The sequence below is a fragment of the Lates calcarifer genome, linkage group LG16_LG22 (genome assembly GCF_001640805.2).
Source record: "Lates calcarifer isolate ASB-BC8 linkage group LG16_LG22, TLL_Latcal_v3, whole genome shotgun sequence".
Classification (NCBI taxonomy): Eukaryota; Metazoa; Chordata; class Actinopteri; family Centropomidae; genus Lates; species Lates calcarifer.
This window is the reverse complement of record NC_066848.1, coordinates 22309549-22453727: the sequence shown is the minus strand read 5'-3', so window position 1 is coordinate 22453727 and position 144179 is coordinate 22309549. Positions and strand designations below refer to the sequence as shown.

The following is a 144179-nucleotide window of genomic DNA, read 5'->3' as shown; positions in this document are numbered from 1 at the left end:
TAGTGTTTTAAATGTTGTTTTGAGAGGGCCATCTCTGGCCAGCGACGAAGTTGTTTTACATGTGGACAATGATTACAATGTGGACTTGTTTTTAGAAGAAATTGCACAGGTTATGCAGAGTAATGTCGACTCCGTATCAGATGAGCACCCATTGTGTGCTCACACTGCAGGGAGCGTAAATTGGACCTCCCTCATCAATGCTTTATCCAACCCATCGAAAAACAAAAGCCCCAGCAGAATTACATTCTCTATGATTTTGATACTAGATACCACAATGGTAAGCATGAGGCCAATTTTGTGTGTGCAATGGACATGAGTGGGAACAAGTTTTGTTTCAACACATTAAAGTGTGTGGGTACGTTTGTCAAACACTACAGGTGCCCGAGATTTCAGGGGTACACATTTATTGCGCACAATGCATCCGGTTTTGACAGCTACATACTGGAGTACTTTGTTGGTACTGTAACAATGAGAGATAGCAGAGTAATTCTCATGTATGACAAACCATACCAACAGCGGTGGAGTGTGAATGGGCGCTACAGACAAGCGTAGATCCGGCGGCAAAACATTTTTTGTCGCTGTATTAAAAAACCAGAACGCCTGGACCCCAGAAAGGCTCTTTTTGGTGGCCGTACAAATGCCATGAAATTGCACAAGGTTGACTGTGACACTGATGAAAAAATTCATTATCTTGATTTCACCAGCCTGTACCCCACAATCCAATCCAAAAAAGAATACCCAACCGCAAATCATCTATAACAACTTTGACAGTATTGACAGCTATTTTGGCTTTGTCAATTGCACTGTGCTGCCACCAAGAGGCCTGTACCACCCCATCCTGCCCTACAGGTGCCACAGAAAACATGCGCAGAAGAGCAAAATCAAAATGGTGAGTGCAGGCAGAGTGACGGTGCTAGACAGCTGTCAGGCACATGGATGACATTTGAGCTTGAAAAAGCGCTGCAGAAAGGGTACCAAATAGCCTGCATTGATGAGGTGTGGCATTTTCCTAACAAGACAGATACTTTGTTTAAGGAGTATGTCAAAACATTTCTAAAATGCAAACAGGAGGCATCCGGCCACCCGAAACACGTGAAAACTCCTGAAGATCAGCAAGAATACATTGCTGATTATTATGAAAAGGAGGGCATCAGGTTAGATCTGGCCAAGATCCGTGTTAACAAGGCAGTTACAATAAACTACTCCTAAACTCGCTGTGGGGCAGGTTCGGGATGAGGAGTAATATGCCGTCGTGTGACTTGATTACAGATCCAGACAGATTCACACAGCTGATGTTTAGTGATCATTACAATGTGAGGCAGTGCTGTTTCATCTCAGACGATGTGGCCATGGTGCAGTGGAGCCATGCTGACGGCAGGGGGTCCCAGGTAAAAGATGTGAATGTGTTCATAGGTGCCATGACCACCGCGTACGCCAGGCTCATGTTGTATGATTTACTGGACAAGCTGCAGCAGCGTGTTTTGTACTGTGACACAGACTCTGTCATCTTCAGATCACGACCTGGTGAGTGGATCCCTCCTTTGGACCCTTATCTAGGTGATTTAACAGATGAGTTAAATGACGGGGGTCCTGGGGGGGAGGAGGAATACATCACCGAGTTTGTGTCCGGGGGGCCAAAGTGCTATGCATATCATAAATGCCAGGGGAAGACACAGGTTAAATATAAAGGTGTGACACTTAATGCTGCAAAACAGTCACCCCTGAGTCACTAGCAGGGCTAGTGCATTCATTTGTAGCCAATCAGAGCACAAACGCAGACCTAACGGCTGTATCTGACACCATCAAATGCGATAAAAAGAAGTTTCATCTGAAGAATGAAACAGTTGTTAAGAGTCCAGGTGGTGTACAACAAGCGTAGGGTGTTGCCTGTTGCCTGACAGCCATATGGATACTAACTTAGACCAATGCTTTGATGGCAGACTACAGCACCCGTTTAGTTTGGTTGTCAGCGGCCCCTCTAATTGTGGGAAGACTTTTTTTGTCAAGAGTGTTATTGAAAATGGACCAAGGATTATTTCACACAACGTCGACAACATTGTTTACATTTATTCATGCTGGCAGCCTTTGTATGATCAACTTCTTCAGATAAGAGACATCAACTTTGTAAACGGTTTGCCTGAATCTCAGTGTGATGACGTGTTATTACCCCCAGACAAAATCAACTTGTTAATTATAGACGATTTAATGAATGATGCTAGCAATAACTTAGAAGTACAGAATGTGTTTACCAAATATGTACACCATAGAAATTTAAGATGCATTTATCTGGTTCAGAATTTGTTTACACAAGGTAAGTCCAGCCAGACCATTAGTTTAAATACCAATTATTTTGTTTTGTTTAATAACCCCAGAGATAAATATCAAATTTCAGGCAGACAGATGTTTCCGGGTAACAGTAAATATTTTTTAGAAGCCTTTAATGACGCAACCGGTGTCCCATACGGTTATCTCCTTATAGATTATAAAGCCAAGACACCCGAACATTTAAGACTCAGAACGAATTTGCTTTCAGACCTACCGGTTGTCTATATACCAAAAAAACACAACGGGTGAGGATGTCGTCATGCATGCAGAGAAATCTGGTGCTGCTGAATTTGTTATATAAATCGCCGCCTAGCGTACAAAGAGTCATTATTAGTAATGCTGGTCCTGACTTTATTAGTGCTGTGTGTGAAATAGCTCTTAATGTGTTGAGAGGTAACATCCCACTGACTGACCGACAATACAAACAACTTAAAAAGCAAAAAGCAGTAATCAGACTGGTTGCCGACAAAAGAGTCAAAACTTTGAAATAAAGAAAGACCATCAACCAATCCGGTGGTTTTTTATTACCGTTATTAAGTGCAGCCATTCCGTTTATTGTTAGTCTCATTACTCATGGGTAAAAAATGGAACAGGCACAGAAAATGTTTTTGGTCCCCCAACACTAGTTGGACATGTTGAAACAGCAGCAGCAGAATACAGGGTCCATCAGACAGGCAGCACAAAACGAGTTGGACAAAGTGATGGTCGAGGTATTACAACGTACAGACATGAACATGTACGACAAGGCTAAAAAATATTCCAGCATTCTCCAAAGATACCTATTGCTGGTGAGACAGGATGAGCGTGAAAAGGGTGTATTAATCCTGTTGTTTCCCGTCACTGCAAGTGTTGATGTGGGTGGCACAAGTCAGGATGATGCACATCTTGTTGATGACACCGATGTTAAAGATCTGGTTGTGGAAGATGTGTTAAGACACATGCCAAAAAAGAACAAAAGAAATGCTGAGCTCATTTTGGCAGTGTTAGCCCGTGCATCAGATGTAATATAATGGACTGACCAGGGTGGTATTATCATTAACAAACAACCGATCAGAGGCTCGCATGTCTATGATTTAATAAAAAGTGTAACAGCTGCACACAATGTCACAGATTCCTCAAGGCCTGCAGGTTGGACTTTGTTTTTAAAAACCTTAGCTGATTTAAATGTGCCACTTTCAGCTGTACCAAACACTAAAGTGCGCGCTTCTATTGCAAGGTTTAAGGGAGTCACCGATTCAATCAGCGAATCCAGTATGACAGCATATGATGATTCACCCATCAGCAGAAAACGTTCATGGGTTGAATCACCCCGGTCTAGCACTCCATTTAAAACACCCAAATCAAGGCAGTATAAGCCACACAGGGCACAGGACCCCACCTCAGCATGGGTAGATTTTTAATGCATTCTGTATTTTTTTATTTATATGAAATATTGTTTTGTTCAAGTTGCAGAAATGTTTTTATTCTTATTAAAGTGTTTTTTTTTTCTTATTTACAACAAATAATGTTTTTCTTGTTAAAATGTATTTTTTTCTTTTCCATGTTTAAGGATTGTTTTTATTCTTATTAAAGTTGTTTTTCTTATTTTCATCAAATAATGTTTTTTCTTGTTTACATTAAAGGATTGTTTTTTCTCTGTTGTGGCAAAATGTGTAAATAAATATGTCTGTTACTAAATTCTTTTCTCAAAAAGTGTCTTTAAATTGTTATAGTCGAGCATACATCATTTACCATATTGTACACGTGCAAAATCATCTTCATGGCATATAGCAACAAGATGTATTTTGTTAACAAAACGACAAATCATGGCATCATTACAGACCAGATTGGTTTTCTACTTGTTAATTAAGCATGCACAGACGGCGACCTGTGGTTTGAATCAGCTGGTAATACTCTCTTGTGTAATGACCTCTTTGGAAATAGGGCTGAAATGGTTTACCAGGATAGGATTGTCCGTCTGCATACAAGCCAATAAACTCTGTGTCATAGTTCTCAAAATTAAACGGGTTGCGTCCATAACTTCCCGTATACCCCTCATCAACAAACCCGATTATAAAAAATTTAGGGATTTGTCCGAGGTAGATGTTTTCCTGGTTGCACACCCTTGTACTGGCTGGAATGGAGAATGTTTTTAAAATCACCCTGTCTATAGCATACTTGGTATTAGCATGTTGTAGAGCTCTGCTGTGCGCCAGCCTGATAGCAGGTGCTACTGAGACCTTTTTTACAAATACACTGGCTGACATGATTTTAACAGTATACTGGTCATTTCCACCCGTCATTAGAGAAAACTCATCTTTTGAACGTATAAATTTTAGAGATAGATCAGCGCTGTTTAACAACAGTTTTTCTTGAAAAAATAAATCTGTGTGTATTGGTGAAATTAGTTCCACTATTCGTCTGTTTCTCGTGTATCCCCCTCTCTCCACCAGGCCTGCACTGTCTCCTTCTATGGATGCATCGTCCATGTGACCGCTGGTGTCTTTGCAAAACAATCCTGTGCTAAACTCTGTGTTGAGCGTGTCGGTTCCATAGTTACTCGATTATTCCGATTATTCCGCGGTATGGGCATGTGTTGGAAGACTGTGTTATAAGCTTGTCTCCCAGCATGATGTCCACCTGTGAGAATAGCGAGCCTGGATAGTTGATAAAGCCCACATCCCAATGCATTTGTGATCCTCACACGGGTAAACAAGTATGTATCGTTCAGATCCAGATAATCTTCCCTGCTAGCCGATATGTAAAACTCTATAAGACCAGTGCCTGTTATAGCCAAAACCGGGGGGATTTCAACAAATGTGGATTTTCCAATAGATATCTGTGTGTATGGAACAGTAAACAGTGCCATTTTTCCAACCTAAAATATGTCTTTTAATGTAATCCTGGAGCATTTGGCAGGTGGTCTGCTTCCTTTGACGGGTGCCTTCTTTCTAACGACTTTCTTTGTTTTCGCAGCTGTTTTACATTTTACAAGAGGAAGTGTTACACGCACACCCTGTGGGCGGTCTTTTTAGCGGTTTTTTGGCGTATACCAAGAGACCCTTCCCTTCCTGCTTTCAAGTCATGGTGTTTCTCACGATGTTTGACACCACGTCCCCTACAATGTTTGTGGCAGCCGATTTTAAATGAGGTTTGGCAGTCCTAAATCCTCTTTTTAACAGTGGGATTGCCATTCTAAATAAACTGCAGAATATGCCTCATAGTCCGCTTCCATACTGTGTACTTGTCCCTATAAGCCCTGGTAATTCTCCCCCAGCCTGGTTCATATAGTACGACATAAACCTACTCTCATCGCTGTTGTATGGTGTATGCATCATTTTTTCTTTAGAAATATTGTCTCAAAGATCTGAAGTGTAGTTCAAGTGTAATCACTTTTCTGTACTCAAAAGGTATGTACTGGTTTTGATAGTTTTTTAGAGAAATCTCAATATCATCAATAACTGATTTGGAGAGCGATGTGTAGTGTGGCTTGTCATAAGTCAAAGTGGGCATACGACGGACTTCATCTGATAGATTTATACACTGGGGAAGCGGCACATAGCTGTCACCCAGCAGCTGATAATTTACAATGCCACTATAAACAAATATATTGTAGCATCCACCGTGAATGTCCGCAGGGTGGGGCACGACAAAATGCTTTCTGAATAGTGAATAAGCAGGTATTGTAAACGGTTTCCCCGGTTTAAAATCCAGTATTTCAGCTAATTTTCCTTTAAACGTAAAAGTAATTCCTTCCGACCCCGAAAAATGAATAAAATTTGTTATATTGTTGTACTGTAAACTAATGCGTGCCGTTGCAGTGTTAGCTATGCATTTTGCATTAAATTCTTTTACCATTCTAGCAACAGACTCATAAAGCCCTGTACATAAAGTCACAGTCATTGTCTCCTCTGTTTTAGAATCATAAATTGTCACACTGGCTTCAGCTGCAGGGAATGCTGCCCACGATCTAGCATATTGAAATTCAATGATCCCCACCTCATACGGTTTGCTCAAAACTATATGCTTTGCTAGTTTTGTCCTGTAATGCCATATCTTGTTATTTGGGCATATCTGTGATGAAGTGTTGCTGGGTAGTGTGACATAAAACCCATTCTTCTCCATTGTACTGACACATTTGTGTGTCAGTTTAAAATGAAATGCTTAAGCATGAAATATGCGACTTTTATCGTGCATCAACAATATCTTTTGCAGATATCCATAAGTTACATTTCTCAGGCCACCCAAGCCATTTCACGAAACCTAAATTTTTGTTGAAACGCTCTACCACACACGCCTTCGTCTCATTTGATGTTGAGAAGTGAGTGATTATTTACTGATCCATTAGATGTTGAAAATGTTTATTGTAAAACTCTGTGCCTGCATCCATTTGAAGTTTAACCGGTACACGTCCCTCACTTAGAATGTCCTTAAATGCACTGGTTACCACTGGTCCGGATTTGGATTTGAGACATCTAACCCAGGTGTATTTTGAAAACACGTCAATACACGTTAACAAGTATCGCACACCATCGTCTGTGCAGTATTCAGACATGTCGACCAAATCGGCCTGAAACTGTTTGTCAATACCACTGACCAGAACACTATTCCTGGGAAAATGTTTAACTGCTTTAGTGTGGAGTGTGTACGCATCTTGGCCCAATAGGAAACATTTTACAACCGGTATCTTTAGTGCCACGCCTGTGGACTCCCTGACTGCTTTGCAAAGCTTGTTCACACTACCAAGTCCACCGGGATGTGCTGGATCATAGTAATTTTTTTCCAATGCTCTTTCCATGTTGCAGTGAGACACAAATGACATGATAATGTTGTAACACAGGCTTTTTTATTCACACACATTTACAAAAAACATGTCACACACACACATAATACATCGGCGGGTAATAACACCTTTTTTTTTAATCTGCTGCTTTCCAGGATGCAGTGATAGCACGCAATTGTGCAGCTTTCAGAAAGTCGTCATCGACCAGAGTGTCATACATTTCTTTGATTTTATCAGTGATGTTTTCAACATGTTTTAGCTCATGTAAAATAGTCTCTGCAGCAGCTTGAATCCTGGTTTCAGTACCATACACCCCGTTTCAACACAGAAAGTCGGAGATGGCGAGGATGAAACGTTCGGTCCAGAGCCTCTTCATGAGCTCATCAAAATGTTCCTCATAAAAATACCAGGGGTTTTTGACTGGGGTGGTTGATCTGACAACCATAGCACAGCTCCTCCCAGTACTTGTACAACACATTGTTGAGCAGATGGATGATGCCAATTTTTACGTTGTCCACAAACTTTTTAGACAGCATACCAAGAGGGTGGTCAACAGTCTCTGTAGTTGTGTTGTTTTCCGCCGCTTCATCCGGCTCGGCAGTGATTGGGGATACCTGTGGTGTTTGAAATGAAGGGGATGTGTGTGGTGGTGGTGGTGGTGGAGAGGACATTGTTTTCCAAGAGGGTGTAGATGGTGATGATGGTGGAGTCTGTGGTGTCGATGTTAATGATGCTGAAGCTTTCGGACTGCTGGGAACCTCTGTAAAAACAAGTTTACAGTTAAACAGTGTTTTTATAATACATACACGCTAACAAAAAAAAAAAACAAAAAACATATGACATATGAATAACACATACACTACCTACCACTTATTGGTCAGTAGTTGGCTGGTCTGACGATTTTCGGTCTACACATGAGACCATCTTACGCACAAGTCAGTAAATCGTCAAAAACAAGGCGTTTTCTAACAGTCGTAAAAGCAACGTTGATTTTGTCATTTTTGATGGCAACGTCAACCTCGCTAAACACTCACTGCAGAGCCCTCCAGTCACACCACTGAATAAAAAACATGTCCTTAAGCCACGAATGGAGTTCCTCAAGGGTGTGTTGATATGGGTGTGATTTCCATTTTTCACGCCCTCTGTTAGCTATTACACTATCCCTATCCACACAAACACTGAAAAAAATCCTCAGGAGATCGTATGAAATGCTCTGCCTCAACATGGTAAATTTCAGACCATTGTGCCACATAGAGTGCCTCAGGAAAACCAGGCTGATCAAGGTCTGAGCAGATTACAGAGCAAAACAGACGCCAGTCTCTTACAGACATAAAATGCGACCCACCATAACCCCAACACTCATCCCCGGCAGTACTCCCACATAGTACAACCTTCCCATCATGATATTTAACCGAGTATACATCCCCTCCCACTCCAGCAATCACCCTCTCAAACATGGGTCTTAGCTCGCTCTCTACACATCTCTTTTTGTGGATGGGACCATCCACGCATACATCCCCCATCACAGCGTAAGCAGACATACCTACAAAATCCCCGGAGTTGGTGAAATAGGCACTGCCGCCGTTAGCCATGACTGCAAGATAGCCCATCGAAGTCCGAACTGTCACACATAGTGGTAGTGGTAGTGGGATGAGATGAGTGAAAAATGTAAACAACATCAGGCAACCCTACTCCTTATATGCTACTTTCACAAATTAAACATGCCCTGTAGGAGGCGGGAGGATACCACCCACTATATTTCATAACTAATCAGACACTTTGAAATGTTAAACACGCCCTCTTGGAGGTGTTAGCGAATGCCCTGGAGGCGGTCGGTTACGCCTGTTGGGCGGTCAGTAATGCCCACTGTCACATGGTCACGCACGCACACGCACTCTCATGCACGTGCATTTTCACATGCACGCGGAAAGGCACATCATATATACTACTTCCGTGGCATTGGAACACCATCCAGCACTACCACAAAATCGGTACCGGTAAAATACTGGTAATCCATTTTAACTTCCCTGGCCTTTGTGTGTTGTATACTCTTTTGCATATCTGCATCATACTGCACACAAAAAAGCAACTTCATAATCGCCTGCATGCATGTCCCCTATGAAATTGCCATCTTCACTTAACACATTTCCATTTCAATCAGGAGAGACTTAGAGAAAAACGTGCACAAATCTGGATTAGAATAGAATTTTATTGTGCACAGGAGAAACAGAGTTTTGGCGCTTAGACCCAAGCAGGAAGTAGATCCCCATGGGAAGCATTCAGATTTTAAGTGGTGCTTCCGATATAGGAAACTACCCCCCAAAAAATTAAGGTAAACCATACCTGGCGCATAATGCTAAATGGGAGAAGGAGCAAAATTTTTGATCCGCACATAAAAGCGGCTACCATGGAATGGTAAAGAGGAAAGAGTGGTAGCTATGCAGGGAAGAAAGGCGAGCTATTAGGGATTAAGGGGCTGGTGAAAATAAAGAGGTGTGGGGAATGCTATGTGATGCATGAAGAGATGCTCTAGGTGATTGTGAAAGGTGGTGATTGAATGAATATAGCACAGAGTAGGGGAAACTTAGCAGAGCTGGGAAACGTTCATAAAATTCAGATGATGTGCGCGGGGATAGCTTTCCTGACTGAAGTATCATTTCAATCAGGACAGTGTAGTAGGAGAACAAAAGAGTGTGAGAAAGAAGTGAAGAGGGATAAATTGCGTGAACATGGAATGATAGACTTGAGCACAGAAGAAGATTGCAACAGAGAGTAGTAAGGTGTGGCCTGCACCCTTTACCCTCTACACAGAAGAACCTCCCCCCAAAAGTAAGGTGTACTGTACCTGATGAGCAACCTAAATCAGAGGAAAGGAAGCAAACAAGGGGGGATACCATGAAGCAGGGGAATGCAATGGTGATGCACAGGAAAGCAGTTGCTGGGAGATGGCCATAATGCGGGAATGCAACAGGGATGCGGGAGATGCGGGAATGCAGCAGAGATGCAGGAGAAATGCAGGGATGGCTATAAAGCCGGGAATGCAGGAATGATGCTGGAGGCCATTATGCCGAGAATGCGGGGAATGCGGGAATGATGCTGGAGGCCATTATGCTGGGAATGCGGGAGTGATGCGGGAGGAATGCAGTAGTGACACACACTGTGTGTGAGCACTGTGCATGCACAGCTTTCACTGCTGATTGCTGTTGCCATGCTCTGTGTGTAACCAATCAGATGGTGCTGTGGGTGGGACAATGCTGGAGACAGCATAGCGACTGCAGACAGAGAGGCGTCAAAATGCTGAATATAGGCGCCGATAATCGGTCGATCCCTAGAATGCAGGAATGCCATTATGCAGGGACTGCGGGAATGAAACAGAAGAAATGCAGGGATGGCTATAAGGCGGGGAATGCGGGAAAGATGCGGGAGAAATGCAGGGATGGCCATTATGCAGGGAAAATGGAAATGATGCTGGAGAAGTGCATGGAATGGTAAATGGACTGTACTTATAAAGCGCTTTTCTAGTCAGGACCACTCACAGCGCTTCACGCTACATGTCGCATTCATCACCCCAACACATGCATATTCGCGGGGACTTATTATGAATATGGTGCTCTTCTTAACACGCACATGCCCCGATGTCTGTATGCATCGGGGCAATTTTGGGGTTCAGTATCTTGCCCAAGGATACTTCGGCATGGACTGGAGGAGCCGGGGAACGACCAACCACCTCAGTAGGTGGGCGACCGCTCTACCTCCTGTGCCAACGCTGCCCCAATATGCCATTATGCGGGAAATGCAGGAGTGATGTGGGAGAAATGCTGGGGAGAGGCCATGCTGCGGGGAATGCAAGAAGAATGCGGGAAAATGCAATTTCGGTCGGTTTCATTATTAGGGCCCGAGCAATGAGTTGCAGGGACCCAACAGGGCCATGCAACAAGTTGCAATCTTGATTTTTTTTTTTTTTTTAAACTGACAGCCTTATTTTGTCACACCATAAAAAACCTTGTGTGTGGTGTTAAGTTGAACCCACAGACTTTTGATTTTTCAAAAGAACATATATTTCTGTGGTAATTAGGCCTATGTTGTTTGAAAGTGACCAGGTCTGTTTGTGTTTTTGTTTGTGTATTCAGAACCCAGTGGGCAGTAACTGCTCTTCCTCTGTTACTCTCCATCTCCCTCTCCTCATCTTCTCCCATATGTCTCCTTAAGAAATTACACACGGGGTCGGGTGATATTTTCGTGTTACACAGTGTCCAGTGACAGCAAAAGTGCACATCTACGTCGACTGGCGTCGAGGTGAACCAGCTGAATTGAAGCCACTCAAGTTGACGACAAGTGCATTGAAAAGTAAAAGCTGCTGGCCTTTACCTTTTCTTTGTCAAACCACCTCTTCAGCAAGCAGTTAGAAAAGCATTATTTTCAGTGTTGTCCACAGTCTCATGACATGTTTAACACAAAGCAGAGCACGCTGGTTAAGCTCATAGCAAGTTGTTACTAACAGCCAAAATGAAAGCTTGTCTATATGTAGTCTAACTGGTTAGTTTGTCACTAATCTCAAAATTTCGCAAATTGCTGTAAACTTCACTCTATTAGACAAACAAGCCGACCAACATTTTAGATTTCTGTCCAGTGAGATATTGAGTCTGCTGTAATTTTACTGTTGCTGTTCTAGAACCAATGTTTAGTTGTACTTAATATATAACTCAATTCTTCTCGTGTCCTGAATTTATTCTTTTGCAAAATGATAAATTAAAAAACCAGTAACAGTCTGAGCTGGACTGATAGGGGTCTGTATGGATAAAGATAAAATCCTAATGATACCCATCCCTACAGCTGGTGAGTGGCTTTACCCTGACTTTAGGCAGATGAGCAAATCACTGTTCAAATCACTTCATTATAAACCTTATTTAAGCAAAAATTATTTATATATGCACACAATAACAGAATTATTTAAAAAAAACAAAAATGCTTTTGCTCAAATCTCAAAGCTTGTAAACTCAAGTTAAAACTTTTATCTCCGAATTTACACAGAGTATAAAAACATCAGTAAAGATTTGAGCTGTCACTTGAAAAAGCATCATGCCAAAAACAAAAGAAATCACTGTAGACTTGGAAAAAAGAATAGTTGATGCTCAGGAAGCGGGAGAAGGATATACAAAGTTATCACAGCATTTCCAAGCATCAAGAACTCAAATGAGAAGTATCACCAAGAAATTCAAGGAGAGCCACACAGTACAGAACAAGCCTGGCAGAGGTAGGAAGCGAAAGATTTCAATGACCCCTGAAAGAAAACTAGTGAGAGACCTGTCTAAAGACCCCATAAACACTGCCAAGACACTAGTGAATGACTTAGCTAAGTCAGAAATTGTAGTCTCAAAGAAGACAATTATTACAGCTCTGCACAAGAATGGACTGTGAGGTTGCAGACCAAGAAGACCTCCACTTCTGCAGAAGAGGTACCTTCAAGCCAGACTGAAGTGTGTCAAGGACAACCTGGAGAAAGATTATGCATACTGAAAGCATGTCTTTTGGTCAGATGAGACAAAACTAGAGCTCTTTGGCCATAGAGACACTGCTTGTGTTTGGAGAAAGAGGGGAGAGGCATACCACCCAAAGAACACCGTCTCCATAGTGAAACACAGTGGTGGGAATATTATGCTGTGCGGATGCTTCAATACATCTTGGAAGTGAGAAATGTTATGCCAGCGCATGCCCTACGACCTGCATTAACCCCGCGGTTGCCAGTCCACCGACAGGCGCAGGGTGCGAGGACCCGTTCAGTGAGGTTGCAGCTTTAATTTTTTTTTCCTTCTTTCTCTGACAAAAGAATCGCCTTTTAGGGAGCCTAAACATGCGTGAAAACTCACGAAAATTTGCAGATGCCCCCGCGTCAGCCTTAAGGCCTTCATGATGACTTACTGCGAAAATTGTGAGTTTTCGTTGAAGCGTGTGCCTGTTCTTGCCTGATTACTGGTAGTCTTCCATTTTGAGAAGTTCTCTATTTTGTCCAGCAGATGGAGCCATTGCATTTCTCTCTGGTGGGTTCTTTTGGGAGGGGGGTATCTGTGTGTGTGTGTTTTTTGGGGGGGGGGGTTAAGTGCACAGACTATTGTCTTCTAACTATGGTATTTCAGGGTGTGCTGTGGGCTGTTGTAGTCATATTATGTTACAAAGCTAGTCAATGTTTATGGTCGACATAGAGTGAATTTTTTTTAATTAATCAGCCTTAAAACTGTTGGTTAACCTGCAATAGTTTGTGAAGCTGTTCTACCAAGTTCTGATGCCACAAAAAAAAATATATTCAAAACTGGCAAGACTTACAACTGTCACAGAGAATGATTATATTACAAGTGACGTCACACAGTGAAAAATTAGTGGGCATCTCTCTATGTTTATTTATCCTTTACTAAGATGTATTCTTTAAGCCCACCTAAATGCATGCGTACTGCCATATTTTCTGAATGGCAGTGCATCGTGCCGCGGTGCATTGTTACAGCACCTTATGCCCTATGATCTGCGTTAACCCCGTGGTTGCCAGTCCCCTGCGATTGCCAGTAGGCAGATGAGCAAATAAGCATAAATTATTTATATATGCACACAATAACAGAACTATTACTGGCCCCGTTGGGTCCGTGCAGCGAGTTGCAAGGACCCCATTGTTTTTGGTCGGTTTATTATTTTTATTATTATTATTTTCCTTTTTTTCCCGCCAAGTAAATTGCCTTTTTGAGAGCCTAAATACGGTGCGTAAATTGGGAGATAAAACTCAATTTTAGCTTGAGTTTACAAGCTTTGAGATTTGAGCAAAAGCATTTTTGTTTTTTTAATAGTTCTGTTATTGCGTGCATATATAAATAATTTATGCTTAAACAAGGCTTATAATAAAGTGATTTGCACAGTGATTTGCTCATCTGCCTAAAGTCAGGGCAAAGCCACTAACCAGCTGTAGGGCTGGGTATCATTTTATCTTTATCCATACAGACACCTATCAGTCCAGCTCAGACTGTTATTGTTTTTTTAATTTGTCATTTTGCAAAAGAATAAATTCAGGACATGAGAAGAACTGAGTTATATATTAAGTACAACTAAATATTGTTTCTACAACAGCAACAGTAAAATCACAGTATTCTCAATATCTCACTGGACAGAAATCTAAAATGTTGGTGGGCTTGTTTGTCTAATAGAGTGAAGTTTACAGCAATTTGCAAAATTTTGGGGTTAAAGCAGGTCATGTGGCATACGGTGCAAAAATGCAAGAAACATGCATTTAGTTTCTTGCAACCTACCAGAGAGAAATGCAATGCCTCCATCTGCTGGATAAAATAGTGAACTACTGCAAATGGTGATGCAATTCAGAAGGCTGCCCGTAATCGAATTTTGATGTGCCAGAACAGGCACACGCTTCAGCGAAAACTCACAATTTTCGCAGTAAGTCATCATGAAGGCCTTAAGGCTGTCCTGACAACATTTGAAGTGAATCCGCTCACCCTTCTAGAAACTCACACTATGAAATATGTCATTTCCTGTTTATAGTAGGTGGCGCTGCAACAATTATATGAATATTCACATTGGCTGAATTACAGCAAGTTTAATGCAACTTCCTGTTTCATGGCGAGTCATCGAACTTTGAGGGGCCAGAACGGGCATGCCCTTCAACAAAAACTCAAAAGCTTCACAATTTAACATCTTCTATGTCTTAATAACTTATTAAGTTTTGAAGTCAATTGGATAAAGCATCTAGAATGGTTGTAAAAAATTCCTGACCCCTGGAAATAGCAGAATATGCACCAATTTTTCATCTTCTGGCTCCAAACATAAGACTTCCTGTTCGGTTTAGAATATGGCTCCAAGAGACTTTTTTGTGCATCTTGGAATGTTACATAAGTGTGAAAATTTTCAAATTTTTAGGTGCAATGGGCTTGAGAGGCTGTTCCGTCAAAAAATTTAGGTGGCGCTATCCAAGCCATTTTGCCACACCCATGCTCAAGACCCCTAAATTATGTCATTTTTCGCCGTGCCTGATGTGTCTGCAAATTTTCATGAGTTTTCACGCATGTTTAGATTCTCAAAAAGGCAATTTACTTGGCGGGAAAAAAGAAAAATAATAAGAAGAAAAATAATTAAAGCTGCAAGCAGCATTGAACGGGCCCTCGCACCATGCGCCCGTTGGGGCATTGGCAACCACGGGGGACTGGCAACCACGGGGCTAACGCAGGTCCTAGGGCATACAGTGGCCTAACAATGCACTGCGGCATGATGCATCACCATTCAGTAAATATGACAGTACGCATCGTAAAGCTAAAAAATGTCAGAAACATGCATTTAGGTGGGCTTAAAGAATACATCTTAGTAAAGGATAAATAAATATAGAGAGACGCACACTAACTTTTCACTGTGTGACATCACTGGTACTATAACCAACCTGTGAGGTGGCTCACCCCTGTAAGATAAACACATAAATGAACGCTGATGGAACAGATAATTAAAGGCACATCAGTGACACAGAATACTATTATAACTAAACTATAAACTGGTGACTTTAACTGCAAAAGAAGATTTTATTTATACATTTGAAGTGGAATTTAGTTTTCAATAAGGAAAACACTGTAAGAAACTGGAATTTGTGGCAACAAAATATTTAAATTAAGAGCATTTATGCTCTTGCATAATTATTTTCTGTGACACTTAATATTTTTCAGAGCTCATCATCTGTGACAGCTGTAAGTCTTGGCTGTTTTGAATGTATTCTCTCTGTGGCATCAGAGCATGTTAAAACAGCTTCACAAACTCCTGCAGGTTAACCAACAGTTTTAAGGCTGATCAACTCAGAAAAATTCACTCTGACCATAAACATTTACTAGCTTTATAACATAATATGATGATAGTCTGTGCACTTATAATATCCCCCAGCCAAACACACACACATACCCCCCCACACACAGATACCCCCCTCCCAAAAAAACCACCAGAGAGAAATGCAATGGCTCCATCTGCTGGATAGAGTAGAGAACTACTCAAAATGGAGATGCAATTCAGAAGACTACCAGTAATCGGGCCAGAACAGGCACACGCTTCAACGAAAACTCACAATTTTCAGAGTAAGTCATCATGAAGGCCTTAAGGCTGTCCTGACAACATCTGAAGTGAATCCACTTACCCTGCTTGTAAACTGCACATCACACTATAAAATATGTCATTTCATGTTCTCAGTAGGTTGGCACTACAACAATTGTATGAATATTGACATATGGATGTGTGCAGTTAGGGACCATTAACAATACTGTATAGTCGGATGTTTAGGCTCTATAAAAAGCGATTCATTCGGCACGGGAAGAAGAAGAAAAAATAATAATAAAGCCACCGAAAACAATAGGGTCCTTGCAACTCCGTTGCATGGCCCCATTCGGGTCCTTGCAACTTCGTTGCTGGGGCCCTAAAAATTCAACAACAAATGACACGCATGAAGACAAAGTAATGAAAAACTAATTTCACTTCAAATTAAAATGTATTTCTTTATTCTGAGTTGGTGACAAATTGCTTCAAAATTTTACTTGTACTGAGCAGTGAATCTGTTCGGCAATCAGTAACAACAGCTGCCATTGTCTGGATTATAAAAAGTAAAAATAAATTCTTTTGGAAAGAAAAACTATATCAATACCTTATAAACATTCAGTTCTGACATTGCACAAAACTAACAGATGTGGGTTGCAGCATGTGGGCTGCAGTGAATGCCTCACCTGTGGTTGGAAGTCATTTTGAATATTGGAAAACAAACTCATACATGTCAATTAAAGGTTGTGGTAGCATGGAAATCTGCACAAAGGTCATTCATCAAATGTCCAGTATACCTATTACCAGTACAGGAAAAACATATGAAAACTAATGTAAATAGTGCTTCATACAGGCTAAACAAGAACATGCACATTCTGTATAATGCCCACTTACCGAATCTCAGATATTGTTCTAATCTGACAAGTACAAAATTTCACATCAAAACAAATTATACATTGCAGTTTCTTCTTTGATCAAAATGAAGCAGGTTAACTGCATCAATCAAAAGGTTCCTTCCACTTAATCTCTGTTGCATTCCAAATAAAAACGGTGTGAACCAAAGAAAAGATTATGCAACTGCTGCTGTAAATACAAAGCAGACTTTGTGAACACTTCACTTGAAGAGCTCTCAAGTCCAATCAGTTTTATTTATATAGCACAGAATCATAACAGACCTTACTTGTACTGTCTAGACTGTACTCTTTACATAATTATATTTACAAAGAGATACCTAACAGTTCCCTCTCTCTGAGGTATGAGTACATTTCTGGTGCCAAAAAAGGTCGGGAAGAATTATTCTTCTGACATGTTTGCTTCGTACCCAATGATTTTCTTGTAATGATTAGCGTTGCACGCAGGACTGTCCTTGACAATCACAGATGTTTATGTTATCGTCACCAGATTGAAATAATTCACCATCATTTCTGTGAAATCATGCTGTGCCTGTCAGTTTTCCTCACTCTGAATACGACAATGACAAAGAGCCTCAGCTGCTGTTAGCAGAAGTAGTCAGTCAGAACCAATTAAGCTACCTGAACTAGGGCTGAACGAATTTGGGGAAAAATATCTAATTGAGATTTTTCTGATGGATATTGCAATTGTGATTTGATTTGTGATATAATTTTGAAAGTCAAGGACATCATATTCATGTAAAACATGTGATGGGGTATTACAATTTAAGATATCATTGAAATATTAACTGCTCTGTGTACTAATCCAAGGATGAGAATGAAAATATACAAGTCCAAAATGTATTTATTCTAACAATAAATGGTATAGAACATAGACATAATGAACCATAGAACAATTCTCACAAAACAGTAGCACTACATTCGCTTGCCTTCTCTGCAGTAACTTTACTTCGGTCATACTGCTGCCTGTGGTGATTTTTCAAATGCTGATATACTAAGGGGGAATGACAGGAGACTGACAGGCACACAGAGAGCTGGTAGACAGACACACCCAATTAAAACTCTACAGGATTTGTGCCAGTAGAAAATACAAAATACAAATACAAACCTAACTTAATGTTAGCTAGTTCATTCCACATTTTTCTCTCATTTTCTCTTTTTTCTCTCTCTCCTTCTCAGATCAACTGGGTATTTTGCAACCTTTAATATCAGCGGCAATAATTTTTCCATGCTACAAAATTTGTATAGCAGTAAAAACTGCAGACAAAGTTGGCGTCTTGTCATAGCTCAGTTATCTCTCTGACACTGTCAGTCAGTTTTAACTCCTCATATTACCCGTAGTTCCGGTTCTAGCTGTGTCTGTTCTTGCGACAGTCATGCAGCTCTCAGCAGGAAGAATGTTACATCGGACCAGAGAGAATCAGAGTGACTCACACTGCCTGCATCGCTCTGCCCTCCATTTTCATCAAGCATCTACCTCTACAGTTAGTTTTGTTGTTTGGTCATTTCAAGACAAGATTTGGTTGTAAAGTTTATAGCCTGTCGCTCTGTTGCTCCTGCAGGGCTCTGTGTGAGAATTGTGAGGCAGCTAAAAAAACAAAAGTGTAATCATGCATCCACTGACTTTCTGGTGTAAACATAATCACAGTCTTTGCGTTTATTACATTAGTTCAAATAGCGTTTGCGGTTCAATTTTGATAACTCGTTCAGCCCTAACATGAACCAACTAACCTGAACCAACCAACCGCCTGAAGATGAGTTCTGAAATGCCAGGGGCAGTGATATATTTACTATAATGCACACTGAGAAAGCACTGACCTTGTAGCCTGGTTTCACACCTCTAAATCACCAGTCCCCATTTCTCTATCATTCACTGATTCAAATAGGTATGGTCATGAAGGAGAAACAATAAGTCAGTCAAAACTTTCTAGTTAGTCTTTGTAGTTAGAAGCAAGTGAACAAACTAAAGCCATGAAAAATAGCTACAGAAATGGTGAAAAATTAACTGCTCATAGATGTTGCTGCTGTGGCCTCTGAGGTGACTGAAAATAATGTCAGGAGGGCAAATATGTCACTCACCACTGATAGGGAGTATTTAGTTTTGCTTTGTTCCAACCAAAGAGAAAGCAGCTACCATAAACGTGATGTCAGAAAAAGTTAAGTGAAACAAAATGTCCTTCATCTTTCCAGAAGAGCTCATCAAGTGAAGTAAAACAGACATACTACATCAACTGGCATTAACAAGTCTGTCACACCATTGACATGTTGCACAGTTATAGCTTTGCCACTGACACAAAACCAAAAACTATATGCATACTCTTTGTGTAACCTTTCAAATAATGACTTTGCTTGGATAGATAGTCAATCAAAACGTACATTCTTATTTATGACATAAACCTGATACTCTGTAAGCCACATGAATGGACTGAAGGTTTCTGAGTCCTCCTTTCTCTGCATAAACAGTACACTTTTATGGTTCTATAGGTTAAAGATACAGTTTGGACAAAGCAAAACTAAGTAAATAAGGCAAATGAACAACTTGCTTTTTTTTTAAAAAAAAAGAAAAAGTGTTAGTTCTGTATTTGTGCAAAACAGAAATAGAGTATTTAAAGCAGAAACTACACACTTGTTTTTAAATGTTAAATTAATGTTGCAGATTCAGACCCCAATTTATTTTCAGCATCCAACGATGAGCCAAATGTCAAAAAAGTAAAAAGAAAGAAGAAAAGTGAAGTGTTGAATTCTGCAACAAAATGTGTGTTAAAATAAATAATTTGGTGAATGATACGTTGCCTGATGGAGAAGTTGTTATTTAAATGATAACTTTAAACAAGAAGCAACACAAATAAAATAAAATGTTATTAGCTGTGAATTGTAGTTACAACATCATATGTATAAGGCAGAGAGAAAGTCACTGCATTTAAGAGGATACACTTTTACAACAGAAAACACAAGTAAATAGATAAAACAATTAAATGTAGAAAACACAAGGAAGTGGACAAAACAGAGAAAATCTGATATTTTCTTTCTGTGCTCATGTTTTGTCTGTTTTCTTTGTTCTTTCTGAAGTTGCAGTGCTTTGACCTCTCTTGGCCACCACAGATTTCTTTTTGAAAGTAAAATTGATGCAAAAATTACAATAAAAAATCGCAATGTACATGATGTGATCTCCAGGCTAATAGGTGGACACACTTACCCTTGAATAGTGTTTTTAAGTACAGTTGCACTTGTTGAAACTGTAAAACATGTAAATATTTATTTCAATTTCAAACTACTGAACTCAAAAACTGGAAAAACAGCAAATGAATAAAAATGAAACACCATTTTGACCCCAGTCTGTTAACAAGGCAGCTGTCAGTATGACATAAGGAATGCTTCTGTACATTTGATTTGAAACAGTAAGGTTTTTATCATTATCACATGGATGAAGGGCATTTTTCTATCAGTAACAGCTATAATAGCGAACTGTGGTGGTTTGTTGTTTTTTTCTTGAACAAAAAAATCTAATTATATTGAGGTGACAAAGTAATAAATAATTTGAATTGTCATTGTCTGGTGAAAGTTTGAGTCAAAAGGTAAAAAAACAAACAAACAAACAAAAAACTACTGTATTTATATGCAGTACTGTGCAAAGGTTTTAGGCACTAAAGGTAAAGTGAGGATGCTGTCAAAAATAATCCAATGATTAATTTTTATTCATCAACTGATCTCATGCACAGTACAGCGAACAGAAAAAACCTAAATCAGATCAGTATTTCCTATTATTCCCCCCTGCAGGATTCCTTGTTCTTCTTGTTTCTGTGGATAGATCTTTATGATGCTGACTGTGTGTTTGGACTCATTGTCCTGCTGCAGATTTAATCTGGGACTGATCAGACACCTCCCTGATGGTACTAATGAAGGATACGAGGAAAAACATCTGAAGTGCCTAAAACTTTGGTACAGTACTGTGTGTGTGTCTATATATATATATGTGTATATATATATATATATATATATATTATATATATATTATATATATATATATATATATATATATATTTCCCCCCAGACACTAATATGTGGCAGGAAATAAATGTTTATCATCTTTATATATCTTTATATATATATATCAGCACATAAATACTGCCCTTTGTATTACCTCTGTGTGTGAAATAATGTTTCATCAATGCAATCTATTTACAAAGACTGAATACTTTTATACATACAATCCTTTGTTTTATATTGTACAATACTTACAGCATTTAATTGTGGTGTCCTTTAACACCTCAATACAAAAAAGTAAAGAATATCTCATATATATCTATATCTCATGAATGACCAGACATGATGTGTGAAGCTGGCATCTAAGTATTTCCTATACTGCACAATCATTCAAATAAAATGTAATAGCTGCAGGTAAAGGGATTTTTGAAAAGGCAGTATCAAGAAGGAATCATCAAGAGGGTGTCCCTTTGTTTTTTGGTGTTCCATGGAAACACATATCATCTATCTGCTCTGTGAACTGCTCCCAATTCTTAATCACAGTTGCAGTACTGATGTCACATCAAACACAACAAATACATTGTGCTTAAGTGTCCATGACTTGCTCTTACTAAGAGTTTTATAGATCAAAGTGTATGCAGTCATCAGCAACTCATCAGTAGGTACACAAGTAGGTACAGTGTCTCTGTCTGTGGCTGTAATGGTTGTCCTGTTCTGTGAGCCTGAACTACAGGATGTTGAAAGGTTTGTACTTTTCAGTCTTACTGAAGTTAATGTGCTCACTGCTGCCACTGGAGAAGCAAACATTACTGGCCCTGGGTCCAGCCTTCTGGAAAAACATTGAAAATGTCAACTCCAGATTAAAAAAAAAAAGATATCTCCAAATGTCTTCAAGTTTCCTTTCTTTGGCTTCTTGGAGACGGTCTCGGGTAGCCCTACTTCTTAGCCAGTTGGAAAGGATGCTGACCCTTTAAATATATGTGTGAACACAGTTTCATTAATTCAGAGACACAAGCAAAATAAATAAGGGAAACTGAAGTTTGTAATACGTAAAGGTTGTGTATGATCAGTCTTTGATGTCTGGTGCATTTTCAGAGTTTTTTGAGTTGCAGTGCTGTACTGAACCCACTTTCCCTCAACCTGCCTCATTTACTCCTGCTTCCACATTTACTTTTCCTAGACATATGGTTAAAGAGCCATTTCTAACCATCTATCTATTCGTCTTGAGGCTCTGTGTGGACATCTGTGTACCCACTAATTTGTTTAGTCTGAATAGGGGGCATACACCAACTGTGCATGAGCTCGGCTGTTGTAATTGAGCAGTTGCATTCAGCACTTTTGTGCTCTCTATACTATTCTTTTTTATGTTTTAAGTATAGCAGATAGAGCCGCTCTTCCATTTCTGGCATGGATGTCATTATTTTGATTTGATTTGCAGTTGCATGTGTGGAATATGTAGACGAGGAGTATAAATGAAAACAACTATATGTCTGTTGTGTTGGCAACTGTTTGCAGCTGTCCATGTACACATCAGCAAGAGAGTATAACTGAGACTTTAGGGTCTGTATGCTACTTTATCTGTCACAGAGTACACATACTCATGGGTAGTGATAGTCATGAACACATCCATACTGATGAGGAACTTTGAAGAGCTTTGAAGACCTCTGATATTCTCATAGGATATTCATGTAGAAATTTATAAAGCCCAGACTGATCTGTCTATGCATGTTCCATGGCTGTTTTAGTTGATCTGGCTGAATAATTGAATTAATTCATACTTAAACTGATTTTTTCTAATTTAAAAACCTTGGAATTATATTCACTTCAGTGTAAACTATCAAATAATGTCACCAAATCTGCTATTTTCAGATGAAAAACTTATCCAATGGATTTTTCTATTGTCAGATTCTGAAAAAGACACTATGAATCCTGTTTTACCAGTTAACAGCCAGTTAGATAACTGTGATGACCTGTTTGTTGGCCACTGTATATGTAATGCTTTAAATGGCCTTGCTAGGCTAGCTTGTCAGGTACAAGACCAGATCTTATTCTGTGTTCTTAGTTGACAATGTCATGAATGACATTTTCTTGCTAACACTTCCATGGAACAGCCTCTGGATTGCACTGGACATCAAAACAACTGTTTTTGAAAAGTGGGTGTTAAGCAATCTTTTATTTAGGTTCAAAAGATGTTTTGGTCCTTGAGGTTTTCCAATCACAAATCTTGTCTTGATCATCATTATAAAAGCTCAAACAAAATGATCTCATTTAGTCCATGCTGTGGGGCACACACACATTCAACTTTAGATCAAACAGGGTTAAGTAAAAGCAATCAATCCAAACTGCATTCCCTCAGGTTACTGTTGGTTCTTTTCTTTAGAACAATATTTATTTATTTGCCACTTTTAGATGATAACTAAGAATCAAGAGGGTTGTTCCTGTGTCACTGACACTGACAGGTGCAGTGGTTAAATCACAGCTGCATATTGAGTAAGATCCAACTACAGGGACATGTTCAGCTGAACATTAGCTATAAATTAAAATAATTACTCCTATGTCTCATCTTATGCTATCATTATTATTACTATTATAATTGTCTATAATTGCATTATTCTTATTGCTATTATTATTATTGTTAATACCACTTTACATCTCTATATAAAATCTGCATTATGCTATGTTTCCCTATCCTGAAACTCAAAGCTTTCCCTATTTGGTTGTGATTCAGCAATATATAAATAAATGAACTTGACTTGACTTGGCTACTTCCAGCAGGATGATGCTCCATGTCACAAGGCAAAAGTCATCTCAAACTTGTTTCATGAACATGACAGTGAGATTAGTGAACTTCAGTGGCCTCCCCAGTCACCAGATCTGAATCCAGTAGAACACCTTTGGGATATGGTAGAACAGGAGATTGGCAGCATGAAATCTGCAGAAATTATGTGATGTAATCATGTCAACATGGAGCAGAATCTCAGAGGAAAGTTTCCAAGATCTTTAATCTATGCTGCAAAGAACTGAGGCTGTTTGAAAGCAAAGAGAGGAACTACCCATTATTAGTATGGTGTTCCTAATACAGTGCTTGGTGAAAGTAAATCCCTAACACACCTCTTCAGATTGATTGACGCAATAATAGCAAGCATTCTCACATGTGAAACTAACACAAGTTTAAATTTGAATAATGAATAATGTCTGAATTCCATTTAGTTATTTCAGTTTCAGGTGCTGGGAACTTGCTGGAATTGTCATGACTTACTAAGACTCTTGAAAATTATGGAGAAATCTAACTGTCTACTGGGAAAAAAGCCTGTAAGTAAGTGTCTTTTTGGATACCAAAGTGAACTAAGGCAGATGTGACACCTTTTAAACAAAATTAACAGTTCCATTAGTTTGAAAATGAGAATAGTGTTGTCTTCAGAAGGTCATACATGAAATTTTTGCTATTCTCTATGACATTCAACCTTAGATAAACCAGGACTGTGGTGGTTGTCGTGATTCAGACTGAAGCACAGATGCAGTTTAATCAGCAGCCTCTGAAGACACAGAGTTTAACAGATCATGTGGTTTTGTTCCAGACAACACAGGTTAAAATCTGTCCTAAACCGTAGGCTGAAACCTTGGATCTGAAATGATATATTTCTGAAATGCTTTTGTGTGTGTGTGTGTGTGTGTGTTTTTTTTTTTTTTTTTTTTTTTAAAGTTGTTTTGTAAAGCTCTCTTGCACATCACGTACACTGTACGGTAGATTAAAAAGTTACTGACACTACGCCTCCATAGTGTCTTTGGTTTCTTAGTTTTTGTTGTAAATTAATATTTTTCCATTTGTGTTTCTAGTGTTTTTGGTTCTTGGTTTCTGGTTTCTTGGTTTTATTTTGTTATCTCTTTCCGTCATGTTCCTTGTGTCCTTGTACTTCCGGTTTTATGTTGAAGTCCCTCTTTTTTTCATCTCCACCTGAGTCTTGTTATTAATCACCCTTATGTATATATAGTTCTGTGTCTCCCCTGTTGAGTTGTCACTGTCTTCTGTGTGCGTTATCATGCTGTGCTCTGTTTAATGTGTTTCTGTGCTGTATTGAGTGGTATGTTTCCAGTGTTGTGTTGGTGTGCTTCAGGACCCCTTGTGTGCCTTCCTTTGGACCTTGTAGATTTATCATTATCATTATTATTTTTTTAATTTTTGACCTACCTGTCGGTTTTTGTTTTTTTCTGACTCTGAATAAATCTTCTGAACTGTTTGAGTGTTGTCAGTATCTGCATTTTGGGTCCTCATCCCCTGAGCCCTGAACCCAACCGTGACACACTTAGTGTAATTAATCTCCTCCCTAAATAAGTGAGTAGGTTAAAAACATTATTTTCAGAACAAAACCAAAATTCTTAAAAATGTTTTTTTAATTATTATAGTCACTTTGAACACAATCAACATTTTCAATATTTTAGAAAATATATCTGGACTTAATTAATGTATTAATGATCAATACGGCAGCATCAATATGGTGACTAAGGCACGGATTAGTGTGAGGTACCGTGCACCAACAGCACATGATGAATACTTTATTACTGTCAAGGATCCAATAACAATCTTTCATGGCTGTTAATATCCAGGCAAGCGAAACACAAAGGTTATTCCAAAGGCAGCAGCATATAATGGATCAAGCTTCAATCAGGTCAGCCCATCCATTTCTTCAACATGGAGTCACTTGGTAAAGTTAATGAGGTTAGCTTAATGAGTACAGTTACTCTATAAAATGCTTGTGGATAAAAATGTTCTATAGTTCTTAATTTAAAAAAAAATCCATTGTCTGAGCAGGTTACAGCTTTCTTCATAAGAGGATCAGACAATGTGACAGTTGCAGCAGTATGCCTTAGAGGTGAGCAGCAATATTTCCATCCAAAAATACGGGCTGTATACTATGCCTCATATTAGAAAGCAGATAAACAATCTACAAACACTACAGTTAATACACAGAGCCTGATAGTCATAAAGCAGGAAGTGGCTGCCCACAAAATTTGCCAAAACTATTTACATTGAACTGAAACCAGAAGGAATATACAAGTAGCTAAAAAAAACTGAGCTGTTTCCCTGCTGTAAAATTAAACATTTCATGCCAGAACTTTAAAACTTCAAATGGTTAAGAGATCTTGGTTGACACCCTCCTCAATGACACAAGTTCTGACACAAATGTTGACAGCAAAATGTGATTGTCTGGGATACTTTCCTCATTAACAGACACAGAATTTATGGCCGTCCCTTAATGACTGATGAACACACCAACTGGCATAATGTTGTGTGGATGTAATGACTGTTGGAATTTTCAGTTCAAGATACCAGTCACACCTGCATGTACTTGAGAACAACAAATATATTTTTTCATGAAGCATTTACAGTTTAAATTTGTCCTGAGGCTACAAGAACACTCATGGATTATCCAAAATGAAAAGGGTTAATCCCCCAGGGGAGAATGACATGCACAGCAAAGTTCAGGGCAGTGTACTCATTAGCAGGTTTCTGCAGTATTTTAAATATTCTTTGTATACAGTGAAGGTTGGATTTGATTATAGCTTTAACGGAACCATCCATCATAAATCACCATCTCATTTTGACTTGATGGTTGTTTTTGACCCAAAGATTTGTGGAAAATTATGATTTTAATGTATTGTAATACACAATAAATATTCCCATAATGTATAAAAAAAAGTGTTGAATGCATAATGTAATAAAGTTCTTCTGTGTGATAGCTCCAGTGATACTTAACATTTGAGGCCAATACAGATATCAAGATTTGGGAGAAATCTGACAACAATATGTTGGCCAACAGCCATTTTATTTTCAACCTAAATACAAAATGCAAACAACCAACCCTAACATGAAGTGGGACATTTTATATGGTAAAAATAAACTATGTGATACTGAAAGTATTTCTATATTACCTCAAACCTAGTTTGGTATTTCAGTGCACCAATTACTTATTATTTATCAACCGACACATACACAGACACTAATACATCTGCAATAACTTAATACTGGCAAATTTGTCAGTATTGCCAAAGCTAGCTTTAGAGCAAACCCATGTCTGTTGGTATGTTTGTTCTTGCTATAGCACATAGTGAAACAGTTATCATATATTTAACCTTAAACCAGTAAAAGAAGAAGAAGGACAAAAAAGAACTTTTTTTTGTACTTTTACTTTGCCTATCATTCTAATTGGAAGTTGAAGAAAGCTCAAAGCTTCATATTTCTTTTTACACATTTCATCTATTTAGCTAATGGCATGATTAACAAACATATACAGTTATATTTTCGACCTATTTGATTTTACTGCCCTTTGTCACTTATGGGCTCCATAGCAATAACAATCAAAAAATGTCATGTACAGTAGTACATTAAATTCTACACAAAATGTTACTATGCTATGGGTATCAATTTTATTCCTTTTTTAAGAATTACAGTATTTGTAGTTATTACATTACATTATGCACATTCCTGTATATTATCAGTTCATGTCAGTCTGGCCATTATTTATCAAAATATCTTCTGAACCGAAACTAATGGACTGAAATCTCTTAGTGTGGTGACAGCCCTACATCTGATATAATTTAAGTCTATTTGTTCATCAGTACAATATGAGCACATGACCAAAAATTCAAAGCGCAGACTTAAAAGAGCTTTCTGTCACTCCATTAACATTTAGTAAACGTGAAACTAGCACTGCTCAGCCATTTTTGTTTTCACAAAGAGGAGAGTTCAACGAAGACTTTCCAAATTCTAACACAGTCTTTCCAGCCCCACAAGTCAGTGCAGCATGGTCTATTACAAGAGAACAAAACAGCTTAATGCAATAAGTTAATAAACATTATCCACTTCACATTATGCACAAATATCATGCATATGTAGAAAAATTATAATTTTTACTTGTCCAATCATATTAAAATAATGCATAGATATAAAAAGCAAATACGTAAGCACTATCATACGTATTAAACAATCTGTACAAACATTTTGCGATTTCTTTTTAGGATTTAATTTTTTTTTCTACGTGTAACAGATTAGGGAAAAAGTAAAAAAATAAATATCCTATGTACAATCACATCAGCCATTCCAAAGTTATTGTCACTGCAAGAAAAAAGCAAAAAGCCAGAAGATATCAAATGTTAGTTCAAACAATAGTCATGGTGACGTTTGCGTACAGTGTGTGAATTGTTACAGTGATGAGCAACAAAATAAGTCAAATTCTCCCACTTACTTTATTCCAACAGCCTGGTACAGGTAAGCCATCGTCCCCCTGGGAAAAGACAAACAATATGCTTATCATATATTTATCCATCAAATCAACAATACCACTATGCAAGTGTGAACAATGCAAACAAAAGCAGTTCACAATTAAATGAAGAAAAAAAACATTTGAAATCATTATAGTAGAGTAGAGTAGAGTAGAGTAGTGGTGAGAGTTATTTTGACAATCCAGGGTTCTGGAAGTAAAAGTCATGTTCTATCTCTGCATATAGTACACGTATGTAACATGTTTGTATGTATGCATGTATATTGGTCTGTGCCCAAATCAGAAGCTTAAGACATATTTCTTAGTTACTGCATCTGCAAGACGATCTATGTGCAAGATGACTACTGATAAATTTCATTGGGGTTGGGTGGGTTGATTGAATTAAATCCAGTAATCTTGTTTCCTATTTTGTTTCTTGTCCTCTAACAACTGTTTGAATAATTATAATGGATAATGTTCTGCCTCTTAACGCTAGTGCCGGGATGTTCAAGTCTTATTTTCGCTCAGTATATACTGAGACCTGTATGAAGTATTTGGAGTTTCACTGTAGTGAGAGCTGAGCATGTTTCAGGCCACAGAGTGCAGACCACACTAGCATGACATGGCAGTACTGTGTGGAGATAAAACAGAGATGTGGAGACAATTGTTTTTTCTGAATAGACTGTGATAATTGTGTTGATGCTACATGAATATTATGTGTTTAGTAAATGAACAAAAATCTACCACATCATATGTATCATGACAGTAGCAGCAATAAGAAATAACCTAAAGATTATACAAGTATTAAATCAATTATCAACACTAACAGCCAGTATCTCTGAAGACTACAAGCAGCAGGAGTCGGGAGTAACATGCTCTGAGTCTGTCTGACTGTGCTACTTGAACGTCAGTCACTACCTGCACTGCCAAAAGCTAAACTTTGTCATACAGAACTAAAGTGAGTTTGTAAAACTATTTAGGGCTGCTGACACTTAGTTTGTAGTGTAATGTGTAGTAATGTAGTATTTACAGCTATTTGCTAGATTATCAAAATATCCAGAGGACCATGTATCAATGAAACCTTTACTTTCAGAACCAGCATTTCACCCCAATGTCTCTAGACCGTATTTTAAACAAAGAATCCAGAGCTTTGAGTATAAATACAATAAACAAATACACCCATAAACAAGAAGATTAGCAGCCTTTGTATTTAGAGATGTTTTTTAGATTATGACACTGAGTTGGATTTAACTGAGAGAGTGCTCTATGACACAACAGGAGGTTGGCAGCTGAAGCTTTGCAGTTTCTGGGAAGACATATCCTGAGAAAAATAATGCCAAAGTTTCAGAATTAAATCAACAAATTGACATTCATATGCTAACACTTTAAGACATAACCTTACCTGTAAAGATAAAATTCAGAATTCAGAAATACCAGATTTATGAACCATGATCAAGGTACTGTACCTTCCAATACCATATCTATCTATCTAGCAGTCCTGTCTCCTATAATGACATTTATATAAAACTAGTTTGCAACGACAAATTGTATGTTGGTTGGTTTTTAATAGTTGGTTTGAAATGTTTGAAAGGAAACATAATTGTGATGGGATTATGTTTTCTATTAACATACTGAAGACATTTTCTTTATCATTATTGTATTTGGCTAGTCACAAAAATAATTGTTCTGAACGTATTAGTAAAATGTTCACTGAAACTGTTTTTGTTTTCTGTCAGAACACCCTATCTTTCAGTACAATTTCCAGATGCTGTGACTGCAGCACTATTTAATATTTTTATGGTTATGTTTAGTCACTGGCAGTTTGTGGTTAACGGAAAAGATGTGGTCTGATTTAATACAGAAAAGGTTCACTAGTTTATTAACACTGAACCAAAACCATGATCTTTCCTGACCTAAACGAAACCACAGACAGGAGTCTGGATGCAAAACCAGGGCTCTGGTGTCGTATTTGTGCACTTCATATTCCCACCATCCACCCCCACCACCTCCCCACTATTGTGATGCAGTTATTAAATGTAGTGCCTATTACATTAAGAAATGAATGCTTCTGAGTCCTACCAACAGATTTAGTGATATAGAAATGAGAGACAGGCTTTGCAAAGCCATACTACATCTCTCAAAATAAGTTTTTGATATGAATTTGGAAATGCCTATTGACTATTGACTCTGTATGACAAGAAAACTGGACCAATTTGTAGATTAGGGTTAATGGTTAGATAATGACATAACTCATTGATCCCTAAAACCACCAAAAGCTGCAAACAACTGTTTAAACTAACAACGTGTTCTAGTTGACCTTGCTGTGGTGTGAGGACAAATCTAATTTATCAGTCACTATCCACACTGTGCCAGAAACTCCTGACAGAACCTGAAACTTATTTTAGTATTATCTTCTGAGCAGAGGTGGAAACAAAAAGAGAAATCATGACAATGGGCTGCTTTACCGAACAGGAGGTTTGTGATAACTAAAAAGAACCATGTTTCAATGATGTCTTCCATGCTAATATCATCAAAATCATCATCATCATCATTTAGTTCCTCTTGCTTTTCATGGTCTGTGGTAGTGGTCTGTTGCCTTGGAGATGGAATAACTTGGTGCTCCATGCAAAGAGAAGGTGCAGGAATCAAGGGATCATAAATAAAATCTTTAGTATGGTTAATATAACAATTTCAAGCCTTTATATTAGAAAAATATTATTTCTGGTTATGTCACTGGTGATATTTGTCCCAATCATAGAAGCTGACATGGAAGGTTTTAGTAGTTGAGATGGAGACACTGAGTTAAAGTACTTCTCAGAGGGAACGGCTGGTTCATGTTAGATCTAGAAGAGGTCAGCTGGAAAAGTTCTGGTTTATTACTGGGTGAGTCAACTACAAAAAAATAGATTTAACCAACATGCATGTATCATGCATACATAGAATTAATCTACAGTGCAACATGTGAATGGTCATAGTCAGGAGTGCGCTTAGAGGTAGCTAGAGACATGCTGGGAAAAGTGAAGGGAAAGAGAGCACCGTACCACAGGGCAAGGGGCATCCAGCCCGTCCAGGCCTGGCAAGCCTGGTTCACCTTTCTCTCCTTTAAAGCCTCGGAAACCCTGTTTGTGAAATCAGCCATTTAAAAAACAGTGTCGCAGCTCATGTGCAGCATAGGAGTGTTTGTCCTCCACTGCTTGATGGTAGGAAGATCTCCACTTCTGTCCACTGGATGACTGGCTGCATGTTTCCTAATCATGCAGGCAACCTGGGACTGAAAGGAACTGGGCTCACTGAGATGAGTTTGACAGCTTTAAGTGTAGGATGTGATGTGTTTCTCTGATAACAAATTACAGGTTAGTTCACAGTGACAATGGGTTTGATGTAGAGTTCTGTTACCAACCCAAACCCTAAGAATCCCAATAAAGTATTGGGTTTTGTATCAAGCTTGAATCATTTTGTTATGTAAGTTTGGGCTTGGGTCAAGTTTGGGTTTTGGTCATTACTCCTTTGGCTTAAAAGGAGCAAGCTGAGGTGTTGCAGGCATGTGATCGGGATGCTCCCTTGATGCCTCCTTCTAGATGGCAAGTTTAACACAGGTGAAATCCCAGGGTAGACAATTCAACACACTGTAAGGATTACATGTCCCATCTAGCCTGGGGACATCTTGGAATGCTGCAGGGGTTGTTGGTTGATATGTTTGAGGAGATGGACATCTGGGTTACCTTGCTCAGTCTGCTGCCACCATGATCCAGACACATGGCTGAAAATGGATGGCTGAGACAAAACGCTTTGGTATATTTTGACACTCATCAGCAGAGGCTGCCTTATTCCTGTCTCTCTCATTCCTGGAAAAAGAGGCCTCCCAAGTAGAGTTGTGGTCTGTGGTCCATTAAATACATTATAACCTTTCTCTTGCTTTATTGAAACCATTTTACTAAATCAAAACATCAAATTTGGTGGGATTTCATCAATTCAGTCACATATCTCTGAGAGGCTGCAGAAACCAACTGGACCAAACTCTTCTTGAGGTTGATTAAAACCACTGAATACCAGAGCCAAAAGGAAGCTGACTACTACTTCTTCAGAGAAACTGAAGCTCTTTAGTATTATATTGTATTGTAAAATAGTGCTTCTTCCCTTTGCCTCTTGACTACACATCAGACTACTGACATACCAATGGACAGGGGGCATCTAATCCAGGTGCTCCTTGGTCTCCCTTATCCCCTTTGGCCCCCCTGTTGCCTTTCTTGCCCCTCTCTCCCTGCAAACAACAGCGTATTAAAAAAGACAAACTTTAGTCCTCCTCATTAAGCCACACATGAAGCAAATCTTTGTTTTTGTTTTTGTTTTTTGTTTGTTTGGTTTTTTTTTTTTTTTTTTTGGTTCTATCATATATGTGATTTATAATATGTGATTTATTTTTTTAATTAACTAATGCTTGGTGTGTCATTTGCTATTTTCAGGAAAATGTGTTTTTTTTTTTGTTTGTTTTGTTTTTTTAAAAATTTAGTGGAAAGGGGAAGTAAGCAGAGGGATTAAGGGAAGAGATATTAAAGCCAGTGTAGTTGGTAAGCAGGTTTCATCCAAACATTTTACCAAAGACTACCTAAAACCTACTGTGCAGTAAGATCAGCTTTTGGAAGACCTGTGAGTGAGGAGTGAGAAAGCTGTTACATATACTCCATTATTTTCATTTCATCATTGAAGAACAAAACATTAAATATGAAGAGAACAGGATTATGGAGGACCACAAGTGTAATAAATCAGTTTATTAATGTATGACTAATTGCACAATAAAATATACATTAATACATTTGTTTATTCATTAATTACTTAATAAATTGACAGAGAGGCACATACATAAACTTCCAATTCATCCGTTTCCCGTTAACAAACCTTTTAGTCATTCAGTCATGTTCCATTCCGTTGAAGTAGAGTGACCAGGGTGCACACCTGGTAGTTTATGTCTCTTTAAGCATATATTAAACATGTTTCTGTGGCATATCAGTTTTCCAGATGTGGAGTATGATGCGCAAACGGGGCATAGCATTTACTGCTATTATATATCATGTTCTCGCGGTTTTCTGGTCATGTGACCAATTTGAAATATATATATTTTTGGTCTTTGTTTATTTTATGTGTGATTTTCCTGTCAATGCATTGTGGATGCAAAGAACTGTACTGCACAGTTAATTTGTGTTTAATTTATATTTGTGTTGTGGAGCCTTGTGTGCGTGTTGGTGAAAAAATGTTTTTTTTTTTTTTGTATACTGCAACGAGTTGCAGGGACCCAACAGGGGCCATGCAACGAGTTGCAAGGACCTTATTGTTTTCGTTCAGTTTATTATTAGGGCCCAAGCAACAAGTTGCAGGGACCAAACGGGGCCATGCTACAAAGTTGCAAGGACCCTATTGTTTTCGTTCGGTTTCATTATTTTTTTTTCCTTCTTCCAGACCCTATTGTTTTCGTTTCGGCTTCATTAGGGCCCGAGCAACGAAGTTTGCTTTTGTTTGTTTGTTTTCGTTCGGTTTATTATTATTATTATTATTTTTTTTTTTTCTTCTTCTGGTGCCGACTGAATCCCCTTTTAGGGAGCCTAAACATACACAAAAACTCACGGAACTCTGCAGAGACATCAAGCCTAGTGAAAATTTTCATGTTATAGGGGTCTTGAACATGGGTGTGGCAAAATAGCTTGGTAGCACCATCTAGAACTTTTGACAGCCCCTAGGGCCTGTTGCGCCTAAAAATTTGAAAATGTGCACACATAATATAACATCCCAAGACACACAAAAAAGTCTCTTTGAGCCATATTCTAAACCCAACAGGAAGTCTATCATTTTGACCAGAAATGAAAAATTGGTGTATTTTCTGCCATTTCAAGGGGTCAGGAATTTTTACAACCATTCTAGACACTTTATCAGCCATACATGTTTATTTATCCTTTACTAAGATGGATTCTTTAAGCCTGCCTAAATGCATGTTTCTTACATTTTTTTGCTTCACGATGCGTACTGCCGTATTTTCTGAATGGTGATTACTGCCGTATTTTCTGAATGGCGATGCATCGTGCTGTGGTGCATTGTTACGCCACTGTATGCCCTACGACCTGCGTTAACCCTGCGTTTGCCTTTCACGCAATGGGTGTGGGGTACGAGGGCCCGTTCAACGCTGCTCACAGCTTTAATTTCTATTTATTCTTGAGACTGGAAGGAGGGGCTATGGGTTTATAAGGGGCTGCTGTGGCCCAGGGAAGGCAGTCTTGGTTTTGTTGCAGAGGAGGTAGCAAGTACTGACACATGTTTAATGAGTAGGAGTTACTGAAGAACTCTATTGGATTTAAATTTTTTTCTTGTACTTTTTGCATTGTTTGTTTGTTTGTTTTCCTCTTTTCAAACATAGTTTTTTGCACTGTAAAAATGTATCACTGTTTGCACTTTGGGAGGCCGGACAAATAAAGAAATCAGCACACCAGATTATCTTCTGACTACACCTGTGAGTTTTTCCTAGGATTTTTCCCCTTACCTCCACCATTTTTGGATTTTTGGGAGGGTTAAGAAAAGAACCCTGTGACAATCATTTATGTATTTAATCGACTAATTTACTGTTTTATGTTATACCTCATAATTTGAACTATTTATTGATGGATTAATAGTCCATTTTTACATTTCTTTTACAATCCCCCTTTTCATTATTAATAAAAACATCAAATAATGAATTGCAGTGTAATTAAGTACATAATTTCAAAATACATTAATGAATTCAAACATAATTGATGGAATTTAAAAATCTAGCCATGGGATGTAACAAGCTCTCCTGCCCCACCTACCTCATACCCTTGCTGTCTTTTCCAACACTTTTTAAGTGCCAAGAAGAGCCTTTTAGGAACATAAGTATGTGTGCATGTGCCATCCACTGGCTAAATTACCATAGGCTAAAGGCTAAATGACAAAGCAAAACTGCAGGTAAATGAAATGCAAATGGTAGAGAAAACTGCCTGATTAAAATCTGTATTCTTAATAAAATCAAATAGATTTTAAAATGCTATTATTTATTCATGAATTCATTAATGTACTTTTAAATTATGTGCTTATTGACTGTTTTATGTTGTGTTGCAAATCCTTTTTACTATATCAACACTATATCCTATTTACTGATGGATTAATATTTTATTTGTATACAATTGTATTAATGCCTATTTTTATTGTACAATTAGTTAATGAATGAAATGCTTTAGAATATCTGTGACACTTGTTGTCCTCCATACAGGGTCATGATAAAATATAACATTAAAGAATTCAGTCAGCTACAACCCAGTGATTGTGTGCTGTGTGATGAGAGATGTTTAAAAGGTACAGAGTGGATAGATGGGCATTTTAATGCTGTTCATTTTCTCATTTCTTACCAGTCAGTATTTTTTTTTTTAACCTTAACTGTGTTACTTCCTGCCTCATTTTCAAAGGCAATAAAAGTGACTTATTTTGTTTTTACAACAGAGGACAATCAATTTTACACATTGAAGTTGTTGGGAATTGCGCCTGCATATGTAAAATGAGTGGTATAAAAAGTTGTGTGGCTCCAGAGGGGGCAAGAGGGTGGAGGTGAAGATAAACTGCTTTGATGCCACTTCAGATTTTATCAGCTGATACTAGCATAATACATTAGAATCTCTGTCTGAATTGTTGGCAGCTGAGTTGCATTCTGGGTAATGTAGGCACCAGGTTTGACAGGGAAGATGAATGCATCAGATAAAAACAGTATCTCTGGTACAATCCTTTTTTCCAACAATATTCACAGTGCAATGCTACATCAGTCCAGTTCTCCTTCAAGTCTACGTTTGAGTATTTGGTAAGACTTCATTCTTAATGTTTGCAGTTTACTGGATGAGACTGAACCACTGTCTGATCATAGTCTTAATAGAATACCTGCTCACCAAGTTCAGAGGCCGTGAGGGTTCAGATAAAGAAATGACAACAGTATACAGGGAATACAGTATGATAAGAAGAATAACCTGCTGCCTGCAGTGTTCTCCCAGTGCTGTTTTATCATAACTTTTGCAACTGGAATGTCAGATTTCAGACTTTGTTGTGGTTTAAAGCTACAGCCTGACATGTCTCAGATGCTTTAGATTCTAATGCAAAGCCCAGCTGTGAGTGTTGCTAGTAGCAAAGCTGACATTCAGAGATCAGATCGGTTCATGCAGTCACTGTACGTGACATGAAACATTTCACTGTGCACTCTTGCTATTCTTGCCATTGACAGAGCCCACTTACTGAGCTTTTACTTTGGAAATCATGACAAGCAGATACAGATATGGCAAATGAAGTATCAGCACCTATTGTCCAGACAATGGCTACCTATGTTGAAAGGTTCACCTAAAATTAAAAAAATCATCAGTCTTAAAAATGATTAGAGAAAAGTGCAAACTGTTTGGTGTGCTGGCATCTAAACATAGCATTTGACAGTGATGGGAGAGCACTGCTTGCTAATTTGAGGAATGGGTCACAGGGTCAGGGGTTGGAGGGACTACATGAAAGCTTGCAAGGAAGAGTTATGGTTAAGTAGGAGCAGGAGGAGTAAAGAGGAGGTGTAAGAGAAGAAAGATTAACCAAGGCCAAGGTTTGTGAGAGGGAGAGAGGGCAACCCGGCAGTAAACAGAGCCACAGGCCACAGAGCTAGGTGGAGGGAAGGAAAAGGGGATAGGAAGACCTGCGGAAACAAAGGAAGACAGGACAAAGAGTGAAAACACCAACACTATCCCATAGCTTTGTCTTCAACACCTTCAACTGGGCAGTCACACTGGGGTCTGTCTATTAGAGTACAGCTCTTTGCTTCTGGTTTCTGTAGCTGTACATTGAAATGATTGCTTCTTTTGACTAAAGACCAGTTGAATGTGCTGAGAGGGCTTATGAAATGTGAATGCTTAAAAGATGGGAGTGGAAATATTAAAAGAGTCACAGGTTAATGGGAAGGAAACAGAAACATTCTCTTAGAGGAGGGGTATGTGGAAACAGATATACTCTGATACACTTCAACCTGGAGATGAAATACAGTATCATTTTGCAGGGCTGTTTTGATATTAACTGCCAATTAAAAGAAAAGTTCAATACATTGGGAAATATGCTTACTTGCTTTATATTCATGAGTGAGAAGATGGACATGATTCTCATATTTGTGTGTTAAGTACAGAGCTGGAGTCAGGGTCTGGATGGCTTAGCTTAGTATAAAGGCTAGAAGGATACAAGTAGTCAGACTCTGTTCAAAAAAATGAACAGGTTACTTCAGTGCAGCACCTCTGGCTAAAAGGATCACTTCACTGTGACAACAAGAACTTAGGAAGCCACTCACAGTCACTGCAGCCAGCTAATACAATCAAAAAATACATTTCCAAATGGAGCTCAGAAAGCACAAACTGTCATTTAGACATTCATGTATTGATTAAATAAACCAGAAAACCAGAACATTTTAATCAATGAGTTATAAGGTACATAAACCTGATTTTTGGTCAGTTGGAGCCACATAAAGAAGCTGTGTACATTGACCTGTCATCATTATTGATATTGTGATCAGTGTATTACTGAAACATCCAGCAGACACAGAACAACATTAGCATTGATCTGGAGTGGTGTGTCTGGTCATCTGATAAATGTTAGTCAGCTGTGGTCTGGTCTCCACTCACTCAGAAAAATATCAGACTCTTTAGCTAAATGTGCCAGCGTGTTCAGTCAGAGTGAACACTGGAGAAACTCCTTTCTCCCCTGACACGTGAACACACCAACATGAAAATGATATCCACCTTCTCTCTCTGTCAAGTCCAAACTGAATCCACATTATAATGTCACACAGAAAACAATAAAACAGGAAAACTGCTCAAGATCACGATCATTTATCACAACTATCATCCTATATTTTTTCATTTTCTTTGTTAAAAACAAATCATATCTGGAGGTGTTTTGATCTGTTAATGTTCAACAGAAAGCCACCACAAAACAAATAAATTTGCCTCAGAAAGGCAAAAGACATCTTGATGTAAATTATTCAGAATCATTAAAAAAAATCAAAGTGAACTATCTGCCTCATGTGATTATCTTTTCATGTGAGATATCAAAGACAGCATCTGATATATTGATATTCAGCTCTTGAATTCACATGTCCTCCTTGAGAGTATCTTTGAAGTCGTCACTACTCTTGACCTATTATGGCTCCCAACAATAATGACAGAGGGTAAATAATGCTGTGTATGCAAATACTAGCCTATCCTGTGATATCATGCCCAAAGACCCATGAAGTGATTTGTTTAGTGGCTGAATTTATTGGAAATGACCTGGTGTGTGTATTCCACTAAAGAAATATAATGCATGTCCATTAGACACAATCATGTCCCTGGTTCTGCTGTCTTTATAAATGAAAAAACATTATAGGCAGTATCTTACCCGGTTCCCTTTGAGTCCTTGTGGTCCTACTAAACCCTGCAAAGAGAAATGACAAATAACATTAATGGCTATGCATATTTGTTCTTTTTGGGAAAAATGCCTAAAGAATGCAGTGCCTTCATTTTCAGTGAGGCAGAGATGACAACATTTCAGTAAGAAAGTTGAACCTGACAACAGATCGGAGAGCAGCCATTATGTTATGGGAATAACTATGAATAGTTCCACGTTTGATCAAAGTTAATATAATGATACTGGTCTCTCTATCAGCCTTTCATTACTGTGTCACTGTGAGACAAAATATTTTAGAAACATTCTGCTTTCAGTGTAATCATGAATGTTTGAATGGAGGCTTACAGGGATGCCTTGAGGCCCAGTTGGTCCTGGTAATCCTATGTCTCCCTTTCCACCCTGTAGTGACGAAGGAAAAGCCAAAGTGGATATTCTTCTAAAAGTTTATACTCATTACACACACACACAAACACACACCACACATACATAGACACTCACTCTCTCTCCTTTTGGTCCTGCTGGCCCTGGTACACCTGCTGGTCCTATTAGACCCTTTAAAACAGAAAATAAATAAATACATCAGACACAAACAGAATACAAGAGAATCATTATGGTTAAATCAGTAAATCAACAAGCTGTCTGGTGAACATGAAAAGATGTCACAAAAATAATGTCATGGACCATTTAGAAGATTTTTTTTAACTAATCTGAAGAGTGAAAAAAAGATTACAGCTTAATTTTCTGCCCTGACACATGTAGCATTAACACACCAAGCTTGTTGAACTACTGTTTAAAAAGGAGGGAAATGAATCAAATGTCAACAGCTGCATTTCTCTCTCTGAGTAGTGTCAGGATTGGAGAGGAAGACCATGAATGTCAAGCATATCCAGTATATACAGTGCTGTCCAAATGTACTATACGTGTCAACATGCAGCATGGGCATCCCTGCATGCTCCTTTTCCTAGCAATGGCAGTTTCACAGCCAGCTGCTGGTACAGAATCAAGACACAGGAAACAGTGGGAGCAGGATTGAGGGCTGAGGATTTACACTGTTACCATGTCTAACAATAGACAAGATGAAAATTCAAAGCAGCTCTAGAAAACTTCCACTTTACTGACCCAAAGTAGCAGTGGGAGATGATGATGAGATTTTAGGAGAATTTAAAATACTAATAGTCTGAGGCAATGTAACACGTACAACTACAAACTCAGAGAGCACATGGATGCTCCTGATTTGTTCAGGCCAATATCAATATTATGAGGTTTTCATATAACCACATATAACCAGACATAAGTCTGATGGCATCTCTGTATTGATGTGTCTTTTTTTCCCTTTCTTTTTCTGGAGGTGGGCTGTGTGTGTTTGGGGGGTGGGGTGGAATTAAGACTATGGAATTAGACTATGGATATGATAGACTATGGAATTAAGACTTTAGAAATCTGGCCAAACTTTAATGACTGCTGCAGGGGTTGTGGTCCTGACATGAGCCAACATAAGGGTGATATATACTGTGTACAGTTGCCCTATTTGCCATGAAACTAGATTCTTCATGCCAGTGAATCCTCAGAACCCATCCCTGAACAGTTCTGTCCTAACAAAGCTTTTTTAGGAAGGAAAAGAGACAAGACAAGCATTGGAAGCAAGAAAGCAAACAGACAAGACAAGCAGACATGGCAGACATCAAGCACGCTGTAGCAGGGGTGGAGGAGGAAGAGGAGGAGAAGGGTGAGGGGACCAGAACAGGACTTGCGCCACTCACCACTGGACCCGGTCTGCCGTCTAACCCATGAGCCCCCTGTATAGCGTTGTACACAGTTACAGCAGAGATGGTGGGGGAGATGGCGGGAGGAAGGTGGGGAAAGGGGGTCGGGATGGGGAGGTGGGTGGTGAGTAAAGCTGTGACTCAAGTGACTTCAAAAACACATTCAGATGATGACACATGAAGGGTGATGGAAGTGGTGGAGGTAAAGTGAGTGACAGTAATTGTGAGTTTTGCTGTTCACACATCAAGTCATGTTGTTGTTCATAGTCATATCCGTTAACGGTCGCGGGGCCTGAGCCAACCTACTGTCAATTTTTAAAAACAGCTCAAAAATATATAGTGTCATTTCTCTAAAAAAGGATAAATAATTTACTGAAACAGCTGGCTGATGGTCGATTGCATTTATCAGGAACTATTTTCAGTAGCAGAAGAATCCACATTTGGTTTGGTTGTTCTGTATTCTGGTTACCTGACTTGCACCAGTTGTGACATTGTGTGTGTATGAGGAACAGCAGCACAGTGCATGTGTGCTGATTTGGCTCCCTATAGGCAACATACTGTAAGTATCCTGTTAAAGCTGCATCAAGCCTGGGGAGGAGTGCTGCCTTAAAGACAAACTCTGGGAACAGATGACTCACACAACTACAAATATGTTGGAAAACAAATATAAACCCTGTGACAATGATTACACGAAGGAGAAGCATCTCCCATCTCCAGAAGGAAATAAAGAGACAAACATATTGTTAGATAACAATGTTATACTGTGGCCTCACAGGAGGAGTACGTTGATCAACGCTGGAAGTATTCAGATCCTGAAAGTTGGCAACTCATAATTCAGACAAATTCCCCCTGTGACTGATGTACTATTACAGGCTAGATGATATGAATTATTCATGTGTAAGCAGCATCCTACTATTGTAATTGGCGAAGATGGAGTTAGTTTGAACTATTTAATATGCTGTTGGACAGTGTCATCTACAGCAGTATATCAGATTATATCAGTTTATCATTTGTTTTCTAACTAAAATGACAAAAGCTACCACATATACAGAGTGCAGTAAAAAGTACAATGTTTGCATTTGGATTGCCATAAAGCAAGTTCATTTAATTTATACTTTTTTTAAATGTACATACTTAACGCTCCACACTAGATTACACAACTTTCAGATGGAAGAGGTTATTTAGTTAAGGGAGGCCTGGGAAAGTGTGGTGTCTGGTGGTTAGCTCCACTGACATTACAGAACCTACCTACCAACACACCAATACACCACCGGCTCAAATGACCTGTGGTATCTGCATATGCAAATCTGACCTCAAGCTCCACAATCTTGTGCCTTCCAGGGCTTTCATCCAGCTTTATGTCCGTCATCCACCAATGACAAGAAAACAACTACCTCAATACACAAGAAAGGTTAGGTGTTGTCAAATAGGTGAACATGTTGTTTTTCTGAAACAGTGAATAAAGAAGCATGCTGCAAATAGAGAAACACATCAGGTCACACGCTAAAAGAATGATGAACAGACAGGGTGTATAACATATATCTGTAAAACTAATTTTCCAATATTACTGATGAGTGGTTGAAATATGACAAATTTTTTGTGTCTTTCAAAATGTCCTTTTTTATTTGCTTGTTTTATTCATTAGCATTATTTTCTCTAAATGCTGGCTGTGTGCTTTCAGTGTGCTGAAAATGATTTTCTTTCTTTTGGCCACGGTACTGAGTCAGCTGGTCAGTAACAATGCAGTATCACATACAAACATGATCCATAGTGTCACATGAAAACCTTGTTGGTCATGGAGGATGATTTTGGAATGTGATTGTAAAGCAAGAGATTAGAAAGCTGGTGACACCATTTTGAGTATTACTTACAGGGAGTCCAAGATGGCCTCTGTCTCCTTTGTCACCCTTCTGACCTGTTGCTCCCTTCTCTCCTCTGATGCCAATGCCTGGCTCTCCCTGAGAGACAGGGTGAGGTAGAATCACAAAGTTACACTTTAATTCATAGAATGGATATGATGCAAACAGCATACAACTGAGGGAAGATTTATTAAAATAAGGGTCTGGTGAATATTATTTTGGAATTGCTGAAAAATATCTCACCTTAGGCCCTGAAGGTCCTTGAGATCCCTGGATGAAACAAAAACAGTGGGTATACTGACACAGTCTGTACTGTTTCCACTGGTGAATGTGACTAATACGCTTTGATACTGGGACTTAATTTATTCAATCCTATTTCTATTTGATTTATTTGAACGCAATCTTATTTCTTCATATGAAACATATTAAATTACTATGAAGTGTTCAAAATCATTCAAAAATAATGTTAAATAAAAAAGTATAAGCAGATTTTTTTAGGTTTTAAAATAAAAAGGAGCAAATTAGAAATTTTGACCATCGCTGTTGGTCAAAAACAAATAATAAGAAGATGTCAGCAGGTGTAAAATGTAGTGGACCTTAAAACATTAGTGTATAACACTTACACTCTGAAGAGTAAAAAACAACAACAAAGTTATAAAATTATCTCACATTTGGATTTGCACAGGGAGTAGATAGATGGTATTTCTGGAGAAGAGTACATGTAATATTTCCAAATACAGACCTGAACAAATTTGTTGGTACCCTTACAGCGTGTTGAATCAATGCTTCATTCCTTCTGAAAAGTGATTAAATTAAAAGTAACACTCCCTGCCTGCCTATAGTATGTGATAGAGAAAACTGATAAAATTGTGAAGAGAAATGATTTATTGTTTATTTTACCAAGATAAAACTAGTCTGGACAGATCTGTTGGTACCCCTAAAAAAGATTATAAATCATTGCATTCTAATCATGTTTCAAACTTCATCAGTGTCACGGGCAGCCAGAGCAGTTTGCTCAGGAAGAATGGGCCAAAATACCTGTTACCAGGCGCAGAAATTTCATTGTGAATTACCGCGATTGCTCGTTGGTAGCGATTGTGGCTAAGGTTGTACGTCAAAATATTAAGTTATGGGTAACATCTTTTTTGTCCATGCCATTTTAATTTGGTTTATATATATATTAATATAATTATTAATTGACATTATAAAATATTCAGTTGAATCAAAAAGCTGTCATTTTCAAATTATTTCAGACATAGTTGTGGGTTTTTCTTTTTCATGGAAGGGTATGAATTTGTCCACATCTGTATGAATCAAACACTGAAGACCCCTCTGCTTTCTACCTGAATTGTTAATGTCTGTTTATTTGTATTTTGTCTGAATGTGAAATTTCAGGTGGTGTGATGCTCCTAAACTCATGGCCAGTCACTTTGGATCCACACATGTGGGCAGATTGTGGATCATTTACAGCCTATTCACTGTCCTACTGCACCTGTTAAGGTGTGACAGTTACAACTTTATCACTGTGATTGGTTCATACTGTATTCCTCTACTGAGACCTCATCATCCAAACTAACTGAAAACACTTCTGTGAATGTGTAGGCCTTAAAGCTAGTCTTTAGATTTAGGGGTTATGGCATATATGACTCACTGCTGGGCCAACTGGTCCTGGAGGTCCGGGGGGCCCTGGAGGACCATAGATCTAAATACAGACACACACAAACACAATTCATTTAAGAAAATATAGCTCAGACATGTTGTATAATGTACTAATCACACCTGTGGCTTAATGACTAACCCTTACCATTTCTGACCTCGCTCCTTCTCCAGATTCGCCTTTAGGACCCTGTCACAAAGTTAACAATATAGTCAACTGCCAATATATAGTCAATAGACAAACTATTAACTATTAATGAAAAATCAGCAACAGTTTGTCACAGAGCACTTAGGATGAATACAAAGTGTAGTCTACTGTTCCTCCTTTGTCATGTCAGACTCTACATCCTTAAAGATGCAGCCTGAGGGGGCACCATTGCGTACCATTGTGCCAGGTAATCCAATAGGGCCTGGGGCCCCTGTAGCCCCCTTTTCACCCGTAGGGCCATCTAAACCCTACAGAACAAGGAAGTGGAGATAGATGTCACGATAATGGCCGGACATTTCAATTCAGGGACTGACGAGTTGATGTTCATGTTAAAATCAAAGCATAAAGGTGAAAGGAGAAAGTTCTGTTTTATACCCGTATGATTTGCAGTGTGTAGGTTCTCATTCATCCTGGTCGTAGTGGTCTTAGTACTAGAGTTATCCTCATTGGAGAAAAGTAAATAAGTACCTTTATTTAAGTACTCTATCTTGGTACAAATTTGAGATAAGTGTCCTTTATTTAGGAGTATTTCCATTTTGTGCTACTTTATTCTTCTACTCTACTAAGTATCAGAGGGAAATGTTTTTTTAATTCTTTTAATTACAATTATCAAATAGTTCAATTACATTTAAGAGTAATATTTATAATCCATCATGTTTTATGAACTCATAATTACATAATAGTAAAACTCTCTGAAAGGGCCTCATGCACATTTTGCTGACAATCCAACTGTATGTTGGATTATTATATATTGTTGTGAAACAATGTAATTATTTGTAATAGAGTATTTTTACATTGCTGCATTGGTACTTAAGTAAAGGATTTGACTACTCCTTCCATTTCATAGACCACATGGTGGCGGTATATACAAAGGTATTCACAAACTGTTTTGCATTAATTTCATTTAAAATACAAAAGAAATAAAACAATTAACCAAACCTAAAGTAATTGTAGTATGGAAATGCTGTATTAAGGGACGCACTGCTGCCCATTAAAAACAGACAAATTAAATCAATTAATTAATAAAACTAAAAAATTAGGGTTTCCCTTTGCTAACTGTCAAACATACATATATACAAAACTAACAGCATTCACTGTAGACTCTCAAAGTAACAGTATGCTACAAATAGCATAGCCCTTCATGTGGGGGCACTTTTGGGATCCATATCACAGTAAATTAAAACTGTGTCATTCCTGGGGTCTCTTCCAAGCCAGTCTCTAATTAGATAATAACAGGACAGATTGAAAAACCAAGGCCTTCCCTCTAGATAATGACAGATGTGGGAGTCTGGCTTTAGTCAGGGAACCCAAGCATTGATGTGGTGTGGTGTGTGGTTAATACAGCCACTCACAGGTGATCCGGATGGACCCATGTCTCCCTTGTCTCCCTTGGGTCCAGGGAAGCCCATGACACCACCCTCCCCTCTAGGACCTTCAGGGCCAGATGGGCCTGCAGGACCAGGCTCTCCAGGCTTCCCTCTGGGTCCCTGAAAAAACAAGAGGTCAAAGTTGGCTCATTTAATTTAACCAGAAGAAGAGGAAACAATCTTGAGACACACATTTTTTCCATAACATCTAAAATGGCAGCTTTAACCATCACACCCATTTGTCATCACATTAAATACATTTCTATCACAATATCCATTCATTAAGAATTCAACTACCTGGCTAATAATATGGAGTACTGATGACAAAGTATTACCTTCTCACCGTCCAGTCCTGGTGGACCTGGTAAACCAACTTCACCCTGAGGACAGACCAAGGCTGGATTACCATCAGGCAAAGCAGGGAACTGCCCCAAATCAAACCTACAGGGGGCTCTGATACACCGTATACAACTTTATATCTAGATATTTGATGAAATTACACATTTGTCAGCTGTACTAACATACTAACAGTTAGGAAGTTACAATGTTACAAAGTTAATGCAGCAGAAACTAATTTATCTTTATCACCACCACTGTGCTGCCAGACTGACTTAATTCAAATGGATGTGAGGACTGCATTTCTTCATGCATAGCTGGAGTCACTCTGAATGTGGACAAATATAAACTTCCTGAATTATTATCTGATCCTTTGGCCATGTCTCGTATTTTCATTTAATCAAATGACCATGAAAAGCCTGGGATGTCCAAAACAAACTATGTATTTATTGTCTCAAGTGTGGGAATTTTGGCTCACTGTTGAAATCCAGTGTATCATGACAAAGTATGAGAACATCACATGTCAATTGTCTCTCTAAAATGTCTCCTACCTTGGCACCAGGGAGGCCAGGGGGCCCTGGAGGTCCAGGTAATCCAGGGGGACCCTACAGGGAGAAGAGATCATGTCATTGAATTGAATTTTGAGTACTCTGTTTGCACTTTTGAGATAAGCTCTAAAGTAAAAGTACTTACCATCAGGGGTATGTTGCGAATATCCTGTGAAGGAATATTAAGTATTAAAAATAGTTTACTTCATTCTTTTTCTAAATCTGAGAAAGGTGCAACTAAAGAAAAGTGCTGTACATTTTCATTATTGTGGATTTCAGCCTTTCCTGGCTCCCCAGTTGGGCCTGGAGGACCCTAGAGGATGACAATGAATTTGTAAACTTCATTATGAACATAATACAACTGGGCATTTTATGTACTACATCAATATCTGCATCATGTTGTCATGAGTGTGCCAGCCATAACTTACTCTTGGTCCAGCTGGGCCTTCAGGACCTGCTTCCCCCTAGAGGTTAAATGCAGGTATAACTCTTAGATTCCCTATAAACATTCTCAGCTTGTGTTAGTATGTGGACAGTAGCCGTCATAATGTTGTGTCCCTTCATAGTGCTGTCTTATTTTACCTTGTTTCACTGGTCAGCTTTTTTAGGAATGTTATACAGTGACTTCTTAACTTTTGTTGAGGTATTATTATATTAACCAGGCAAGGTTTTGTTTGATGGCCAGTATAATACTGTTGTGTTTTCAAAGTAGGTAGGTAGTCAGTGATATTTTTCTGTATTCCCTATATGTAAATTTTCCAATTCCTATGGCAAAGAATCAAATTTTACACTAAAAGTAGGATGCCCAGTAAAAGTTAAGAAAAGAACTTAAGAAAAGTACTCACTGACAGCCATTACTGAATAATCCAGTAAATGGAATGAATATGTAAAGAATCTTCTTTAACACTGCAGATGTTAATAAGAACTTTTTCATACGAGGCCACCTGGAGCATCATGCACCTATGAAATTCTTTCTAAATTCAATTTGAATATACACATTGTTAAGTGGTTCACACAGTGGACTGAAACAACAACGATTCACATATAATGTACATTACTGCTTTATGTGTACACAATAAATCTACATCAGATAACAGAAAAGTTAAAGCACAAAGCAAAAAAGTTAATTTTGACCATGGAAATTGTAGTTTGATTAAGGAAATCTCAACTTATTGTCCACTTACTCACTTTTTCTGGAGCTTTCATCTCCATCTAATGGTCGTCATCAGCAATTAAGAGGTGTTTAGTTGGCATGGAGATAAATTAGTTGTCATCATGTGATTTACATATGGAATTTTGTTCGTGTGGTTATATATGATATTATTTGGGAGGAGATGGTAACTCCTGTGCCTCTTCAAAGATGGTCTCTGATGTCAGATGTAGCACTCAACCTCCTGACTGTGACTAGCTGTTCTGACAGTGAGAGACTCACTGGTCTGCTTCTTATGGTCCCTGTTGAGTTAGCAGTTTCTTTGTCTTAAGTTGTAAGTCACGGTGGGATTCATTGCTTGTATCCATTGGCCTGGAGTACACCTTGAATGTGATGTACCCCCAATTATCTATCCTCTTAACTGATAAGAAGCTCTGCTCTGTGAAGGAGAGTCCTTACCACGGACAGTGATGATATATTGTTATCTCCATGACAAATGAGCAAACTGGATTAGGTGATGAAGACTGACATATAGTTTGAAACTCCAGAGAAAAGAAAGTTAGTGAGCTAGTAAGTGGACTTGAGTTAAGATTATTTTGTCAAACAGAATTTCTGTGCATTATGACAGATCACATCTGAGAATGGTTTCCTACAATCCATTCTTGTTTGATTGAGCAAGAATGAGTGCATGTCTGAGTGCTGTTAGAGAGACAAATGACATGATAAGATTTGTACAGTCCAACAACAAAGAGTTAGCCAGCCTAATTCTAAAATATTAGGACGACATTAAGGATGACTAATTATACCATGTATTAAAAAAGACCAAAGTACTCCAATGTCAAGCGAAGCACAACTAAAATACAGCTAAAAGGTTAAACAAAACACACTGAGACTTAATTGGAGCTTTGATCAGCCACAAAACAGTGAGGTGACAAATATCTCACTTTACAGATATCGAGTTAGTGAAGGAATAAGGACAACTGACAGAAGCCAGGCCAGACAGTGGATGCTCATTCCATTTGAGGCCTACCCTGTAGCCCCTCTTGCCAGGGATGCCAGGGGTACCAGGGATGCCAGCCTGGCCCTTTGCAGTGGAAGAAAGACAGTTATGACCCACTGATCTGATTGTGTATGTAATAACTGCTATTCACACTGCTCAGATATAACTTTACCTTTAACCCAGGAGTGCCTGGGAAACCTGGTTCTCCCTAAAATTGCCAAGATGCCATACAAAGACATAAGACAGAAGAGAAGAAAAAAGGATGGGGTGGGTATGAGTGGATATGAATGGTATGATTTTTTTCCCCAAGATGCAGAGAAAAAACACACGCAGACACATCTAGAAAGAAATTATTCATCATTTTGTGTCTCTTTTAATATGGGTGTTTTCTCCCTGTGAAGGATGGCTGGGGGACCCAAAGCCCATTGTTGTACTATGTAAAAGTATAAAGTGAAATGAAAAACTGTGACTGATTATCATTCATTATCATTTGTCAAGGGCCAGCCACAAAATGATGAACCCTCTGAAATTGGTTGTTATAAATAGAAAGGAAAACACACTCATGTAGTTCATCTGTGTTCTTGTTGCCCTTTTCAGATTAATGAGTAGATGGTTTAAAGTTGATGTACAGTCACAGCTGTGACCACAAAAGTACAGACGTAGCTGGTTGGTAGAGGGAGTTCCTACATTCCTGATGTCAACTGTGTGCCTGATGATAATTTTTCAAAGCTGTAGACTGAGATGTGCAGAGAGCTCTGTGTAGCAACATGCAAAAGGGATAGAGATGGTAGAGGAATTATTTAAACAAGCTCCTTCAAATTAGCACAAAAATACTTATTTAAGAAAACAAGTATAAAATATTATTATAATTATAATATTATTAAAATATTATTTCATGTGCTTCAGTTAAGTTCAGTTAACTAACCTTCTTCCTTGTCTCACTGGCAATTCCTAGCTCCTGTGCCAGAAAATTCAGGACATGCCCCACATGTATCTAACATTCTAGTTTTGGGGTTTTGACACCCTGGGTAAGTGTTGTGCACCTTCTGGGCCACTAGAGAGCAGGGCAACACTGTTCAAGGTTATGATTGGTTTGGTACATAGAAGGCTGACTGTTGGGGGCACAATGCACCAGGTTTGACCTGATTACTGCACAGAAAATGACAGTTCTTGTTGTTGGAGTGCCTCCATGGATACAAATTTAATTAATCACGGAAAGCAAAGTAAGCTAGCATATATCAATAAGTACATTTACCATTAATAACATTAATCCAATCATCAATAACCAACAACACATTAATTAGAGTTACATTTTAAGTGTTGGCTGTAGAATCTTTGAACAGCAGGCAATGGTCATCAAGGAGTATACTAGTTATTATTAGTTCTACTACTCCTACTGTCACAGCTGCTAGTACAGGTGCTATTGTCACCACTAATGCTAACACAACCATACTGCTACAAACCAGAACATGCCTCTCTGGGCTGTGGTAAGCTAATGTGTATGGCGTCATTCAGAGATTTTTGTGTGACTATGTAGCACCTGAGTGTTATTAGTTTTATTCATTTAAGATGTCACTTAAGAATATACAGGCATTTTTAGTTGCTGTCAGAGTGAGTGTAATTACACCCGCCAGTAGGGGGCAGAGAAAAACAATCTGTGGTGAATTGCTGCCAGCCTAGAAGAAGGAGGATACGTTTTCTTTTTTCTCTTCTTGGAGTTGTGAGTGAGCGCCCAGAGAGAGAGTGTGTGTGTGCCCGACCGAGTTTCGACAGTTTGCTATATGTTGCCATTAGTGCCTGCTGGAGAAGAATAAAAGTGAACGTTTTCTCTACACCAATACCGTCGCAGCCTGAGTGGTGTAACAATTTGGAGGTTCCACCGAGATAACGACGAATGTTACTTCACAGCAGAGGACTTTTTCAACTCCGGGAAAAAACAGTAACGTCGGACAGGTGTGAGAGTAGCGCCAACTGCGTGAGCTAACGTTAGCTACAGTTGAAGTTTAGCTAGTACGACATCGTCTTGTTTTGTTGTTTTTCCAAGTGTCGACGATTCAGCAACGTGATAAGCAAAATGTCGGAGCACCGAGAAGAGTTCCTTTTGGAAATAGAGGCTAAACTGTTTGGACTGACTGTGAAAGAGCTGCACCGAGTGTGTGAGTACTGTAAAATTGCGGGAAAAGACTCGGAGGACATTAAGAATAAAACTCGCCGCGCACTCGTTAAGCACATTGTAAAGTTTTGTGAACGTGAAGAGTTTCTGGAGAGGGAAGACGAAGGCATGTCTGTGCTTTTGGAGCTAAACGACACACTCGAGGCCCTGCGGGAGCACCCAGCGGAGACCGACGACGCGGGAGCGGCGCCACTCTTCTCTTCACCTGCGGCCGAGGAGGCGGAGGAGGAGACGGTTCGTTCGGCTCAGCCTGTGTCGGGGCGACAACACGGAGACTGCACACGGGTTCTGCCACCACCAGCGACACCGGTGACCCGCGAGGTGACGCAGGACGAGGGGGCTCAAAACAGAGGCAGAAACTCCATCAGCAACAACTGCTGGCCTTCAAATGGATTTAGAAAAGACTTCAGGATAAATGGACATGTTGGTGAGTTGACGGCAAAAGACACTTTGAGTTTTAGCAGCCTTGAACACCAGATTGAAAGTGGTTTAAGGAAAGGCTATCCAGGAGAAGAAATTATGGAGGCTGTGATACGTGCTGTAAATCCCGGCTTGAAATTGAGGAGCTATTTAGAGGGGAAAACAGATCTCACCCTAGCTACCCACTATGCAGAAAAGGATGCAACTGTACTGTACCAACAACTGTCAAAAGCTGCACAGGGACCTGGTGAAACTGCACTTGATTTTCTGGTTCGAGTACTTGATCTGCGTCAAAAGGTCTTGTTCGCATCTGACCGTGCCCAGTCAGGCTTAAGATATAACCGAGAGCTAGTTCATAGCCAATGTTCTCAGTCTATCATGACAGGCTTGTCAAATGATAACATAAGAGCTGAAATGAGGATGTATCTACAGGATGAGAACAGTAGTGATGAGCTGCTTCTGCAGAAAATGCAAATCGCTCAGTACAATGAAAATGAGAGAGCTCAAAAGATTAAAGGCACAAATAAAGTCACTCATAGAGCAAGTCTGAGCAAGGTAGAGAGAGATGATGATGAAAATGATCAACTAGCGATCACAGTTGCAGCTAAGCCCACCAAACCGATTAAAGAGAACCCCTTATTTACAAAAATGGAGGAAAGTAATACAGCAATCAGGGAACTAACAGGTCAAGTAGCATCCCTTGTACAAACTGTCCAGCGTGAAAAAAAGACTGTTGATGACGACCAAACAAAAGCTCCACCTACTGCTTTCAAGAGGCCAAAGAGACGATGTGTAGCATGTCAGCAGGACAAAAAGGACTGCAATCATTGTTTCAAGTGCGGCAGTGACACACATTGGGCAAGAGGGTGCAGAGTAGGAGGCAGGCAGAAACTGTTGGGAAACTAGCAGAGGTTGTGACGGAGGGACGTGCCATGACCTCAAAGCTGAAGTCCCAAAATGACCCAAAGACTGTAAACTTGTGCACAGTAGAGGAGGAAGAAAAAAAGACACCCACCTATCACCCCTCAGCACCTTCAAAGTCAAATGTGAAACGTAAAGGAGGCCAGCCTTCTCACTCGCACACCCCTTGTACAAAACGCAAACAAGTGGCACAGCTGGTAGGAAAAAAATGTCTTGTCTGGTGTAAAATGAACAGTGTTAAGACTCAAGCCCTGTGGGACACAGGCGCACAAGTGTCCATCATGAGTGAGACATGGAAGTCCCAAAACTTACCTGACATAGAAATCCGTCCCATCAGTGACTTGCTAAGTGATGATGAACTGCTGGACTTAAGGGCTGCCAACGGCTCAGAGATTCCTTTTCAGGGCTGGGTCCCAGTCAGTTTCAGTCTGTGTGATCCAAAAGCTAAAGAGGCAAAGTCTGGTGAAATACTAGTTCCAGTACTAGTGAGCAGGGACATTGTGCAGAAGCCTATAATAGGTTTTAATGCCATTAAGGAGATGTTAATAAATAGAGAGGATCAGGTCCAACCCAGTGAAAGAGTTGCATTACTTAGGAATTCATTAAGACTGGGATCAGGAAAAGCCGAAGCATTGCTAAATCTCATTCAGGGAGCTACAAATGAGAATGCTACTTACCTTGTCAGAACAGGACGTACGTCTGTTGTAGTTCCAGGAGGACAAATGAAGTGCATTACCTGTCCTGTCAAAACAGGCCTGAAAGTGAAAACTGAAATGCTCTTTGAACCTGAGGAGAACCTGTCATTGAATGAAGGACTCAAAATCACCTGTCAGCTGATAAGTATTTCCTGCTCCTCACGTAAAGTGCACATTTATGTGAGAAATACCACACAACATGACATCACGCTGCCAAGCAAAACTGTGGTAGGGAGCGTACAGAGAATCACAGACTGTTACCCAGTGTACCCAGGGGAACACCAGGTTAATTCTGTAGTTGTTGAAAATTCTCAGACTCCACCATGCTCCACCACAAAACTGCCTCAAGGTGATCCCCAAGAGAAACTGTTTGATCCACCTGTCAATGTGGACCACCTGACCAGCGAACAACAAGTTGTGGTCAAACAAATGCTCAGGGAGGAATCGAGAGCATTTGCCAGACACAGAGATGAGGTAGGCTACATTAAAAACCTGAAAATGGACATTAAGCTAACTGATGAGGTCCCAGTTGCCAAAACCTACAATGCCATACCTCGTCCATTGTATAATGAGGTTAAGAACCACATTCAGGACTTGTTAAACAAAGGCTTCATCCGCAAATCCACCTCCCCATATGCAGCAGCAGTGGTTTGCGTGAGAAAGAGAGATGGTAGTCTAAGACTTTGTATTGACTACAGGGGGCTTAACAAAAAGACAATCCCAGATAGGCACCCCATACCACGCATACAGGAGATACTTGATGGTCTTGGTGGAAACGCTTGGTTCAGTGTACTTGACCAAGGCAAAGCTTATCATCAAGGGAGTATCAGTGAGGACTCAAAGAAATTCACTGCTTTCACCACCCCATGGGGGCTATACGAATGGAACAGAATTCCATTTGGTCTCACAAATGCACCCTCCGCTTTTCAGCGTAGTATGGAAGAGAGCCTGCAAGGTCTCAGAGACAAAATATGCATTCCATACTTGGACGATGTCTTAGTCTACAGTAAAACATTCACACAGCACGTTGAGGATGTGAGAGCTGTCCTCAAACGACAGCAAGCTTGGGGAATCAAGCTGAGGCCAGACAAATGTGACCTGTTCAAAAATGAAGTACGTTATGTTGGCAGAGTAATCTCAGCTGAAGGCTACAGGATGGACAATGGAGAAATAGCGGCTGTGCAAGCACTGAAGAATACACCCCCTACAAACATTAAAGAGCTGCGTAAACTTCTGGGTTTCCTGGAGTATTATCGAAGCTATGTACAGGACTTTTCTCGCCATGCAAAGTGTTTATATGACCTTCTCTCAACAGATGTAATCCCAAGTCCCGAATCGAAGTCCACCTTTCGGTCAGCAGGTGTGGGACAGCTCCCCCCACATCAGAAAATAGTGTGGAATGATAGTCACCAGAAAGCTTTGAACTATCTAGTCGATGTCCTGACTAACCCACCTGTAATGGCGTATCCAAGGTTTGAAGATCCCTTTGTTCTTCATATTGATGCTTCAGAACAAGGGCTGGGAGCAGTCTTGTATCAGAGGCAGGAAGGCATACTCAGAGTTATTGGGTACGGCTCACGAACATTGACACCAGCAGAAAAAAACTACCGCTTACACTCAGGGAAACTTGAGTTTTTAGTGCTCAAATGGGCTGTTACAGACTATTTGTTTTATGCCCCATCTGTAACAGTCTACAGTGATAACAATCCTGTTACTTATGTTTTGAGCACAGCTAAACTGAATGCGACCGGACATCGCTGGGTGTCTGAGCTTGCCGACTTCAACATCACACTGAAGTACCGTCCAGGAAAAATAAATACGGACGCAGATTTCCTGTCCTGCACACCTGTAAGTATGGACTCATACATGAGCGAGTGTACAGAGCAGTGCTCTCCTGAAGTGTTAAGTGCGATATTCGGCTCAGTCGAAACACAAAAACAACATGAAATGGACTGGATTTCAGCCATTACCTGCAGCCCACATGTTCAGGACTTCGCTGCAGACAACCAGCCAGACATAAAAGTAACACAGCAAGAGTTACTACAAGCACAGTCTCAAGATCCTGTTATATCCCATGTACTCCAACTGAAAGCATCTGGAGTAAAGCCAGACAGAAGGATCATGGGTATGGAAACAAATAAAACCAAGCAACTCTTACATGAATGGAAAAGACTGTATGTTTCTGAAGAGGGTCTGTTGAAGCGTAAAACAGCAACTTGTACTCAAATTGTGCTTCCAGAAAAGTACAAAGCAGTTGTGTATAAGTACCTTCATTGTGAAATGGGACACCTTGGGGGTTGAACGTGTAGTACACCTGGCTAGACAGAGGTTTTATTGGCCTGGTATGCAAAAAGACATTGAGTTTTTTATCACCCAAGTTTGTAAATGCAACATTCAGAAAAAACCTACTGTACATACCAGGGCCCCTATGTGTCATGTACCTACAACAGCACCGTTTGAAATTGTCTCTATAGACTATCTTCACCTTGAAAAAAGCAGGGGAGGGTATGAGTATATTTTAGTGATTATCGACAACTTCACTAAGTTTGCCCAAGCCTACCCAACCCGTAACAAATCAGGCAAAACAGCAGCAGAAAAAATCTTTAATGATTTTTCTCTCAAATTCGGCTTCCCTGCTAAAATACATCATGATCAAGGTAAAGAATTTGAGAACCAGTTATTCAGACGACTGCAGAAATACACTGGAATGAACAACTCGAAGACGACTCCTTATCATCCACAAGGGAACCCAGCTGAAAGATTTAATCGCACCTTGTTATCAATGCTGCGGACTTTGGATGAGGAGAAAAAGGGAAACTGGAGTGACTATGTGAGTAAAGTTGCACATGCTTACAACTGCACAACCAGTGAGGCAACAGGATATTCTCCTTTCTATTTGCTTTTTGGTAGAAATCCCCGTTTGCCAATTGATCTGATCTTTGGAATAAATGGGGAGAAAGGATGTAATTCACACCAGGAATATGCTCAAAAATGGCAGCAGCAAATGAAAGAAGCATATGACATTGTGTCCAAAACCATCAAAAAGACTACAGCAAGAGGAAAAATGTATTATGACCAAAAGAGACAAAGTTCAGTACTTTCCCCAGGTGACAGGGTCCTTGTTCGGAACATGTCAGAGCGCGGGGGACCAGGAAAATTGCGCTCATACTGGGAGGACCAAATACACATTGTGGTTTCACAAAAGGGGAAAGACAGCCCAGTCTATGAGGTGAAACCTGAACGTGGCACAGGGAGGGGCAGAATTCTCCATCGCAACATGTTGATGCCATGTAACGCGTTGCCACTTAAAGAACCAGCTCAAAGCTTGATTGGGGGACAAAAGCCTCAGATTCAACAAAGAAAGAGACTAAAGGAGAATAAATCAAGTAAAACATTGGAGGATTCAGAGAGCTCTGATGTAGAGGAATGCTATTGGGCTTGTAGACTGAGGCACCATTCACTACCAGCCTGAAGAGCAAAATGTTGCACCTCCCATTACTCCTGAAACAGAACCTCAGCCTGAACTTAATGCTGAGCAGAGGAGTTCAGAATGGAAACTCCAGCACAAACGCTGGTGTACAATGACTTTACTGGAAATGTCACAACTGGATTTGATACTCAAGAGGTCACACAAACTGTTCAGTCTCCTGACCTGCCCAGCACACAGGAGCCAGCGCCTACTGACACACAACCACGCAGGTCACAGAGAGAAAGGCGACCTAGAGAGACATTGACATATGAATCATTAGGCCAACCTACTCATCGGGTGGTGGGATTACACACTAACCCACTTTATGTTAATACATTGGCACCGGTATATGGACAATACAGTGTGCCTTGGCTACCTTCACAGATGTTTGGAACACATCTGGTTTGTCCAACTCTTGTCCCTGCCGGATTCTACTGAAAAACTGAGGTACAATATGGACTGTTACAGATTATTCTGTGAAGAATGGACACAGTGACATGGACTGTTTGTGAACTGAGTGGTCATTGTCCATTATGAATGTAAAGGGACAATAAGAGTTAATGAGATAAACAAAGTGTGGGGAAAAAGCAAACAAAGAAAAAAAAAACAAATGTGAATTTGAGAACTGAATGTGATGTGGAGTTAACTACTGTGATGTGATTGTTGTTTACATTTACTTGGTTAATCAAGCAAAAATATGCTTTGTAAATTGTTTTCCAGATGTTACTTAAATCTGAGTAAGGTATTTGGGAAGTTCTAGTCATACTCTAGATAGTTTGGGATTAAGTAAGGCACAGAAATAATGTAAATGGAATATTTTTGGTACATGTGTATCTATACAAGTCAGAAGTCTCCATGGAGTGTATAGTGAAGTGACAGAAATGTTTTTGTTTCAGAGCATTAACGTAGTACTGTGCTATTGTTACAATTGCTTAGAGTTAGATTATTCCTGAATTCAAACACTGTGGTGCTGGTTAAGAGTAGAGTGTGATGTGATCACATGGTATATAATAGCAATGCACTTTTATGGTAAAACCTATTGAAATGCACTTAAACCATTTACTTATTTGTAACTTTCAAAGGAAAACTGTTGTCACTACGTTATGTTAAACCTAGAGTATTACCTTTATTGTTATAAGTATTGATATTATATCCCATAGTTAAAATTGTACTGCAACTTAGTGTCAATGTTGAGGACAACATTTATTTTGCAGGGGAGGATAGTAGAGTGTTATTAGTTTTATTCATTTAAGATGTCACTTAAGAATATACAGGCATTTTTAGTTGCTGTCAGAGTGAGTGTAATTACACCCTGCCAGTAGGGGACAGAGAAAAACAATCTGTGGTGAATTGCTGCCAGCCTAGAAGAAGGAGGATAAGTTTTCTTTTTTCTCTTCTTAGAGTTGTGAGTGAGCGCCCAGAGAGAGTGTGTGTGTGCCCGACCAAGTTTCGACAGTTTGCTATATGTTGCCATTAGTCCTGCTGGAGAAGAATAAAAGTGAACGTTTTCTCTACACCAATACCGTCGCAGCCTGAGTGGTGTAACAACTGCACTTTTCACATACATGTGTCAGTTAGAAGATGGAGAGGACCACATTAGGACAGAGTGTCCACTAGTGTACACGTGTTTGTGGTCAGATGAAAGCATTGCTGGACCTCCATTATACCTGCTACCCTGAGGAGTGGTGATGTCTCTAAACACACAGGATGGGTCATTAGAGATGCTCCCCAACAACTAACTGCCCCATACAGAAAACATTCTTCAAAAAATGTGTCATATGCTGAGAATGTCTGTCAAAGTCCCTTCCCAAATCAAAATCCTTCTGACTGGGTAGAACTGACCTAATGGTATAATAGCAAAGGGAAAAGTTCTGGATTTTTAAATTTGATACCTTAATTTGTCCAGGTTTGAATAAGGAACTAGATAATAAGACTTTTCTTTAAACAACTTTCATAAACATCTCCACTGATGTGACTGTTATTTTGATTTTGATAAAGCTTATAGTTAGACTTGGCTCAGGCTTGTATGCTGCAATAAGCCTAGACTGCAGGGAGATCTCCCATGACGCACTGAGCTTCTCTCTCTCTCTCTCCATCAGTATGGATTCATATCCCATATTACATGTTACTAACTAAATATCTTCCCTTTCCCGTAGTATTGTGCTCCTCCGTACTGTATTATTGGTATCACTTTAATTTTTTTTACATGGAACCCGTGTTATGCTATGTTCTTCTGTCGCTATTCTCATTGAATTGAATTGAATTCAAACAAGCCATGATATAAAGCCAGAGAGCAACTAGATAAGACCTTAGATTTCAGAGATAGCAGGTTCATAGCCTCACCTGTCAGTCCTGTAACCTACCATTCCCTCCAGGTCATGTCCAGCAGTTGTTCTCAGTGTAAACCTGCCCACGCTACTTGTGTTTAGACCTGTAGCCAGTTGGTGACCTACCCTCTAGCCTTTGCCCTTTAAGAATTTGTTCACCTGTTTGGACTGCCACATGCTGCCAACCATAAGCCATTTCACTGACCATGCAGTGAAGTACCTTTTTTCTTCCTGCTTGGCCTTGGTGTTTGCAGTGTTTTTCTCTTGACTGTACATGAACTATGACATTGGATTTCTGCTTGGTCCTCTACTCACACGTGGTCTCTGTAGAGCTGGACAGGTACCAGGGGTAATTTGTTTGCATTACCATAAGTACTGCATTTTGTAGGTCTTGCTCACCCTTTCATTTAGCCAAGGAAGTCAAAAGTTGGCACACACTTTCCTTTGTCATGAAATACACCTATGTCGTTACCTGTTCTCAGTTCTCAGAGGCAAAGCAAAATTAAAGATGTTTTCACAGACAAAGCTTATTAGATCGATCTAAAGAAAGTGACAGGTGGGATAAGTCTCTGAGGTGGTAGCTGTGTATGCCTCCTTCAGGGTTAGACATGGGCCTGTTGTCTACTGGGAGCTATGAAACTGAAGAGACTAGGTCTAGAAAAATCATCATTTATGGTCTGCACTATGCAGATATTAATGGTCATTGTGTAGACCACAAAAATTCTTCCTGGCCCACTTTATTTCACTCACTAGGCACCAGCAGCCAGCTCTCTGAGATTATATATAGAACAGATTTCCCCTGAGTTGATGGAAGCCTCAACTCCTTAAGCGATCATACTCTAACATTGAAGGAGCAGCCTGCAAAAGCACTTTCTCTTTATTATTAAACAATAAAGGCCTTTTCCAGATTGCCATTTCCTGTGGTTACCAACAAATATGCGCTTTCCTTTATGTTTTCTGTTTTTTTTCTTCCTCTTTCCCCCATCTGTGAGGCTTAATGGAGAAAACACACATACATATGGCTGTGACTGCTACTGCCATGCTACTAGGACCTAGGTTGCCAGGATCCACCAGAGAATCAATGTAGAGAATAGGGAATTTAGGAAAATAAGTTATTAATTGATTAGACTGAGTAAGGGCAGAGCCAAATAGGCCACATTGACCATAAGGACAAGAAAGGAAAAAAAGTCAGCGTTCATTCTTGCAGCGTAATGCCCACACAGTACAACTGAATACTAAAACTGTGTTAATAACCATACTGATTAGATTACCATTACAATATTACTCACAAATGGATTTAAATCCATGAAGGCTGTCATACTGTTTGTGCTCAAAAACAGACATTTCAGGCTTTTCAGTTCAAACTTTTGAAGTGGTTTTCCACTAAGAGATAAATTTAAACTAAGTTTCATTCATCCAGACTCAAGTGGTGACATTTGTGATCTCACCACGCATAAATAAATCTTGACATGCCACACACACAACTCCATGCTTGCCTGTCACTCTACCTTTTCTCCCCTCTCTCCTGGGAAACCCAGATTTCCTTCATCTCCCTATAGAGTGTATGAAAAAAGCAGTTCAGAGAAGCAGTGGGGCAGTAAAAGCAGACACACTCTTTCAACCAGGAGAAAATCAAAGACACGCAAAGGCCCAGGGGAAAAGGGAGTGCTCCATCTTGACATGGAGCTGACAGGAGGTGATCTAAATCTTTAGAGATGACATCAGGGGCTTTGTACTATGTTGGCCCTGGACTAAAGCAGAAAATGGTTGCCTTGGAAAAAACATTAAACAGTAGGCAGTAAGGAGGTGATTTCTCATCAAGGCCAAAACAAGTAAGGTGACTCAATGTTAACCCCTTTGATTAACATGAAGACCTAAGGTTTATTCTAGATACAGATCCAGAGTCAATTATCATGTTTCAGTTAAATGAATGTGAGTCTTCACAGTAAAACTAAGGCAAAGCTAAGTTAGCAAGAAGATTATTTGTGAGCAAATTGAATAGTTGAGATTCGCTGTTCTTTCCAAAGAACAGGCAGACACAGATACAAGCAATGCAAAGCCTCTTACTCTAACACTGAGGCCACATTTTTCCTATTTTAGAAAGAAAATTTGGATGCTTCAGTACAGTGATTTTTTCTTTCTGTAACTAATTCTTCTACATTCTGACTTTTTATAGGCCCTTAAAGTTTGACAAAATAATTCCAACTCAAGGCCACTTACTAACATGTTCCATAACTTTAAACAATAACACCAGACAACAGAATTTAGCCACAACTCAGTCTTCAAGAGTTCAGACTGAGTTGTGGCTAATCTTATGTGAAACATGCTTAAAATTTTACTTTTGTGGAATACCTTTACCTTTCACACTACTCACAAAGGTTTACACAAAGAGTGTTGCTGTCCAGCAAAAATCATGTATCTCCAAATAACTGGAATTGATTTTGAAACTTTCAGATAAAATGTTTTTCTATATGTTGAGAAAATGATCCAACTTCTTAGGTGGATCGTATCCTTTAAATTAGATTATATCAATCGGTAAAAATGCACCGTCACAAAGCTAAAAACTGGCTGGGGATAGAAGGTTCTGTATATCTAAATGCTGTATATGTATACAATAGACTGGTGTGATCACAATAGTCTATGCTGGGTCAGGGTAGATGGGGAGAGGTTTGGACTCAGGACCTGAACATCTCTAAAGTCTTGACTATGGTCTAAACAAGACATTAAACATGGGCTAAAACCTTTATTGGCAGCTGTTACAAATATTTTGTGAGAATAAAGAAAATTTCAAAAGTATAAAATCTTACCTTAATTCCTTGGTCACCTTTAACTCCCTGTGAAGCAAAGCAGAGACAAATACTACAATTATAATAACTGACAACAATGATCCCCTAAATGTAGCATAAGATCCTCTATAGCGATCAATATTACTGTGTCCAAAGCAGGGTTGGGTAAAGAAAAACAAACAACCCTACACTGAGATATATCTCAGATATATCTGAGGCAGCTGTTATATATCTGAGATATATACTATGGAAGACTGAACACTTTATTCAGTCTGTCCCTGCTGGGAAGCTAACACTAGCTAACAGCTGTGTACAGTCCAGATGAATTAGTAAACAGACTTTCAGTTTCTGTCCTGTCTGCTCACAGTGATCATCACAGATCTGCTTTTTGTTTGTTTTTTTGTTTTGTTGTTTGTTTTTGTTTTTTATTATTCTTGCTGTTTTGCACATGAAGGCCTAAAATATGTAGATCTAGCATGTTTAAGTCAAGGTAAATAAATTCTTGGTCAACAGTTTTCAATTCAGCCTATAATATGTCTGATATAACTGAATCATCAACAATTGAACTGAATCAAAATGAACCTGATTATGGCCTTTGTGAATTGAAATCAGTTTGAATCAGGAAATCATTGCTGATATCCAGCCCTGGTCCAAGGCCTCACAGAGTGACTGTGAAAACTGAAGGAGTAGTTTAAAAAGTTATCTAATCCCTGTTGTGGAACCTGTGGAAAAAAGCTGGATAACAGCCTGTGAAGCCTCTTCTCTCTACTCTTAGTTACCTTGAATTCAGCAGTGTAATATGCTCAAAAGTTCATGGAAGAAAACAGAAACAGGATTCTGGGTTGATTTCAAAAAAGTGAGATGGAAAATGGTTTCCAAGTTTACAAGACAATAATCTGCACAAAACCTTACAGCAGAGAGGTATTCCAGCAGTCCAAGCCTCAGAAAGGCTGCAGTATAAACTTCTGAGGGACACTATGTTTTCACTGTGACCTCTACTGAACATTCAGTCTGAATTTTTATTTCTGGCTTCAGGCAAAATTACTTTCAGAGACTTGTGTTACTGAAATATACCATGGCTTTGTTGTAACAGCAGCAGCCAAGCTGTTTGACGACACCTACATGATTGAAATGTTTTAACTCTGGAATTTAGTGGACCAGTTAATAAATTGCTTGGTCTTCAATTCAACACATGGTTTCATGGTTTGGTCACATAGTGTTTCTCACACAGTGTGTGATGGTATTTTGATTCTTCCCCCAGGCTTTCTTAAGAAATGCTGTGTGACAGTCTAGACTAACATACAAATAGGATTACAGTTCTGATTAGCTCTGCAGAGCCTTTTAGCCTCTTTTAGTTCATTGTTTTGGTTTTCATTTGTGCATTGACTGCTAACATCAAGCTAACTAGGGAATCAGGACAGGACTTGGCCAGACACACAACTCCAAATGAATGCTAACATTAGTCTGTGGCTGCTCAACATTGAGTTGTCCTGTCTCTGGCCTGCCACAGACAGCCCGTGCCCCCATTGTTTCATGATGTTAGCAGCTTTCCCTTTGTCATCAATAAAGCCCTAAAACTCTAGTCTAACAGTAATCTCATATGTAATCTAGATTACGTAGAACAGTTGCTGTGTACGTGTATTTGTGTGTGTGTGTGTGTGTGTGCGCGTGTGTGTGCGTGTGTGTTCCATAGTCATATTAAGCCATGGAAAAGTGGAGGAGAAGCACGTGGAGGGTGTAGTGGGCAGAGCTGACTTTCACCCTTGCACATCTTCAAAGCCAAGCTTAGATTTTTCAAGCTGCCATCCACACAGTTCATGTGCATGTTTGTTTCTGTGTGTGTGCGCTCATGCTGTGTTCATCCCTGTTCATTCAATACAAAGGAGAATATGATGCAATAATCCAGCAAGCACTTTCCATTAAATAAATGTCAAAACCCTAAATACAGCAGCAGATGCTATCTGCATCATTTTGTGAGGTCAGGGCCTGGGTGTTTTTTATGATATCAGTTCTAAACAATCCCAAAGCTTTGTTTAATACTTAAAAAAACCCTAAACAATGCAACATAAATCAAATAAAGCTGCCAAATGATGCAACTAAGATTGAGTACAAAATCCACAGTCCTCACTGAAAAATAAATTCTATAATTAAGCTCAAGCTAATATGGGACTTAGATAAATCAAGCAGGCATCTCCCAGTCTTTTTAATATGAAATACCCACCTTGTGTTTCCACAGACAAAGATGAAGATACTTGCTTCATTTGACTATAGCCAAAATGAAACTTATTGTAACTTCTGCTGTTAAAAGCTTTGGCTGAATACAGTTTCTGTGTAAAACCTGGACTGTGGATTTTGTTTGATGTTTCTTACATTCTAGTCATGTTACGAAAAGATTAATTCACAGCCAGTATGGAGAAGAGGAATGACTGACAACCCATAACCCATTCCAACATAGATATAGCATATGAATCTTGTATTAAGAAAGTTTTTTTTTTTTTTTTTTTTTAAAACATCTTTAGAGTTTAATTTTAAACCTTCTGTCCTGAACCTTTCAGTGAAACACAAAACACCACAGTGAGACTGAGATTGAGATTGAAACACCTTTGGGCCTTCAGGACCTGGTGGGCCTACATCGCCTTGATCACCCTATGGAGAGACAGAGAAACCTTTTCAAGGTGGGAATTAAGGCAACAAAGGGTCTTCTTAATGCCAGTGCTGCATGACATCTGTATTAAGGGGTTACTGATTCACAAAAAGTTGAAAGCAAATTGCTGGTGAGTGGGCACAACACAGGCAAATAATTTATTGAAACCATCCTCCCATTAGATTCAACAAGATGTTGGAAGATGTTCCTCTGAGATTCTGCTTCACATAATTTCTGCACATTCATGCTAATCTCCTGTTCTACCAAAATCCCAAAGGTGTTCTACTGGATTCAGATCTGGTGACCAGGGAGACCACTGAAGTTCACTGAACTCACTGTCATGTTCATGAAACCAGTTTGAGACACTTTGTGGCCATAAAGGGATGAACATAGTCAGCAACAATACTCAGATAGGCCGTGGCACTCAAACCATGATTGATTGGTATTAAGGACCCAAAGTGAGTCAAGAGAACATTCCCCACACCATTACACCACCACCACCAGGCTGGACTGTTGACACAAGGCAGGTTGACTCCATGGATTCATGCTGTTGAAGCCAAATTCTGAGCCTACCATCTGCTGCCTCAGCAGAAATCCACACTCATCAGACCAGGCTACATATTTCCAGTCTTCAACTGTCCAGTTTTGGTGAACCTGTGTCTACTGCAGCCTCAGATTTCTGTTCTTGGCTGACAGGAGAGGAACCTGACGCTGCTGTAGTCCATCCACCTAAAGGTTGGACGTGTTGTTCACTCTAAGATGCTTTTCTGCTCAGCACAGTTGTAAAAAGTGGTTATCTGAGTAGCCTTTCTGTCAGTTCCATTCTCCTCCGACCTCTCACATCAGCAAGGTGTTTCCCTCCGCAGAACTGCTGCTCAATGGATTCGTTGTTTCATTCTGATGTTTGATGTGGACATTAACTAAAGCTCCTGACACGGGTGTGCAGGATTTTATACACTGCAATGCTGCCACATGATTGGCTGATTGGATAACTGAATGAATAAGCAGGTGTACAGGTGTTTCTAATATGGAGCACTTCATATGGTACACCTGTTCAACTGCTTATTAGCACAAATATCTAATCAGCCAATCACATTACAGCAGCTCAATGCATTTAGAGATGTAGACATGGTCAAGATTATCTACTTAAGTTCAAACTGAGCATCAGAATGGGGAAGACAGGTAATTTCAGTGACTTTGAACGTTGTTGTTAGTGCCAGATGGGCTGGTCTGAATATTTCAGGAACTGCTGATCTACTGGGATGATCCAAGAGTGGCAGTTTCCTGGGTGAAAATTCCTTGTTGATGTCAGAGGTCAGAGGAGAATGGCCAGACTGCTTCAAGCTAATAGGAAGACAACAGTTATTCAAATAACCACTTGTTGCAACCAAGATAGATAGATAAGAACTTTATTCATCCTTTGGGGAAGTTCCCTTCGGGAAATTCAGAAGAAAAAAAGGAGAAAGACATGCATTACAGAGAGGGTGCTAGTAACAGGTTATAAATACAAAATGTATATATAATAATGTAATGGTCATAAGTCATCAGTCACTTGGTCATTGGTCCACTTCCACTGCCCCGGGTGTTGTGTCCTGTGTCCTCCCTCTGCCTCCCTCTACCACCCACTGTGGAATTGTACAGTTTGATGGCGTGAGGGACAAAGTTCTTCAGTCTGTTGGTATTGCACCTCGGGAGCAGCAGAGGATGGCTGGCATTGTCCAACATGGCCAGCAGTTTGTTCATTGTTCATTATCCTTCGACTTCCCAAAGTCTATGACCAGTTAATTGGTTTTTGAGGTGTTGAGCTGCAGGGCATTAGTGTGGCACCAGATGACAAAGTCCCTCACCAGGCTCCTCTACTCCTCCTCCCAGTCCTCCCTAATACACCCCATGATGGCCGTGTCATCAGCAAACTTCTGAATGTGGCATGATCCAGAGTTGTAGCTGAAGTCTGAGGTGTACAGGGTGAAGAGGAGGGGGTTTTCGCTGGGGCGACCACATCCATGCAGAAGTTCACATAGTTTATCAGACACCGTGTCAGTCCCTCAGTGTCATCACAGTGTGGACTCACAGTGCACAGTACACTCCAGTCCATTGCTTCAAAGCAGTCTCTCAGAGCATCCTCTGCTTCAGGGGACCAGGTCCTAAGAATGCACTTTGTGGCTGGCTGTCTTTGTACCAGGGGGGTGTACTGCAGCTGCAGGTGGAGACCACAGGGAGTGGTCCTGTATGCATCCCTCACATTTGCATACAGTAAGTCCAATGTCCTGTTCTTCCTTGTCATATAGTCCACAAACTGGTGAAACGCAGCCAGAGAAGAGCCCAAGGTGACATGGTTAAAGTCACCTGAGATGGCGATAAAGGCCTTTGTGGATGGTATGGCTGAAGGCTAACAGCTAACAGCTCTAAGTCCCAGCAACATAAAACCACCTACTCTGAGACATGTCCTGGGTTACACCATTGATTGTTAATATGTACAATTAGTCCCCCATCTTTGCTATTGCCTCAAGCTTTAGTGTCTCTGTCGGCTCTCACTATGGTGAATCCTGGCAGGTCCATGTTAGTGTCCGGTGTGCAACAGGTAAGCCACATCTCCGTGAAGATAATCAGGTTGCTCTCTCGAAGGATGCGCTGGTTTGTGAGCGGAGACAGCTTGTCCATCCTATTTGTCAGGGTGTTGACATTTCCCATTGTTATAGAGGGAATCGATGGTTTAAAGTGCCTTCGCTGGTCCCTATGCATTGCCTTTTCAAAGCCAGCAGTTCTTCTCTGGTGTACACAAGAGAGCTGGCTCTTGTGGCAATAAAACTTGCATATCCACTGGGTAAAATGAAAAAGACGCTATACTATTCTACTGCGAAAACGAGCAGGAGTAGTGAAAAAGTAGAGAAAAAAATAAGGAAAAAACAAGTAAAAGTAAGAAAACCAACACAGTGCTGCAGAGTGACTAGAAAGGCTGCCGTCTCTCACAGCGCCAGAAGATCTGAGAAGGTCTGCAGAGGAGCTCTGAACGCACAACACGTGGAATCTTGAAGCAGATGGGCTACAGCAGCAGAAGACCACACTGGCTGCCACTCCTGTCAGCTAAGAACAGGAAACTGAGGCTACAGTTCACATGGGCTCACCAAAACTAGACAACAGAAGACTGGAAAAACGTTGCCTGGTCTGACAAGTCCTGTTTTTTTTTTTTTCTGCGATACTGAGATGGTATAGGGTCAGATTTTGGCATAAACAACATGAAAGCATCCATCCTGCCTTGGTGGTGTAATGGTGTAGGGGATATTTTCTTGGCACAATTTGGACCCATTAGTACCAACTGAGCACCAATTAAATGCCACAGCCTACCTGAGTATTGTTGCTGACCAAGTTCATCCACAGTGTAACCATCCTCTAATGGCCTGATGGCCATGCCACAAATCTCAAATCATCTCAATAAGAGTACCATGTAATGTACTCAATTCCTAATTTGTTGAAACCACCTGCTATTTTTTAAATTGTTACTTATGTGTTAATTGTTTGATGATTGTTCGTTTTATTTTTATTATGTGGAGTGTTAAGTGTTATTTTAGAGGACCACAATGGATATAAGCCCAGGATTTACAGTGTTTTTATTCTCAATTATTTTTTGATGTGTGTAATGACTGCAGTGCAGTGTTATGTGTTTTTGATCATCAAATAAAATCAATTAATCAATGGTTTCTTCGACATGACAATGAGTTCACTGTACTCAAATGGCCTCCACAGTCACCAGATCTCAATCTGCTAGAGCACCTTTGATTTGTGGTGGAATGGGAGATTCACATCACTCTGCAGCAAAATCTCTTAGGAATGCCTCCAGCACCTTGTTGAATCTATGACACAAAGAATTAAGGCAGTTCTGAATGCAAAAGGGGATCCAACCTGGTACTAGCAAAGGGTACCAGCGAGTGTATATTTTTCAGCTAAAACAAGGAAACAAGAAATAAAATACAACTTTCTTTTACTCCTGCATTAATCCCTGCATGTACTTGAAAGGGCATGATACATAAAGTCCACCATTGCCTGGGGAAATAGATAGTTATTACTTTCTGCTAACAATGAAAAAAACAATTACTACAGTGGACAATGTGTACAGTAGAGTGGGTACTGGAGTAAGTATTTTCTAGCCAATCTAACCACATCCTGGATCCTACTAACTACATCCTTTTTCCAAAGTTATATAGAGAAAGGAGCTCACCTTTTGTCCTGGCACACCTGGCTCACCCTGAAGAAATAAAACAAAGAGTATACATACCAGTATACCAAATGCAGATTTACACTGACAAATATACAGAAAATCAGGGAACTGAGTCTTGACTTGTGGGCTACTGTTTTCCACCAGAATGCTCTGATTGTGCTGCAATCCAGTTCAGCTCTTACTGCTCATGCTAAAGTCTATTAGCCACTGTTGGATTCAGCTCATTTTTCAAAGTGAGAGGCGTTTACAGGTCTCTGTACATTTCTCTGACCTCAATCTACCTTCCTCCTTGCAAATAATCTGTGACTGTTAATGCATCATGTGGAGATCTACTCATCCAATCCAAATGAAACACAGAGATGTATGGTGTTTCTGTTGTGTAGGTGGAGTTGGTCTGAACTTCAGAGCAGCTGCACTGAGACCAAGTGGAAAACTGTTTCTTGTGGCTTATTTTATTTGGGCCTGAGTGTGTTTGTCTGTAGTAACTCTAGAGTCATAATGAGAGGCCACACTGATGCTTTTCAGAATGTAATTTTGCTGGTTGGACAAGAAGAGAAATGTATTTACCTTCAGTCCTGGTAAAAGCTGCAGAAACAATGAAGAAATTACAAGTAGGTAAATGTCAACATTCACTAATGAGAACGTTCTAGAAAAATAAAGGTCACAGAATCACACTTACCCTTGGGTCTTTTCCTGGTTTGCCTGGCTCACCAGGCTTACCCTGTATGAAAAAAAACTCTTTAAACTGAATCTACAATGACAACAAATCCTAAATAATTTTAATATTTTTCATTATAGTCATTATAGAATTAAATCAATGTATCAATCAACAGTACTGAAAGAAGGACTAACACACTAAAACAGCTGATTGATTAAATCATTAACATCAGTTCATGCAGCTTTCTGAGTTGTTGTCCAACATGCTCTGGTGTTTGTGTGAAAGCTTAAATGTTTTGCAAGGTGGCTATTTAACCAGTGTATAGGTCTGGGACTTACCGGTGAGCCATTGGCTCCATTCAAGCCAGGGGTTCCTGGGAGTCCGGGTGGTCCTGGGGGTCCTGGGGGTCCCTGCACTCCAGGTTCACCCTGCTGAGAGACCTTGAGTTACAACCTGCTGTGCTGGAGTGAACTTTGCCACACCAGCCATGCCAACACAACAACCTCACACTACACCAAAAATAAATGCAGAGAGGAAGGTTAGATTAGGAGCAAAGCAAAATGCTTTAATGCTTAAGCACCAAGATTAATTCATGACCTTGGAATCTGTGATAAAATATTCTAATCTCAAGATTGACTTAGGTCTTCCAGAACTTTAATCATATCCCATGGACTTCAGGGAATGTCAGGTGTCAGGACATGATCTTTGCAAATATCCTAGATAAGAGGAGCAAACAGCAGGTGTCTGTCAATATATGATTGAAAATGACCCAGCATCAGTTACCAGTGTTGTGAAGTAGAAGAGCATTAACTGAAGACAACATCAGTGAATATGACTCCAACTCTGGTTACAGCACTCACTGGAGATAATGTGACCATTGTACAGAACTTCAGTCATGTAGTGAAGAGTGGCTGTATATTGGAATGTCTCATTCCAAGAGACACAGATTGTGAATGTCTTACTTGTTATTTCTCCGGCCCAGGACCCTGGATAAGGGCCTGGGCATGGGCCCAGATCACATGACTGAGGACCAACCAAACATTTGTCTGTGAACATGAGACAAAAACCACTCACAGCACCTGAGAAGTGGTCAACGTTATTGATCAGGGGTCAGTGGATGGCTGGATTAACACTAAGACACTGACATGTCATGAAAGAGACCACCATCTCTAAACAGAGAACAGGTTTGTAATTTTCCTTGTTACGTTACCAAAGTTTAGTACTTGAGTCACATGATGATATCTGAGCTAATTCTACTGGCTGTAGACCCATGCAGTCAAAAAGCTCCAGAGAAAGCTACTGACTGTACCTTCAGTTTAGAATGTTTTATCACAGATGTGGTTACAATACTGTTTCTTTTCATGACTATCTTTGTTTGTAAAGCAAGACACTGGGAATTAAGTAACAATATTTTTTTTGACATGCCACATTGAATGAAGGCTAATAGTCGTGATCTCTCATTTTTCCATGACTGTGTTGTCAAACGTACTGCAGCCTAGTTTAGTGTCGCTTCATATTCCCAAAATGAGTAAAAAGTAAGTTGTAAAGAGAGATCACATAGGATCTGTTACTGCTTAAGTAGTTTTTGTTTGTATTTGAAAGAAATGGTGCAATTTTGTTTGTGATCTTCTTTCAGCTTCCATGTAATCGATAGCTGATTACTGTGTGGTTATTCTGAAGACTGTCCACTGACAGCCACAGCCCTGGGAATTGTCTCAAACCAAAACCAAGACTAAACAAAATCAAATAAAAGAAATTTACAATGAGCACAGGATTTGAAGAGAATAAATACACCTCACCGGCTGAAATAAATCTGTCAGCTGCATTAACTTATCCTTTGTTTCACTGTGAAATAATTCCTGTTACACATAACATAAAATTTTCTGATTGGTCTAATATTTGTATGAATTTATCCATTATCCTACAATACAGTGAGTTTGGCAGGACATTTACAGCATTATACTATAGTACATGATTTATTTTCACCAGTGGCCCAACATGGTTGACGTTCCTAACACAAAGTGCTAGCCTTACTCCAGTCACTCAGCAATCACTGAGTTACTGAGGGAGAACACACCTGTATAGTAGCTCAGGACCTGGATTCACTGCCAACCTTCTATTCTGAGATAATAGAGAACATGATGCCAGTCTAACATGAATTTCTGGAAAGATGCTCTGCCCTACTTCACAGATAATTCTTCTCAGCTTCTCTTTGCTGGAGGAGTTTTGTTTCTACGTTCACCTTTAAAATACTTAGGGGTTATATATAAAGTTTTCTGTTGGATTCAAGTCAGGGGACAAACTTGGCCAGGTCTCAACGTTTAGAAAGGTTGGAAAATTCTCCTCTTGCTGATACAACCATCTTGTTTGATTCACCATCTTGTTGTATATACACACTGATGTGAGTTTACTGCAGCTGTCAGTGGTAACTAATAAAATCTGCTGTTCTCACAATAATCCAAGGTGATCACTAAGGCTCCTTCTCACATAGCTCCCTCTGGTGTTGTAGGAAGTCATGGACAGTAATGGCTGCAGGACAATGCAACAACTTTACATGTCTCTTTGAATGACGTAAGACATGTGGTAATGAATTGATAATGTTATCAGCTACTTATTAATATGTACTTTGTATTTTCTTATATTGAGTAAATTCCTTCAGTTTTGATATCAGCTTGGATATATTACACATTTAGAGATATATTCTCAAGTATAACTATCATTACCATCTTTTACATCCTTTTTGAAGTTATTACACCACAATTAGCTACATAAACAACTGTGCTTGTAGAGCAACCATATAGTATATTCTATGATTTACATTCATTACACGTATTTTGCACCACCACTTATCCCTTGGATTTATGTGATGACCCTTAATGTCCCAGTTCAATGTTCAGTGTAATACAGAAAGCAATATACCCTTTATTGGATTGGCTGGCTGTACAAGCCCCATGTAAGCGAGTGGAATGTCACAGATTAGTAATTTACTGTTTACAGGTGTTTTGGTTGTCTAACCTTAAACATAGTTTCTTTGCTGTAACCACAGTCTTTCTTTAAGGTTTAACATACTGTACCATGTTTGCCATGTGTAGACAAAGAAAAATATATATATACTGTTGTGGATATAAACTGGAATTTTGAAGAATCATTTATATCCAAATTTGTGACAGGCAATATGGTGAATTTAGCAAAATTTCAGATTTTTGTCTTTGTTTGTTTCTTTGTTTTTTCTTGCCATTTGCTACCTCCGCTTAAAACAACAGTGAATAGTTTTACATTTGTTTTTATTTAAGATTCAAGAAAGCTTTAAACAAAAAAACTAATGAGTTGCTTTGAGACCAGCAAAAATACTGTATTTGTATTTAATTTCCTGCCACGCATCATTAACAGACAAGACCTTTTCACTTCAATATGACTAAACATTCAGAAGCAGTAGCAGCCAAATGGTGGTTAATTACAGCATGATGGTGGAGGAGGGCAGGGGAGGTTTTGGCAACAAATGATGGCAGTTGGCATCCACTGGACAGGCAAAGAGGAGAGGCCAAGTAGGGGGCAGAGAGAATTGTACCTTGAGGCGTTTTAAGATTAGAGGGCTTATTGAGGGCATGTTTCGCACGGTGATGGGCAACATCTGCCAGGGGGAGTCACAAAGCACAGGTGGCCACCGGTGCAAAAAGGTCACAGGGCAAAGGTCACCAGGAGGCCAGAGAAAGGAAACAGGGTAGAACCAGGATAATGTTGGAAGTGGGGGAAGGGATATGGAGGAAAAAGAGAAATAGAACATGAGAGTGAAAAGCAAGGAAATGGGAAGGCAAAGGAGAGAAGAAACAAGGTTGAAGAAAGGAAAGACAAAAAGAGGCACCAGCACAGCAAACTATGGGCCTGGAGTGGAAAAGGGGAAGGTTGACGTACTGTGATGCCTGTATATATATTCAAAAGAATGAAAATGCATTAAAATATCTGAGATAATGTCAGAATCTGCTGGATGCAAATCAAGTATCTTCTATTCAGGATTTGTGTGCATCAGTTTCCCCATTAACAGTAAGCCAGGCCCCTAGATTGCAGCGGAGCAGAGGTGGGCACCAGTCTTGCCACAAAGAGAGTACAGTAGTATAGTTACAGTGCATATCCAGACTTACTGTGGCTAACTGTCCAACACAGGGCTGTACAATACGTCGCTTCTGTTGAGATGACCAGCATAATAGATAGAAGTTTAGGAGAGGACAGCACAGGTAAGATCCCACTGATAGCTACAGTTCCCCACTGACACCAAGTAGAACCAGCTGCATGACATCTTGCCTACTTTTTACATAACATACATATTTCCATAATTTTCATTATGCAGCAACCTTTAAAATAAAGACTGCCTTCACCCAATACCTGAAACTACTTTAACATACATATTTCTACCTTTAAGTCAGTTTCATTGTGTGATCTATCACACTACTTAAGGTAAATCAGCGAAAACATAACAATAGTAGTATTTCTATGGAAATATGTACAGCATGTTAAATATAAGTATGGGTATAAAAGTAGTAAAAGTAGGCAGGTGTGCCGCCTTGTCCCTCATCATTTCCAGCTATCCACCACAACACTGGAAACAGGTTTAAATGTATAGAAGTCAAGGTTGCCAATATTAAAGTAAAATAATCAAATAGAAATTTTATTTTCTATTTTTGTCTTTTCTCATTGTGATTGATTTTTCAATTTTAATGTGTGCAAATTAAAGTAAAATGCCATTGAAAGGTCATAGTCTAATAATTTTGTTACCTTTTGACTTCAAATAAGTTGTAGCCTACTATAAAAAGAGCAGATGCAATTTTCAGCCTGTACTATACTTTTTCAGCCCATTGCCTTTTTTGTTTGATTTGTTTCTTTTATCATAATTAAGTGTAATTAATTAAAGACCAAATTAAATTTCATAAGACTTATTTTCAAAATGGCAGTACACAATTAAAACTTTAAAATAAAATTGTTGTCTTTCAGTTATTTTTATTTTTGTAATTACATTTTGTTATTCTTCACATGCACACATAAGGAAGTTATGGATTTTAATATTGGCATCACTGTGCTTCTGCAGTACCTACAATTACTCTCAAATCAAGAAAAAGAAATTTAAAGACATACAAACTGTATATTATCTTGATATATCTTTTATGAAAAAGTTACTTGAAAAATATCTTCCAACAACCTTGTTACCACATTGATCTTTTTTTTTTCTTTTGGGTGGAGAGCAGAGGGTTGAGGAGAGCCTTGGCTCTGGGGCACTAGCTCTCTTTGCAGCACGACTTGGTGACACCCCAGCTGAGGGTTATCTATGGGGGTGTTTGGAGGAACCCACAAACCTTCAACATCAGAGCCTGACTGGAGCGCAAGGCAGCCAGGGTTTTCAATGGAAGATCCTGTACAAAGAGGCCCTACACACCAAGGAAGTGTTCATTTCAGTCAGTGCTGGCAATGGCAGAATGAGCCATAATCCGGCCACATAAAAGTCGCCTAGCGAAATCTGACTTGAATGATTTCAATTTAACTCAATAGCTCCAAAGGTTTATTGTTTTTACTTTCAGGGAGTGAGATGTTTAGGTAGATATCGATGTCATGTTCGTGTGAATGGGCTTAGCTTTACTTGGCCTAAGACTTGAAGTGGGGGAAATAGCTAGCCTGATGCTATGCATAGTGGCAAAACTGCCTACCAACACCTCTAATTGCATGTATCGTTTTAAATTTAGCTTTTATGTGAACAGAGGTGTAAATTAATAATGTTGGAGCTATCGCTTGATGAATCTGCACCATTCAGAGAAATACACCATGGTGAGTCAAGAAATTGTCTCCACTGCTTCCAGTCTCTATACTATAAGCAGGTGCAGGTATAAGTGGCAGATATGAGATAAGGGTATTCCCAAAACATTGATTTAATCCTGTAACCATGGGACTGTTGCTGAAATACAAATACACAGTTACATAGAAACACAAGAAATGTCTATTTATCTTGTTGGCTTTGCCTTGAGAGGCAAACTCTCTAAACAGTGACCAGTTTACCCTCACCAAAAGTGACCCCCCAAACCCCATGGGTTTCACTATAAAATTGAGGCCTGGAGTGTGAGCAGATACTGGAAACAGACCGCCCATACAAACTGCTGCAGGGGCTGAGAGAAGGGTATGAAAAACAAATTCAACAGGCAAACAGCTCGTTAGGAGCTTGGCTTTCTTCCAGGCTAAAAAGATCTAACCCCAGATTTTATCTGGGTCCGTCTTTCTCGAAACGCCCCACTCTATGACGGCATTTGCTGTCCGGAGATGTATATCACAACATGATATATTACTGATAACAACTCATACAACATTTCAACATGCATCCCAGTGTTATTTTGAGGGGCTTTTAATCAAGATAGCAAATGTTTATACTCCCCCGCCAACTTTAGCAGGAGTGGTTTAATAACTGAAAGGTTGAATTATACTGGAAATAGACTTAGCTATCAGAAAAATCCCCTTTTACACAGGAGACTTTTATTCTTGGGACCCCCACACACAGGCTCTTATCACGTCTCACTGTATGCTCTGCAAGCTGCCGGTAATTGCCCTGTTTTCTTTTAAGTAGCCAAACACAGAGATTGTGGGCCAAAGAACTGCAGTGTTCTGCATGTGCTACTCATCATGCTACCCGCCATTTGTCTGTCCAGCTTAAGCAGAAGTTTCTTTGATTCCACTTTTCTATTATGTTCTGACCTCACAAAACATTGCGAAGTATTGCTAAACACTGTAGGATGAACAACAGTACAGATTCATTTTGTGTCATAATAATAACAGTTGCAGTACAATAGTTGTATCCAGTGATGATGAAGTGGTGGTGGAAAAGAAACAATGTTTTCTTACCCGGTGTGTGTAGTCTCCACATACGCCCTGGTGAGAACAGAGACAAGTTTGATCAGAAATGAAAATACCACAAGAAGAAAATATGTTTTTACAGCAATTGGTTATAATCAGTCTCAGATTAAAGGGGAGCTCTGCAGATGTGAGGATCAGTAATGATGAGTGCAGATTAGCCAGTTTAAAATGCTCTGTGAAGAACAAGACAAGCTTTGCCAAGTCTGAGAGAACAGTCTGATGAAGTCACTGTCATGTCATCAGGGTTATTTCACCTTGGGCTTGGAGAGTAAAACTATATATTAGAAACTCTGTGTTACAAATTGAAGCACATATGTGATTTCCAAGTCAGGAAAGGGTTAACAAAAAGAAGCTATCATCTATTATGAGAATTGTAGGATTCATTGTTTTTGAGCTTTTATCCTACCATACTGCTTCAAATTTTGAACTTATTCTTTCACTTTTACTTTATTGTAAGTCCCCCCTTTAATGGATGTGTTGCTAGAGCACCTCTTTAATAGACCTTTAAGTAAAGGATCAGAATATGTTTTCCACCACTGCTAACAGGTAAAGAGAGTGTTACTGCTGCAAACTATGACTCACCTTCTCCCCTTTGGGTCCAGGTTCCCCCTGGAAAGCAAAATGTGATTGTTATTCAGTTAGCCTAAAGATAAATAGGTTAATATTTCAGATCTCAGACTTGGGAAACTTACTGGCTGTCCTTTAGGACCTCGCTGACCCTGAAAGACACCAGCAGCACAGTCAGTCATGATGATGTGATTTAGGCAATGATTTTCAATTCAACATGACTGAACACAATGCCTCCTATTAGCATGACTGAAATGAGTAAACATGGTATCAAGGTATCAATCAAACTGATGAAAAGCTGTTACAGGTGTCTGTTCTAATCATTGTGGGTGATGGCACTCAGCTTGACATCCAATCAGGCTCTCAGTACGCCCAGTGTAAGTAGCTGTCAGAGCTCAGTAACTGGTTGATTAATGAACCACATATTGTTGACCCCACTGGCTGGCTCAGCAGCTCCCAAAATTATTTCTACGCATTTACCAGACAACTGCTCAAAGCTCTTTTCAACACTCCCTGACATTTGTCAGGAAGCATAGAAACAGGAGCTCATTACAAAGTCAAGAGTATTTCAGTATTTCCTCAGTATCTATTTGGCCTCATCTTGTCATTTGTACTGGCATGTAGCTGGACACTGTGTGCAAGTGCCCCTGCTTCATAAAACAAACCCCAGCATGATGACTCCCTCTTGTTTGACCAGGAATAATGATCTTCAAACAGAGGTACACAAGGAGCTACTGAAATTAGCAGTGGGTGTGATAAAAACCAGAGCATCAACCTCAGCTAAACAAATCTGATCTGATCAAAATGATCTACATCACAACATCATTTCAAAAGAAGAGCTCTAGCTCTTCTAACCTGCAAATCTTTACTGAAGCTGGAAATAATCCCAGAGGATGATCCAAACTGGTGGGGAAAATGGCCAGCAGGAGAAGTCAAATAACAATGTTTATTTTATGCTCCATCCAGATTTTTTTAAATTTCTCCCTTTTTACCAATACCATGGTTAAGGGTACAGAAACATCATGGTTATAGCAAATGAATATGGCAAAATATGGCAACAATGATTCAGGTATGGTACAGAGGCAGATCACGGTTAAGTTTGATTTTTTTTTAAAAGTCAGTTAAAACATGTTACATGCCCATCCACAACCCTAACCACCTCGCCTTCATCTTCCACCTTAAAGGAAAATGAAGATGAATGACAAACATAAACTTAAATAGCCTGTGGAGGCTGGAAGTCTGTGATAGCTGAGAGTCAGTCATAGTAAGTTGTCTTCAAAGGATATGAATGATACCGTCACTACATAGCTAATTAAGAATCAAAATATTTGAGAATAAAGAATTTTAATGTTGAAGAAAATGGATGATGCTTTAAATGTTCTTCAGCCTAGGTAAGTCTAAAGTCCCTTAATGCCCATTTCAGTTAGTCACTAACCCTGACTAAAAGTCAGATTGTGGCTAACAGCTCCCATTTGGACAGACCTTTTCCCTACTGCATAGAACCCACTGTTAGCCTATTACTGTGTGCATAAATCAGGCCACTACTCTGTTTTCTTTATAACTTGGTGGGTTCAAAATAAAGAGACATATACATCCAAGGTTTAATGGGCTTCAGTGCTTCACTGGTGGTAACAGTATTACAGTGCAACTATTTGTATGAGCAATGTAAGGAATGCTTACCACGTCTCCCTTCAGTCCATTCTGTCCCTGTGGAAACATTAAGATTGTGAGTGCAGGTGATAAAATAACTTTACCAATCTACACAGATTGATTCAGTGATTTATTGGAAAAACTCTAAGAAATAACCATAGCATGTTTAACCCCACCCTATAATAACAGTAATAGAGATTTTATTACAATAATGACTATAATCATTCTTAGCTTAATTGTGCTCATTATCTTCACAGGGAACTGGGATCTGGGCACTGAAGGAGCACTCAATTATTCAGTTATTTTACTTTTTGACAGAAACTCACAGGCTTGCCATCCAACCCAATTGGACCCTAGGATAAAAGAAAAGTTTTGTTACAAAAAAGCAGCTGTTTGCCGATACTGGCTAGAAAAAAATAAAACAAAAACAAAAACAAAAAAAACAACAACAATGAAGGTAAAATTGCAGAGGAATAACATTGGAAGTGCAGTGAAACTTAGGTTGCAGTTACCCCTGATTCAGGCTTGTCATACCATGCATCTTGATTCTAGATAGACCTCTAAAAGAACTCAGGCATGTCAGTCATTCAGGAGCTCATAAATTTAGTTACAGGAAGAAAGTTGAAAATACTTGTACTTTAATTTTTTGGTTTGTTCTTTTTTGGGCATTTTTAAGGTAAAAAAAAAAAAACTGCAATGAGTGATCATAAAGTAACAACATTTTTCTTCCTCTTTCTATCTCAGGTACAATAATGAGTACCTGAGTGACTGAAATGTCTCTGCTCAAAAACACTAAGGTAGTGGTTTGAGAGGACACACACCAACTACCAGCCACAACATTAAAACCTGGTGGCTGAATGTTGTATATGTACAGTATATGTACATATACACCATATAGCAACTATATAGTAACAGTTTATTCATCATTTTGCATATTATAATTAAATTAAATTGAAATCTAGAATTTTCAGCATTTAGACAAATCAGCAAAGCATAATTTGCAGTATTAATCTCACAGGCAGAATGGTCAAGACTTACTGGAAAGCCTGGAAATCCTCTTGTTCCAGGTTGTCCCTAGAGAGAAGCAGAAAAACAATCAGTGTGTTTGTTCTCTTCCCCATGCGAAAAAAAATGGCCTCACTGTTTTTTTTAATACAAAAGTTGATCATTCAAATTTGATTTTTCATGTTCAAATATTAAGCAAACATGGAGGAGAGGTCCTAAAAGTATTCAAAAAGCTTTATTAAAATTAAAACTATGGGCATCAATTCAAAGCCCCAAAAAAGCTAGTTGTAAGTGACCGTTGAAAAGAAAGAAAGAAAAGAAGACTGAACTCTTCTTTCTTTTCTTTCTTTCTTTCTTTCTTTCTTTCTTCTTCTTCTTCTTTTTTTTTTTTTGCAAAGTGTTATTTCTAATGTCAAGAATTAACTTTCACATGCAACTCTTAAACCAACTCAAATTACTTCTCAGAGAAATAATAAAAATGATCCATTCACTGACAGAGACCACGAGATGTCATTAAAAGCTCCTCAAAAAGCTTAAATCTAAATTTTGACATCAAAATTTTGCATTGCAAGCAATCACTGTTTCCCTTCAAAATGTTTCCTATGTATTTTTACTTTCACTGTACATATGTCTCAGAAAATGTCTTTTTTGTAGCCCATAGTCAGGTTGTAATGTTGAAAACATTTCTCTCAGTGTAGAATATTTTGCACTAACCTAACCAACCCAATGACCCAATTACAATGTGGCAAAGAAGTCAAGGCACTTAGCTTGCCCAGTCATTTCCTCTTGTTCTCCTTACCTCTCTGTTGAATGAATGTCCTTGTTCCATCTAAGGTCACAACTGGAGTCTCTCATGTCAGTTTCACCTACTGTGCTAAACTACGTTTTAAGTGTTTCTGACTGGCTCTCTAAGTTCAGGACTTGGCTCCTACTATGTGGAGCTTCCTTCACAACCTGTTATTCATTAGAAATGCCTATTAATATCCAGGAAGCGTGGGCTCACAGGTATAGATTGAATCAATTAAATCAATTAGAAAAACAGATGTGTGTTCCACTTAAGTTGGCCTGACTCCTGGTAATGCCATCTTTTAAAAAAAGACATATTATGCAACTTGTGTTGTCCTTCTGAAAACTAAAAAGGAGAAAAAAGAAAGACTACACTCATTTGAGAGGAACTATGAGATGAACTGTATAACTAACACTGACCTTAGCTGGACCAGGATGAAGGTTCTTGCTTTGCTTCCTGATAAAACAACAAGGCTAATGATCCAATTCAGGGCCAAATCACAGCTCCAGTTCTCTGTGACAATGCTGCTGTTTACACACAAGCTGTAAAAAAGTATTATTCTATCAATTTTTGGTGCATACACCCAGTCTTGAGTAAAGACTGTTAAACCTGAGCCAGGTACCCCTTAAGTCTGGAAAGAAGCAGGTTTCTCAAATTGTCATGTTTTATCAACAGAAGTGAAAAGCCTATCAGTGTCTGAGAACCTGATGCATTAGGCAGAGATCTACAAAAACAGTAGCTAACCAAAAAGTTTGGTGTGTGGGCAGGCAGAAGTAATTGAAGATAGGAGGTTTGTTAGCTGTAAGGACAGGTGAAAACACTTACAGGAGGTCCTCTTGGTCCAATGATAGACAGACCTGGCTCGCCTGGTGCTCCCTAAGAACAGAGAGAAAGAGAGGAAGAAAACATAACTAAAACATAAGATGGAGAGGGAATTCCAGTTGCTTGCTCAGTCAGTCAAGAGATCAGTGAAATTCAGCACATGGAAAGTGGTAAAAAGTTATAATGGGGGAAAATCGATCCACTAGCACACACAATGTGTCTAATTCTAAAACATAAATGTCACCTTTCAGACAACCATGGTGGACATGCACAGAAATGCAGAGCTCTGGTAACACTAGTGAAATTAATCTTTTTTTGGGAAATAGGTGGTGCTAGAAGCCTAGTGATATAGTGGCTAATTGCAAGGTTAGGTGGTGAACTGCAGAATTAGGAGAAAATGTGATCTCAGTGACTCTGACTGTGACCGTGGTTTGAGTATTTCTGAAACTGCTTATCTCCTGGGATTTTCACACACAAGAGTCTCTAGAGTTTCTACTCAGAATGGAGCCAAAAACAAAACCCATCCAGTGAGCAGGAGTTCTGTGGAGGGAAACACCATGTTGATGAGAGAGGTCAGAGGAGAATGGAGCTGACAGAAAGGCTACAGTTACTCAGATAACCACTCTTTACAACTGTGCTGAGCAGAAAAGCATTTCAGAGTGAACAACACCTCCAACCTTGAGGTGGATGGACTACAACAGTGTCAGACCACATCAGGTCCCACTCCTGTTAGCCATGAACAGAAATCTGAGGCTGCAGTAGACACAGGCTCACCAAAACTGGACAGTTGAAGACTGGAAACACGTAGCCTGGTCTGATGGATTTTTGAGTGTGGATTTCTGCTGAGGCAGCAGATGGTAGGCTCAGAATTTGGCTTCAACAGCATGAATCCATGGAGTCAACCTGCCTTGTGTCAACAGTCCAGCCTGGTGGTGGTGGTGTAATGGTGTGGGGAATGTTTTCTTGACTCACTTTGGGCCCTTAATTATGGTTTGAGTGCCACTGAGTATTGTGGCTGACCATGTTGATCCCTTTATGGCCACAGTTTACCATCTTCTAATGGTTACTTCTAGCAGGATAATGCACCATGTCACAAAGCTAAAATCTCAAACTGGTTTCATGAACATGTGTGTTCAGTGAACTTCAGAGGTCTTCTCAGTCACCAGATCTGAATCCAGTAGAACACCATTGGGATGTGGTAGAGCAGGAGATTGGCAGCATAAATGTGCAGATGGCAAATCTGCAGAAATGATGTGATGCAGTCATGTGAACATGGAGCAGAATCTCAGAGGAAAGTGTCCAACATCTTATTGAATCTATGCTATGAAGAACTGAGGTTGTTTGAGAGCAGTATGGTGTTCCTAATAAAGTGCTCAGTGAGTGTATGTTCCTTGTGTGGAAAGTAGAAAGAAGCCAATAGATTAGTTTGAATATGAAACTGAAGAGCCACTTCAGAAAGATAAGTTACTTTTTCTGTTCCCTTAAACTTGGCCAAAAACCATATGTGTTTTCCATTTCATTGCACATTTGGCCTTACACATCACAAAACATGTATTTGATGAGAACAAACCTGTTTATGTATTTATTCATCTACCTATTGCCCACCTGGGGGCAGTGGAACATGGTGAAGATACAACATCTTGTTAAGGCAAATGACTTTGCAGTAGACACAGTCCAACATTATCATTCCATTCATGGTGTTTTTGATCAGCATATAAGTTGTATGTCCAATTTCTGTTACTCTTCAAGCTCTGTTTTGGTCTCCAGCAACTTCTGAGAAAATTGTTTGGCTCCTTTCTGCTTCACCAGCTAGTTGCTAATGTTGACTCTCTGCTCTTTGGTCATACATAGGTAGTATTGCTGGGAAAAAAGTTGATGAGAAAAGAAATTTGCCAGCTGGAAAAACAGAACATTGCAGTAAAAGAGGCTAAAAAGCTCTGTAAAACCAAGTGGGACCACAGAGCTGTTGATTATTTGTGAGTATTTGTCAGATTGAGCTACATAAATGGTCAGTTCAGTCAGTGTTCATGTAAAAAGTATTTACCAGTGCAGGTGAAAGGTGAAATAGTTAAATCTTTGGGAAAATATGGTCTGTTAGAACGATGGATGGAGAAAGTCCATCTATCCATTATCTGTACTGGAGTCAATCCTAGCTGACAATGGGTGAGAGATGGGGTACACCCTGAACAGATCAGATCAGTCTATCACAGGGCTGACGTATAGAGACAAACAACCATTCACACACACACCTACAGGCACTTTAGAGTCACCAATTAACCTGCATGTCTTTGGACTTGGGAGAAAGTCAGAGTATCTGGAGAGAACCCATGCAGAAACAGAGAACATGCAAACTCCACACAGAAAAGCCCCAGGTATTAAATATGTTAAATGTACTTTCTTCCTCAGAAAATATATTAAAAAGCCAGTTTTGAGTTTTTATTTGATAGCAGTCTTCTTCTTCTGAAATGGGGGAATGGTGGGAAAATATCTGGTTAGCATTGGCAATTGTAGGCAATCAGAAGAAAAAAAGGGGGGACTCACTCTTAAAAACATTGCTTCATTGTGCTAACAATGATCAAAAACTCAGGCAGGGTATGTAAGCAGCTATGCATTTAACTCAATGTAATCCTCACATGAACTTAAAATCCACTTTCAACAAAATGCAGCAGACAGGAGACTTTTTGTGAGTGTTCATTACATTAATGTGAATAAAAGCAATCATTTTGATTTTGATGTCCCTGGACTGCTGACATTGGCAGAGTTACTGCACATTTACCATCACTGTTGACATAGGTTAGCAATTCATGAAGCCAAATAGGAGATGTTGGAGCCTACAGTAAAATTAGCCTTACATGTAATTTCCACCATGAGGCCAATATCAGTCTTTTTTCTCCCAGCTGGCAGCTCATATTTATGGTAACTTCAACATGAGAGACAGCTAAGATTTAACTGTTGCAGGACACACCAGTAACAGTATTATTTATCTTGGTGTATAACTCTATTCAATCTATGTTCTCTTTGAGAATCTCCTCGTGTACTCTGCTATGGCCTCTATAAATGTCTCCCCACTTCCTTTGGGGAGTCTTAAATTAGAACTTTCAAACACTTATGTGACAAATTGTAACTATTGTGTTTCATACTTTGAAGAGTTGAGGTAATCCAACCAGGGTGGGAAACCATTTACAGAATGCGATCCTCATGCTGTTTGAAAATACAGACTTGAGTCCCTGATACAAATCATATGCTACCTGTCCACACTCTGAATACAGCTCTGTACTTCAAACCACCAACACCACCACCTACTTGGCCACATCTTAGCAACGTCTCAAATGACGGCGTATTTATATTTAATCGTTTTTCTATGACTCATCCTACTTTTCTATGACTGGCTTGACCATAGGTGACCAAAGTAAAAAAGGACACCAAACCAAAGCCAGAAAATTCTCAGACAAAATTGTAGTTTGTCTTTTACTAATGCTAAATTCCATAATCCTGCCAATAGCACATGCTCCTAAACTTACCTTCTCCCCTGCTTGTCCTTTTAACCCCTGGGATCAGTCACAGCAGACACAGTGGCATGCAAAAAGGTGTGAAGGGATGGGAGAGACACAAGAGAGAGAGGAACCAGTGTTATTTATGAAGACGGTTCAGAGCATGCAGCATCCTGGGATCATGAAGAAGGGGATGGTGACAGAGCTAAGGAGACCTACTACATGTATCAGTTAAGAGGTGCTAAGTGGAAGTTAAAAGCCTCAGTGAGTTTCAAGACATTAACCCTTATTTTATTCTGCTTTTTTCTTCATTTGTGTTTAATGCATGTTCAACCAAGTACAACGCCTTAAATCCTTTAGAGACAGTTCAAATGCTCTGCCCTATCTGTACAATTCATCACAGTGATATTTCATGACATACAAAAGAGACAGAGCTTTTGAAGAGACTTTTGCCTCTAGATGCAGTGTGACAGGATTCACATTCATGTAAAGCATACTGAGACATTAAGGATTGCTGTGTGGTAAACAGTTACACACATCAAGATTGATTTTTTTATTATACACAATAGAACAACACATCTGGGTGTGGGTTAAACATGTTACTTCACTTTTTCTAAGAAGGGACATGAGGAAAACACAGCTCTCTTTGGGAGCAGAGTTAGAAAAACAAGTCTGTTCACCAGTACTGGCCTTTCAGTCAGTGTTACATACCTTTAATGTATAATCCATTTTGGGTAATTACATATTTACCATAGAATTATCAACTTTATGCTGAACTGAATCTAATTCTTCAATTTTATAGTATCCTCATTTTAAAAGCTGTTTCAGAGGCCCTTATGGCTTTTTTTGAAAATAAATACAGGATATCTGTTACTAACAGCCTAAGTAGCTGCTCTTGGCATTCAGATAATTAAACCCCATTCTGATAATTGGGCACTCTGACTTGTTTTCATGCTGTGAAATTCCTTACCTATGTGAGAGCCCTGAAAGCTATGGAGAAAAAATATGTGTTAAATCAATCCAGACCAATTTCAAAACCAACGAAATAAATTGTGTGATAACCTTGTAAATTACAGGCTGTTAATTGTGCAGCACTGACTGGAATTTAGAAGTTGTCACTTCAAAGCTTCAAAGGTTTAACAGTGAGCTGAGAGGCAGTTTCAGGGAATGTATGTTGAAACACGATGACAGTTACAAGTAGGGTAAGATCATGTTATTATTTGTGATTGCTAATGCTGTAATTAGTGTTTACATTTATTTTATGAAATGTTAATTGGATATTTCCTGACATCATTGTGTAATTTAATGTCAGCAAATTAAAAGGCGAGTGAACTAGCTTTGGGAAAGACGTGGTGCGTTGACTTTGTTATTTCTGTACAGATGAAACTATGTGGTATGGCAGGTTGTGCTGACAGAAATAGGAAATGTGGAACTTCCACAATATAAAACATAACATACGAACCAATGGTAATAATTATATTTCATACTGTGAGTTTTCAGCTATTTTGGTTGATGTAGACATCTGCCTGAAGGTGGGTAAAACTATCCTGAGGTTACATAGGGTAACAGAATTCCTTGAACTAATCAGAATAATGCAGGTGGTTTTTGCCCCTCCCTAAAAGAGCAATTCTACAATTCAGCAGACTGGAGAGTGAAGGAGAACTGCATAGAGCCCTTATCAGCCAAAGTAAGATCTCCTGTGCGGATGGACAATTGGTGTGCATGGCCTTTAACAAGTTACATTTTAGTCATAGACACAGCAGTCTTTGTCTTATGCCACTTCAGAGCACATGTTACTTTGCTTTGTTATATGAATGTAACCACTACTATGGTGTGTTTAGTACACAAAGCCAAGTCACTCACCATTCTCCCAGGTATTCCCATACTTCCTTTGTCACCCTATTGACCAGTGCAAATTCAGAAGAAACAGGGATCATTAAGAATGTTAGACTGGAGACTCAAGTGAACTCTTAAATGGATACCTTGTCATTTAGACTTTGTGCTTCTTGGGGTCTTTGTTGTTTTCAAGGCAAAACATGAATCTAATCTCATTGAATTGAATTGAATTTAACTTGGATAAAATTCAACTGACAAATTATAAGATACACATCACTGTCAGCACTTTTATAATTGATAATTGAACCTAACAGGAAACAGATGCTTATACTGGGTATACACAGTCCTAATGCCATGGTATCCATTTAAAAAATAACATTATTTGTGTTAAGAGGGCTTAGTCAATTCACCATGCCATGCCTAATGTTAAGACTAGAGACAAGCATTTAATTATACTGTGGTAGAAATATCTACTCTAATGCAGGCATGCCCAACCCAAGAATCTCAACAGATGTGAGATAATGTTAGAAGTGGGCCTCAAATATTCGTTACATCATTTTAGGCAAGTGGTTGGTGGCCATAACAAAAAACCTATTGACAGATGTTCAGTTTAAGCTCCACTGTTTTATTCAACGAGGACACAGTAAGCTAGGCTGGTAGTTCCAGTACAGACAAACAAACTGGTGGCTGTAATGATTCATCAAGTCAGTTGTTATGCATACAACATCTATTTCCTGTGTGTCCACCATGTCTTCTCTGTTCCAGAGGTCTGTGCCTTTTATTAAGTTAGCGGATAGTCTTTTCTTATCTGAATTGATGATTTAAGGATGCTGTGCTGTACGCTGCATGGATTGTAAAACCATCATCTCCACTATATAAATAAAACAGACTTTGTATTTCAACAGTGTTATACGACTCTGGCTTTTGTCCTCTGCATCATGCACAGTATGTGTGTGTACATACATCATTTTCTGTGAATCTATTGTGTGTACACAATTTTACTCATGTGTGGGAAAGGTTGATTCCACAAATGAAAACCACTAAACATGGAAATAAAAGAAGTAAAAAAAAAAACACTAAAATGCTGACCATAAATAGTATCAAAAATAGTGTATGATATAAAGAAAATTTCAAAAACTATGATGTCAAAAAGTTAAAGGATGTGTTGACATTAATCCTAGTAGTATTTTGGTGAAACACACCATAGAAAGAGTTGAATTCAGACTAACTCTGGGCAATGCATTCATGAGTTTAAATGCCATAAAGCTTCTTAAACCATCCCACTCTGTGGGGTCAGCTCTAATGACTATTGTGACTGTCTGTCTCTGTTCAAACAAAATGGCAACCACATCATTGAATGTCAGACAGAGACAATCAAAGACAGAGCAAATGGCTACTTGATGCCTGGCTGTTAAACAGTTTTTATCTGGGCACAAAGAGATCGCTAGTCTGACTGTGCCACAGGAGCATCACAGGTATTAAAGCCTGATTTACTGCATTGTAAATTTTTCAGTTAATATTTTATGAGTAATACATGTGGAAATTTGGTGGAGTACAATGAAAACAATCCTCTTTTCACACAATATAACAATGGAGGTGAAGATTTAGTGCCTGCCTTTCACATTTTAATAAAGCTTACACTGCTCCTCATCTCTTCTGTGTAGACTGAGTCTTGGCATGGATTCAACTGTTTTCAGTCCTGATGCATCAGATTTGCTGGTATCTCTGTCATTAGTATGTGGTCTATTTTTAAAGTACTTAAATACTATCAGGCTACAGCTGGGCCCTTTGAAGCGTTGTCCAAGTTTCTGATTTAAACCAAGACCTTGGGGAGAATGGCACAGCCAAAAACTGGTTTTAATTCAGAGCTGTAACCACAAAATACACCCTTCACTAAAATAAGGTTTATAGCCATGAGGCAAATTGAGTGTTTTGTAAATCCTCATTCAATTTGTGTGTTGCACTACACTCCCACAGACAGAAAACTGACAGCTGCTGTATGTCTTAAGCATGTTTCTACAAATGATTCCTACCTGAAAAAATACAGATCAGGTTCAACTTTCCCTTGTAGCACCTGTCCCTCTCATGTAGTTTTCAGAGTTAGAGCCATGACAGTCTCACATGCAATGGTGTCTGACAACAGATACACTCACACACACAGTAAGCCTTGGGCAGACAAGCACATTGCAGTCAAAAGGATTAATGCAGGTCCTTTGCAGTGGAATGTAAGGTGTCTGTATTTACAGCCTTAATGAGCCTCAACTGGACCCTAGGCCAAACACACACACACACAGACACACAGTATCTTCTCCAATGGGACCACATTTGTTGTGATACAGTTTTGCAATGGAGAAAAAATCTCACGTGTTAGCTTTTATGAATTATGAGTGAATTATAAATTCTTGCGTTGCATGTGCCTAGCCAGTGTTAGTAAGAATCATATTACCACTGCACACAGTGAGCTTTTTGTCCACCTGTATGTGGAGAAATGTAAGTGCCATCATTTATCTTATCTGTGGGGTCTACCTCATACGTTTCATAAAGACCCATAATGTCACACTCTGAAATAACCAGTCTAAAGAAAACACTGCTCCCTGATTTCAAGCTCTTAGAGGTCATCTTTCAAAAAGCCACAGCCTCCTTTCATCAGTCAATGACTGCTCGTGACTTCATGTCCCACAGCTTGACAAATGTAATCAATCACAAATCATCACAATTAATCAGAATCTCATCCTAAGTTTGACACAAAGTCAGTGGTTTGCTGTTTGTAACTGGCAATACAGGATAAAGGTCAGATATGAGATGGCCACCTGACTTCATTATAGGCACCATGAGGGTTTGACATGTTGAGACCACTCGGTCAGCAGAAAGAGGAGCAGTGTTAAACTAAAGAGAAAAGAGGAGTAGAGATGATACAACAGAAGCACATTGGTTATATATACAGGAGTAGTAGTAGAAGAGATCAAAATTAGAGAACTTAGATTTTGCTAAGTTTCAAAGTCACTTCTTATCCCAATTTAAGTTATCCTAACACAAATAGAATGAATAGTAGTTGAAGTGTATTTCATAATTAAAAATATTCAATATCACAACATAAAAACTTAAATAGGAAATTTGAAAAAGAACTGCAAAATTAGAGAGCACCTTGGCATACTTGTTACAATTATCAATGCTAATCTGACATATGTTGCTAATTTCCTTGATTACATAGCAAACCCTATTTATCTGGCAACACCCTGATGTGCATATGTGCTGGAGTCATTCAAAGTACAGGCCTCTATACCTTTTACTATTTTTTGAAAGCTGGAACCACAATATTTCATTTGTATGCTTCTTTTCTGCCATAAAGTTACTGCTCTCTAATTTTGAGTTCTGTATTTTCCACAATATAAGGCTAAAACATGCAGTAGAACAGTTGAGCAGTGAAGGTCACCAGTATAGAAAATCAAGTATTATTATAGTATAGTATTATTATATCAAGTATTGTATGAATCATTCTCTAATTTTGATGTTTGCTGTATATAAACTATATACACACATATGTGTAAGCATTACATTCAAGCTATGGCAGAAACAAGGACAGAACTTTAATTGACACAACCCAGAGACCACAGTGTTTTGAATAAATACTGTTAAGGTTCTAAAGCTTGCAATGGAGAAAAAATCTCATGTGTTAGCTTTTATGAATTATGAAAAAAGCACTTTTTCCACTGCTGTACTGACATCTCTTAGGTGATGTGAAATAAAATAATCAGATTGTTCAGTTCATTCTAATAATTATTCTAATTAATTAATTCTAATTCCACATTACATGCATCTAGACACACTTGAGTTCTATAAAAATCCTGCGATGATGGTAAAGTACAGAGGGTTCAAGTTTAATGGAATACATTCATACACAACTGATTTGCAGTAGAAAATGTGTTTTCTAGGAAACATAATCCTGTACCGATTACATTTAGAGCTAACAAATTAATGATTCATGTCATCAGGTAATTAAGCAAGGCTCAATTTTGAATTAACATGTCACAAACCAGTTGGCTTAAGGTGCACCTGGAGGTTTCGGAGCTCCTGGAGCCTGGGGTCCTGGAGCCAGTTGCATGTGTGGTAACCCAGCTATCACTGGAAAAAAACGAAGCTACATAACACTACATTTTACTGAAAGAAGCAAGCTACGCTACAACCTGTAGTTTTTGTTTGTTGAATAATAATAAAATAATAAGCTACCAGTCATATCAGATCAAGTAAACCAAGTATTTCTAATTAATTTAACTGGTCATTTGTAAGAGCTTGTCACACAGAGTTTGTGTTCTTGTTCTTTCAAAAGTTATTAAGTCTCACTTTGATTAATGCAGCGATTATGTTTCCTCCAGAACAAATTTAGCCAAGCAAATTAGTAGGACATTGTATATGTACTTTGTTTGAGCCATAGTTGTTTAAGGATTATCTGATAACAACAGCCTGATATATTTGATTTTATTACAGTTATGATCAATAAACTCATATGAAAATCCAAATAAAGACAACAACTCTTCAATAGAGAATAGGCAGAGAGATCAGTACGGCAGTGATCACATATGCAAATAGTATGGGAGCCCTGAAGGCAAAAAGTCTTCTTGTGTAAGAAGTTTTGCCAGGATCATTTTTCTTGGGGATATTTTTGTTCATCTGTGAAAACAGGTGAAAATAGTAGTTTTGGCAGAATAATTTAGACCGTATCATTTTCTTTTCTTTTCCTTTCTCTATTTAGGAAGTGTCATTTTGGCCACAAGAGGCTAATGTGTAACTACTAACCCAGTTTAAATTAAATCAGGTGATCTATCTTCCAGGTGATATTTTGGTCATAGTTAGACTAGAGTAGTGTGGCACTATCTCCCCTGAACACAGGAGAGAAAACAATTTAGATCAGACTTAGAAAATGGATCATCAGGGCTTCCATAAAATACTGTATGAAAAGACACAAAAACAGCAGTTAAAAAGAGAGTTACCGGAAAGCCTGCTCGTCCAGGAGGACCCTGAAAAAGGGGTGAGAGAAAATTGGTACAAAAAAGAAAGAGTAAATTTTATAGACAAAGTCTACATAATGGAAGATACCTGCACTGCGCCAGATCAGAATAAAATGAAGAGCAGACTTGAGGTAGTCACCATCTCGTAGGGATGTCACCATACCAGATATTTGGTAGTCAGCACCAATTCCACTGAAATTCATGACTCTCAATAACAAATTGGATACTTGGATATTTAGAAATTGTTTTTCTATTGTATGCAGTACCTACCTACAGTACTACAGAGTATATACCTATGGTTGTGTAGAAAAAATATATTCAGAATTTTGGCATCAACTTGGTACCATGACATCCCCACCATCATTTATATTTTATTTTGGCCTTTTCAGCTCAGTGATGCCACACATAAAGAACACAGCTGATGTAGTAACATGCCTCTATAAATTCTGGTTAAAAGGCATCCAGTGGGTCATATTTTAACACAACACAAAGATTTTTCTCAATGTAACACTTTCTTCATCTCACGACAAAGACGCATGCAAAGGTTGGTTTTATGAGAACACATGCTGAAAGTCCTTATGTTGCTGCATAACAAATCCTATTCTAAACTCCTAACCCTACTTGAGTACCTTGTTAATACAGATAAGTCAATATGTTAGTATTATCATTTAAAACAAATCACAAGGAGCTAGAAAATAATGTTGTCTCTGTTATGTCTAGGTCAGAACAAGAGGGAGCACATTGTCAAAAGTCGAGTGTATTTTGTTTTCATTAAGTGAGCGGAACACAAATCAGTGCTTCTTCTTGTGTGAACAGTTCTTCAGTAAAGGATGGAGGGCTAATTGGTTGGAAGTCAAAACAGGAGCTCTTGACATTTTCAAAAAGCTGCTGAAGCATTGACTCTTCACTGAGGACAATGATAATTGCCTATTCTTGAATGCCTTGAATGCCATCAATATTCCTCCAGTGAGAGTGCAGTGCTTCCCAGAAAGAGAGAGAGAGAGAGAGAGAGAGTGTGTGTGTGTATGTGTGTGTGTGTGTGCACCAGGACAGAGGAAGTCATCTTTCTCACGTCAGTAATCTGGGATGGAAAGAACGTCAAACTGAGCTCTTGCTTCTGGACTTTGATGAGTGATTTGTGTATTCATTTTGTGGAGTGAATTGATGGTGTACTGTGGTAAATACCATCTCAATTAAAGGAATACAAAAATCTCTTGTGACTATTAGTTTGCTCTTTAGCAGAGAACAGCGGCAGTAGTCAGATTAGTATAGTAACAAAACTATTCTAATCAATCCAACAGTGTAATCCATTTTGTCCACAGTTGATCTACATGTTCAGTACATTCCAAACAATCTTGATAAGGTAAAAGTGTGAGACACAGGCATATTGGGCAAAAATAGACTTTTGGGCTTCATTAAAAAGCCAATGCTGCCCTCCCAAGGGTTGCAGTTGCACTGAATTTAATGTAGAAACATGCACCACATACTTCCTCTGTGTTTTGTTCTTGTTTCCACAGCACCAATTCCATCAGCATAGAGTAATGTCAGTCATTATGCTGACACTCAAAACTTCCTCCAGCATTTATCCAGAATGAACCCAGAATTTCACACATTAAAAATCTTTTAGCCTTCACTTTTTTATGGGCATTTAATGTGAAAAGAATGGATCAGAGTTTGGGGGAGCCCAGTGTCTATCAATTGCACTGAATAAAAATGCATTTAACTAGGAAACAAATGGACCTTGCTTTTGAGGGTCAGGGTTCCTTTCAGGTTTGGGACCTTTGCCTTGGGAGCAAGTTGTGCATTTAGTTACATTGTGGAGGAACTATGACACATACAGAAAAGATTTGTGTGGCAGAAGTGGTTTGAGAGGATTCTGAGGATTTGTATCTATACAATTTGTTTTTTTGCAGTGATAGTCAAAGATTTTCAGTGGAATATTCGTTTAACACTGTTGTGTGGTGTATTCTGTGTTACAGGTTTATTTTGTTTGGCTTTGTAATATGTCTTTTTCTTTGCTACATAAAAGTCATTGTATTCTTATCTGATGTCGGTATGTTGTGAACTAACAGCAGAAAAACCGAGGCTGTGACTAAATGCTGTCCTACAATCTAGGGCAGTAGGTGCATTTGATTTCTGCTAAAGTTTGTGTGGCTTAATTTTACACTGTGCCTTCATCTGCATGATAGAAATTTACTTGTACTTCAGTGTTGTGGGTCAGTGTGGTCAGATGAGCAGTATTTTTACTGAGTCAGACTGTCATGCAGTTGGAGGGCAGTGTATGAAGTTGCACAGCCAGGTGATGAGTGTGAACATACTGCACATAGGTGCCTGCCCATTAGCTACTGGGTCTCCAAGGCCTGTCTGCAAGGGGTAAAGGTCACCCACTGCCGGAAGGAACCTTTCACTTGAATTGCACAGTAACCCTCCAACATGTGGTTCTTATTTGGCAAAATGCTGCTGAATGAATGGGAAGGCAGGGAGGGCGTGGGGAGAGGCTTTATTTGGGCATCATGCGTAGGATATATGGTCTCCTGAGTAGTTCTCTGAAGTGAGTTGGGATGTAAAGCAGAGAGGTTTGATTTACCCCATTCTTGTATTACCTAGAAGCTGACTGGTGTTACCCTACAAATGAACTTGAACACACACACACCCACAACAAAGAAAACATCAGCGAATAATCATTAGTTAATAAGACCACCTCCCTCTGTGTAGCTAGATTGAATTTGTTTCAGATGGATGCGATAGGAGGTGCTTTTTTGTTTTTGAGCTTTTGACTGACAGTTGGTGCTGCTATCCTGTTCCGCTTCATCAGAGCCACATGCTGTTTCCTATCATCTCTAATTATTTTAAAGTGTGTGCACCCATTGAAGGGCCAACAGTGCCAAGACCTTGTGATGTGACCTGTGAACAATCATGATCTATTATGTTTACAAAGGATGCTATTTAAGGAAATAAACCACTGAGAGAATATAGTAGCCCTGTGCTAGACAAACAATCTGGCCATACTGGGACCCTACACTTTGTGTAATGGAAGCTGGAATGGGAAATATAGTGTATCCACACATATCCATACATGACAATCATGCCACTGCTCCATAAAACATTTACCTGGACCCCAGACTCTTAACCATAACTGATCCTTAAACAGAAACATTTTCTGAAGGAATGGATGTAGTCTTTGTAGACCAGACAGATTCCAAAAGGTGAAAAGCCTTCCTGTATTATTTTCTAAAGGAGAGAGCTGGTTAATGTCATTCAGGCTTTCTAATACTAATCTACTACAATACTTCTGTAAAAGAGAAGCAGGAGGAAGGGTCAGGGCGCACAAGTATTTGTAACAGCTAAAGTTTCATTTCAACAGAACTGAACCAGTGGATTCACTTTTTTCAATTTTACTGTTTTGGATGACAGTGATAGAAAGATAACATAACAAGATCAGACACAATATTTAAAAAAGGCATGAAACCTTTTTATTTACATCTGAAACACACTGTAGTCAAACCATCTTTATTTCTGTTTATTTGTTTACTTTGTGGGTCTCTGAGGCCTGATCAGCAGCTCCTTTGCATTCATCTCCCTGTTCTGCTCTTTGTTTTACTGGGATCTTTTTATAAACTGATCTCATCTCAAAAGAATTTCAGATGAGAATCACTTTAATTTTTTAATGAAAAAAATCTTGGTATTTGTTGTGAAAACAATTGTAGGTCAATTGAAAATTTTAAATTCTAAAATACTGAGCCTTACTTTGGTTATGAGTGTTGGGTATAATGTATGTGGAATGTGACCATGTCTTTGAGTTTAAATTCTCAGATCCTGTGGAGATAGAAGTGTGCGAGGATGGAAAATCTGCCTTTTGTCTGACCTCATGTACCTTCAAACCTCTTTTGTATGAACTATCCCTCAAATTTTCCAGGGAGGGATATTTGGCAGAGATGATTTTAAAACTGTCATGGCTCTAGAAAGGTCAAACTCATTGTGTCCAGATGCCTGGAGCAGTGTTCCTAAACCTGGTGCAATTGAGGCAAAAGAGTCAGGAGGTTTTCCATTTAACCAAATGCTTGATTTCAGATATTCGCATGCATTCAACCAAAGATGTAATCTGCTCATTCTGTGCAGAATCGCATGGGGCAGAAGCCTTCCCCAGCACTCAGTGTGTGAGCGGAAGGGAACACCTTAGACAGGTCACTGATTTTTAAAGCGTAGTGTAGAATCATAGAATATACAAATCATTTGGTTGATGACATAAAAGGAGCCACAAAATGGAACTATGTACAGACACCACTGCATCCACACAAGCAACACACTGGCATCTAATATGTTGGAGGACTTTCAGGGTCATCTACTTCACACCATAATACAAAATTAAGTACAGTCACTTTACCACATGCAGGTCACACACGGCACTGGTCTACTTACTGGAGGTCCTGCAAGACAAAGAAAAAGAGAGAGAAACATTAACATTCATAGCTTATGACAACATTCATTGCATACAAACAGTCTGAATACCTCAAATGTCCTGCTTGTGATTGGTGCGTAGTGTGTAGAACATTGTGAACAAGATTAACCTGGGACAAAGCTGTGGGCCCATCTTCTGCCCCTGGGGTGGCAACCTAAACATGTTACAGAAATATTCTCTGCAGCCTATATGCATTTTTATAGAGAGGAAAACAGAAATGTACACTATGAACAACACCTCCTCCACATCAAAAATGATGTTTCAAAGCCAGGGCATGACCGACATGCTTAATCTATCTCCTCAAACAACAAGTTTGATCATTGTGTACTGGAAAAGTACTGGAAAAGTGGACCTTGTTAGGTCCAATCAAACTGCCACAGTGAGCCCTGAAACCTGACAACATTTTGCTACTCTGACAGCATTAGACAAGGTTTTACTACCAATCAATCCTGGGACTGAAAGAAGGGAAGACAAAGCAAGCAAGGGAGATCTCAGGTGAGACATCATCATGTGTAGCCTGAGCTGGGGACAAACAGTGGAATAGCATTGTTACTCAAAGAATTTCCACTACACCCAGTCCAAATGAAAGCAAAGCAAGACACTTGGAAATCAAGGTTAAACCCATAAATCACTTTGCCTGTGTCTGCTGCTCATATTGACCATTTATGAGAAATTATGATCAGTCACTGTACAGGACAATAATGTTATCTACTCTGATTTGATTCTTTTAAGTCTACACTGTATACAGAAATGTGCATTTAATTATTTCCATTCTGGTCTAAATCATGGTACCCAACCTTTTACATTTAAAACCTTGCCTGACATATTTGTGTTGAGCATGTTGTACAATTTAAATACTCAGCTCCTATTGGGCAATTATTCTCTCACACTGCCAATTTACTGGCTCATGACAAAAAAAGCATATTACTGGAACAATGTGCTTCCACACATATTTTCTCTTTAAAGTTATATAGTAGAATTGGGAAGCTCCAACCATCAGCTTTTTTTCCTATCAGTCTGAAGTACTTTAACTACTCAAACAGAGTAAAAAACAACCATGTGTTTCTGCTTCATGAGGAAATGGAAACAAGTGCTGCTAAAACTCTAAAGGTCTTATTTTTTGCTGCAGCTGGACTTGACCTAAAAATGATGGCATGTCTTGGTTCTCTTTCTTCTGTTAAACCCACCCTCTGGAATCTTGATGACAGTTTGGTCATGAGGATCACAAGAAAAACAGTTTTAAAAAAAACAGTGCCACACAGGCTGGCACTGGAAAGTTGCTTTGCACATTTTTTCACTCTTTTCAATTATGTTGCTCCTGTCTTTTATTCTGAGGCACTTTGTGACATCTGCTCGAGATGCTACAGGTAAACCTATTTGCAGAGTTATGTTATTTTCATCTCCTTGAATGGAAAGTCAGCCATGTCTGTTTGTGACCCTCAATACTGGTTTCTACTCTAGTGTAGACCTTACTGAGTTGCTGAAGCTGTAAATCTAATTGAGGATACTGACGTCATTTCCTCTGTATCTATACACTCTCTCTGTACTCTGGTTCGGTGGATCCACTCTTGGGTGTCCCAACCAATTTGCCCAAATGCTCTGCTAACCATCAAATCCCAACGAAAAGAGAACATTTGCAATGTATGTAGACTAACAGTATTTAAATCTCCCCCTATAAAATACACAAATGTGAATTTCTTGAGTAGCTGGGTTTATTATCTCCAGACAGGTAGACATATCAAAAAACCTACTTTGTTTCGTAGTTTAAATTGTACCCAGCTGAGAAACACTCATTAAAAAGAGAAAGGAGAGATGGCAAGGCCCAGCCCATGACTCACAACCAGCACCATAAAATAGACCCTTCACAAAAACCAATATGCTGCCACTTTGACCTTTTCACACGCACAATGAGAGAGCCGGGAGTCATCCGACAAAATCAATTACTGCTGAATCTAGACAGGGGTCACAAAAGATGTTGTTACGTCAATCACAGCAAGGTGGGGAAAATCACTAATGACACCTCTCTTCTGTGAAATGTCAAATCAGATCCCCTGCTTTATCTTCTGTGGAGATTTCTTCTGTCTGCTCCTCAAATGGGTCCATTCCAGCCTGGAAGCCAGCTGTGAGCTCAATTTGTTCACTTTGAACTCACATAAGATAAAAAGCATTTGGAATAAGGAAGAGAGACAGTTCAGTGGAAGAAGAGGGAATTTAATGGACAACTCAAACAGACATTTGCAGTAGCTGGTCATGTTTCCCAGAGTAACATCAGAGTAAATTTCCTCCCCCCTGGTGCCGGGGTACTGGGGTTTTCTCCATATTTTTAAAATTCAAAATATGTGTATCATGTTTGTTCAGATTTGACTGACCAATGACTCTATGACTCAGAGCATGAGTCATAGAGCATGATTTGATGTAAATTGCAGCCACTGGGGGAAACATACCTTAACTGCCTCCATGAACTGTGTTGATGAGCGGGTGAGATCATTGGACTAAACTGAAATAACTAACTTCCTGTTGTTTTTAGAACACCGGTGTGCACCTGTCCCTTTCACTTAAAATACTGGTCTATCTTTGCCTCATGTGCCCCCACCAAACCCCCCACTCCTCCACCCACAGCAATGTTACCATGCCCCCTGGAGAAACCTCTGCCCTAGTACTACCATCAGACCAGAAGTTCCACTTGTACACTAGAAATATAAAATTCTAATAAACAGATATCCATAGAATTTTCTATTTATGAAGTGATGTCAGGAGTACAATGCATTTCTGACAGGGCATGTTTGCTGTTCCCAATAGTCAACACATCACAGTTCAAACAGAACTACATGGCCTATATTACTTCAACATTCTTACCATCACCATCAGTGTGAAATCTTAGGGGCTGCAACTTTAAACTAACAAGTGTGACCTTACCTGTTACATATGATAAGCACTCATAATCTTATCATTTATGAGGTTTCCTTTATAAGAAGGGATGTGTGTTATGAAGTCTCAGTTACAGCAGAGAATGGCTGAAGTTGTAATTCTCTCCCTAAAGGGTAAGCTTAAACCTTCTCCACATGCAAGAGCAGGGAGAGCAAACATGGAAGCAACATTCCTGTTGCATTCTGGGCCTGCCATCACATCCTGTTGGTTGGAGCTGCTCACCCAGGGGACACACTGTAAAGCACCTTGATCCAAAAGCATTTTGGGAGGCCTGGGAGAGGGAGGTTCAAATATAGCGCATGGACTGGCGCCTGATGAGGGCCACTGAAGCAACAGCTCTAGGTGCAATGAGCAGTAGGCACAACATGAAACAAACTTCACACTACACACACACACAAAGGGAATTTGCTTGACTAAACTGATGTGTGTGAATTCCAAGCCTTCTCCCCTGCTAGGCTTTATGGTGTCTAACCATTGCTAACCCCTGTTGTTTTTGCTTATGTAAGGGCACTGGATAGATGCGGCTGGAAATGGAGATCTATTGCATGCCAGCATGGAAGTCATGGGCATTCCCCCTTTGCTGCTCCTATTAGAGTCCATCATTTACTCATCACTACCTCTTGCATGTATTTAAAGTAATTACACAACCAAATGTCTGGCACACTTTGATATACTAGCAAGTAATATACAGTAAAGAAAGAGTATGCAAACACAGAAATTATTTGCTAGAATAGAATCATGAAATCGCTAGAACTGTGGCAATGTCCTCTTTATTTTCAACTTACTTGACCTTTTATGATATGAACTGGTTTGGTAGGCAGGTGGGCTGCCACCTCGGGACTATCTCTATCCTAGCATGTGGGTCCAGGAATAACCAGGAATTTCTGAGAATATTCTGATCCCAAAACTCAACATGGCCTCCCCATCATCCCCTGCTCTCTCAGATTCCCTGCTTCTGCAGTTGCTCTTGTAAACACAGCAGTGACTGGTGCAAATGTGTCCGCTGTCAAGCTTATTCCATCTTTCAGACTATACTCAAAGATGACTGAAATATAGGACATAGAAAGCACATATAGCCAGAAACATATTAGCCAGGCCAGCTCACTTTAATCCAGGAAAATAAACGTGATGAGTGGTGAGCATTTCATTGTCCACAGGAGGGCGTCATTACAGTTAACCCAGCTTCAAGACATGAGGGAGACTGCTGAGCTTAGTATTGAGGCAAATGCAGGCAGAATAATTACATCTCACTTTTATAAGGTCAGTGAGAGTTGGGTCAAACAAGTCGTCATACAACTTATTTTTTACTGCCTTCCAGAACAACACATATAAGTGTTCTAAAAATGGCTGACGTGCTGTTGAATCTGGTTATGGTGCAGTATGTTTAAGGCATGGTTTAGACAATAAAAATTAGTTTATTAAGGTTAATGACCTCATGGTTAAAAGAAAGCAAGTGGGCTAAGCACGATAGACTAGACTTTACCCCAGCCATGTCCTCACTCAGATATGCTAGGGCATCCTCCAAATGCTGATGAACCACCTCAAATATCTAGCAGATGGTGAAGGCATCAGAATTCTTCAAATGAGCTTGGTTGTATACATGTTCTGAAGGTCCACAATTGAAGTCGTAGGTGGGGCAAAAACTGTGCTTTTAGAGCAGCTACCTGCTTCCCAGTTTCTCAAAAAGAAGTTTGTAGTTGTAATACAGTTTGAGGCACACCGAGACCACTAAGGCTGCATAAAGAACAACGATCTACCACTTTCTAAACAAAGGATGTCTTTACACTAACAAAGTTGTGACCCAAGTACTCCACATTATTCAAAAACTCAATCCACCCTAATGTCAAAGGTTTCATTTAGAAATGTGGTGACAGGAAAGCCGAGCATGTCCTATAACCTTGGCTCTGAGGCCAAAACCACTTAAAACTGCAGATTTTTTAGGGGAAAAGAATGCAACACTAAGAAAATTCACTTTCACACTTTCACACATTTTCAGCTTCAGTTGTGCAAACAGTGGAGGGGATTTACTGAAGGGTGTGTAGCTACTAAAGGATAAAACTGAGTGAACTTTTGTACTTCCCTCCGTCAAAGGGAGGGAAAACGCCTCCACCTCTTATTGAGAACTGGAAAAATCATCTTTCAAATTTCATGCCTTTTCACCATTTGTTGCAGACATCTCCCCTCACACACAAAGGCCTTTAGTTTCCAAATGAAAAATGTGGATAGACCGCCTTCTGAGGGAGATGAGTGAGGTTAATAGACTGTGTTGTAAAAATAAAATCAGACTGACCTCTCCTTGCTCCTCTGCTGTGATGGACATCCATAGAGGAATTAATAAACCCTAACTTCATTGATGGTGGATTCAGAGCCTCAAGTCTCAGATCTCATTATGACAAACAGTTTGTCAAAAAACCTTTCCCCTGTTCATTTCCAGCCTGTCCAGTGAAAAGAGAAGCTGAGTAATAAGATGAAAAATTCTGGGCAGCAGGCAGCTGAGCAGATGCAGTTAGGACAAGGATTCCCATTCTTCATCCTCATCCTCTGCATATTTGCTACATACAAGACAGCTCCATTTCCATGGCGCCCTTATAGCTTTGTTCCCTTGTTAAACATTAAGTCATAGTTTTAAAGCTGCCTGTGATTTCTTTGGCTCCATGCTGACCTGATGTCATGCTATGAGAAAATGTCAAATGTGAAGAAAAAGGAGGCATGCTAATATGAAAAGATACTTTTTAATATTGCTGAAAAGTCACTTTGAAACTCTAGGGGTAAATATTACCTTGGCAGCTTGAGAGGGGGTGAACCTGCATCTAGCCAAATTTCCTACGTCATTTATTTAGAAGAGAGGTTCTTGGCCAAAACGTCTCAGAATTTTTACATCTATAGCCTCTTTGTAGCCAATATGCTTTAGGGTTGGGAACAACATGCCACTGATGCTGATGAAATATCCATGTGTAGACTGTAAAAGTACGGCTTATTGGCACTGAAAGTTCTCTGCAATATCCAGTTCATCAAAAAATTCACACAGCAGATCATCACTAGGATAACACTGTATCTTTGAGAGAAAAGCCAGCATTAAGGAGGCAGGTAGTCACAAACTCCACTAAGACAGAACAATGGCTTCCTAATGACATCCATGGCAATGAGTGGAACTGAAGTAGAGACAAATGAATCACACCATACCCTTCACTTTTCTTTCCTTAAACCATGCATACGGCTACATCAGTCTAATCATCTGACACATCATCATCTATAAAGTTGTTGATTAACAGTAATCCAATGGACACGGAGTAACATTCATGTTTCTAGCCATCTGATGAATGAAATCCAAACCTTCACTTTTATTTTAGCGAATGGGAGGAGGCTAGGTTGCTTTGGCTGCTATTGTACATCTTCCTGCTGCTGTCAGACTCTACAACCAGCACTGCTCCTAGTTTCACCACATACTCAATGGACCATTTTCACTAGGTTTTTTCTGCACTTTAATTAACCCAAACAGCTGCTACCAGTTACTCACTGTGTGCAATTCCATTTCAAAATGTGCAATATCTATATTTAGTTCACTTTCTATGTATAAAGTTGTATATTGCTCTTCTGTTAATATTTTTTATTACATTGTCATGTTTATACTGTTGTGTATATTTTTTATAACCTTATCTTGTTTTTATTTTTGCCCTTACTTGTATTTATGTCTTTCTAACTTTTTCAATCACTTGCTGCTGCAACAATGTAAATTTCCCCATTGTGGGACTTATAAAGGATAATCTTATCTTATCTTATCTTATCTTATCTTATCTTATCTTATCTTACTGTTGGACTTTCCTGTTGGACAGTTCCTGCTTTTGTCAGTCTGCTGTTTGATTTTGGCCAGGCAGATGATGCTAAAAAGCTCTGTATATCTGAATGAACTGAGATGGTGCTGCAATTGTAATTGTCAATATAAAATGTTGATTAATGCAAAATCAAGAACTGATTGAAATGTCCTTTATATCATTTTTTTAGTTCCATGTTCCCATGCAACAAACATGTTACCTTGAGCTTGAGAAGCTAACAAAGCCCAGGGTCATCATTAAGAAACTGTTTTCCAGGTGATGAAGATGTAAAAGATTACACTGACAGAGCTGGGAAAGGGCATCTTCTCAATGCCTTTGAGTAGGATGCACCCACACTGTAATCCGAGAGGGGCCCCTTTGCTGTTAAATGACCTTCAAAAGTTTACGGGCCTGTCATGAAAACCAATATGTCATCCAACTCATGCTTCCTTTGCTTGATGCCACCAACTAAAGGAAACAGCAGAGCTGCAGGAAGTCAAAGAGAGACTGGGGAGTGTGGAGAAACTGGGAGACAGCAGTTGCAATTCATCTGCTTTGGAGTTTTAAAATCATCAAGACTGATTCAAATGTGTCCTGTGGGTTTTGGAGCTGTTCCCAAGAAGCTGTGGGTGGGGTAAGTGGATGTCTGAGGTGGGATTTGAAGTGAAAAGCTCAATGGGTGGAGAGGCTTTAACAGGCAGAAGCTCTTCCCAAGGAAGAACTGCTAAAGGGACAGGGATTTGATTCAGATGCTATACTGTAGTATGTAGCATCATTACAAAGTAAAGCTATGTAAATATAAACAGACTTGAGATTGTTGGGAAATAGCAACGTTTACAACGTATACAATAGTTCAGGCACTTCCTTATGCCTAAGACCAAAAAATGCAAATTTTATATTTCTGTTTGTGTACAGACAAGATCCATCATGTAAATTAGGAGGTGTTGCTAGATGTACTTTTGAACACTAGACAGAGGTTAGCTTCTTTCTAATTCAAAATAATCTCAAATCTAGAACAGCAAATGCTTCCTGGTTCTTGCTCCATACATAACACAGAAAAATGGAACTGATATCAATCCTTTCATCTCATTCTTGGAGAGAAAGAAAAGTTTTCCTAAAAAAAATCAACTATGTCTTTAACAAATACAGATTTCCTTTAGACCAAACATGCCTAAAGAACTCATTCACAAACCCTTCAGTTTCTCAATTCACTACTTTGTCCAGACTTACATTTTTTGATTTATAGATGTTACTGTATTTAGTAGAATTGATTTCCAGTCATCTTGTCCCTACAGACTCACATCACATCCACAAGTGTTGGATAATATACATTGACAGAGCTTCTTGTCTAATTTTCTCATATGTTTCCAGACCTTCAGTGAGGAGGTCTGTCAGTCTATCTTAAGATGGCAGCATTTTTCTCAATTATCTGTTGAATGCAGTTTTTAACAGGCTGAACAGTTCTAATGAGCAGTATCCAGGTACCACTGTCCTCCTTTCAGCCACACATTTACAACAGTCTGTGGGCATCATGGGAGGGACACCCCACCCCTGTTTGACTTTTGAGCACATTACTTAGCCCAGACAAATGGCATCTCAGCAAATGTTAAAACAACAAATTTTCCAAGGTAAACCCACTGAGTGTTTTATGTATGGGTTAAGACAACAGTATCTGCATTGTCTAGTTTTGCAAGGCTGCCCTTCCTCCGTCTTATGATGCTTAATGTGTTTATATCCATGTTTTTCATTAGAATAGTCTTCAAGATGCTATCCGAATACTGTTATGGTTTTTAGAGTAGAGGGAAAATGGCTGAAATAGATGAAAGTGTGACTAAATATTGTAGTTGAAATAGCTGACTATACATAACAGATCACTGGCTGAATAGCTGAAAGTATAAACAGCTAAAACAGATAGTAATGGATAGATGGTTGGGACAGTTAGCTACAAATATGCAACCTTAACCACAACCAACCAAAACATTAGTTCATTTGTGTCAAGTGATAACCACATTTATGCAATTAACAGGTAAATAATGGCCAGGGCTGGTTGAATTTTTATGAGCTAACATTTTTCAATTTGTCAATCTTGTGTCTGTTTCTCAGTCTTATTCATTGCAGGGCTACAGATATACATCATTGTTTTCTAAAAAGTGTAATCACAGCATGAATTTTGAATTGCAATTATTTACTTTTCTTACACCCTGTGGTCTTAAAACAACCTAAACAGACTGGTTTGGCCTCTTCGGGTTCCCCTATGTGCACTCTGGAATCTGTTCCCCATGTGACTTCATCAGTCAGTCTTCTGCCAAGTTTAAGAATGAGGTGCTATGAGAATTTAAAAAGGCGAGTCATTCTTAAATTGAGTTACCAGGCAGGAGAAAAGGTAGCCGGCACACTGCACTATGTAAGCTATTAAAACAGAAGCTCAGACAGAGAGAGAGGCAGAGAGATTGCTAAATAAATGGAGGTAAAGTAAATCCTTTTACCATGTGTGCTCTAAGTGTTTGCCATTTGTCCAGCATCACACTCCACACAATCCGTAGTGTTAATACATTTTGCTTGACTAGCTCTCAACTGTTAATAATAACACATAAACATCTCATATCTTGTTAGATTTTAGAGGGTAATCAGAGGGATCTGGCTCCACTCAGCAAGGGTCATTCACAGCAAAACAAAAAGTCAGTGATACATGGTAAATGGACTGTACTTATATAGCGCTTTTCTAGTCAGATTGACCACTCAAAGCACCTCACACTACAGATCACATTCACCCATTCACAAACACATTCATACAGACGATCCCTCCACAAAAACTTTTCAAGACACCTCCTTCTGGCAGGAGGCTGTGCTCCATCAAAACCAAGACCTCACGCCACACAAGAATACCTCAATACGATCTAAGCCCCCCCCCGACATGTAACATATGAGCAAAAATACTGATTTCAGCTTCTCCAGTCTGACAATTTGCTGCTTTTCTCTGTTCTGATAAAATGGAATAAAAGGCTAGTAGAAAACCTGAGAACTGAAATAATGTCCATACAAAATGATCATAAATTAGGCCTAAACTGTACAATGTCATCATTATGTGCTTGTGAATGGTACATGGTCTCTCTATTGTTATTCAGGATGACAGAACTCTATCACCAGTAAAGGCCAATGTGATCCACACAGAGGGCAGAGTAATTCCTGCAGTAAATCTCGAGGTCAGTGCTCAGTGGATATACTCTCCTTAGCAAACTGCCTGACAAAATAAACAGTAATGGCTGATGAGAGATGGCATGTCCACTGCAAAGACAAACAAAATGAAAAGCTCAATCACTGGATGGGATCGGGTTTCGTATGGAGTGGCCCCAAATGAGAAAAACAGGCCTAGCTGCAAAAACGGCATTTCACCTCCAACTTGGCAGTGTTATGACTGAAACATTCCTTCATCTCACCACCAGCGACCCCTTCTACACTTCCTGGTTTTCTGCCTCTCTACCATCCAACAGGGACCTAATCTGATGACAAAACAGAGGATGAAAAGCAAAAATATTCCTAGGTGGACCATGCACATTGATATGTGTCACCACAAACATTTCACTGCCCTGTACCACCACACTGTGCACATCTACTGTTGTGTTGGTCAACTGGAAATGCAGACCTGACAGGGCTGCTCGAGGAAAAGCAAGGGTGGGTCACCAAAAACAAATATAAACCTTCCTCTGAGGAACACTGATATCCACACTAGTTTCATGATAATCTGACCAGCAGCTGTCAAACATTGTTGCTCTGTAACAAAATGTTCTTCTGCCAGTGGAGTAAATACAGGATAAAGCTCAGTCAAAATTACCTAAATTATTTCACTATTATCACTAAATTATGTCATTTGATTCCATGTTGTAGTATACAGCAGTGGCAGATAACTTTTAAAGAGGCAAGCAGAGTCAAACAGCCAAATACACCCCACCCCCCATCCCCATCCAAAGTGAGAACTAATGCTGATTGGAGATTATACATCACAGTGTCATTTGTAACTTGCCATGGCTACCTCTTACCTCTTGCTTAGGAAGAAAAGACTGCTGAAGTCATTTTCTAATACAGAAGTACAGTTTTCACATACATTGTGTATGTGTATACAATTCATGCAATAGCATATCTGATCTTAGAACAGTGGAAGCTGAGGCAAGCACACTTTTAAACTAGTCACCTGTCACCCTTCCCAGGATTATCCACAGTGTGTGCACACAAATGTCTAAAAAACGTTGCTCCACCTCTGGTAGACCAGACCCAGCCTTTGTCAATGGTACACAGCCACACCCATGAAAATGCCAGAAACTATAGGTGGAATGGCTGGTAGTCAACCCAGCTTCCAGAGATGATGAATGAATGAATGCTAACAGGCAACATCAGATCCTTAATGGGACAGAACACTGCTCTGAGATAAAAGGAGAGATATAATTTCTACTTCAGTATTGTTCTTATGCATGTCTATTTTTAGCTTTAAGTGGTCAAGCACTGTTTGTCTTGCTTGTCCTGACCGCACCTCACTGGTATATAGAAAATAGTGTGTCAGATGATTTTTACTCTGCAGAGAACAACAAGACTAAGGTCTCTATTTTATGTTGGTGTCTCATCATCTCCTCAAGTTTGACAGTTTGGTATCTTGGTGATGCCATAGTGGGAAGTATCAAGAATGAATGTATCTGCTGTGGTTCACCACTCGCCTGTTCAGGGCAGGTCAACTGCTCAGCACACTTGTGTTCCATAATATTTTGGTCACTTCTACAGTGAAAGCATCCATTTCATCCTGAAGTAAAAGGCTTGTTGTTATGTGTAACAAAATCAGTATCTTACATTATTAAACTAGAAATTAGTGATAGGTTTCCTCAGTCACTTTCTACAGTCCACACCAGAAATCAGCCCGGTGACACTGCTCCAGGCCTTCTGACAACTCAAAGTGTAGATGGGGGAGGGGTTAGAGGGGGTCTTCTTCGGTCTTCTACGTGTGTGTGTGTGGTGTGTGTGTGTGTGTGTATCTGGTTATGAGAATCTGAACAAGTGATTAAGACCTGGAGGTGGTAATTGGTCATGCACTTCCAGGAACTTCAAAGTTTCAAAACACAGGCCTTGGTCCTGCCACAAAATCCAATAAACCAATCCAGAGTTGCTGCTAACTCCTTGGGGTGACAATAAAAAAAACTCCAGGGTTTCCAGACAAGGGAAGCTCAGTGCTGGCCATATTAGTCCAGATCAACCATCTGCTAGTCAATTGTTAGCTGAAGAACAGAAACAGGAGGCCATTGTTTGTCTCTGTGTCTCAGATCAGAGGAGTAGAACCTGTGAACAAACATGGCACGGCTGCCCAGTGGTACCAGCAGCACAGCCCTGCAGGCAGTTGACCTGTGGGGTCCATTTAGGCTCACTGGAGTGAAACTGAGCCACTGCAAAAACACATGTGACTGTCCAAACCCCTTTAGTGGTATTGGGCCTTGTAATCTGGGATACAGATGTCATCACACGTGAACAGGCACAAGAAGGTGTGGAACTGTGACCAGAACACCATATTTTCAGTTCTCATTCACAGAACTCATTCACAATTCAATGGAAGCTAAAGGTGTGGGTGACATCTGCTGTGACAAGATGACAGGCCAGTTAGAAAGGACTTCAGTTACATTACAGGGTGACAGTTAGAAATCTGACAGAGCCAGGCCCTTGTCTCTGACAAAGTGTGGACAGAGAGTCTTCTCTCAGTGGCTAAAGAACAATAGCAGAGCAGTGTGGTTGTGTTGGAGAGCCCCCCTGTGTGAATGTGAAGCATGGAGCTGCTGGAAATAGTATGGTGCACTGTGAACTTTCCCTGAGTAAACAAAGTGGCAAACGACTAAAACACATTTGCCTCAGAAAGCATCACCTCCTCCTACACTGTAAATAACCCTGTTTATGTTAGGAACATCAAACAGCTGGTTAATGGCTAGATGAGCAAACCAACTGGCTTCCTCCCTCCTCCTTCAGCAGGGCATTGCTCACCTCCTTTTACCCCCCTCCCACCCCCCACTAGCACACAGCACTCTCATTTCACAGCTGCTGAAGTCATCATACACAGAGGCACGGTGTCATCATCTGGCTTCACACACAAACAGAGGTTTAACCTCTGACCTGCGTAGATAAGAGGCCTGCTAACTACACGTCCCCAGCTACATAAGATTTCCTCACCTCCAATCAGGATTTTATCCACAGACAACATCAGGACGTCCCTCCCTGTGTCAAAACTTAACACCATCACACAAACTGCACACTCTTATAGTCAGACCATGATGTTTCTATAGGTGGTAATCAGACATCAGTGTTGTAAATAAAACAAAGACATAACTTTTTTTCTAAGCAGTCTCTTAATTTCACACAAAGCAATTCATTATGGGCCAGTAATGTCTGTCAACAGCACTGTCAGAAAACAAGTGGTTTTTTGTTTTGTTTTTTTGACAAGTAACATAGAGTATAATTCAGCAATTGTAAGTTACCCCCTTTTGAACATCTTTTATACAAGATGAATCAGACACAGGAACCATTCTTGACCTCAGATTAAAAATGAATGAAGAAAGGATAGAGATATAATGAAACAATAAGGTAATGGTCATAGATACAATGAAATCTGAGCTATCCAAACAATTTCAAACAGACACTTTCTTTTTAGTGTGAGGCTGAAAGACTTTTAAGGGGGGTGGGCGGGTTGGAATATAGTGGGGGTGCATAGCAATGTGGGGTATTAGTGACACCTTTTAGTAACTTTTCACAGACCTTTATCTCTGGATAAAGTCAGTGCTTATACTATATACTGAAACAGTCTTTAATGTAAGATGGTTGTGATGATTTTATATTACAATAGGTACTGCCCTCTCTTTTTTGATACAGTTTTTATTTGAATGTATCTTTTTTTATTATTTTATTATTTATTATATCATCAGTTGTGAATCATCACTTATTCAAATTAAACCACATTAAGCCATCGCAGGTGAAAACATTTGATGAAACAAGAGAGTGAATAGTGAATAGACATGGTTATGATAAACATGTGCTTTTGCTTTTGCACATTATCCCAGGCATTATGCCTGGGTGTGAGAGATTTTTACTGAAACTGCTCAGATATTATGAACATGTTATGGACTGCTTTACGTGATTCCCCCACCGTGGTTCTTTAAAGGGTGACCCTTGTCTGGCAGGCATTTTGTCCATCTTTTGACGTGAGTTTGATGGCAGGACTCTGGGAAAGCTTCAGTCAGTTTACAGCATCCTTAGTCTGACTGATACACTGCCCAGCAAACACTAAACTATTCTTAGACTTGGGGCTTTTATGTCAACTGCAATTGTTACGTGTGTGTTGAAGTTTGGGTGAGGTTCTGGAAAAAAGCTTAACCTGCCTGCAGCCTCAGTCTCCTGTGAAATGGATTTGCATATCTCATTGGCAGAAGTGTAGAAGAGGCAACAGTTTCAGTTTTTCAGATGGGTTGCTTTAATGTTTGTGACCTGGAGACCAGAGAGATAGATGGATGAACTGGTGTGCATCGGACCACACCAGAGGTGGCTTTTCCACGTCTTTAGAAAGATGGATTGACAATTCACTGTGTAAGAAAGAGTCCACCTGAAATTACCGTCTCCAGCCATTATTGGATTAAATCTGTGCTGTGTTACTGGAACCTGTGTGCTTCGATAAAGTGTCTTTCACCTCTCACTTCTTCACAATAACATGCTTCAGTCATCCCAACTTCAACTGCTTTGAGCTTTTAGCTTCTCGCTGACTAGCGCAGATCTGAGTGTCTTTACCAGACAGCTAGAGGAAAGAAATAGCTCCTGTGTGGGAGCACTGCACATTCTTGGGCTGCTGAGAGGAATCTTAGGCACTTAAGGTCCAGATCCAAATTCAAACAACAAAGATTCCTTTTAAAGGGAGGATAAGATTGTTTCTGTGGTGTGGATTAAATAAGAGAAATGCATGGAGAACAGAACAGACCACCAGTTGTATCTGTGTAAAACCTCCAATATTTATCATTCATATAAAAATTAAGCAAAGCATCCTAAAAACAGAAGTGAACCTTACAGCACTACCTTCAAGAGGAAGAGCACTCTTGCGATTAATCATCTCTGTTTGTTTTCACAGGACCATAATCTCGCAGTAAGCAATGTCCAAGTGCTTTTCCTTCCTGTCTCTTGTCCAAGAGAAACCTCTAGGTTAAGCAGCTGAGATAAGAGTGAAAAATATGTCTTGTAGAAATATGACAGCCATTTAAAGCCTCCAACAAGGAGGTGGGTTTGAGGGTGGTGGGATTAAATGTACTTCAATAGCTTACTTGGTAAATTCAGTTTAATGTACATTTCCACAAAAGCAGAATAACTAAACTTCACCTGACCATTATACAGCGCAGTCTTCATTCCATGGCTTTAATTAAAATTTAAATTGTCTTGTGCATTGCTCTACCTCTACAGTTTTGGGGGCATCAGTAAACAATGAACTGCTTTGTATTGATTCTACTTTGGTCAGTCAAGTCTATAATTCCTGCAGATGCTTCACATCTTCAACACCTCCTAAGAAAGAGGATGGAGTTTGGGATAGTCTATAAAGTGAAACATGTTTTCATTGATGGTGGACTACCACCATAAAAAATGGCAAGTAAGAGCAATTTATTAAGTGACTACACAACTGCTATTGAAAAGAAACACACAGAGACTTTGTGACATAACTGTTATATAACAATGCTGCAGGGGTTTGCATCAACAAGTTAAAACAAGAGAAGTGTGAGAAAAACACATTCAAAGTAAAGGCCTGTCTCTAACATGTGCCTGTATGCAAATAAAGCTTGCAGCAGGCACAAGGCAAGACTTCCTCCTTTAGACTTAGACAGTAGGGTCCATCATCATGTCACAGATATACCTGTTCCCAGATTATCACATGCAATTTTAGGGTCAGAGTGGGTGGGTGGGTGTTTGAGGGCCAGAGGTCACAATGAACCCTTCCAGAGTCTCTGGAGCCTGTAATGGATCCCCCTCCCTTGACTAGGCAGCTTCTGGTGCAACCAGAATCTCATCCTCACCGCCCAGTCTGCACAACCCCTCCCACACTGCTCCATTAATAGCTAGTGCTATTAGCAGTGAAAAAGTCCTGGATCCTCAGAGAGGACTACACAAGAGAAGGGGCCTATCCTTGTAATAGACCATTGATGAGGTGATGGAGGGCTCCTGAGGGTGGGGGTAAAGGTGGGGATGGAGAGGGGTTCATGAGATCAAAAAATGAATCCTTGTATATCCTTCAAAACTGAATGAGCAGCTATTAAGTGCTAACTGAAGCTTTGACCATGACTTCAGTCCTCTTCTCCAGACTCCACCACTGCCTCACTGTTATGACAAGATAATGATAATAACTCTGCCCAAACAACCTACATCAACTGGATTGATTAAATGTTCATACATGTCACCAAACAGATTAATTATTTTCATTGTCTTTTTCCAGCTGTCAGTCCAGCTTGTTTAATGCTGTATAAATGCTCCAGATTCTCAAGCTTTGGTACTTGATAAGCAACTCCAACAAAGCTGCCAGGTTCACTGTCAACTAAACTGTGTGAGATGAAATACATCTTCTTTGTTGTTAATTGTGTCTGGTTTTGATATTCTGAGTTGGCATAAAACAAAAAAAATAACAGGCACAATGTGGAGCTGATGAAGTCTCTGACTCAAAGAAGGTTAAAACCCTGGTCAGTGAAGACATCTTACATTTCTTGTCAGACAAAATGTGTGAGAATCGTCACACATTTTAGATTTCATACATACATACAATATGACTATACTGGCTAGATGAGTGAGAGGATGAGGAGAACAAAGACACTAAAATTACAGACAATCTAATGTTTCAAATTTCAGAAAAGTTTTATGAAAACTGCACCAATGGAAGAAGAACAAAAGCCTCAAGGCTGATTGGACAAATCAGAGCCGCAACTCACTTTACCTATCCATGGGTGAAGCTTCTCATATTGTGCACATCTGGATAAGTCCTTGTTAGTATAAAGGTGGTATTAAAACAAAAGTTTTATTCACGATGACTTGATTTGACCATTAACATATCAGACATTTAATGTCAAGTGCCAGCATCCAGTGCCAATGCAAAAAGTGATGAGTTCTTCATATAGCATGGTGGAAAGTAATGCAAATGTGTGAATGTTGCAGTGCTGGACCAAACTTCAGCTACTTTTTATGAAGTACAGTGTCTCTCTAACTATGCCCAGGTGTTGAGTTGCCTAGCCCTACACATACCTGAATTTTATCCATACTGTAGATACCATGGACAGATATAATAAAAAGTCAGATTACTTTGTCATGTGCATTAAAATGAACTTGTGATTCTTGGTTTTGCTTTAAATGTCACTCATATTTATTGGAAAGAAAAGAAAGGATATACTGCAGCCATGAGCTGCTTGACTGTCTAATAGTGGATTAGGTACAGATAGAAGACGAGTATGCAGAAACCAAAATACCCTCACCTGTCTGGCAGAAACTTGCTCCTTCTGAAGTTGCGCTCATAAGAATATACGACTCTTTAGAAGCTGAACATTTGAGCCATGTTTGGCACAGCTTCTTTTCCTCTACTCAAGGTTGTAGGTTTCAGTTTTCCACATTCCTCAATTATTTTTCAAAATCAAATATGTCGACTGATCTCCAGCAACCAACTTTAAATGCAAAGTGGAATAGCAGCTCTGCAAAAAAATCCAATAACAGAGAAATCCACAGCTAAACTCAGCCCTCAGACTGACACCAATCTGAACAAAGAATGACAACAAACATCAAAGTCAGCTTTTATTCAATACACCAACCCTGGGATAGACTCAAATCACTAGCTGACAAGATTTAATAGAAACATCTTGTAAAGAAGTGCTCTACTGTTGATACTGCAGCTGGACAGAGGGAGGAAAACACTACAGACCTGGACCATGGTTTTAGAGAGGAAGACATTTTTTCATACCGACATAATATTATTCAAAGATTCAGTCCTTTGGGCTAATCACACGGTGACCCAAAGCAGATGGCCAATTCCTTATTCACCATTCAGTATTTTCATTTGGACCATCTGTCAGTGACTTCACTCTCTGCAGTCCAGTACCTGCAGGCCTCACAACGTCTACATGAGCACTCTGAGGACACTTTCTATGACCTGGCAGTGGGTTCAAAGTTATTTTATTATTAATGAATAAAGCATTATTCTGTGTGACTTAACTTTAAAGAGACTAAGCTATCAATCAATAATTCAGCTTCAAAATAAATGACTTTGTCTCCTATGTCCTTGTTTCTCATTTATGGATCAGTTACGATGTGCTGACCCTTGGGATTTTCTGCACCCTGTAACAGAATAACTACAACCAAAGCAGAAAATCTCTTTCACAGAACCTAAAGGCTTGTTCACGTATATGGTGACAAAGCAAGCCACCTACTCACACACCTGTTAAACCCTCTATTAATGAGGAATTAATGATAATCTTGGTTTCTTTGAACATTCTGTCCCTCAGAGTGCTTGTTCAGATCCAGCCTTTTCAGATAATATCAGGTCTATCATGTTTGCAACTTTGTATGCACATATTTCCTCTTCTTTAACAAGCCACCTACAAGAAACATTCATAGGTGGACATTCATCTATGAGCGGGCTCATCCATATAGAATTCCAGAAGTTCTGTCTGCTTCTGTTTATAGTGTTTTTTTCATTACACAGGTAGTGTCTGTGTGACATTCCAAATTTCCGTGATGGATGGAAAAGTGAAAATAGTGACCAACAACTGGTACTTTCTGTAGCATACACCCACTAAACAGAAAAACACTGCCACCAGTCTTATCTAACTGCAGCTTGACTGAACTTCTCATTCTTGTTTTTGACTAAAACTGGACTAAACTGTTCATTTTTGTTGACTGATCTACTGATGACTGAAGAAAGACTATCACTATCACTGAGATGAGATTAAAATGTCTCTAAAATTAGTTTTTGCCAGCTCAAATTGATAAAAAAAAAAAAAAAAATAGTAATAAATAAAAAGGATGAGTTGACTAAATATTTTAAAAAATAACATTAACTTTTTATTGGACCAAAGATAAAACATGGTGACAAAATTAACATCAGTGTGTGTTTACTAAAGCCCAGTCTTTCAAGTGCCCTTAATTATAACTGAACTCTGAAAGTAATACATGACCTTTTGAAAATGAGCTACTGTAGTTTTAACTACTATTCCCTTTGCCCTACTGCAGCCAGCTTAATAAAAAAAAACTCTTATTCCATGCTCCATTCCTACAAATGTCTGAATGCGCTGTTATTGGCAGGCAGCCCAGGCTTGTTAACATAAGAGCTCACTGCCTGCGGGTTTGGTAAATCGCTCTGATACCCACAAGATGTCTGGAACAACAAACAACAGCCTCATCAACTGTACAATTTTGGCTCAGTTGTGTTTCCTGTAAACAGCCATTACATAATAAATGTATCTTAATGACTCACATTATCTTACCTTTCAAAGGAGACCAGGCTTGTGACTGTACTCACAACAGTTGAAGAACAGTAATCTTTCATTTTGAGTATGTCTGTGTAGCAGCTTATTACAACCCATATTTAGGTTTTATTGTTAGATGACCTCTAATGCCCATCATGATGATGATGGGAGCTGGAGGAAGTCAGGTACAAACAAAGGATTATGAAACAGTTTGTTCATTTGCTATGTGAAACCATCAGTGTTGTTTGAACCTTAACTGCGCGTTTATTACTGTAACTATGACAACATAGAACCTCTAACCTTAAAGAAGTTATTATTTTAAACTATTATCTTTGCCTAAACCTAACCAAACCATACCTTGTCTTCATTGTTGTTACCATGATAATGAAGGCCTGCTATGCCAGCTGCTGGAATGCTCCTGCCAGAGTGTATTAAGACAGAGAGCGGCACCATCTATCACCAATCAGGCATAACATTATGACCACCTGCCTAGTACTGTGTAGGTTCCCATTTTACTACCAAAATAGCTCTGACACATCAAGGCATGGACTCCACTAGACCTCTGAAGGTAGCTGTGGTATCTGGCACCAAGCCGTCAATAGCAGAGCCATGGCCATCCATGACCCTGTCACCGGTTTTCCCTCCTTAGACCACTTTTGGTAGGTCCTGTCCCACAAGAGCTTCAGTTTTAGAGATGCTCTGACCCAGTCATCTAGCCATCACAATTTGACCCTTGTCAAAGTTGCTAAATCCTTATGCTTGCCCATTTTGTTCTGCTTCCAATACATCAATGTGAAGGACAAAATGTTCACTTGCTTCCTAATATATCCTACCCACTGCCAGGTGCCACTGTAACAAGATAATAAATGTTATTCACTTCACCTGTCAGTGGTCATAATGTCATGGCTGATGAGTCTATGTTTTTGGAAAAATGCCCATAAAAGTGTCTCCTAAAGATTTTTTTAATGTATTAGATGGAATGACCAAACTGTAGACAGTCAGATTGGATGAACTCTCCAGTTCAGTGTGGAGAGAAGTGGACCTCGGTTAAAGCTGTGATACACAATTTGTTCACTTAAGTGTTAAACAATGGCTTCTACAGGCTGTTGATGCAGTAGTAATAGTGTGAAACTGCAAGTGTGATATTCACACTAATTGACACTGTAAAAGGTCTGAGGTGTGTAATTGTGAGCAACATGCCATTTAAGTGTGAACACAGTTTGTTTGCAGTGGGTTGATTTGTCTGATGAAGCTGTAAACTTTCCAAGCTATGGAGAAATATTTGTGCTAATTGCCCATAAAGATGTCCTCAATATCGTAATGTGAAGAGTTGACTAGTGGTAAAGTTAGTACTGAGATCTGAAAGCTCTAAGTTGTTTTGCTACAAATTTAAGGACCATCTGGAAAGAAATTTTTAAAAAAGTCAGCTGTCCATGAGAATAACATCTGACTTTGAAAATAAAGCTGAGGTGCATGTGTGTTTGGTGATTTTTATCCATTGCAAACAAATGTTGTTTTGCATTCTCATACTTCAGTTTTTAACCCTCAGTTCTTCTGTTGTCTGTTTATAAGAAAGCTTTCTACAAAATCTTCCATCTACGCATCGGCAGACTAGTGTTTGTTGACACTAGAAAAGGTTCGACTGCTTTAAGTTATTACACCTTAGATTTTTCTTCTCGTTTTGGCCATCATTCCTATCTGTAATAAATTCAAAAAATAAATAAAAATAAAATAAAAAGCCAGACCACCCACCTCCTGTTTTAACTTTGACCTACTGTACTTAAAGTAATTTGTTGTTCTATGGGATTAGGAATTATTTTTACTGCTAAACAAGTGCTTTAGATAATCTAAACAGTTTTTGGACCTAACTGTTATAATGTTACCATATTTTCAGAAAATATTAAAATGAATACTAACATGTTTCTAGACCTCTTGAGTGCCAATTACATCTCAGAGATTTAAAAAGGTCTGATTGGCTGCTGTTTGAAAATCAGAACTTTTTGGGCAAGATTTTGCTGTGGGGCAGACATTAAGTTCTTGTGCCTGAGATAGAATTCAGTTTGTTTGTTGAAAAAGCATTGGAAGCATACTCACAATGGGCAGTTTAAAACAAAAATACAATAGCCACCAAGGACAAAGCACAGACACTGGGTGAAACGCACTTCAAATCCAGAAATGCAACAAATAGCTCCTACAAGCAGGGAGAGCACATGAACTGCTACACCAGAGGTGTAGCATCAGACTGATGGGTTTGATCTGACTAGACAGTAAGGTTACACAAATACTTTTGCTTGTGTAACTTAAAGCTTTATTAAATATTAAGACATTTTTTTCAGGGGAGAGTCACAGTTTAGATTTTGAACATAATGTCAGTTTGGAATCTGCTCCAACAGTTTCGGAGCTCTGAAGACTCACCGACAGTTTAACAACAGTGCTGCCTCTGTGGACATACCAGGTGTATCTTTTACTACGTTCACTGTCAAGTTGATTTTTGTCCCTGAAAAAGTAAAAATATGTCTGTCTGTACACTGCTATTTATCTAAATCCAGCCTATCACTTCCCCTAGCATCCATGAGCTAGTAAAACTTGAATATTCTTTGTCTGCAGTAGCCACTGTGCAATAAGGATGAAAAGCTATGCAATCTATGCAATACCAGAAATATCATCTCTTTTATTGCATGTATTCCTCTTCTTTGTCAAAACCTGTGGCACTCCAATTACCCATAACACAACTTGAGCACTGACAGTTTGGAGATTTGGATGTGTTGCTGGTAGCAGCTAATGTAGCCTGGAGCCTGAAGAGGTCTAATAATCTGCACAGAAAGGAGCAACTACAAGACATTTCAGTCTTATTATAGGCAATGGATCTCCAAACGTCTACTGTATGCTCCAGTCTGCTGTGGTCTGTGTATTAAAACACAACAAATACAGAAAAGTCATGTCAGTAAATCTTAAACCCAGGTTAACCCTGTGGGGCTGCAGGACTGTGCCAATACAGCCAAGCTCCATTTGGAATCCCTACTTTCTGTTTGAGGCAGCTGAACAGTAATTGTACTTGGGGGAATGAGGTGAACTGGGGGAAGGTTGGATTCAATTACGACTAATTTCACTTTGCTGTATTCACTATCATGCTTTTATTTGGAAATGCTGCTGGTTTGTGGTCAGTTCCTGCTGAATGACTGTGCATTTCCTAAGTCCCATTCAGACAAATATGCACTGAATGTGCCAACAAGAAATGAGATACACTGCAGCCTTGCTCTGGGAAAAATCTCATTCACATATTCCATCATTTTTATTTCAAAGCCTATTTTTGATGCTTTGATTTCAGATCATTAAAAAAAATTGTCATGTTCATGAACTTATTTAGAAAATCTGAACTTGCCTAATAAATGCTGTCTACACACACAAAAACGTGCTCTGTCCCCGTTTGTATTTCTCAGATCCAATCCTCATGAGACAGAGTTGGCTGTGAACACTTTCCAGACAATATGTTAACAAGTTGAGGATGTGAGTGGTGTGCTGAGTGTGTGTGTTGTGTTCGAGCTGGAACAGAGGGAGCGAAAGGAGATCAGGTGGCCGAGAGCTAACTACAACATTTATTATGAGGAAACCAGATGGTGCATTTTCCTCATTCACCTCCCGCAGTCACCTCTTCAGACTTGCTCTCGCATTACTGCGCGTGTGATTGTGTAAAATAGAATCATAACCACAAGGAATGATGGATTGAACCAGGGGCAGCTCTACAGTCTGTAGAGGCTCAACCACCAAGATCAACCAATTTCTGACTGAGTCAAGGACCACACTGATAAACATGTTCCTCTTCATTATTCATTCATCATTACTATTATCATTATTGAATTTAATGCCAAAGATAATAACATTTTTTATCCAGCCTTTTTTTTCAGACTCTCTGTTTGAAACAAAAATTAAATTGCTGTAAAGAGCTGAGCAACTCCACTGTTGCTTATTGTGTCCTCACGCAGCATCCTTACACCACAAACATTCACACCTCTCTTAGTTATGTCAGACCACATCTTACAACATTTTGACAGAATGAAAACAAATAACTTGAATCATTAAGTAATTGTATGCTTCCTCATACTGGGCTGAAAATGGCTGACCACTCACACAAAGATACATTTTCTAGGTACACCTTTACAAGCTAATACAATACAACACAATATCCATTGACCTTTGTGATACAGTAATGTTTATTTTCAGGAGACACTGATGACTGTGTAGGAGCATAGTTAGTGGTAGTGCTTTAAGTGCATTACATTTGGAGATGTTTCTATTATTGTGTTACCCTGACAAAGATAATATTGATTGCAGGGCTGTTGTATAGATTGTATAGGTGTGTCTAATAAACTGGTAACTCAGTGTATGTGGTAATGACTAAATGAATTTGTGTTGACCATGTTAGGTTTTAGGTTGGACCAACTGGGTCAAAAGCGCTGGTTTGTTGCTACATGGTCCAGCTAGCATAAAATGATGAGAAAATACAAAGCAAATCACAAAACATTACTTGCACATTACTATGCAACATTTGGATTGAGATTGTTCACCAAAACATGCTCTTTTTGAAGCTTTTTTCCCACTGATGTAATGTATTACGTTTTAATATTTAAAAATACAGACAACTGGAAACTGTGTTAGTAATGTTCATTTTGCACTTCCTACAAATCACAGATAAAGGTCAGTAACAGTCACAGTATACTTAATAGCTCTTTATCTTTTCAATGTCCCTCTTCTTATACTAATTCTTCTTCCTCCTCTTTTGTCTGTTGAACTGTTAGTATCCTGTGTTTTCTATCTCTCTGCCTCTGGCTGCCACATTCCTCCAAGTATGGCCACACACTGGCAGCTGCACTGTAAACTTATCACGAGTGAAGAAAGGGGATCTGCCATGCTCTCTTCCTGTCAGCACAGATGTCAAGGTGAACTTGGGGGACTCCTTAAATAACCGGCTCCAGGACCCTGGGACCTCCCCACCCCCGTCAGCTGCACAGATTAGAGGAAGCTTCTTGTTTACAGAGTTTCTTTTTTAGATGTAACCATATCTACAGCAAAGAGAATATTTATACTGGATTTGAAGAAAAGCAAGGCCCTTGGATTACCTGCATGGATAATGGAAGTTTAATTTAAGCATGTTGCGTAAAACAGATCTGAAACCTCTTATTATGAGTAGGGGTGTATACCTCTCAGAAACAATTCAGTACGTATCCATGGTCCATGATGTGGTTAAGAAATGATATAAATAACATGGACCATAAGATGTGGTCAAAGATGAAAGAAAAAGGACATGACCTTTGTCAAACTGACTTCTCACAAAATCAAAAATGAACTTTCTTGCTCATGATACAGAAACATTTTTAAGAGCACGTCACACTGTGATTGCAATTGCAATCGGGCAATCAGCCACAATAAAAGTTAACATGGAAAGAGACACACATAAGGATCCTACTATGCTGGGTGTCCTAGTGGCTCAGGGGTTTAAGAAAGTCCAGCGGGGGAGCCATTGATCCATCAAAAATTTAAATCAATATAACATGCCTGTGTATGCCATGTTCATGTCAAATCATTTAGACCATATGAGGACACATCTGCATATGCAGACAGCCTAGGTGGTATACATAGATGCTAACACTTTCCCATGGATTTTTTTTTTTTTTTTTTTTTTTTTTTTTTTCATGAAAATGTTGCTGAGTATTGTTTACAGCAGTTTGTGGGCCATCCATCTAAATTTGGTATTTTAAATGATACATTATGGGCACATGTACAGAAAACATAACTTCAGGGGGAGAAGACAGAGTTTGGCAAATGTACTTCAAAAGTGGGGTTAGATGCTAATGCTAGCATGACTCCTCTCAGTGTTATTCTTCCCATCTTTACCTTCAGCACACACTTTCCATTCACTTCAACATGTATTTCTTCCTGTGCCGCTACACTACCTTACCCATTAAAAACAGCATGTACAAACACACACACACACACACACTTACACTTTAGCTTGCAGCTCCTCTTTGATCCCAGGCTGTGGGCTGCTGTGGGCTGTCAGCTGGCAGGCTGCTGAGAATACTCTGAGTGCCCAGAGATCCAGTTGCCCCCCAGCAGAACCCCCACCACTCAGTCCAGGGTTTGTATCTTGGGGCAATAAAAAAGTCACATTGTTCTTGCATAGCACTGTCTACACAGGTTGTCCTCCTGTCCTAACCAGTGAGCTATTTACATCTCCCAGCTACAAGTACAGCTAAGCTCCCCTGGCATTATCATGAAATAGCTGAGGATGGAGCCTGTTCTGCTGCTGAGGAGAGAGTTTTACAACTGTTTTGATGAAGAGTGTGAGAAAAAACACTATGGATGAGCCACAGTCTGTCTGTCTGCTTCTCCATCTGTGCTGTCACAAGCAATGCTCTGAACCTGAATCTAAATATGCCGCATCAAATCTGATTTACCAATTTCAAAGATTCAAGACGAGGGAGTGATGTTGAGGGCCTGTTATACAAGCCCTCTGCGTTTCTCTGTGTAGAGTGACGCAGCAAAAAACAGTTTGATGGTCTGACACTATGATGTATATACTGTATGTGAAGTTGTGAGGCTCCATCAGCCTGAACGCCAGACACCTGAAACTAAAACCACAACAAACAATGCCCTCTTTAAATCACATGTATCATGTGGGTAAAATTCTGTCCTGTCATGCCAGGCATTTCTCCACACTGCCAAGCACAACCTAGAGCTTTAATGTGTGTGTGTGCATGTGTGTGTGGTGGGATAAAGGTCTGAATGGGCTCGGGCTCGGGCTATGCTATCCATGCCAGACTGGCCAAACTGTGTAGCTGGCAGGGAGGTGGTGGAAGGGATTGGGGGGGGGTCTCTCAGAGGGGGTAGGGAGAGGTAGCCTTTTAGAGTTAAAAGAGAAATCGCTATGTAATGTTAGTTAGTGAAATTTCTCTTTTCCTGTTTTAAAACTTGTCAGGATTATAAAGCACCTGGCTGAGCCTTGTGAACTCCTCCCTGTTTAGACAAATGTTGCCTAGCAACACATATGACACAAATTCTGAGGTTCAGGAACTATATTTTATGATCTTCAAAACAGGAAAGTGAGATTTAAATCAATCAGATTAACAACTGATGTTTTTAATTTGATTATATAAATGGGATTATACCCTCCAACATTGTACATTTCTTATACAATTTTTTTTTTTTTTTTTGGGGGGGGGGGGTTCAAATTTATTCATAGGACAGTGAGAGAGACAGGAAACAGGGAGAGAGAGTGGGGGAATGTCATGCAGTAAAGGTCTCAAACCGGGGTCCACCTGCTCAGACCACTAGGGCCCACATGGTACGCGCCCTAACCATTCGGCTATGAGGGTGCCCCTAACTTTGTACATTTCTGATTGTGATGTATTCTGTGGAGGCTAATAACCACCAGACACAAAGCTTCTACATTACAGTCATGGAACTTACAATTTGTCAGGTATATCATATATTTATGTATTGAAGTAATTACATAAGAATCTGCACATCATAAGTCACATCATGATAGCTAACATCCAGTGCAAAACTAACTTTGATGAAGAGGAGCAGAGACAGCCTCTTTGCTGAGACACAAACATGATTAACCACAGATGAAGGGGGGGCATTTCTATCTCACAATCCTTTCTCTCTCCTTCCTCTCGTTTAAGAAGAAGACAGAGCATCACTCAGCCTTTCCCTGGCAACAAAGTGGGGAATCAAGACACTTCTCTCTGGACCTGTTCATCTCCTCTTTACTTTGACCTGATGAGCTGCTTGGCCTTGGCCTTGGACTTGTTTTAATCCAGAATAATAGATGATCTAAATAAACAGGCAAATATTGTTTATGTTTGGATGAGGCTTTTATACACATCAATCACTGTGTTGTGTATACACACCAACAAGTCCACGACCTATACCACCATGTAGTTTCCTTCCCTCAGATACAGCCCATTGGAGTGTATCAGTGGCAGGTGTAATGGATCTTTGTCATCATGGTAGCATGTATATTCAGATATGTTACGCGTGAGTGTCACTCCAGCTGTCTGTCTGAACCAACGCATAGGCTTTGGTCTATAATTGTTGTCCTGGTCAAACTCTCTCTCTCTCTCTCTCTCTCTCTCTCTCTCTCTCTCTCTCTATAAGTTGACTGAGCATACATGACATACCCAGACTGAGGATAAGAGGCCCACTCAGCCATAAGCAAGGTGTCAGATGATTCATCTCCATCCACATAAAGCACCACATATGTTACATATATTTTTAGGCCTACAGCTCTGATTCATGGTCATGATAAACATTTGAAAGACATCAGACTCCATGGTGTCTCTGAGGCCTGAAGTCATTAACATTCTGCTGACAGACAGGCTATGGTAACTCAGATAACCACTTTTTACAACTGTGCTGAGCAAAAAAGTATATCAGGGTGAACAACATCTCCAACCTTGAGGTGAATGGATTACAACAGTGTCGTACCACGTCAGGTTCCACTCCTGTCAGCCAAGAAAATCTGAGGCTGCAGTGGACACAGGCTCACTAAAACTGGACAGTTGAAGACTGGAAACCCGCAGCCCAAGTCTGGATTTATGCTGAAGCAGCAAATGGTAGCATTGGCTTCATTTGGCTTCAACAGCATTGTGTCAACAGCCCTGTGTCAACAGTCCAGGATGGTGGTGGTGGTGTCATGGTATGTGGAATGTTTTCTTTACTCACTTTGGGCCCATAATTCCAATTATGGGCCCAAAGTGAGTAATAATTCTAATGGGTAATGACATTGAGTTCAGTGAACTTCAGTGGCTAGTCACCAGATCTGAATCCAGTAAAACACTTTTAGGATGCGGGAGAACAGGAAATTGGCAGCATGAATGTGCAGCTGACACTTCTGAAGAAATGACGTGATGCAGTCATGTCAACAAGGAGCAGAATTTCAGAGTAAAGTTTCCAACATCTTATTGATTCTACTGAGGCTGTTTGAGAGCAAAGAGAGGAACTACCCTACACTGCAGGTGTTTCTCCCTACAGAGCTGTAGAGTCTGATCTGTGATGGCATGCCTCCTGGTGCTCCCACGATCCTGCTCGACAGCTGTTCTTACATTTAAAATTGATTTGTGTTATTGGTAGTCTTTTTGCTATTACTATTATTATTACTATAACTACCATTACTATTTTTATAGCCATCATTACTATTATTAATATTACTTACATCTCTACACGGAATCTGTATTATGCTATGATCTCTTTCCCTTATTTGCAGATGGCCTCTGCTTCGACCTGCTTCTTCTCACCTAGAGCTACTCATAGTGGGAATTGCTGGGTCTCTCTCTTTCCTATTTAATATTGGGCATGTTGGGTCTCCATACAGAGATGACTTTGACAATACTGAGGTCATGTTCTCAGTATTTTGTCTGAGAATGTGAAACCTATTTACAGTGTATAATTTAAAAACTGAAACATGAGTATAAACCCAGTATTTCTAGACTCAGTATATTTTAACTGGACTACTCTGGGATATAAAAATAAATTGAAGAAATGAAGAATTCAGCATGCAGAATTTATTCCTGGCAGTTTGGGGATGGCTTTGGAACAACATGTAGCTCTTAACATTGGTAAACAAGTAAAGCTGGAAGTTAAATCTTTCTTAACTTGCTTTTTTCTTTTTTTGATGTGCCTCAGAGGGGGTTTTGGACAAATTAATGCTGTGACTAAATGTTATACTGAACTCATTTACTGACAGCATGGTATCAGCTCTCTCCTCATACATGACACTTTCACATTACAACAGTAAAGACAACATCTGAGAAATGTTTTTTTCCTGATCAAACATCCAGCACAGAGAAACAGAAAAAAGTAGACAATTGAACTTTTAAATGGTCTGTCAGTTTTGGCTGACAAGTAACTTCCCAGTAATTTCCAGACTCCCACTCTAGCTGTTGTAGGACACAGAAAGTCACAAGAAGCTGTAAAAGTGTCAGACCATCTGGCAGCTCAGAGATGAAAGGTTTCCACACCTGTAGAATATCCTGTGAAGCTGCAGGCAAACCACCACCTTAACAGGCATTCACGGGCTGTCCCACAGACACTTACCGGCATGTTAAAACACTAACATCCTATTGTCAAGACAAATTAACACTAATGTGTGGTAACCCTGTACTCAGAGGGATTTCAGACACACACATAGGCGCACAGTACACACATATAAGAAAGTGAAGAAAAAGGCTTGTAACCTGGGATTTCCTTATTATATTCTAAGTAAATGGTTCCATAGTGTACTGCATTAGACAATCAATACCCCTCATTTTAACCAAAATTAAAACAACAGTTTTCAACAACTTCATCTTCCATGAGTCTTTACCATAGGCACACCTCCAAAACCTCACTGGACCTGAACCTGTTAAATACTAATAAAAATTCATTTCTTTTATTTTGGCTAACGTCATGAGGTGTTCAGATTTCTCTCAGCCCTACAGTAAAAACTAATTTGACTTGAAAGTGGACAGAAACAGCCATAATCACATTTTGCCTTTAGACCTTAAGACTGTAACACTATCTGAGACGCCTAGCTAAATCTAACTAATACACCAGACTTATTATAACTCCTACATTCATTTTCAGCATAGCATAGGTGTGGACAGTTTGTAGACAGGTCATTCTGTGGATTACTCCCTTGGCTCCATTTTATTGGGAACTGAGTGAAAAGAGGTTGTTGATGTTGAATTTGAAATAATTTATATTTGAATGTAGAATAGGTCCTGTCAGGATATTTATTAATTTGAAATAATTAATGGTTATGAAAGATGTTTAGTGATTTTGGAGAGGTCTATGTGTGCATGCCTTTGTATCTGTTGCCCTCTGTAATGCATGAGTTAGTCTGAGCGCTAGTTCTAGTTCACTCATATCATGAAATGGTGCTGCCAGAGCATTAGAAGAGTTTCAACACCAATGTAACTTGTGGATCTCCATGAAAGTAGAATTTATTGCAATGTTTTTGTATTAGACACAATCATTTTAACTAGGTTTACCTAACTTAGCTGGGTGTCCATAGATTTGATTAGTTTTAATTAGGTGGCCCTAAACTAGCAAATGAATGAATTCTCCTGAAGACATCAGTGGAACACAGGCTAGTTTTAAAGGAGAACAGAACTTCAGTATTAAATTAAATTGTGGACTTTCTACCAGTGTATGACATAACAGTCAGTGGTTAAAGATTAAGGTTAAATAACACACATGATGCACACTACTTAATAATATGCAAAAGGTAAGGTAATTACACCAAAATTCAACCGTTCTAATGTTGTGTTGTATGTCCTTCCTTGTCTGACCAACTCTGCTGTCCATCCCGTGTGACCTGAACACAGCATCAATACATAACACACACAAGGACTGTGTTTACATACACATGCGGACTGATGACTTAATGACTACCATCTGGGGACTGCATCACAAAAACAGGTGGCTTTAGACAGTGAAGGAGTTACTCAGACAGTCTCAGCAATTTAGCTGCTGTAGCTCTGCCATACAAACAGTTACAGAGTATGTTTGGTTACATAAATCTCCTGGATTTCTTAAGCCAACTTAATTATGCCTGACAAGGGCAGTGGATCCAGAAAGAGACTCCAGTCCTCAGAGGTAAAGTGGTAGGTCTGCCCAGCTGTGATTTTTAGTTCACACTTGTTGTCCAGTTCTCAGAGAGTAGAACACAAAGTACAGGGGTTGGTTATCCACTTCATCACACCAGCTTGCATCATGACCTAATATGCCACAGAATGGCCCTGGCTGCCAGCTGATCTGGAAATATACCTCAGCTTGTCATCATGTCTGAAGAAGCTGAAGGGCACAAGTACAGAGTGAGGACCCAGCTGACATGTACACTGATGACTACAACAGGTCCCTCTACATCAGGAATACAAACTACATCACTTTCATCTGATCCCTCATGTGACAATGAGTTCTAGGTGTAGTCGGCTGAGCACACAGAGAAGCAGAGAGCACTATTTGATGAGACATAACTGATTTTTGTGTGGCACTTTATCAACAGTTATTTATAGGTGATAAAACATTTGACTTCTATCATCTGTCTCATTTGTCTCCACACGTAGTGTGTATTTGAACAACAGAAGCCGATGAGTACATTCTCGGGCATCATCTGTTAGCACACCTACTGTATCTTTTAGTCATAATACACTCTGCTGTAAATGCAGCTCTCTCATCTGCACTGACGTAATTAAATAATAATAGATAATTAAATAATTAGGAACAGCTATAGTTTTCAGTGTTACATCCAAAAAGTGGAAAGATGAAACCCTCTCACAAGAAGACACAACACAACAGCTCAACACAGTATGTGCACTGATGTTTGTAATGTTTGGTGAAGATGTCTCTAGACCTTTGGCAGTGCTTTCACTGAGCTCCCCCTCACTACAGGTATGACTGTTGACCACATACAGTTGAACTTGATGGTAAAGCAACACAATAACTTCTTAAATACCAAACACAGACATCACCAAACACTGGATAAATAATGTCTAAACACTGAATACCTGGTGTAAAAGTAGCATTACCTATAGCACTGACATGCATGAAGCTATGCTTGCAGACCCACATCTTGCAGTGAGCGGTGATGATCTTGTATTTGACCAACACTTTGAATGGCTAAGTTCATCTACGTTCAGTGTCCCATGTCCTCTGTATGAAGTTGAATCCGTCAGTAAGAGAAAGTGGGTGAAAGAAGGTGAGGAACTTACCTGGAGGACACAAGCAGCCGAGAGGAGCTTCCCTCACCTCTCGTGTCTTCGGTAGATGGACTGCGAGCTTCTGCACAAGAAAAGGAACAGAATAACATTAGAATGCACTTTAACATCATTTCAGCATCATGTTGCACTGAACATGAAACTGTCAAAACACAATGTACATTGAAGCCCTTAACATTCAATCTATCAAATGCCTTAAATGACTGTAGATGTCAATATGATAATGGAGTCTGCTTTTGATTGATGGACTTTCACAGACTTTCACAGAAACAAGCTGAGCAAACAGCCACTCTCCACATTCTGTGTCCGCCCAAGAGCGTCATGGAGAACCACTGATTTTTTAAATATGACACTTCTTTATTCAGTGTTTTTACCCATTTCTGTTTTGGAGAGGAGGAGACCTGTGTGGATAATTCAGTGGCCAGTTTAAACTTTCTGACCAATGAAGGAATCCTACCAAGGAATATTGTACCAAACACACACTTTGCTTTTGATTTTTGAGGTCACATATTATTTGAAATAATGTCAAGGATGTCATGTTTAAGGGCAAGAGAGGCAGGAGAGAGGACCTAAAATGCATCTCTGACAGTTTGTGATTTATTAAAACAAAAAGACAACAGAAGCTTACTGGCAGTGCAGGTACTGAAAGAGAGTCCAAGGAACACAAAATGACCGGGTTTAGTGGCAAAATAGGCACGAAGGAGAATCCAGAAGCATAAAAGTCCAACCAACAGAGAAAAACCAAAAACTCAGAGGATATCACACAGGGAACACAGGTGAAAAACACACAGCACATGAACAGATACTGACAAAACTCAATTATCCAACAAAGAACTTGGGGAAAGACATGACTATATATACACTGGGGATCATTAACCAATTGAAGACTGGTGTGACAGGAAACAAGGAGGGGAAAAAGAACAAAAACTGGATGTAAAAACACAAGAGACATACCAGGACAAGTAACTTCAAAATAAAACCAGAGGCACTATACAAGGAACTCAAGGGATAGGGATACCAAAATATAACAGAAACACAAAAACACACAGGAACCAGGAAAAAATACCAGAAACACAAGAGATACAAGATGAAGCATTTCATACCAAGAACTGAAAATCCACCCCAAACACAAGAAAAAAATACAAATTTACAACAGAAACTAAGAAACAAGAGTCACTCAGGAGGCAGGTCATGACAATCACACAAACTGAGATCTGACCAAGTGCTTCTTGTAGCTCTTACTAAGACTGCTGCATCTCTCAGCTGCTGGTTAGGCTGGACTCTGCTCCAGGTCTCTGAGGTCTGATGAGTGCCTTCTCCATCTGTGAGTTTTCAGTTCTTTCCATAGATGTTCAGTGGATTAAGGACCCACAGTGGGCCACTTCAGAGCAGTCAGATGTTCTTCTTGGCTGCTTTTAAATGGATGTTTTAGGTCACTATCCTGCTGGAGGAGCCATGACCTGGCAGCTGACACTGGGCAGTATGTTTCACTACAGAATGATGATTCTTTGATAGTCTTCAAATTTCATTGTGCACACTGTGTCCAATACAGATACAAAGCAAACCCTACAACATAACTGAGCCTGCACCATGTGTCACAGTGGGAATGGTGTTCTTTTCTTTGTAAGATTCAGATGATTCAAATTTATACTTTATTGTCCCCACAATCTGTACACACATTTACAAGGTAACATTCAACACAGAAAAAACACAACCAATTTACACAGGCTAACATCATAATAAACAAACACTGCTACCTTCTACTCATATTATTTAAAGCTGTGATGGCAGATGGAATGAAGCTTTTTCCAATGCGTGTTTTTTTTACATGTTATTTGTCTGTATCTGCTACCAGAGGGGAGGAGTGTCAAGCATGGGTATATGCCCATTATTTTGTATGTAGAGTCTTTTTTCTGTTGTTATTAGGGAGCATGGTAAAAAAAAAATTGCTAGTTTTTTTGTGTGAACATAGAGCTGATGTGACAGAAAAGCTCTAACTTTGTTTGCTGCATACACAACACTGTGATGTTCAGGACTTCAATTCTCTGCACATTTCATTCAGTAGAGATGCTAATGTGGGGTTTTGAGGCCTCTTGTAACTGAAGCATGACTTCTGCACCCTGTCTGACTGCAGCTGATTTATTCAGCAGGCACGCTATTAGCACATGGGTGTCATCCATCACACAGTCCTAAAGCATTTAATTCTGTGTCGTAAAATGTCTTATTGTCTCTTCTCAACAGTGATTCCATGTTTTCATTATGAACGCTTTTACCTTTGCTCATTGTAAATCCTCACTGTGCAGTAAATCTCTACAATATCTACAACCATTAGCATGTCTGTTCAGTTTCAAACTCCACTGCAATGTGTATCAATGTATCACTCTCATTTGTGTGCATGTGTAGATGTGTGTGTACACGCAGCTCTCTAGCTATGCTCTGACAAAATGCAGAGGTAGCTCAAGCGCTTCTACTTAAGCGTTGCATTAGGCTGTGTGATTAGCATGTGTGTCATTTTTACTCCACAACACATACACATCACAGAGGATGGAGACCTGTATATGCATGCCTTGTGTTTGTGTTGTGTTACGTTGTTGTGTTTGTGTTATTGTTTGTGTTTGTTGTGTTCTGCTGTTGTGTTTTTGTGTTGTTTTTGTGCTGTATTGTGTTGTGTTTCTGCTATTATTTGTGTTTGTGTTTGTGTTGTGTTGTGTTGTTTTTGTTTTGTGTTGTGTTTGCGTTCTGAGGCCTGAGGCCTGTACTACGAAGCAAGGTTACTGGCTTATCAGGGTAACTTCAGGAGTAACTTAGTGACGTCAGGTGTAACTTCCCAGTTAACCTGAGGCCTATACTATGAAGGGAGTTTAACCTCCTCTGATTTAACTCAGGGTTATCACGGAAAGTCGGGGTTGACAAACCCTGACTGCCTCGATCTGTGTTAAACGGTACGACGGTGGTTAAGATGTCGGTAAGTTGAGTCAGTGTTAACTTAATCAGAGTTAGTGCGTCTGCATAAAATGGGCGTGCACCGTATCTCTCAGATGAAGAGCGCACGTTAATTCTGTCGGTTTCCGAGGAATTTAAAGAGACCAGCGACACAATGTAAAACCCCGGCTGCCAACAAAGCCACAGAGACTTGTCACATGTTCTCTGGGGTCTTTCTTTCTCTATAATATGAGATGTAAGGACATGAAAAATGATGAAAATATGTGATGATTTTTCGGATACTTGGATTACAGTCAACACGTGGGTCACATGTCTGAGAGTGAGCTGTTACTCTCTGTTAATGATGTTCTGCCTGGAACACAGGCTGTATATGTATGAATGTAATGCTGTTATGTTCAGTATGAACTTCATGTTAACAGTATTTCAGCCTCAGTGGAAACTGAACCTGGATGAAACATCCTAGAAAGTTCTACTCATTCATATTTCCCATCATTAATACTGCATATTTTGGTCTGTAGTCTACACTTACAACAGCCTGTTGCATTATATTGTCTTTCAGGACAATAATGCCCCCATATTATTGAAACACTGATGACAATAAATTCTGCTGCTTGACTGTGAGAAAAAAAATACAAATTTAAATAACTGAAATTGAAAAGATGGAAATGGATGGAAATGGGGGTGCGGGGACTGACGGTCTTTAGACAACCCCCATCCTATGGAGTCAGCCTCTCTCAGTCATTGTGCCAATATCAATTGGTTGTTCCACCTGTGGGGTGGTACTCAGGTAGAAGTAACACTGGTAATACTGAGTTAACCACAAACATAAACTGCTCCAAGCAGTGACCTATTTTGAGGGAGGAACGATTGAATTCAAGAACATCGCAAAGCTTATTTTTGACTTGGACACCTGTTGAGAATTAGCTGTTATGAGGGCTGTGACTTCTTACATTTTTTTTTCTCAAAATAGGAATTAATATTATGCTTCTCCAGAGACAGTATTGGACGATGAATGAGAGGATAGTAAAAAAAAAACCTGCAGTGAGCCCTGACCTCTCCGGTTTAAAGCAGGTAATGTAAACCACACAAACAAACAACACCATTCTTGTGTCTGTGCATTAAATACAGAGCTGGAACCAGGACATGGTTAGCCTTGATTAGTCATTCAGAACTGCAGCTCAGTGAAACACTGTGTCTCAATAGTTTCATCTGACCAAAAAGATGTGCTGGTGTAAATGCTGGTCTCTTTACAGGCATCACAGTATCAAACCCAGCAACCTCACCTTAAAGATGAGACTAAGTCACTGCCCTGACTGCTGCTGAGGAGGTAGTTCCAACATGTGACTCCTCCTAAAACCACAAAGCATTATTTCATTTTCTCTGTTCTTGTAACAAAATAGAACCTGGTTATTGAGCTTAAGAGGTGTTGGTAGGTTTGCTGTTGATCTCTGGGTCTTTAATTATTACACAGCACTAATACAACTTGGACTTGGACTTGATGTTCAGTGTAATGGGGTACACAGTGGAAAGCATAAAGATGATTCAGTAGCTTTCCTGTTATCAACAAATTCCATGAAGAGACCAAAAGCAATGATGTATTGTTTGTCTCTCAGCACTGTCTGACTGACTTCGCTTTTGTCTGTGGATAAACAGGTTAAACCTGACAACAGCTCAAATATACAGTTTGATGTAAAACAGCTCAGTAAGTTCCTGACATGGCCACATGTGGGGCAGTAAGTTGGTGTATGTGTTAGTGTACAACTACAGAGGATGAAGGATCATGTCACCCAGAAATAGTGTGGCTTATTAATGGTTTGTCATAAAGTGTGTTTTTTATTGTTAATGATAAGGTGAGAAGACACACAAGCCTCTACACAGCCCCATACCCAGGCACAATAACTGCAAACAAATTGTACTAGAAACATCACTCCATAAACTGATGGGTTCTGCTGCAGTCAAAATCTGACTGGAATAATAATGACCAACTCAGTGCAGCTGGAACGAACCACAGTTTCCATAACTGAGGAAACTGGTGATCACTGAAGGAGACAGGCTGGTGGATTCTGGACAGTGTTGGGTGAAAGTATCACACACTTCTCTCTCTCTACAAAAGGCCACATCTGTACTTGTGTCCCATTAATAATGACTATTTATACACACAGCGCTAAACAAAGAGACAGGCTGCCCCGCCCCAGGCAGACAGAGAGATTCTCCTCCCACCAGGAACTCTATCACCAGCTCTTCTGACTGGACAGAACTGTCTCCTTCAGTACATCAACCTCACTGTGCTCTATCTGTGAACACTCACTGTATGTGAAGGAGTGCAACATCTTAATATCTGACTCTGCTCTACCTGTATTTCTGTTGAGTGCTGTCCTCTCATTGACAGTGAGAATAACTGGGGGGAAGTCAGGAGCCCTCATCTCACAAGACTGCATTATAAACCCTCATGGTGTTACTAATGGTTAGTTAAGAATGTAATAATGCTTTCCAGATCAGTTAGAAATCATTGTTAAAAAAAAAAGGTTTTTACTAATAAATCTGTTAGAAAAAAGTTTAAGTTTGCCAGTTTAGGTTTGAAAAATGTTACTTGACAGTTAAATGATTTGACTACAAAAATCTGTCACACTGTGTTTCACAAGGATCAGTAGAAACACAGCATTTAATTCCTAATTTATAGCAGTTCAATTAATTCCACATAAAAACACAAGAAACAACTAATAAATATGTAATTCAAATTCTTAGTGCATCAAGACCAAATGAAAAAAAAAAACAGTAGACTACGTGCATCATTATCCTCCTGACACTATCCATCATCCACTTAAAAGTCACAGGAACTTAAGCTAAAGACCCATCTGAATCTAAGTCATACCACCATGAAACTGAGCCTTTTTAAAAAACCTGGTAATTTCATTCATTTACTTTAATAATGAGTTGGTTGTTTTAACAGAACTGGAGAGTTGTTCTATGTGAAGGCATTTTAATGCATGTCTGTATCAGCAGAGTTTTCAAATGATCCAATACAGTAATCTGGGGTTCTACCCCTCAATAACCTGTTAAACGGTGCAGACAATGCCTTAACCCCCTCACCCCAAACAGACTACAGTCCATTTTTTTTTACCCAAAATCTGGATTAAACCTCACAGGCACCTTAATACTGAACAAGAACCCCTGCAAATATTATTAGTTTACAAAATCATGTCAAAATCATGTCAGATCTTGATCATGACTTTAACTGATAATCAATGAGACAACCAGTCTACATTTAAAACTCAGCCGATACTGAAAGGAGACTACAGACTCCACTTCATTTGCTCACACCACTACTGCCAACAATCACATAACCACCCAGATTATTTACGTTCCATATAAACATAATAAAAGGACCCACAGTGGGATAAACCATGATCAGATATTTAAAACACACAATGATTCTACAGTACAAACAGCATGATACTATCCATACAGGTGTGTCCTCAACTCACATCATGTAGTCAGTGAGTCAGTAGGTTAATGATAAACAGGGGAATTTGATGCCTGGAGCAGGCAGTCGTCAGAATGTGACAGTGACCTGCTGAGCCACAAAATACAGAAAACCAGCTCAGTTTCAGTTCAATTGGAACAGCAGCAGTGAAGCAAACACATGGTTGTTCAGCAGCTGTTTTGTTGAAGGTGAACACACCTGTCCAGTGCTGCTGTTGAATGGACATTTTATTAATGCTGAGATTACTGAGTGTCTGTTTAAATCCTGCATTAGAAAATGTCATACTGAGCTCCTCTCTCTTGGTGTGGACCTGCAGTGTCACAGGAAGTTGCACATTTATGGACAAAATTAGAACTGAAATAAATATTGGATTATAAACACAGTCAGGATAGCCAGAAGTGAAAGTCTGTAGTATCAGCTGGAGCTGGTCTGGCTGTCTGTAATGTGTGAATAGTGAGCCGATAATGTGAGACACTTACAGAGAATACAAATAATCAGGTAATCTTCTATATCACATCCTGAAAATAAGTAAAGAGGATGATACTGTGCAGGTAGAGACTGCTGATGGCCTGACACAGAGCGGGAGTTACACTTGAAATAATTAAGTATTATGCATTTATTATAACTGCGCTAAAATATTGTAGCTATTGAAATAGAACACTCCACCCCATTGGAGTTTGGTCTGACAGAGCACTTGTGGAATGAGAGTTAACTGAGAGGGGACAGCAGCACACTGCTCATCTTTTTTTATCAGAAACACATTAAGTCAGTAATATCCCTCCCCAGTCACGGGACATACTGCTGCTCCTAAAACGTTTAGATGTAGTATTTTATTAAAACGCTCACCTCCTCCAGAATCTGGTCCAGGCGGCCCAGGATAATGGGCTCCACCTGCTCCAGTGACATCCCTCCACGCGGACAGCTGCGCGTCCCGCTGCTGCTGCTCCAGACTTACTATCCTGGACTGTAGCTCCGAAGCGCGCACAAAAACCACAATGCAAACTCCAAGGCATAGGACGCACAGTGCCATGCAGACCGTTACGCCGGACAAATCTCTCCAGTTTCTCCACAGAGGCTGATTTGAAGGCTGCTGTTGCTGCTCGCCGTCACTCCTCCACTCCTCAGCCGCTTTTCCAGTGACTCCCCACTTCCGATCCATTTTAGACATTTAGCTTTTGTTGTATCCACACGGAAATCCCTATTTTCATTTAGTGAAAATGAGCAGAGGAGGCCTCCTGACGATCCGTAGCTCTGGAGCTGATGAACGGATGTCTTTCTCTGCTGGGGAAAAGTTTGGCAGATGTCTTTTCTCCTCTTCAAACTGTCTCCAAACTACCCTGCTGCACTCAGATGAGCAACTACAGTAAAGTTCAAGTACGAGACATTGTGTCTGTGGTCATTAGGCAGTCAGTGATGTTTCTGGTTCACTGGGACGGACTGTGATTCCTCTGCGTCCCGCTCCGTTTGTCCCATTCGCAGCTTCTCCTCGGAACGATCTGAGTGTGTGCAGCAGGTCACTCGTCAGTGCGCGTCTCTGAAACCCGAGCCAGCCTCTCTCTCCTCTGCACAGCTCTGGATGTCGCGGGCCCTCTGCTCTCTGCACGCTCCTCCTCTCAGAGGCTTTAGGTTAAATGCCGGGGCGGGATTCGTGGCGGTGTTGCTGCCCCCTTTGATCCGCGTACTTGGTGAGGGATATTTTTAGGATGCGCAAAGCCAGGGCACAGTCATACTACCGGTAAACGGCCAGCTGACAGGACGGACCAAAGCAGCGTCCGGATTTTGTGGGCTCTGGACAGAAAGAAACCACCAACACCAACACCTGACTTAATCATGTGTTCTTGACAACTTTACTTGAGAATTTTCATTTCGTGCCAGTTCATTCTTCCATTTGTTTAATAGCTACGTTGGCCTCAAAGGTCAAAACACAACAACATTTCAGCCGACATAACTTTTAATGTATTATGTAGGCTATTTAATTAATATAATAAAATACCTTAATGTTGCCTTGCTGTCTAATAATCAGCTGAACACTGATATTTGAAGTAGGTACAGTGCACTTTATGCCTGTCTGTTGTCATGGCTGTGTGTATATACACTGACCTTATGCACACAAATTAATCAAAACATGGCAAGGTAGTAAAGCCTGCCTTCACTATATAATGTATATATACTGTTGTGTCGTCTGAATTGTTGGTTTTGTTGCTTTGATCTTCAGGGCCACCCCATATGGAAAAGATGTAGATACATTTTTATAAAATTTGTATCTGAAATTTGTAAGTAATACTGAAAATTGTAAGTAATACATATGACCGTCAAACAATTATTGACTGGATACAATATCCATAGTAAATTTATATTGAGTAATTTACATGATTTGTTAACTTATAAGGACTATATATGACAGTCAATCCACATGCAGTATCCTTAGAAAATATGTGTAATATCAGACTTATATAAGTTGGATGACCATTAATGAAACCAAGTATTGCTTAAAAAAACGTATTGTAAGATGCCACATATATGAGACAATACAACTACAAAAACAATGTAATCTTACAACATTACTTGGAAAAGCACATAATGAGATGAGATGACTAAATAAGAATTTTGGGTATTTAAAATAAATTCTATGACACGTGTGATAACATTGGGATGTTAAAGTTTTGCTAAGGTCAGCATTTTCTCAAAACCAGGTATTAAGCTTATTCCTCACTCACAACTAATTAACCTTCCTAAAATTACTAAATGGTGATTAAATTTTATTTAAGATTTTATGAGCAATTACATTTTATAAAATAGTCAAAATGTATTTGTATTCCACACTGTAAAAAATGATCTGCTGGCTTAACGTAAAAAAAATAAGGTAACAATTTGCATGAATCTTAAGTTATTTCAGCTTAGTCACTATTGCGTAAATGCCACAAGAGTTCTCTAGTTAGGCAAACTCAATTACTTACGTACAAACAACATGATTTGCTTTATCCTCTACAAGCTTAATTAAGTTGAACCAACTTAATTTTAATTGTGTAAAAATTACTCCATTTAGTTATTAAAACTTGTTTTTTTTTACTTTTATTCTACTCAGAAATATCCACACAAATTGTTACCTTAATTTTTTTGAGTACTAATAACTTACAATAACTTATAACTTACAATTACACAATAAATTACATATTGAAATTCCAGTTTTATGATCAAACTGTTTATTAGAACACCAGTCCACCATTCCAGACTCTATATTGACATTTCAATAGCAGACAAAATTGTTGCCTCCATAAAATAAATGACATAAAACACCCCTGTAAAACTGTCTCAAAAAGACTGAACATTTTGACAGTCATGCTAGTCTGATTCAAGTTTGTTTGTGTTAAAGTGATAGTTCAGGTTTTTTTTAAGTGGGGTTGTATGAAGTACATTGTGAGTGTATTACACACAGTAGACAGCAGTCAGCACGTTCCCGACACGCACGATAGGCTCAGTTTGTTTGTGTGACTTTGGTAAATCTGAACCCGAACTAACACCAAAGTCACAAAATAACACAATTAAACTTACTGATCAAGGCAGCAGGAGACCAGCAACTCCTGTGTGCTGTCAGGTAAAATTGCTGTTTTTGTCCATGGACGCTGGTGCACCAGAGCGATTTAATTAACAAGCAGTAGAACTTCAGTTTCCTCACAGAAAAGGCTGTCTGATAGCAAAATAAAGCAGTAAACATATTCTTAATATAATGTACATTTAAACTGACATCAGTTTTATTAGGATGTATGTAAAGCTCATCTTGCGTGCCGTCTGCTTCTCCGTAGGTGGAGCTTACTGACTGCCATCTACTGTGTGTAATACACTCACTATACATATGTACCTCATACAGCCTCACTTCAAAAACCCGAGCTATCCTTTTAAAGTGCATTATTTTGAACTAGGTGTACTTAATGCTTAACTCTCAACTTTACACCTACTGCCTACTGTACAGTATGTAACACAACACATTGCAAACAACAGTGAAACATTTCCTGTTTAATTTGAGGATAGCCTCACGCTTCACATTTTTTAGTACAACAGTTTACTTTTTAGTGACATTACATTAGGACTGGCTTTCAGATCATCCAGCTCGAGGAATATCTTTTGAAACACTTCAAAAGTGTTTTTCAGTTCTTTTGGGTAGCTGAGGTTGAGTGCATATATCAGCCCCATTAGCAAGGCACAGGCTCTGGGTACATCCAGGTCTGCTAGGACTTTTGTTTCTTCAAGTATGATCCTTGCGCTGGCTGGATCAGACGTTATGGCACCTCTGGTTACCACAATCTTCATCACTTCATTGGTAATATTACCGCCACCATCCTGGTAGGTCAGAATCAATATAAATGTTTTAAGTAATCATACTTATACATGAGAGTAACACAAAGTAGGGCTGCAACAATTTTCTCGATTATCTGATTAGTTGTTTGGTCCAGAAAATGTCAGAAAATGGTGAAAAATGTTAATGTTTCTCAGAGCCCAATATGACGACCTCTTCGCCATTTTTTCACTGATGATCTGACAGTTGTCCCTCGTCCTGACTTCACTGAGGAGCTCCACTCTTTCATATTCCAAACTTTCTTCCATTTCTCCTTGTGGATGAGGAGGTAAATAGTTCACTTCTGACTTTTTTGGCTTTTTGACATTCTTTGCAGGTGCTTTCTCATGTGGTCGCTTCTTTCTGAGAGAGTTCACATCAAGTTCAGGGTATCCAAGCCCTCTCAACTTGGTTCTATAGCTGGCCATTTTATATTTTAGTCTCTGTTGCCATCCATAGTATCCATTATATGATCCCGGTTCTTTAAGGCAAGGATGCTTCTGAATCAGCGCCTCATCAACATCCACAAACTGTGCGCTTGTTGGGTAGGCAACATACTGAAAGACGCTTTCTGCCAGTCTCTCAAGGATGTCTGGAAGGATTGAGGTAAAGTTGAGTGGAATTCCATCCTTCTTGAAAGCTTCATTTCCTGAGGCAAGCAAAAGCTCTGTGTCATAGGCAAAGCGAGGTACAGGAAATTCAGCTGGCCACCGCTGTGATCGCTGAATCCCATGTTCAGGTGATGATAGAATCAGTGTATCCTGGGATCCGGATGAGCAACTGCTTTGGGGAGGACAGACGGCGGTCACTGAAGTACTGACTGAGGTTGCTGAGCTATAGATGGAGGTTTCTGATTCACTTTCAAAGGAAGTGTCCACTTCAGTTACGTTCAGAGTAATGTACGGTTCAACAATGTTAACCACTTTTATTGTGTCTTTGTCCTTGATGTCACTTGTTGAGATAAGACTGAAATATTTTTCTCCAAAATCAGCATCCTTGTAATGCAAAGTAAAGTTACCTTGAAGCCCAAATGTCTTTCTTACAATGGACTCATGTTCACCCACAGTCCCAGGGAGGCCATGAGGTAAGTCAAGTTTGCGAATGTCATGGTCCTGAAGAATGATCCTAAGTTTGGCTTGATGAGACATTGGAGCATCTGTAAGAGAAACCACATCGCTTCAGTTTGATTTATAGAATACATCCAGTGTCAGCCTTAAGACATTAAGTATCAGAGGAAAATATTACCTTTGATAAGCTAAGGACTTTTCATCACCTTTGAGATATTAGCTTGCATGGAGAAAGGAACTATGGTAGTGATTACGTCTCTAATCATTAGCTTTCACATTACACTGTGACATTTTATATATGCTTTTTGACAAAATTGGACTACTGCGAAACTGAGCGCCCATTTATATATTCGCTTTTAGTTTGACTAAATGTTTGAAACATTTATTTCTATGGAAAATAACAGGAGTCTTTTTTCATATTCTTAATATTTTCCATTTTTCCATTGAAGCATAACGTAATAAAAACAACTACAAAGATCAGAAAATTACAGTAGCTAAAAGTAATGTGTCACATGTCACATAAAAGCTACAACCATAACATTTTCAGTTATATGCCAGTCATATTTACAACTACTACTCAGATTTACTTTTTTGTATCTGCATACTAGTGGGAGTCAAGAGATTCATCTCTTTTTGCACTGCAAGAAATGGCATGATCTGAGATTAAAAAGCATTCCAGGCTTTTTTTTTATTATTATTATCCAATGTCTGATGGTAGATATAACATTCTCACTTGAACTGTAAAAAAAAACCACTTACACAAGGTTACACAAAACACTTATACAAGGTAAACATATTAGCCAGCAAATCAAAGCTTTCGCACATCAGATGGTGCAAGGCCAGGTGAAAATGATTAACTTAAGTGTGAGATAAATACGTTAATGTAAACAGCCTTTTTGTTTTCTTCATGAAATCATGACCTCACATATAAAGAGCATTTTTGGTTGTGCATTTTATCCCAGAACTGCCTGGTGGGTAAAGTCAAACAAATGAGAAGCTGTTAATGACCACTACACATGGACATAAATGTAACGCTTCTGGGTAACAATACGCTTCCCTGCAACAGTGTATGTTGCCATTGGGAAGATGTCAGACAACTCACTTGACTCAGTCACCTTAACAATTCTTGTGTTTTCGAGTTCATAGCTTCTAAGATGTTCAATATACCATGCATTTAAACATTTCACAATAAAGCAAACCTTTCCGCTATCAGCTATCTGAATCAACTCCACAAAATCTAGAAGGCAACCATGTGCGAGCCATGTGCCAAGATCATTCCAGTGGAGTAACTGGTGCCACTGCAACACACTGTAGTTGCCATCTGGACAAACGACTCGCTGGGGAATTTTACTTGCAGTGCTTTTTTTATGTCTTCCCTCAGCACAGTCAAATCCACCATTGACAGTTTTGTTGCCTGCAGAGATGGTGGAACAACTGCACCACCATGTAGATGGTGTGCAACCATTAACTGATGCTTCACTGCAAGAGACAACAGAATGTTTCGGAAGCTGTGAGTATGCCTGACCACACGCTTCAAAAAGCTGTGTTTAGCTTCAAAGCGCATAGTCCAAAGAGATACAAGTGGACCAAAGCCTTTATTAGCTGTGGGTAGTGCTCTAGAAAATGATGTTTTGGAATAAGTCTTTCCTGAGGGAAAGTCTCCAGGAATCTGTGTCGATGCTCAGAAATCTTGCTTTCAAGGAAACAAATAGTTAAGTCTGTATGCACAGGAGAAAGGACAAGTTCAACTATGTCCTTCAGGTTCAGGAGGACCAGCCATGTTGGTTCACTCTCTGGTATTCTTTCTCCAACTATCAGGGGAAGGAGTCGAAGCAAAGCCCAATTCTCGTGGGCATTTCTAGCGACAGTCTTTCTTGTAGCAAAAGCCAATGGAACTGCTTGTGGTGAATCAGATTTATCTGCCCATCTGTATGGGAACTCTTTGATCAATTTATTTAGTTCATCAAGTGTGAAATATTTCTTTTTGATTAAGGCATTTAAGCACAGTGCTAACTCAAAAGGTACAATACCTTCAAAGAGGTCGTAGAGCAAATCAGGTGGGTAGCCAGACTAAAACATTTTGATGTTTTATCTGTCAGTGGGCACTGTCTCTTTACTCCATAACAATGATTATGTCCCTGTGCTGTCTGAACATGAGCCCTGTGCTCTTGTATTGTCCTAGGGTTAAATGCTCCAGTTCTAACTTCACTTACTTGGAACTGGGCTCTTTCTCCAAGACAGAACCTACAGACGAGTACTTGAGAAACTCTCCACAAATCCTCCGATAGAGTGCGCGCCAAGGTTATCTGCAACAACACAATACACAGTACCTTTGACTCAAATGCCTAATGAAGGAATGTAAAGTCCTTCTTCTTCAAGGCTGGCAAAATCTTTTAGCATTGGCTCAAACACAGCACTATAGCCGAACTTTTTGATATCATCAGCCTTGCAGAGAATGGCAAGGTATATCGATCTTAGTGATGATCTGAGCAATGATGGCACATTTGCTAAAACCCAATACACAGCAGTAATTTTGTGCTTTTTTCTTGTAGTGCCAAGTGGATTACACACTTCAAAATCATCCACATACAGAATGAGAGAAATAGCTGGATTGTTTTCTGACAGCAATGTATTGTTTTTAAAATGTGTGCCATCCTGAAATGATTTGTATTGACATGGTACATATTGAAAACTTCTCTGCTCCCTGGCACTGAGCATATATTCTATGGGTTCCACCACGGAAAAATGCTCCTTGAAATATTCTCTTCTTTTGTAAGAGGTGGAAAGAGGACTATTATGCCTAGGGTTAATGTAATTGGGTTGCACTCACATAGGTCTGTTACCATCTCTGAGATGATCAAATCATCAACCTCACAATTATGCTTCTTTAAGCATGACTGTAAAATCTCTTTTAAAATAGGACCTGAAGCTGATGAGGAGTTAAAGTGTAGCTCTTCAACTAACTCATCTTTCCAACTTAAGCAGCACGTGGGCTACATGTTTTTCTATTAAATTTGGCAATTCTCTCATTTCATTACCTTCAGGATCTTCACTCACTGCACCTTCAGTATCGTCTTCATCCACAGGATCATCCCCTGCATTTAGAGGATTGACATACCTCTGCAAAAGCTCAGGCTTGAAGTCATCAAGTGTATGAGGAGTGTGTTTCCGGCTCCTATGAGAGGCAAATGTTCCATGAATGTTTGTTTTGAAAGGACAATTTTCAAAAACACAAGACACAGTTTCCTGTTTCTTTAAATGACGACCAATGTGCTCAAAGTATTCTCTTTCTGTGGAGATAGTGTTTAAAGATCAACATGGACATTTAAATGACAGTACAGTGGACAGTGTCACTGACTCATGGGTCGAGTGACTTCTTGACAGATGGGTTCGCAGGCTGCCCCATGTTTTAAATGAGCAATAACACTCCCAATAAAGACAAGGGAGAAATTCTCCACTATGACCATGTCTTAATCTATAATGCTTTAAGAGATCTGTCATTCCTGGTGTTTCAAATTTGCAAATTTTAGAGATCCACTTCATTTTAAAAACAAACAGTTTAAATTACTTTAACTTGGGTGATTCAGAAGGCTGTAGTACAAACAACTTGTGCCACATCAGCATTACAGTAAATTTTAATTTAAAAAAAACAAGAAAAATGCTTGTTGTCACACTGCGGTGAGGTTTGTCTTGTCTTGGGATTTTGGTCTTGTCATTTCCTGTTTTATTTTGAAGGATTTACTCTCCTCTCGTTTCAGAGCACTTGCCCTTCCTCATGTGTCACCTGTGTGTCCTGATTACTCATTGTTTCCACCTGTTTCCCATTACCTCTGCGTGTTTAAATAGTCTGTGTCTCCTTTGTGTTGTGCCAGAGTGTCTTTGTCCGTTCACCCGACGCACCTCCAGCCTTGAATCCACAGCGTTGCCTCCAGTAAGCCATTGTTCCTCTGCTAGAGTGATTTTTTTTTTTTTTTTTTTTTTTTTTTTTTTGTAAATTTTGATATCTCAGTTTCTTGCCTTAGCCTTAGAGTACTTTCATAGTTGTTTGTTTTCCTCCTTTTGGAGCGTTTTTTGTTAAATCCTTTCATAGCCTTTTGTTTGCCTCCTCTGTGTGTGATTTTTTTTTTTTTTGATTTGTTCTAACTTTATTAGCCACCGTTCCTTTTTGTTTTTTGTTTTTTTTTCCTCCTTTTTTGAAAGTGACTTTGTTATTTTGTTTTCTTATCTGCCTTAGGAAAATTTTATAGCCTTTGTTTCTTTGTCACTCAAGTGAGAGAACTTTGGTTGAAAAAAGTCTGTTTTATTAACGTCATCTCTGCATCTGAGTCCTGCCTTTAGTCTCGGCCTGACACTTGTAAACTACTGCAAAGAAATGGGCAAATTACTCTGCAATTAATATTCACGCTTTTTTTAACTATACAGTCTTATCATTATCTGACAGGAAATTCTTATGAAATAAAAAGTTAAAACTGTTTGTTTTATTAGTTATTTTTAGTGTTGAGTTTCTCCTAAAAGTTGCTTTTTGTTTCCAAATCAAAGATATTTTCTCTTAAGTGATACAACTGTGCTTATGTATCTGCAGTTGACACCCAAAAGAGCAAAATTTTATTATGTGCTAATACACACTCAATGTAATGTCATTAAAACAACTAGTTTATGAATGTTACTTAAGATCTTTCCTATGGCGTTTCTACAACATGGCGTTCGCTTCCTCGCCCGCGTTTTTAGACTGAATTTTGACACAGGCTGTTCTTCAGCTAGGGCTCAATTAACAAACTTCAGTCTCACATAAAAATAACTCTAGGACTTAAACATCAAAATGCATCGATGTTCGATGTTAAACCGAATGTATACTCAGTAACCTACATTTGTTTAGTCATGAATGTAAAACGGCCCAGCCATGCAGCTTTTGCTTTTAATGTTA

The 144179-nt window shown here is 39.4% G+C and overlaps 2 protein-coding genes across 2 annotated transcripts; one reads left to right on the top strand and one right to left on the bottom strand.

Annotated features, from left to right (window-relative positions):
* Positions 1-25409: 25409 nt before the first annotated feature.
* LOC108895316 (collagen alpha-1(XIII) chain-like) lies at positions 25410-136457 on the bottom strand. Its single transcript, XM_051076474.1, has 39 exons — positions 134702-136457; positions 127423-127492; positions 95400-95407; positions 80651-80701; positions 79072-79107; positions 78360-78386; positions 78064-78090; positions 76509-76535; positions 76399-76425; positions 75805-75831; positions 74277-74348; positions 69270-69359; positions 68953-68994; positions 68841-68858; positions 68274-68300; positions 64015-64059; positions 61435-61461; positions 60136-60180; positions 48795-48830; positions 48653-48706; positions 46901-46936; positions 46729-46785; positions 46618-46641; positions 46476-46529; positions 45924-45968; positions 45574-45708; positions 44398-44469; positions 44162-44203; positions 44009-44059; positions 42601-42627; positions 42370-42456; positions 40496-40531; positions 39234-39287; positions 39081-39134; positions 38727-38762; positions 32467-32553; positions 31334-31411; positions 28278-28316; positions 25410-28147 (listed from the first exon to the last, which is right to left on the bottom strand). The coding sequence occupies exons 1-39, from the start codon at positions 134759-134761 to the stop codon at positions 28145-28147; spliced, it is 1833 nt and encodes a 610-aa protein (XP_050932431.1). The 5' UTR covers positions 134762-136457; the 3' UTR covers positions 25410-28144.
* On the top strand, positions 48849-56333 carry LOC127143390 (uncharacterized). The gene is made up of 2 exons (XM_051076475.1): positions 48849-51222; positions 54564-56333. The coding sequence occupies exons 1-2, from the start codon at positions 50697-50699 to the stop codon at positions 55130-55132; spliced, it is 1095 nt and encodes a 364-aa protein (XP_050932432.1). The 5' UTR covers positions 48849-50696; the 3' UTR covers positions 55133-56333.
* Positions 136458-144179: the final 7722 nt, after the last annotated feature.

Excerpts from the sequence above, each read along its gene's own strand:
- LOC108895316 (XM_051076474.1), bottom strand. The coding sequence starts at position 134,761 with ATGTCACTGGAGCAGGTGGAGCCCATTATCCTGGGCCGCCTGGACCAG. Across the intron at positions 76,426-76,508 it reads GAGGTCCTAAAGGACAGCCA|GGGGAACCTGGACCCAAAGG; the intron begins GTAAGTTTCCCA and ends TTTGCTTTCCAG. Across the intron at positions 39,288-40,495 it reads ACGGCAGACCGGGTCCAGTG|GGTCTAATAGGACCAGCAGG; the intron begins GTGAGTGGCGCA and ends TCTGTTTTAAAG.
- LOC127143390 (XM_051076475.1), top strand. The coding sequence starts at position 50,697 with ATGTCGGAGCACCGAGAAGAGTTCCTTTTGGAAATAGAGGCTAAACTG. Across the intron at positions 51,223-54,563 it reads CAGGATAAATGGACATGTTG|CTAAACTGAATGCGACCGGA; the intron begins GTGAGTTGACGG and ends TTTTGAGCACAG.